This window comes from Callospermophilus lateralis, unplaced genomic scaffold (assembly GCF_048772815.1).
Source record: "Callospermophilus lateralis isolate mCalLat2 unplaced genomic scaffold, mCalLat2.hap1 Scaffold_139, whole genome shotgun sequence".
In the NCBI taxonomy this organism is placed as follows: Eukaryota; Metazoa; Chordata; class Mammalia; order Rodentia; family Sciuridae; genus Callospermophilus; species Callospermophilus lateralis.
Genome location: NW_027512543.1, coordinates 2033527 through 2177705, shown reverse-complemented (window position 1 = coordinate 2177705; position 144179 = coordinate 2033527). Strand labels below are relative to the sequence as shown.

Sequence of the window (144179 nt, the reverse complement as noted above, 5' to 3'; positions counted from 1 at the left end):
AGGTAAGCAGTTAATTGTATTCTATAATTTCATGTCACCATTCATTCATTTAAATATATATTTGTTAACACTATCATAAACAAGATATTGTTCTTAACCATAGAGAAAAAACATTTGAATAAGAATAGACTATTCCAAAAAAAAAGAAAAAGAATAGACTATTCAGTAAATCTAAAGGAATCAATTTCACTATAATGAAATAATACTGATGTAGCTTTGGGTATTTAGTAGCTATTCAACAAATTTCTTATGTTAAATAGTTCAGACCTAATGCTAAGAACCTTGTTATATCAGTTTTATTTTCCATGTTAATCTCTATTTTTATGTGGTGCTGAGGATTGAACCCGGGCCTCGTATGTGCTAAGCAAGCGCTCTACCACTGAGCCACAACCCCAGCCCAATCCAGGATGATTTTATATCAAGATCTTTTACTTAAGTATATCAGCAAAAAAAGAAAAAAAAAACCTGTTTTCTTTTACTCTAAATAATGTAACATCACAGATTCTGTGACTAGACATAGATATATCTTTCAGGGTCACCATTTAGCCTGTTATAGACCCATAAAGATAATTGTGGTTTACCTAGTTTATGTTACTTTTTTTTAAGGTGTGTTTGTTTATGTGGTTACTCCCCATGATCAGGGAGTACAAATCATATAGAGCTGCATCTTGAACTACAAAGTGCTTAAATTTGGTTGTGCAGCGTAAAGCTATGTGGTTCAGGAAGAATGACAATGAGCAAACAGATTAATGAGTGAAATAATAAAGATAGTGACAACTACTAAGATAAAGAGAATGGCCGAGAAAGCATCATGTGATTTTTAAGTCCTGTAGGGTGAGTTGAGGAGAGGATAGCACAGAGTGGGCAGGAGTGTTGCATCATGGCATGGCTTTTGTTTTGAATAAGCTTGAGAAACCTACAGCATAAATAAGAGGAAAATATAAATAAGCCATTGGAAAATCATGCCTATGGTTGAACAGAAGAACAATTTTTTAGATAAAAATTGGAGTACTGTTGGTTTGAGGATGTAGATAGCACTTAAGGCCAAAAGATGAAGGAATATGATCATGGATTGAAATTTCACTCCTTTCTATCACTCCTTTCCATCGTATGGATACATACCACATTTTGACCACTAACCAATGGTGAGGCATTTAGATTTTTAACAAGAAAGAATAATAAGATGGAAGTGTACATACTAGGGATTTGTGTGAGAAGATACATGAAACTCTCCCCTGATTGATACCGTTTTCTCAATGTGGTGTGATATTTTAAACTCAACAACTCAGAAGTAGCTTAGAGGGTATGGAAGGGATATTTGAAAAGAGGAAAGAAATAAAATAGTCATCTGGGAGAGCAGAAGCATACTAGGCAATTCAAATGCCCATTTGACATAAAATAAAAATGTATAGTTTCTTTAGCAATATCTGTATAGGAATGGAGAAAGAAGATATTTCTATTTAATTTGGAACCCAAATAGAATTTTCTAGACAAGTTTGAAAAGAGAAAGAAACAGAATGGAATAATATTGAGATAACTAAACTAGTTAGGGAGGAAAGTGAGAATAACATTCTAATGAACAATAGGTATGTGTTGAGGTCAAGTGAACTAGAGATCTCAGCAGGGTGGAGGAATTGGTTCAGTGACTGTATTAAAGCAGATAACATGGATAAATCAGAAGTGGTGATAAAGTCTAGAATGTAAACTATGTGAGAAAGGATTGGTTAAGAAAGAATGGAAGGAAAGGGTTGCAAAAACTGAGAATGCTGTTGGATTTTTAGCCATATGGATGTTGATATTAATGAGAATGGTAGCAGGAGTTGGGGGAAGTCCAAGAGCAGGTTCGTAATTAGGAGATGGTCAATGAGCAAAAGATGGTAGCAAAATAAGTAGTATAAGCTTCAAAGAAGCCAGTATCATAAGGAAATATTCTAGAACTGATAATTGGCAATAATATGAAGTTCTTCCACCTCTTTGAAAAGGTTGTAAGAGAAATGATGTGCCATGAATTAGTTAACACATAAAGATAAAAATTAACTCTTTTAAGAAATTAACTCTTTTAAGAAATATACTGTTTTAATGCCATATTTTTATTTTTATTTTTTAAAACAGACTTAAACAGGATTGGGTTTTAAGAAGAGATAGTATAGAAGAAATCACCAATTCTCTGCAAGCTATTCAAATGGTGATGGATACACTTGGCATTCCTTATCAGTAAATATAAACATTTTCAGTGTGTACAGTATAAAGAAATATTAAAGCTAATTATGAATATGTAAAGTGCTTTTTGCTTTCTATGTACAATTTCTAAAATCTGACTTTGTATTAAAAAAATATGTATATTACAAATAACTAAGCTGTTTATTAAATTCTTCATTGTTTTTTATTTAATATAGCTGTATGCATATAACAAATAAATATGTCATAAGATGATTATAATACTGTTACTCATGTCTATTAATGTGTTATATTAGTTTGAATGTAGTCATATTCCTAAAAGGAAAGGAATCAATTATTACTTGTTTTATTGATAAGCAAAAGCATTTTACTAAAACACATGTTGAAAGTCAAAGATTCTGTCTATTCACTTAGAAAATGAGAAGAGCATAAAATATTCCCACACATGTGTATGGATAATGTACTAATTTGTATCCTTCACTGGCTAAAGCATCCAGAGAGTTAAATGAGCTTCTCTAGGGAAATTATAAGAATATAACCAGTAAGTGTATATATACTAAAACCCCTTAACTTTGAACTGATTTTAATTTGTATTATAATTTATTGTGGGAAGAGAATAGTATTGCTTTAAAAGAAACTTGTTGTTCATTTACATACTACAAATTGGAAAGTTATTTAGTTTGAAAGTTACTTATTTTGTAAACTTTAGGCTATTGACATCTGTATCTATGTGGCTCCAGGGCCACAGAAGTCTGATAAGACCTCAAAGTTTTCCATGCATGGACACTATAAAAATGTTATCTGTTTGAAATAGTAAGTAAATCCTAACTAGCCTAAAATTGTCTGCCTATGTTATAGTTTGCATCTCAGGTGTCCACTTTCTGGATGCCATGAATGGAGCAGTGCTTCTCTACCACACCATTCTGCCATGATCTTTGCCCTCACCTTGGGCCCAGAGAAATGGAATTGACTATTTTTAGACTAAGACCTCTGAAACCATGAGAGCCAAATAAACCTTTCCTCTTCCAAGTTGTTCTTGTTGGATATTTTGGTCACAGTGATCCAAAGCTAACACAACTTATAATTTGGTTAAGATAGATCTAAACATATTGATGTGTTCAAAAGTATATTCAAATATAATGGAGATTTTTGTTTCCCACTCTTTATTTTTCCTCAATGAAGTGTCAGTACTAAGTGTTTTTCAAACCTTGTAATTTTTATTGACTTTCTCATTGTTTTGTTCTCCTTCATTCAACAGAGCTTTACTATAAATAATCTATTTACTTTGGTAAATTATATATACTTTTAGGATTTAATTGGCCAGCATATAAACGTTAATGGTGCTAATTTCTTATAAATATAACTATAACCAACTAGTAATTGCACAATAAATATTATGCATGCAAGAAAATGACTTCCTGATGTTTAAATAGTTTTTTTTCCTTGTTGAATATTACACAAAACCAAAAATCTTTTGAAGGACATTTAACAGTATTACTGAGCCAGGGAGCGGTAAGCGGTAAGTGGTAAGCAGTCCTACCAGGACTTCCCCTTTGCCCATTCCCAGGGAGAGGTGTTAGATTTAACAAGTAAGGAATTATAGAGCTGTTCCTGCACAACCCTGTTTTACTATGTGGGGTGAAGTTGCAGCCTACTCTGCAATTTCCTTTATGGTTTATACACTGTCAAATTTAATTATAAGGATATTGTGTCTTGTGCATTACACAGAAGTACAATTCCTATCTTAGAACAGCTAGATAGGGTGAGATTTTAAAAAAATAATTGTTGGTTTTATACTTTAGGTATTGTGAATTGAACTGCTATAAACATTGATGTGGCTATATCTCTGAATTATGCTGATTTTCAGTTCTTTGGGTATAAACGAAGGAGTGCAACAGCTGGGTCAAATGGTAGTTCCATTCCAAGTTTTCTGAGGAATCTCCACACTGCTTTCCAAAGTGGTTACACCAATTTTCAATCCCACCAGCAATGTATGAGTGTACCTTTTCCCCCACATCTTTAATAACACACTTATTATTGCTTTTATTCTTGATAATTGCCATTTGACTAGAATGAGATGAAATTTTAGAGTAGTTTTGATTTGCATTTCTCCAATTGCTAGAGATGCAATTGTTGATCGATTGTATTTCTTCTGTGAAGTGCCTGTTCTGTTCCTTTGCCCATTTGTTGATTGGGTTATTTGTTTCTTGAGTTCTTTATATATCAACAGATGAATGGATAAAGAAAATATGGTGTATATACACAATGGAACATTACTCAGCCTTAAAGAAGAAAGAAATTATGGCATTTTCAGGTAAATGGATGGAGCTGGAGAATATCATGCTAAGCGAAGTAAGCCAAACCCCAAAAAACAAAGGCTGAATGTTTTCTCTGATAAGTGGATACTGATCCATAATGTGGTGGGTGTGGTAGGGAAGAATGGAGTAACTTTGGCTTGGGCAGAAGGCAATGAGAGGAGGGGATAGAAAGGATAGTAGAATGAGTCAGACATTATTACCCTATGTCCATATATGATTATATAATCTGTATAATTACATCATATACAACCAAAAGAAAGGAGTTATATGCCATTTATGAATACTGTGTCAAAATGCATTCTACTGTCATGTGTAACTAATTAGAATAAATTAAAAATAAATTGTAAGGTGAAAAAATATAAAAAGCAGTGTAGTTGGGGCTGGTGTTGTAGCTCAATTGTAGAGCACTTGCCTAGCACATATGAATATGAGACACTGGATTCAATCCTCAGCACCACATAAAAATAAATAAAGTATACAATTTAATGTTTTAAAAGAAATACCCAATACTTAAAAAAAAAAGCAGTGTAGTTGCATCACTACCCTGTAATTGCGTTGCATTCCTCTTTTTCACTTACCAGTCCTACATGCCCTTCCAGTGGAGTCTCCTCATTCTATCTCATACTCAGGTGTGAATACTTCATTTAATTAACTTGGCCAGCTTCCCATTTTATCCATCTCTTTTATGTCCATTTCAGTTTTCGGTAAGACTCATTTAAATAATGCAATATGTTTTTTGCATATTTATTTACATCAACAGCATCCTGAAGAGCACTTTTGCTATGGTCATGCATAGTTTTAAACACTCGAAATGACTAGTGCTATTTCATTGTGGTTTTAATTTCCATTTCCCTAACAATAATGATATTGAGTATTTTGTGGGGGTTTTCATCATTGAAAAAATTGTTCTAAGTTGTGAGAGATCTTTAAATCTTTTTGAACACAAGTCCTTTATAGGATATGAGAAGTACAGAAGTTTTTAGTTTTTATGAAATCTAATTTGTCTTTTTTCATTTACTGATTATGCTTTCGGTGATATAAAATCTCTGCTTAACCCAAAGACATAAAGATTTTCTATTACATTTGTACTGTTTAGTTCATTGATCCATTTCAAGTTAATTCATTTAAAAAGACTATTCTTTCTCCATTGAAATGTATTTTTTTATGATCTGGCTTCTTTGGTTTGCAAAATGTTCTTTGGACCACATGGCTATTGTTCCACATACATATGAAAAAAAAATATCCTGCTGTTGTGTAGAGTGTTTGACAAACCCATTTCAGGCAAATTAGGTGATAGTGCTATTCAAGACTTCTGTCTACTTACTACCTGTCTTTTATTTTACCAGTTATTGATAGAGGGTTGTAGTAATTGCAGATTTGTCTATGTCCCCTTGAATCAAAAACCAATTAACTGAATGTATTTTGGAGCTCTCTTATTCTGTAATCTTCAAGGTTGTTATGTTGTCTTAATATGTCTACTAATCTAATTATGGAATGATCTAGTTTCTTAGTAACTTTTTTGTTGTAAAATTTTGCGTGATATTTATATAGCAACTCCAGTTCCTGCTCCCTTTTTCTCTCTGTCTCTGGCCACCACCACCCCATTCCTATGCTTAAAATGTTTTAATTGTGGTAAAACACATGTAACATTTTAACCATTTTTAAGTGTGTGCAGTTTATTGGTATGACATGCATTCACATTTTGGGTATTCTAATTCTGGTTTGCACAAGCATGTATATTAATTTCTGAGGGCTACTATTACAAATGATCACAAATTTATTGGCTTAAAACAGCAGAAACTTATTCTGTTTGGGAGATCATTGGTCTGAAATGAAGATGTTGGCAGGGCTGCAGCCCTCAGTATCCAGGAGTGACTGTCCCTTGCCTCTTCAAACTTTGTTGATTCCTGGTATATTTCTGGGCTTCTGGCTACATCACTACAGTTTCTGTCTATAGTCTATTGCTTCTTTCTCTTTTCTTTATTTAATCTCCTTCTGCCCTACTTTTCAAACATATGTCATTGAGTTTTGGGTACACAATGGTAATCCAAGGTATTTTCATCTCAAGATTCTCAACTTATATCTACAAAGACCCTTTCTCCAAATAAGATGACATTCAAAGGTTCTAGGATTTGAACATTGAAATTTCTTTTGGAGGTCCCCACCCAATCTACTATAATATAGTATACCCATCCACATTTTACTTTTAACCTATCTGTGTTTAAGAGGTGTCTTGCAGAAGATATATGATTTGGACTTTATTGTTTAATTTACTCTAACAATTGTCCATTTAATTGGGGAATTTAGACTTATTATAGTTATTATGATTATTAGTATGGATGGTTTAATTCTTCTCCCTGTTCTTTGTTTCCTATTTATCCCATCTGTTCCTTTTTTCTGTTTTTTTTTCCTCTTTTGGATTGATTGAATAGTTTTTGTGATCACAATTTATCTACTTTGTTGGCTATTATTATTTGTCATGTTATTCTGTTATTCTGTGGCTGCTTCAAGGTTTTTAGTAAACATCTTTAACTTAACACACTATCTCTAATAATATTATACAACTTTATATACATTATTAAAGATTTTCCAATTTAGGGCTGGGGCTATAGCTCAGTTGGTAGAGTGCTTGCCTTTCATGCACAAGGCCCTGGGTTCAATCCCCAGCACCACACACACACAAAGAAAGATTTTCCAATTTATTAAATTTATTCTTCCCCTGCCTTTGGATTGTTATCAATAGTTTACTTCTAGTGTATTAAATAAATTATCATTTCATCATTTTTACTTTAAATAATCATTAATTTTAAAGAGACTTAAATTTTAAAAATTTATTTGTTTATATAGGTGCTATATTTGTTAATCTTCAGTCAATTAGTTAGTTGCATATTTCTATCTGGTGTCATTTTCCTTCTGCCTAAAGGACATTCTTTCAACATGATTCATAATGTAAACCAACTGATCAGGAATTATTTCAAGTTATGCATGTCTAAAAGAACCTTTTCTTACTATTATTATTGTTATTATTTACTTTTTTGGCCTTCATTTTTGAAACATTTTAATTGATTATACAGTTATAGATTGGGAGTTTTTTTGTATTTTGTCTTGTTTTTATGAAACTTAGGATTTTATTTCTAAAACCACTTCTAATTTGTGTGTGTGTGTGTGTTTAAAGATCAAACTTTAGAATACTAAATTATCTCAGTAGTATGACTAAAATATACCTCAAGATTGCTACTATTTTAAAGTTTTATTTTTGAGATCAAGAGTTTTAAGTGTAAAACAAGTAGTGCTTTTCCAAACTCACAATCTGGATATTGAGATTATGAATTAGCTGAGCGACTCCAGTCTTTACTCCAGTATTACATTAATAATAAATAAGCAAACAAAACTAGTCAGAAAATTTTTGAAAAGATGACTTGAAGTGTGAAAACTAGATTCACATTATCTATCATAGTGAGAGTAGTGAAAATATGATACTAAAAAATCAAAAATAAATGATGAAATAGTTAGAAAAATCTAAAAATAGACCTAAAATATGTACATGAATTTAGTAAATTACCATGATGGAAATTCAGAACAGTGCAAAAACAGTGAATTATTTGATAAATAATTGGAATAAATTGGCAATTCTGATGGGGAAAAACAGTTACTTCTCTGATAACTATCCACAAAAGTTTTATGTTTAGTAGATTCTGCCTGGCCTCCCAGGCCTTCCTTGAAACATCAGTGGAAACCTCCATGATTCACTGAATCCATCATCGTGCATTCCTGCAGAAATAGCACCACTTGAATGCCATGGTCTACTGCCATCTTGACCAGTATCTGGGCCTCCTGGGACTACAGCTGCAGGAGTTCTGAGTGACTGGGCAGCTGAGCACAGTGAAACAACTGTGTGTGTAGGGTGCCCAGGAACTCTTCTCAAAAGAATTTTTCCTTTTACACACTTGAGCGTATGATGTAATATGATCTTGTCAATTCCTGCCATGCCTTCAAGTCATCAGGTCTTGTGCCAATACTTAGCATCTCTTTAGTAGCTGTAATATCTTTAATAAAACAACCACAACTTTCTTTTTTTATAATTTTTTTTTTAGTTGTAGATGGACACAACACCTTTATTTTATTTATTTATTTTTATATGGTTCTAAGTTACACCACTGTACTACAACTCCAGCCCACAACCACACTTTTCTTTCTTTCTTTTTTTGGAGGGGGTAGGTGGGTACAGGGGCTTAAACTTAGTGGCAGTCAACCAGTGATCCTCATCCTCAGCCCTTTTTTTGTATTTTGTTTAGAGACAGAAACTCACTGAGTTGCTTAGCACCTCGATTTTGCTGAGGCTAGCTTTGAATCCATCGTCCTGCCTCAGTCTCCCTAGCCACTGGGATTACAGGCATGTGCCACCATGCTCCTGACACAACCACATCTTTCTTGACCCCAGTTTTGAAAGCATTTTTCTGGCCAAATTGCAAATTTTTACAATGTTTTTGATCTAGTTTTGCTCTTAATTTTTAGAATAAACCTGGCTCAAAACTGCCAGAAATATCCATGCCATGGACTGAATGATCTCCTGCCTTGAAATTTCCTCCACCAGATTAATTGGTCTTTCACTTTTAAATTCAGCCTCACACAAAGTCTCAGGACATGAGTAAAATGTAGCCAAATTATTTCTCAGAATATAACACAAACATGCTGACCAATTTCCAATTGAGTCCCCATTCCCCTCTGAAACTTTACATGATAATTTTCCTTAATTCAGAACTGTTATTTATTAACATCTATATTTATACATATTTGGACAAATATATACTTGTGACTCTTCATGTATGCAGACATTCTCATTCACTCTCTAACACAAACCCTATTACAATAGGACTTTTAGTCCAAATGCTAAACTCATTCTTCTGCCTAAATGACACTGCAAACATACCTACTGTCCCTGTTTCACTGGATGTTGTCTTTTACACTGAAGTAACTGAGGTACAGGATCCTCTGCTTTGGGGTATTGATGTCTACAGTACTTCTGTGCAGAACCTAATTCAACACTATGTATCAAAATCACAGGCCCAATGCCCTTCTATGTTTCAGATCTTACCTAGTTATAAATTTTCATTTGTACACTTCACCTATACATTCTTACAAATACTCCAATTTCTCAAAACAAATTTTCACCCAACAGAATGACTCCTAACCAAAATCAACCATGATATTAACCCTAACCATACTCTGCTCCCTCAATCTAATTTCACATAAGAGCAGGATCCCTGGAGAAGATGTAGGCAGCTATGTAAAACCTGAGAAACATAATGTAATCTTGCATGGCAAATACCCTGGGATAAGCCTGAATAAGCCTCTCTCTTCTCAATGCAGGGAAGATGGACCCAATCAGGCCTGTGTGGATAGCTGATCCCGAGCTCCTATGATATGTATACATTTATAGCTTTTGAAAATGTCACAGGAAGATGGGGCAGCCTCCATCTCATGGGACCCTTGGAAACAACTATTAGGACAAAGTGGTTGCAAAGGAAATGACCTCATTCACTTCTCTGAAGAAAGTGACCTCACCTCACTTCCTTGGTGATGAAAATCTCTTAACTTGGGATTCAGGTAGTGGGGCACCCAGAGCCAGTCCCAGTCCAAGTGGGTTCACGTGATTGGAGGTACAAAGGTCAGAGTCATTCTTTCTTGGCACCTTGTGATGTGTGGATAGACAAATTCCAGGAAAGGTCTGAAGAGGGGCCTTTCCTGAGAAAGAAGTTACTGGCTCATCAGAAATGGCCAAGGAGACCAGAGCTGAGACAGGACAGGCCACTGCTGGGGAATATAGTTACAACCACCAGTCAGAGGATAGATGCAGGCCAACTCCAGAGGGGGTTTATGTGTCTTAGTGGACGTGTGTTTAAAATTGTGGTTTTGTCTCATGTTCTGAGAACATGGAGGAAAAAGGGTATCTTGGGTTTGAAATAGACTGTTTACTAGTGAGTCCTTTTGCTAATGGTGAGTGTTTCTATATCAATGGATCCCACTGGGTTTGTGGTTAAAGAGAGTAGAGAGAAGAATGCAGCAGTGAATGTGTCCTGTGTAGTGAAAAGCTTTCCAGCACTCCTCATGGCCAATTTATGAATAGACTGTTGCTTGCCTTGCAGATGGGCAACACCTACCATGTTTCTAAGTTCCTGTATTGTTCCTGAATGTTGGTCACTCTCTGAAGGGGCTTGGGGTTTTGCATCAAAGATGTTTACCACCTCCAAGCTCTGTGATGTGGCCATGGACTGCATTGCTGAAGTGAATCCAAGCATCTCAGAGAACTCAAAAAATAGTGGGACTGGTTAGGCTCTCTCTGGAGAATCTCTGCTTGGATAGATAGCAACCCAAGTAGCATGATCAGGAGCTGTCAGTGCCATAGTGTTCATCTTGTGGAAAAGTCTGTCCCCAGGCTTTTTTCTTACCTATGGTTCTGTTCCCCAGAATGTTAGGAAAGTCTTTGGTTTAGGCCACCCCCCTCTGTGAAACCTCAAGAAAACAGTTTCAAATGGAAATGAAGAGGCCTCATCTGTGGCTGTTAGGTAAAGGGCTTTGTAAAAGATGTGTTTGAAATAGCCTCTTGGCCCTGTTTGAGGTTGTGGATTAGATTCTCAGCTCTCCAGGAGATTAAACAAATATGCCATGTGTCCATCAAAAACTAAAAGGTTAAAAACAAGAGTAATTTTGGATGAAGTCTCTTGCCTTCCTCTGCTCAGGCTCCTGATCCCTACGAAGTCAGAACAGGGATCCTCTGGGTCAAATGAGTTGTTGCAAGCCCTCCAGTAACTAGCACACAGGTGGTTGGATTTTTTCATGAGTCCAGTACACATAAAGAATCTACCCCTGGCAGGCAGGAGGCCTCTAATTTGAGAAGCAGAGAAGTATTAACTATAGGCCCATTTTATCTATCCTGCTTCTCAGGAAGGGTTTCCAGGCCACCATCACTTTAGGCAAATGAGGGGCATGAGAGCTTACTTTGAATACCATCTTAGAGTGCTCCCCCTATGGAAAACCAGAGCCAGAATGTTATGATGAGTGTCTATATGGAAGAAGATGAGGGCCATGTGGAAGTTTTCTTTGGTTGGAATCATGGTCTTTTGTGTGGTGGTTGGAAAAGATGACTGGGTCTACTTTAGCTTGAACTCTAGTGTAATGCTCATTAGAGACTGAGTTCTGAAACTGTCCTCAGAGACTAGTGCCATGAATTGTGTTGGGATGTTGGGAGACCAAGCATGAGAGGAACCTTTGGAAACTGAGATCTAGGCCCGGGTGGCTTTGTCCACATTCCTGGGAATCTCAGGAAGGATTTCACATCATTTTCTTGTAAAAGCCTTTTCAGGTATAGTTGAGAGCAAAAACAAACATGAACCTCACAATTTAGACCCCAATGGACCGGGATTCCTGTGACCTTGGCCACTCTTTGGAAGCCTTGCCTGCGTGAGATCTCCAGAGCTTATATTAAAAGGACATTTCTCACCAATTTATGGCTTCTAAATGAATCAAAACCCACAGTGCCAACTTCTTTATTCTTGAAATATGGCTAGGCCAATACCATGAAATATTTGAGATTCCCATGATGAGAAATCACTGGAGAACCTAGAGATCTCCTGTTGCTCATCATGACTGAACCAGACAGTGCCTTTTTTGACTGACTGGGATTCATGACCATAGTGAACAGAGATGCCAATGAGTTGGAGCCCTCTGTGAACTGGGCCTGTAGCAGTGGAGTGCAGGTATGTGATCAAACATCTGTGGTGGGGCCCTGTGATTCTGTCACAGGCTTCCAAATGACATGTGATTGACATGGTGCAGCCATCAGACCCTAAAATTTAAAGGCATGTTATTGTGGGGAGAGGTTGTTGGGAGAGCTTTTGGGGTGATGCTCAGAATCAGGTTGCTATACTCAAGTGGGAAGTATATACGGGATAGCAGCCCAGTTGGTGTTTTCTTTTGCAGACCTTCACTCACCCCAAGTGACAGAACTCTCTCCAGCAGTGTATCCCAGTTGACCTTCTTGTATTTCATGGACAAACACCAATTTCCCAGGGAAGCTGCAAGAAATGCCATGAAAACTGGAGGATGACCCAATATCTTCACAATCCACACAGGGAGACATTCAGATCCGAGTCACCACAGTTTTCTACTAAGAAAGGAATCTTCTCTGCTGCCTCATGTTTGTATTGGAAATATGAAACTACGTCCTCCTGTTCACATAAATGCAGACCCAGCATGGATGGTTTCACTACAAAGGAAGCTAATGCTGCTGACACCAACCTATATTTCAAGAGCACAAAGCTCAGAGGCAGGTTTTCAAGAAGCCATTAGGCCAGCACAGCTCTATGTTTGTGGAATGTTGACCCTGTCCCCTACTTTTGGTATCTCTTCTGCCACCACCCAAGGTTGTGAGCTCCTGAGAATTTTCCATTCTAGATATATATTCACAAATTTCCTTCCACTTCTCCTATAATAGTATCTTATTTGGGATGATAGTAATGTCAAGGCATTGTTCTGGATGACAGTAGGAAGATTTTTATGTAGCATATGTTCCCATATATATTAGACTCATTTTCTTTTTTGTCATTTGAAATATTGAATCTCTGACATTAACCCATACCCTACTAGACTCTGACTACTTATCCTAACATGGATAAAAATCATTCTAAAAGAAGAGAAGTACAGGCAGTTCATAGGAGGCTTGGTGTATACTGGGAATTGCCTTTTGCTTATCAAGGTTACGTTTTATAAAACCCGCCATGTTTTCCTTGTAATACTTCTCTATGCATTTTCAAGGTTAACAAATGTGTAACTTCCTGACTCCTTGTCTCTATTGCCTGGGACATAATATATATTTTATATTCATATATATTGTCTTATCTGCTATCACAGGTACATTCTTGAGAGTACTCTGACTTTGGCATAAACAAATTCCGTGAAGAGATCACACCCCCAAACACTGAGGGAACTGAAAATTCAAACTACGGTGAGCTTCATGCTTCAACAAGATTATACATAAAACCATGTAGAACAAAATGAATATTTTTGGGATATGTGAATAATATATATCCCCTTATGAATTTCCAATGGAATATGTACTGCTACTATTTAATGTATTGAATATGTAATATATGTATTTTCCATGGTTTTGCAAACATGAAAAATATGTGTCATATATAAACTACCTTGATTCTTTCACGTTTATCTGTGTGGATTTATAATCAACTTTTAAGAAGATATTTCTCAGAAATATTTATTTTCCTGACATACATATTCTTTATGAATACTCAAAACTAACCTCAGTGAATATTTAGTGCTAACCCTACGATTTCTACAGTAACTAACCCAGTTTAATATCAATGCAAGTATATTCATATGGAACATGATGTGTATTTTCAAGTTAATTTTCATTCATGATTGTTATATTCCTATTTATTCAGTATATATACATCATACCATGTATGTTTTCATCCACAAATTCACAAATTTATATGCATATGACTCAGTTTCAATCACTTCCTGCATTAGAACACTTGTATTCCTCCATGTTTCTTTACTTGCTTTTTCATGAGAGTTCTTTTATAAAACATTACTTTTGATTTCCATTATCATGTTCGAAGGAAAACTCAAACATAATTTGTTATAAATAGTAACCCTAATATTACCACTAGATGTATAACTACTTGGATTGAATGTATCTATGTGAATACCAGATTCAATGTGTATATATTAAAATACCAATTCAATCCATTATTTAAAATAGTAATGTGTTACATTTTTTATTCACCATATGGTCTATTAAGGCATCATCTCTATATACACCTATTTTTATCCCTAGACACTAAATGATGGGGTTTTCAAACAAGCTCCCAGATAAGGTGAAAGAAATATGCATGCCACCTGCTCTATATATTCCTTTCATCACGTAATATTCTGGACACAAAATGCAAAACTTACACTTATCTTATGATTCTTCAAAAGCCTAATTTTAATGAGAGCATGGATTACTTAAATCATCCATGTCTACATTGCCTATTGTTTTCATATTTCAATCCTATTGGTGAGTATACATTTGTTTCTTCCTAAGGTAATGTATTCAACTGTCCCCCTGTTGAAAATATCCCTCATCTTATCAATCATTTTGTACTTTGCCTGACCTTCTAACTTTTATATTGATATCTATTTTCCCATGTTCCTTGTTGTGGCTGACACTTCATGTGTGCTGATATTCACATTGACACTCTAACAGAAATTCTGTCACAAAAGGCCTTTTGTATCAATCCTAAACTCACTCTTCTTCCTAAACCTACACTGCAATCTTACCTACTATCTCTATTTCACTGGAAGTTCTCTTTTATATTCAATAGACCAGGTAGAAGATCTTATGCCATTGTATATTGATTTATAGGATTCAACTGTGCAGAACCTATTTCAAAACTATGTATCCAAATCAAGGGCCCAATGCCCTTGTGTGCTTCATATCTTACCTAGTTTTCTGTTTTCACACTTAACATTTCACCTTACAATCTTGTAAATATCCCAGTTGCTCAATACCAGTATTCATCCAGCAGAATGACTCCTAACCCAAATCGATCATGATATGAACCTTAAGCATCCTCTGTTCCTTCAATCTATTTTCACATAACAGCAGGTCCAGAGTTGATGTTGCCATACAGGGATGTAGGGAATCCTACAGCTGCTCAGAACCACAAAGGTAGATGCAGAAATAATTCCTGGAGAAAATGTAGGCAGCTGGGTTGGACCTGTGAGATCTAAAGTCATCTTCCATGAAAAACAACCCTGTCAGGATGAAGGGATGTGGCTGAATCAGACTCTCTCTTCTCAATGCAAAGAAGAAGGACCCTCCCAGGCCTGTGTGGATAGCTGATCACGGGCTTCTATGATATGTACATGTTTATAATTTGTGAAAACGTCAAGATGGGTAAGCCTCCATCTCATGGAATACTTGGAAACAACTGTTAGGACAAAGTGGTTGCCAAGGAAGTGATCTCATTCACTTCCTTAAAGGCAGTGACCTCACTTCACATCCTTGGTGATGGAATTCTCTGAACTTGGGTTCCAGGTAGTGAGGCACCCAGTGACAGTCCCAGTCCCAATGGGCTCACTTGTTTGGATGTACCAAGGCCAGAGTCATTCTTTCGGGGCACCTAGTGATGTGTGGATAGCCAAATGCCAGGAAAAGTCTGAAGAGGGGCCTTTCCTGAGAAAGAAGTTACAGGCTCATTGCTGGCTCCTGACAACTACACACAGATGGCCAAGGAGACCAGAGCTGAGACAGGACAGGCCACTGCTGGGGAATATAGTTTCACCCACCAGTCAGAGGACACTGTGGATAGACAAAGACCAACTCCAGAGGGGGTTTGTGTGTCTTAGTGGATCTGTGTTTAAATTTGTGGTTTTGTCTCATGTTCTGATATCATGCAGGAAAAAGGCCTTCTTGGGTTTGAAATGGATTGTTTACTAGTGAGTCCTTTTGCTAATGGTGAGTGTTTCTATGTCAGTGGATCCCACTGGGTTTGTGGTTAAAGACAGTAGAGAGAAGAATGCAGCAGTGTATGTGTCCTGTCTAGTGGAAAGCTTTCTATCACTCCTCATGGACAATTTATGAATGGACCGCTGCTTGCTTTGCAGATGGGCAACACCTACCATGTTCCTAAGTTCCTGTATTCTTCCTGAATTTGGCCACTTTCTGAAGGGGCTCAGGGTTTTGTGTTAAAGATATGTACCACCTCCAAGCTCTGTGATATGGCCATGGAATGGATTGTTAAAGGGAATGCCAAGCATCTCAGAAAACTCAAAAATTAGTGCGACCAGTAAGGTTCTCTCTGGAGAATCCCTGCTAGCATAGATAGCAACCCAAGTAGCATAATCAGGAGCTGTCAGTGCCATAGTGTTCATCTTGTGGAAAAGTCTTTCCACAGGATTTTTTCTTATTGATGGTCTGTTCCCCTGAATGTCAGGAAGGTCTTTGCCTTAGGCCACCCCTTTTTGAAACCTCAAGAAAACAGTTTCAAATGGAAATGAAGAGGCCTCATCTGTGGCTTTTAGGTAAAGTGCTTTGTAAAAGATGTGTCTGAATTAGCCTCTTGGCCCTGGGTGAGGCTGTGGATTAGATTCTCAGCTCCCCAGGAAATTAAATAAAGATCCCATGTGTCCATCCAAAACTAAAAGCATAAAAAGAAGAGTAATTTTGGATGAAGTCTCTTGCCTTCCTCTGCTCAGGCTCCTGACCCTTATGAAGTAAGAATAGGGATCCTCTGTGTCAAATGAGTTGTTGCAAGCCCTGAAGTAACTAGCACACAGGTGATTGGATTTTTTCATGAGTCCAGTACACATAAAGAATATCCCCCTTGCAGGCAGTAGGCCTCTAATTTGAGAAGCAGAGAAGTATTATCTATAGGCCTATTTTATCTATCCTGTATCTCAGGAAGTGTGTGCAGGCCACCATGATTTAGGCAAATGAGGGGCATGAGAGCTTACTTTGGACACCATCTTAGAGTGCTCCCCCTATGGAAACCCACAGCCAGAATGTTATGATGAGTGTCTATATGGAAGAAGATGAGGGCCATGTGGGAGTGTTATTGTTGGAATAGTGGACTTTGTGTGGTTGTTGGAAATGATGAATGGGTCTACTTTCACTTGAACTCCAGTGTAATGCCCAGTGGAGACTGTGTTGTGGAACTGACCTCAGAGAACTATTGCCATGAATTGTGTTGGGATATTAGGGGGCCAGGCATGAGAGGAACCTTTGGAAACTGAGATCTAGGCCCGGGTGGCTTTGTCCACAGCCCTGGGAATCTCAGGCAGGATTTTATATCATTTTCTTGTAAAAGCCTTTTCAGGTATAGTTGAGAGCAAAAACAAACATGAAACTCACATTTTAGACCCCAATGGGCCTGGATTCCTGTGATATTTGGCAACTATTTGGAGGCCTTGCCTTCAAGAGATCTCCTGAGTTTATATTGAAAGGAGATTCCAAACTACTTAATGGCTCCTAATAGAATCAAAACCCACAGTGCCATCTTCTTCATTTTTGAAATATGGCTAGGCCAACACCATGAAATATTTGAGATTCCCATGACCAGAAATCACTGGAGAACCTAGAGATATCCTGTTCCTCATCATGACTGAAGCAGACAGATCCTTTTTTGACTGACTGGAGTTCATGACAATGGTGAAGAACAGAGATGCCAGTGATTTGGAGCCCTCTGGGAACTGGGCCTGTGGCAGTGGAGTGCACGTGTGTGTTCCAAAATCTTGTGGTTCAGCCATTTGCTTTTAAATGACAAGTGACTGACATGATGCAGGAAGCAGACCCTAAAACATAAAGGCATCTTGTTGCAGGAAGAGGTTTGGGGATGATGCTTAGAATCAGATTGCTACGCTCAAGTGGAAAGATATATGGGATAGCATCCCAGTTAGTGTTTTCTCTTGCAGACCCTGACTCATCCCACATGACAGAACTCCCCCATCACTGTGTCCCAGTTGACCTTCTTTTATTTTATCAAGGAAACAATAATTTCCCAGGGAATCTGCAAGAAACACCATGAAAACTGGGGGATGACCCAATGTCTTCAAAATCCACACAGGAAGACATTCATACCCCAGTTGCCACAGTTACTTACAAAAGGAGGATTCAGCCCTCCTGCCTCATGTTTGTATTGGAAAATATGAAACCATATCCTCCTGTTCACAAAGACATAGACCAAGCTTTGATGGTCTCACTAAAATTAAGCTAACGTTTCTGACACCAACCTATATTTCAAGTGCCCAAAGCTCAGAGGCAGGTTGTCAAGAAGTCATTAGGCCAGCACAGCTCCATGTTTGTGGACTGTTTAACATGTCCCCTATATTTGGGATTTCCTCTGCCACCCCCAAGGTTGTGAGCTCCTAAGAATTTTCCATTCCAGATATGTATTCACAGATTTTCTTCCTCTCCTCCTCTCATTGTTTCTTACTTGGGGTGATAGTCATGTCAAGGAATAATTCTGATTGAGAGCGGGAAGATTATTGTGTAGCACATGTTGGCATACTTTTTAGACTCATTTTCCATTTTTCTGTTTGAAATATTGAATCTCTGATACTAATCCATACCCTATTAGACTCTGACTACTTATCCTAAATTTGATAAAAATAATCCTAAAAGAATAGAAGTATCGGCAGTTCATTGGAGGCATGGTGTATATTTGGACTTGCCTTTTGCTTTGTCAAGGATATGTATTATAAAACCAGTCACATTTTCCTTGTAATACTTCTCAATGAATTTTCAATGTTAACAAATATGTAACTTCCTGACTGCCTGTCTCTGTCGCCTGGGTCACATTATATATTTTTATATACATATATAAAATCCTACTTGCTATCACAGGTACATTCTTGAGAATACTCTGACTTTGGCAAATAAAAATTCTGTGAAGAAATCACTCCCCCAAAACACTGATTGTACTGAAAATTCAAAATATGGTGAGCTTCATACTTCAACAAGTTTATATATAAAACCATGCATGTGTCTACTTTATCTTAAAATAGATTCTCAGATTCTTGCTCATGGCTTCCCCAGTAGTGCTGTGAATACGCTAAGAGACTGTGTTCTGGCATGATTGCTGACTTCCCTTTATATCTTGGATAATATTTTCTCAGCCATGGTTTTAACTATTCCTGAAGTCTTATGTGATATCCCAGCAGTGCAGTCCTCTAGGGTTCCTTTTGTGGCAGTATGGTTTGCTTGTGAAATGTGCCCAAAAGCTGGTGAGTGAGACCATGCAAGGCATAGAGGTGAAATAATTGGGTTATGAGAACTTAACCCAAACTGTGTATTTTTCCCTGATGGTGTTTAATGGGATGGTAACTGCAGGCAGGTAGAATAATGGCTTGAGGAGGTGGGTCAATGATGCATGTATTTGGGGTATGTATTTTTGATCTGGTGAGTGAGTCTCTCTCTCTCTTGTTTCTTGGGGCCATGTCCTGAACTGCCTTCCTCTACCACAGTCTCCTGCCGTGATATTCTTTCTCACTTGGGGCCCTGAGTAATGGAGCCAGCTGTCTATGGACTGCAATCTCACCATGAGCCCCCAAATAAACTCTTCTTTCTAAAATTGTTCTTGTTGGGTCTTTTGGTCACAGAAGTAACAAAGCTGAGTAAACCAAGGGGCCCCTGGATTCCTGGCATTCTTGGGGACAATAAGCAGCATACTCTTAGTAATCTCACTAACTTCTTTTGAGTTACTTTAAATACATTATTACATATGGCCCTTAGGATAAAAGAATTTTTAGGACTAAAACAAGTTATTAGAAGAAAAACAGATTTTTAAATCAACATTTCACTTTTTAAATCCTGAAATGAGAGAAGCGGGTTCAAATTCTTTCTGTGATAGTCTGTAGTGACTACCAATGGCTTCTATAAGAACTGCCTGATATTATTCCAATAAATAAGAAAATCATGGAATTTGACTTAACTCCATCTCAGAAGTGAGTCTTGTCCAGGGTGGCTGGAGCAGCAAGACCATGTCTCCCTGACTGAGCTAGGTCTGGATTTGAGGTATGAGCACAGGTCTTATGTTTGAGAGACCAAGCAGGAGACAATGTCAATTTACTGCTGCATCTTTGCTGACCTGATGGAAGGTAAGGAGGCCCTCACCCTACATGAACACTAGGAGACACCAATGGGAAATGTCCATTCCAAAACTCCCAACTACTTCAGGAAGAGCATGCACTGGAAGTCTTTGGGCATCTCACTCAGGGTTCCCACACATTCCATAGAAAGACATGACCTTTTAAAAATGCCTGCTTCCTGGAGAATGGAGGGCCAATGACCTTCATGTTCTCAGGTAGTGTGGCCACACCAAGCCTCTGGGGATCCCTTCCACCAGGTGGTCAATGCCTTCAGGAAATATTGATCATGCATATGAGACCATCAAAAGCAAAGACTTTTTAAAGTAAGCCAAGTTATAGGATTAGCTCTGTAACATTCTTGTAGTTAGCTGTCCAATGGTGCTCTCCATCTTCAAGATAAAAGCCACTTTCTGTCCTGTGACAGATGTTTTTCTCCTAACCTCAATCCAAGTCAGTTTTTCTTACCATTGTATTTGGATGCAGTTCTTCTGTGTAGTTAAGGTATGCATCATTCATTCAAAGCCTTGTAGTGTAGTTTTTGAATCTCTGACATCAACAGAGATATCTGAAGTCTTTTGGTCACAGAAGAAACAAAGATGAGTAAAACAAGTGGCCCCCAGACTTCTGTCATTCTTGGGGACAATGAGATAGAGAAAATTTAAAGTCTGAGGTCATTCTTGTTGCAAGGTTTAAAATTATATCTGTCATCTCAATTTGCTTAAAAGTATTTAAAGCTGGAAGTATTTGTAACAAAAACCTATGAAATTACTCTGAATTGAGGATTCAATAATTTGAAAGTATAGTTCTAATACTGAAACGTAGATAGTGCCACATAGTACATGGATTTTATGCAGTGAGAATATATTGTGCTTCGTGGAATTTTCCAAAGATAGAAATAACTACTGCTTATTTTTTGAAGAAAGGAAGGATTTTGAAAAGTTTATGCAATTACCAAACTAAGAAGTTCAATGCACACACTGGGTTATGCCCTCCTGTGCTACTGGGCTCTTAAAGAGGCACAGAATGATCCCAAGAAGTAAGAGGATGATGTGACAATTTCACAGAAGCCTACAACTTTCTGCCACTGCTGTCACCAAGGGGCCCAAATTTCCAACCCTAAGGCCAACTGGCTTACAGAGCCCAGCATGGGTCACATCTCAGTGTGTCATGGCTGCAATGCACTAGTTTGGATGGATCCCAAGCTTCCATGAGAGGAACTTCTAGAGGCCTCAAGGGCATCTGCATCATGGTCCTCCTTGATGACTGTCATTGGTTTGTGCTAAGCCAGCAGGACGTGAGCTTCAGTCAGAGACTTCAAGGGTCTCATACAGTTTCTTCTCTGCATTTTCTTTTTACCCACATTAGTATAAATGCTATTTGCAAAAATGAGACTGGAGGGTGTTCCCCCCAGGGCTGCAAACACCCCAGCTACAGCATGTTGTTTCCCAGTCCCATGAGAGAGCTGGAGGTCTCTGTGAAGGCTTTGGGCACTTCACTACTTCTGTGGTGGGGAGGGACACAGAGGGCAGCCCATGCCTATGAGCTGGGGAAAGACAGAGGACAGACCACCTGCCCACTGCACAGGAGTATCCCTCAGATGTGTCACAAGGGTATTTCTTTACTCTTCAACCCTGGTGACTCTGGATTCTCTGGTGCCATCCCCAAGGCCAGATACTCTTGCTCCTGTGGGTATTGAGGATGGAACCAAGAGCCTTGCACATACAAGGTGAGTACTCTACCACTGAACCACAACCCCAGCCCAATGTTTTGTTCTTTAATTGAAACTCACCCCTGTTATTTTTGTGAAACTGTGACAGTAATCTTCAGATAGAAAATTCTGGTTTTATTTTTGGAGCTTCTTATGCATATGCTATTTTTGTATAAATTAGTGTATACTTGCATTTGGAAACATGGTTAAATATGTTTTACCTCAGAATAAGGGTAAATAGAAAGATGGTATGATAATCTCCATATTAAGAAGGGAAAATGATTCATTCACCAATTGGATTTAAAACATTCTGGTGTATGACATGATTGATTGCATTTAAGAATAAATACAGCATTCCATTTAAAATAGAGATGATTATTCTTCAATAATAAAATAAAGGATTGTGTCCAACTACAACTAAAAGACAAATATTAAAAAAGAACAAAACATTGGAATATAAACTTGTTCTTGTTAGGGTCTGTAAACAAGTCAGGATGGTGCCTGGCATTTTGCAGAGGGAGTGGTTTGTGAAGTAACGCCAGTGAGCCATTAAGTATGGAGATTCCTTATTGGTTGACTGTTGTATCTAGATTATGTTAATTAAGATAAGCTGTGTGGAATATATATATATATATATATATATATATATATCCCTCCTGTCCTACAATAAACGGCTCTGCACTCCTGCTGTATCAATGTACACAAGTTGTTTGTCACCCCCGGTTATTTTGCTGCAGCCTGACTGTGCCATGTTTTTAAATTATTTTGCAAATCAGTCCAAGACATAATAAAAAAATTTAAGGATACACGTAGCCAGACATGGTGGTGCACACCTGTAACCCTAGAGTCTCTGGAGGCTGAGGCAGGAGGATCTTGAGTTCAAAGCCAGCCTCAGTAAATTAGTGAGGCCCTCAGCAACTTAATGAGACCCTATCCATAAATAAATATTTCAAAAAGTGCTGTGAATGTGGCTTAGTGTTCAAGTACCTTAGGTTCAGTTGCCTGGAGAGAGAGAGAGAGAGAGAGAGAGAGAGAGAGAGAGAGAGAGAGAGAGAAATGTAAAAGGGACATATAATAAAATATGTAAACTGCCTAGCACCAGATCCATTTGTGTCACAGACACTTGAATCTTCTGAATTAAATTCTAATTGTTGGGTTTGCTATAACTTGTTTTATTCCCCTATTTTAGCAACAGTACATTCAACTTTATCTAATAATTATAATATGTGTGTGGGTGTTTTTTGTTAAGTTATAAGCATCACTGAAGGCACTCAAAGCTTTTAAAATACAATGTAATTTGAATTTTTAAAGTAGCCTTATTGGAATATAACTTACATATCATAAAATTCACCTGGTATAAAAATTCAATGTAAAGTGTAAAATTCAATATTTTTGGTAAGTTTTCAGAGTTGTGCAAATAATACCATACTAGTTTTAGAAAATTTCCACATTTCCCCAAAGATTTTCCAAATCCATGTACTCTCAGTTTCCATACTGCAGATTTTATAATGTATTAAGTTTTGCTTTTTATTCAAGAATGTTAGGTGTGAGGTGGAGAAGAGATGTAAGGGATCTAAGCACAGAGGCTAGAATCTCTCTCTTTCATTTCCTCCCTACTTTTATGTATCAAGTTTATATTTATTTAACACTCAGTTTGTACCATATTTCCAACTGTCCTCTGCCAGTTCAATGTCACTCATGAAAAGGGCTGTCATCTATAGTGTGCTAATGGAGTTAAGTAGTTTAGTGGTTAAAACACCTAAGATTTATTTTAGTCTATAGGACACATTTCTGAAATGTTTTTATGTATAATTTAAAATTTAAACACATGGAAGAGAAAAACATTTAACAAACACAAGTAATATCACCTTATTTTACATGGTGCCCAACTAATTAATAAGTACTTTGGTGTCCTTGATTTAATTAATTTACTATTTTTTTATGTCTACCTTACAAGAAGAAATTTTAGACAAAGCAATAGTTTGTTAACAGCAAAACTAGGATTCAAAACTAAGTATATAAAGTCACATATGGGAGAATACTGATAACTAACAGTGAAGGTAGTGAAGGTATAGGTTGTAGAGATAGAGAACAGAGACAAATACACAGGTGCACAGAGATTCCATATGATCACAGAGATCACATGCTAGAATCATATAAAGAAGCTTCCAGTTCTTCCTCACACTCAGGAATAACTTCTCAGCTCTTTGGTATCCTAACATATTTCCCTGAAGGATATTTGATATATATTGTCTTAAGTTTGCTCAACTATAGGCATAATGGTATCATCCTTGAAAATAGTCTTGCAACTGAAGCATGGAGGCTCATAGAGATATTTAACTGGGTCTAATTGTGATAGTAAATATGATAGTATATGTGACTCCATTTTGTTTTGTGACTCCATTCTGTAAAACAAACATTCCAAGTACATGAGTAATGACTGGGGCAAGATGTTCTTTTCCTTTTGCTACAGAAACATTTAAGAACATGGACCTAATGGGGTATTGTTTCTGTAACTAGGGTAATGGGGCCCTGTTTCTGTAACTGGGGTGATTGGGTTAACTGTGATTGGTTAGGCTTCCCTCTACCTGACTGCATTCTCCCACTCTGTAACCTGGCTTGCTTGCATTGACTAGACCCCCATATGTCTCTTTTGCAGTTTTCAGGCTTATAAGGAGTGCCCTTGCAATTGTTCAGAACTGATCAGTAGAACATCTTTATGTTCTGGTCAGTCACCACCGGTGTGCTTCAATAAAGGTTTGATTCAATTATATGTGAGTGGTCTAGAAGTCAGTTTATGAAACCCGGGACAAAGCTTTAACCATAACACTGGCATGTATAAGAAACTTAGTAACTTATGCCTTGTGGGGGTATCAGGCAGAAAGCAGCTGTTTACTTGAACAAACAGGTATGGTCACTCTACCTCAGCACATAAACTCAAAATGGAGAAGCTCACAGCAAACTACTGCTTTGCAGAATGGAGTAAGAAAGGTTTAGGCACAGACTGAGACATGTGTTCTATACACCATGGAGTAATTAGGGCAGGCACGGACTGACAGCTGCTGTTCTACACTCCATGGAGTAACTCAGAGCAGTCACAGCATGAGAACTACTGTTGTGTACACCATGGAGTCACTCAGGGTAGGCACAGCCTAAGAACTGCTGTTGTGTGCACGATAGAGTCACTCAGGGCAGGTGCAGCCTGAGGACTACTGTTCTACACACCATGGAGTCATGAGAAAAGGCACAGCCTGAGAACTACTTTTTTACACATCATGGAGTCACTCAGTGCAGGCACAGCCTGAGAACTAATATTTTGTACACCATGGAGTCACCCAGGGCATGCACAGCCTGAGAACTGCTGTTGTGTACAGCATGGAGGCACCCAGGGCAGGTACAGCCTGAGCACTGCTTTTCTACACACTATGGAGTCACTAGGGCAGGCACAGTCTGAAAATTAATAATTGATTATTACCCAAATTAAGAAGTGAATTACAACTCTGAATAGGGAACACTTGGAATTTAGTCTTTGAGTGACTCCTTTAAGCACATGTTGGTGGCCCTAATGGGGAGAATCACAGCCTCTGGAACAGGAGTCCACTATATTTTTCCTTTGCTAGCAAAGCAAAAACTTATTTTTCCTTTTTTTCAAAACCATGTTCTCATCATTGGATTGGAATCAGGGATCAGGACTGCGCTTTCAATAATAAAATGCCACTAGGCAACTGAACTCCAAAAAGGGGGGATATGGCTGTTTATTTTCAGAAGTATCTTTGCTTTGTTAGTATAAAAAAGGATATTTTAACCTTATCACTAAAAGCTACCCCACTGAATTAATGTTTTAATGCACTTTACTACCTAAGAATATACCTACTCTAGTTCTTCCTTGGAAACTACATCAAGTGCCTGAACTAGAAAGAAAGTTCCCTTTAATTCTGGTGAAGTGCTCAGATATGCCCAAGAAATTATTGCTACATTAATATATATATATAGTTGTAGATAATTTTATTTTATTTATTTTTTCTATGTGATGCTGAGGATCAAACCCAGTGCCTTAAAATCAATGTTTTCCAATGCATATATTTGTTTTACTACTCATTTGGGTGTGAACAATCTATTAATCATACATAATTTTTGAGAAACCTATAGGATCACTTAATAAAAACCCAAACAAACTCATTATGCAATACTAAACCTAACATTACCACCAGAATTGGAGCTATTTCCAATCCATGCCTGTATATTAATATGAGATTACATGTACACTTAAAACATAATTCATTTTTTTTAAATTTGTAAGAAATATATTATGTATAAGTCCTGAGTTATATTCATGAATCAACTGGAAAAAAATTAGTAAACATATATATTTCCCTATCAAAACACCATAGTTATCAAAGTTTTTAAGAGGTGTAGTGAAAAAAAATGCATGTTATCTGATATTCATATTCATTTCATAACAGTAATGTGACTGACAGATAATTCAATATGAATCCTCAACTTATGTTAATACCAAAATTGAATTTGTAGGACATTTCAGTATACCTATGAACTCCTATGTGTTTCTTGAGTAAAACATTGAATATTCAATGCCAATTGTGACTGTAGATTTTGTGTCTTCTTCATCTTCTATATTCTGCCATTCTCCATTTAAAAATACTAATAATCATATAACATATGAGATACATTTCTATATCTCAGAACTTATATATTTTTATCAAATTTCATACATATTTTCCAATGTACCTGCTTATGGATTCTCATGGGGGCTGACATTATCATTCACTACATCACTCAAAACCTACTGTGAATGATAATTCATTATTAAGCCTAAACTCTTTGTTCTCCCCAATAAACCTACATACTGTGCACATTTAAGTGGATGTTGACTAAGACATTACATTATTAATGGTACACTTACTGTGTCATCATTTATTGACTTATAGGATACATCATTGCATCGCAGAATTATATATATATATATATATATATATATATATATATATATATATATATATATATATATATATACATACATACACACACACTCTCACACACACATACTATGTATCCAAATTCCCCACCTAATGTCCTTCTGTGATTCAGATCATACATGATGTTATGTTTTGGTCTAATTTTTTCACTGATACATTCTTATGTATATTCATGTTTCCCAATACTGATATTTTTCCTCTAGAACGACTCCTCACCCAACTCAAAATTTCATGTTAACTCTAAGTTTATTCTATTAACTCAATTGAATTTCACAGTATATATAGAGTTGATGTTGCACGATCTCTTGGCAAAACCCAAACAACCTTATTGTACAATACTAAACCTAATATTACCTCAAGACTTAGAGCTATTTTGAACCCATGTCTCTACATGAATATCAGATTCCATGTGTATTTAAAACATAACTTAAATTTTCCTGTTTAAATTTGCATGAAATATATTATGTATTCGTCCTGGGATACATTCAGAAAATCCTTACAATATGTCCCCATTGAGTCATGTGCTAGTACCAATTTTCAGCAGCTAGCAAGAGCCAACCTTTAACTTTTCATGAGTTTTACAAATCAGTGTTAAAATATAGTCATTGGGCTGGGGATGTGACTCAAGCATTAGCCCGCTCTCCCGGCATGCATGCGGCTGGGTTCGATCCTCAGCACCACATACAAACAAAGATGTTGTGTCCACCGGAGAATAAAATAAATAAATAAATATTAAAAGAATGCACTGCCTGATACCCTTCATCTTTAAAAAAAATAAAAATAAAAAAATAGAATATAGTTATTATTTGAAATTAAATTATGACTCCAACATTTGTGGCTGATGAGCAAGCACGTTTGGCACAGTGTTTGCTGCAAGCTGACCTACCTCTGGAGCACAGGCTTGGACTTATCTGGCTTGGGATCGGATGTCCTGACTTGGTGCTTCTGAATGCCCTGGAAACCCAGTGCCCAGACCTTCCCGCAGGGTTTTGAGGACTCAGCCCCACCCCCACCAGCGCATCTCCCACCTAACTGCAGGGCAGCATCTTTACAGCTGCATCATGCTGCGGTCCCACACTGGAGTCCTGAATACCAGCAGCCACCCTACTTTCCACCGCCCTAGCAGCAGTTGGCTTACACTCAGTCCGTGGATCCCTACTCACATTTGAGTAAAGCCTATGCTGCAGCCATTAGCCGCCTGCACCAGCCTGTGGCCACCAACAGTCAGCAATGATCCTGGCCTGGCCGCCAGAGTCAGGAGGGGGCCGCCCTGCCTTTACAACTAGGGCGCCTGGCCGGCCTGCTTCCTCAACTCTCTGGGATAGAGGAAGTGCTGTGGGCGTCCTCGGGGATGCCTACAGCTGCTCAGATCTGCTGATGCCCCACATGCACACCCTGAATGCTACAGGCCTGGCAAAGAACCTGAGGCTCCACAACATGGTTCACCAGATAGAAGAGGTGAAGAATGTCAACCCAAACCTGCCTGGGCATGATCAGACGGCAATCTGCAAAGGTCCCATTTTCCATGGCTTAAAACCCCCTGAGTCTCCCCTGTCAGAAGGAGCTGGTGATAGCCCTGATGAATCCTATGAAGTCTTCTGCTCGGTTCTGGGAAGATTGTCTCTCTTCAGCTCCACATCCAAATGTAAGTGACTGTGGCTGAAGTGCAGAGGTGATTGTCATTTTCTGAATGCTTAAAGGCCTCTCTGCTGGGAGGTGTTTTCAAAAAACAAAGCCCAAAACTGGCTGATAGTTGTGGGAAAAGTTGGACAAGACTGGCCTGAAACTTCCAGCTGGGAGACAGAAAGCTGCTCTTGTGATCCTCCTGACATTCTTGGTGGAAGGAAAAGCTGTTCACTTGGCTTGGGTCTTTGCATAGGGCTGTGAAGTGGAGTTTTCTAGTAAGCCAGTGGCCTAATATTTAACCAGGCCTTACCTAGGAGAGTAAACCAAGATGGCAACAAGAAAGAATAACACTGTGGGAGGCTCAGCAAGTTTGTAAAGAATTCAAGGACCTTCTCAATCAAGACCAAACACACAATGGCAACAAAAGGCACTCCCTGGTCTTAGAAACCTACAAACAGAACTGCTTGTCTTATTTTAGCCTGATTACCCACGGGTTTGGCAGCCATGTCATCTGTACTCCTGTGTCTGGGGTGCAGAACTACATCAAAGAAGCCCTGATTCTCATAGACAAATCCTATATTAACCCCAGAGACCAGAGTCCAGCAGATTCTAATAAGCCTCTGGAGAAAATTGAGAAGCAGAGGGAGTAAAACGGAGGTGAGCACAGGGCCAGAGGGGAAAGGACAGAGGAATCCATCTCCACTGGGACAGACTGGAGGCACCCTTGCTGGGGGAGGAGATTCCAACCCCTCTTATCCAACTATCCAAAGTCCTCTGTCACTTGAGGCATGCAGGATCTTGACCTGCCCTCTGGGATCCCTGTGGATTCTCTAGCACTGCAGTGTCTGTCCTTGAACACATTATCCCAAGGTGACAAGTATTGGTTTTTGTTTTGTTTTTAATTGTTCAGCCTTTATTTTTTGGAACCCCATCCCTCCTTTCTCTGAAAGTGGTGCTACAGAGTTTTAGAACCTTCTCATAAGTTCCCCAGGGCTGACAAGAAATCATACGCCTAGCTGTTGAAAGTTTAGATTAATGATATTCAGATTATCTACCTACCTCGGTGATGGTGCACTCCAGGAGGAGGCAAAGGTACCATGTGCTCTGCTGCCAGTGAGCAGGTGCTACATTGGGGCAAACCCGGTGCACAGAGGGGCCTTCTTGTTGTAGGAAACTTGTAGGAACAATTTCTACTGACATTTCATTTTTATTTTGTCTGTTTTTTTTTTAACTTTGAAAGTTAACTCTTTAAATGGGTGACTCTTTGGAGTGACACATTCCTGTAAGGAACTGAAAGTTTTATTTGCATATTTATTTCAGATCTTGATTTTTCAAGTAAACTTGAAATGGGTGAGAACTAAGCATTTGCTGCTGCCTGTCACCCCTCAAACCCCTGTGGAGGCTCTGTATTTTGAGAAACAGTGTGTTGAGTGTACAGACTTATTTATGCATAGTTTAATGGCATCTGTAAATACTGGTGAACTACTTACAAGTTTTTGAGAAATAGGATTCGATTTTAATATTAACTTTTAATTAATAAAAGTTAATATTATTATTTTAATGGTGGTGGGGTAATTTATAACATGTCTTTAAATTTTATTAATCTGTACACAGGGTATGAAGAAGCAAGAGAATACACAGTTTTGTTCTTGGTTTAGAAGATTCTGTTTAATCAGGGATCTCTGTTCAGAAAGCAATAACTTCATATCTCGTTCTTGTGAGGCTCATTCACTGTAAGGTGAATGTGTGTTATACTTGATATGGATAAAATGGAGGTTTAGAATTGAACTCCCTGCATGTAAATATTCCTCAAAGCAAAGTGTGCATATGATACCTGTATAATAAAAGTATTCTTGATAGAATCTGTGCAAAAATAAAAAAAGTAAAATTAAATTATGTAAATGTGAAACTAATCAAATCATATTAAAAATACAGGTAATCAATTATCAAAACTCACCACTTTTGCTTTTTTATGGTGTCTTGCTATGCTCCCTGCACTTCAGGCTGTTTATGTGTCTTCTGTGTGTGTGGGATAGAAGTGTTCCATGGTGTGTGATTGTGTGCCTTCCAGTCACATCACACTGACTTGGCCATGATGGGAATAGTTATAATAAAATAATTACAAAGACTGGAAACTAGGGCTTTTATTTTCCTTATTAGTCTATTGTCAGGCAAAGACTAATAGGCTTATGACCAAGATGGTTCAAATTCTAACCTCTTAACTAAATAAGAAATGAGAGAAGGAAGGAAGAGGAGAAAGGAGAGCTTCTACCAGTGTGCTAACCTTCATATGTTGGTTTTCTCTGCAGACATCTATGATGCTCTGCTGGCCTCTGCCTTGCCTTGGGTGTCCTTCAGCAGCTCTTCAGAGATGTCCAGTAGCCATGGCCTTGGCTTTGCAAGTCTAAATCAGCAAATGGTGAGTCAGCTGTTGTCTCTGCTCCTTCCTCAGAGAGAGCTTACATCTTTATTTCTGTTCCTATAGCTCAAAAATTAATTATTTGAGTTTTAATGAAATTGAAGAAATTGGAAATTTCATGTTTTTATTTATTTTAAATTTATTTTTATTTTATTTGAATAAATTTCTTCCTTATTGGTTGCTAGTAAATACTCATAAAGTAAATTTAGTCAGAATGGAATTATTGGAGCTATTCATTATTTCCAGTTCTACCAAATCTTTTTAGTTTGAGAATAGACTATGAAAAGGTTACTATTCCAGTGAGCTGATCATGAAAAACTAAAATATATAAATAAGTAAAAGAGCAAATGTCAGAGCCAATGGGATTAGTCAGCAGGCCACCACACAGTATCTCTGTGATGAAAAGAGTCCATGGCTGCCTGATGGGCAATGAGCACCATCCTGGGACATCATATGAGAGGAAGCCAGGGGAAGGTTGTTCTGATAGTAGGGATTTCCTTCCCAGGTAGTATGAAGGAAGCTGTGAACTTGCTTTTTGGAGATGTATCATTCCATCTTAGGACTCCAGTATCATTGAGTAAATTACTTTTTTCTGTTGCACAAATAGTAGTTCAGAGGATTAAATAAGTTAATACAATTAAAGATAAATCTTTCTACAAAATTCTAAAGAGGTAGACTGATTTTTCTGTGAAAGGTGAGTTAATTCATTCAGGAAGTACAACTTAATATAAGCTCTACCCCTTCTAAGTACATCATTGTAAGTATTGGTGATGTAGCCTGGAGTTGAGTATTTTCTCCCTTTATGTAATATTCCAAAGATCTGGGTGAAAGTACAGCCTTGAGTTTCTTTATCCCTTTAAAATCAAGCATGATGCTTATTTATCAGATACATTGATAGGAAACAGTCTATACAAGAGGAAAACCCAGAACGTGATATTTAAATATAAAATATCTAAATTGTCCATGATTGTCCTCTCTCATTTTTTAAATGTGCAGGAGCATTCTGTGGCCTGAGAGTTAGACTTCAAATCTCATTCAATATATTGTAAAATATACTGTCATTGAAACCAGAGTTCATCTATTATTTACATTATCAAATTAACATTTTTTGGTCTGGTGATTAATCCAATACCATATTAACACCTAAATTTTTCAGTGGTTGCAAAGATTATAATAACTAAATAAACACTCAATTTTTTATTTTGTTTTTAAAAATTTTTAAAATTATTTTTTAAATAATGATAGCAGAAAACATTACAATTTTTATTGCACATATACAGCACAATTTTTCATCTCAAGTTGTATATAAAATATGTTCACCCTAATTTGTGTCTTCATACATGTACTTTGGATAATGATTTCCATCACATTCCACCATCCTTGATAACCTCCTGCCTCTTCCCTTCTCCTCCTACCCCACTGTCCTATCTAGAGTTCATCTATTCCTCCCATGCTCCCCCTCCCTACCCAACTATGAATCAGCCTCCTTATATTAGAGAAAATATTTGGCATTTGTTTGGGGGGATTAGCTAACTTCACTTAGCATTATGTTCTCCAATACCATCCATTCACCTGCAAATGCTATGATTTTATTCTCTTATTGCTGAGTAATATTCCATTGTGTATATATGCCACATTTTTTGTCCATTCATTTACTGAAGGGTCAATTCAATTATTTTAAAAAAGCCCAATGGTCTTGCATGTTGTGTTTCTGATCTGCAGAGACAAAAACCTGTTATGATTCAGGTTTCCCTGCAGTAGGTACTTTGGAGGTCATAAACATATAGACGAAAAAGTCTTCTAGTTTCAAATCTACTTATTTCCATTACTAATAATTCTAAAAAGTTAACATCTCAGAATATGATAAGTAGTCATTACAAAATGGTAGTACTAAATTCACCATGTATATTTAGATTACTTTCACTGCATATTTAAGTTAATTTTTCCTAAGAGAGTAGCATTCAGCTGATTAGGTTTAGTGTTTATAGTTGCAACTCTAATTGCATGTAATGTGTGTTTCAATGAATATTCCTTGATATTGCTACCAAACTTCATGCTCATTCCTGAAGTGTGATTTACAAAGCTTAATGTATCAATACTTCTTCTGAAAGATTATTTATGTGTTTTCTGTTTTATGTGTATGATTTTTCTTTTATACTAATGCGTTTTATTTATTTCTGTATTTGTGTTGTTTTCTATTGATTTTTGAAAAGTAATAAAGTATTTTTTAGGAACACTTTTAGAACAAATAAAGGAAAGGGGTCTTATGAACTGTACTGGGAAGGCTGAGTATCAATGTCTGGGCAGGTTCAGGTGTTTACAGGGACCAAAGACAGAGAGGAAGTTCCCAAGGGGCTGAGCATCAAAGCAAGTGATCTTGTGGCCATATTTGAGTCAGTGATTTTTTTGAGTTTCTTACTGGAAGAGAAAAAGTATTGTAGCGATAGTAATGGATTTGTATTATCATTCACCATAGAATCAAATGTTCTTAAAGTTCATTTTTTTTTATTTATACATGACAGTAGAATATATTTTAACATATAAAAGCAGAGTACAATTTCCCATTCTTTTGGTTGTACATGATGTGGAATTACATTGGTCGTGTATTCATCTTTGAACATAGGAAAGTGATGTCAGATTCATTCTAGAATCTTCCCTATTCCCATTCCCCCTCCCTTCCCTTCATTCCCCTTTATCTAATCCAAAGTACTTCTATTCTCCCCCTACCCTAATGTGAGTTAGCATCCACATGTCAGAGAGAACATTTGCCCTTTTTTTTTTTTTTTTTTTGCGGGGAGGACTGGCTTATTTCACTTAGCATGATAGTCTCTAGTTTCATCCATATATTGGCTAATGCCATAATTTCATTTCTCTTTATGGCTTAGTAATATTCCATTGTGTATATATAATACATTTTAAGAGTTTATTTTTAAAAGCTCTGCTTGTGGTGATTCTTCTGGAATTCCCATTTAAAGCCTGAGGGTAGGTTCCAGGTATACATTTAATAGAGTGGCCCTGACATGATATGCCTTACATTTTTATTTCAAGAAACATAAACTGTTTAAAAGTTAACATCTCACAATGCCTCCCCTAAAGTTTTTTAAATTGATAGATTTTTAAAATACCTTCATTTTGTTTATTTATATTTATGTGGTGCTGAGGACTGAACACAGTGCCTCACACAGGTGAGGCAAGCACTCTACCACTGAGCCACAACCCCAGCCCCAAAATTGATAGATTTTAAGAAGTACAACTTATTCCCAATTAAGAAAATTCATGACATGAGATACAGGTAAAATTCCTTTATTTTAAGAGACACTTTTTATTGTTGTTTACTTTCAGGACAACTTTAACTGTAATTAAATATCCGTTCAATTTTAATGCCTTGAACATGACTATCTTTTTGCACCAAAATATTTTCCTCTTTAATTAGGGGTTATAAGTTTACTTATTTGGATTCCCCATTAAAGAAGTACTCTCAATTATAGCTTTTGACCAGAAATGCATATCTAAGGCATTGTTACTGAGATGTATTTGGACTGACATGGTCCAACAAGAATCATATTCTTGCAATTTTTTAAATTATCTATTATTTTTTATTAGTTGCTCATGACAATGCAATGATCTTGACATATCATACATTTTAATCAAATGGGGTATAATTTCTCATTTTTTCCAAGTGTACAGGTTGCAGAATCACATGAGTTATACGGCCAGGTATATACATACAGCAACACTAGTGACTATTTTATTCTTCTGCCTTTCCTATCCCCCCTTCCCTTCCTCTCTCCTTTCATCACCACTCTCTACACAATCAAATGTGATACATTTCTCTTCCCCCCTCACATCATCATACATGTATTTTGTATAATGATGAGGGTCTTCTTCCACCTTTCGTGCAATTGATACAGGTGAAATTTCTAATAAAATTGGATTTGACTGTTTATTTTGTTGCTATCAAAATTAAATTTGTATTTTCTAAAATTAAGAGTTAGTATGTTTCACATAAAAACAGATTGCTGAATATGCGTTCTAAATAAAAAACATGCTATAATATTAATTTTCACTTTTTCTTTTCAAAATCGTTCTTAAGAAACTTTTTACTCCACATTTATCCAGTTAAATGTTAAAAAGTAAAAAATAAAAAAAAACAACACAAAAAACTATCTCTATATAAACTTTCACTCCACATTTTGCTTGTTCATGGACTCTAGGGACCATTGATAAAGCTGACTTATAGCATTCAGATGCTGGTGCCTTCCAGCCTCATTGGCACCTTCTCATTCTGTCAGTCATGGGGGCTGTAGGTGCAGACCTAGATATCAGAGCCATGATCTTGGCAGAGGTGGTTGAAATTGACTAGAAAATCATACCAGTGTTTTTTTTTTTCTTTTCTAATTCCCCAAGTGCTTGCATAAATGCTCTTTTCCAGGAAAGGACTGCTTTGTTCATAACTCAGATGCTGAAATTGTGAGCTCTAAAGCTGAAAGTGGCCACGTGCATTTGTGATCCCATTGGAGACAGTGGAAATTGTAAACTTCTTTGATTGCAACTGAATCAAAAGTGGCATTGAGAATGCAGTATCAATTTTTGTTTTTGCAAAACAAAAGTAGATAGAGACATATGGAACTGATTTGTTTGTTCCTCTTTTCCTTGTAATTCTCACCCTTACCCATGCCATTGAATATGTGTCCACAGAACATGGACTGCACTCATCTGCCTTCATTTCCCTTTATCTAATCCAAAGTACTTCTATTCTCCCCTTACCCCATTGTGAGTTAGCATAAGCTAATCTGTGTTATGCATTCTGTAGAAACTGTACTTTGAATTTTGTATTTTAACATTTTTACCTCATATGTTTGTGGATCCAGGAAAATATTTGCCTAATACTTCCAATACTAGTCATTGCCAAGCATTTTATAAACTCTTGTTAACACTAAGATACTTATTTCTCACTTCCATACAGTTAGTAGTATATACATTTATGTTATGGGCATCAGGAAGATAAATAAGAAAATAAAAATGATTAGATAAGGGAAAATATTTAAATTTGTCCGTAAGATACTAAATAGCTTTTTACAACATGAATATTTACAATTTCAATTCTGAAATTTCCCAAATAGTGTATGATATAAAATTTATTGGCTTTTAATTCAAGAAATGTTTTCTAAAAACTTAAAAGAGTAAATGATAATTTAAAATATCTGAAAGTATGTCAATCTCTGATACAAATCAGAATATTACTAAATATTCAATGTGAATCTTACCCTCATATTTTTTCCATAGAACCTAGGTTTGTTTTCTGTTTTATTATGTTTTGTTTTTTTTTATTTTCATCATTATGCACAGGCAGATGCCTAATGGAATTGGCCTATGTTCCATCAAGTAGGTCAATTCAAATCTCAGCAAAGGGACTTGCAAACTAGATTTCTATAAGATGAATGAAATACAGGGATGATTTTGCCTTTGCACATCAGATATTTAATTCTATTTACTTTTTTAAAAATTTTAGACCTATGAGGGCAAAGAAATTTTTTATTTTTAAGCTAACATGTTTTGTCCTGAGATAAAAAGGGTTTTTGTTTGTTTGTTTGTTTTTAACCCTGCAAGATGCACTATGGGTATGAAGTGCTGTGGACAGGCCAAAGGTAAAAATGTGTGTTTTCAATATGTTGATGTGCTAGCACAGAGCCCTTTCTTGGCAGTTACATAGCTTTATTTAGTCAGCTTTTACAAACTTCAAAATGGTAGCATGGGGAAGCACCTTGAACCAACAAGGTTTGTACAGAATCTTCCCTGGAGTAATTATATGGAAGGTAAACATTCATCTGCTCTTGTTCTTTTCTGCTCCTCCTCTAGTTTAAGAGCCTCCATATTCTCCATAGAGCTTAAGTTACCAGATGAGATAAACAGAATAAACCGGCCAGGTTTGTGTAGTCAGCAGCCTTCGGAGAGGCAGTGTTAGGTGTGACTTTGTCTTCAACTATGTCAAATTATAGAAGTACCCTCAGAATCTGGACTCTGCTGGACTCAGTTGCCTGTTTTGGATGGTTGAACACTTTCCAGGAATGCTTTGATTTATTAGTGCTGTTCCTTCCTTGCAAAATGGTATTTGGATGCATAGGACAGTCTCCTGCTTTTGTGGAACTGTATGATAGGAGGAGACATCATGGTATACATCAACTCCTCATGCTGGTCCTTGGCTCTTGCTTGTGCTGAGGAAGTTTGCCTGGCCTTAACCCTGAAGACTAATTAATTACATCTTCTCCTGAAGCCTGTGGTGGACTTTCTAAGTGTTCCCAGGGAGCAGTCATCATCCTGTGCTGAATGTGTCCCATGTCATTTGGCTTTTTGCTGATGGTGTGGCCTCCCTGAAGTCTGTGAGTTTCATTTATGGCCTGAGGAGAAAGTCAGGGCCTGGATTATGTTTACTTTGCCACTGTCATGTTGACCTTCTGTTTAGATTCTGTTAGACTCAGCTTACTTCTTTGCCTCCTTTTGATGACCTTTTGATGGAAATTCTGAGTCACTCTGAGCCAGTGGAAAAAAGTACTGATTAGTTTGTCCTGGCAGTTTAGGCTCAGAACTGACCTATCAGCTCAGCTGCAACAACTAGTCACTTTGTCCAGTGAAACCACAGAGTGCATGGAAAATGAAAGCTTTACATGACCAGGGAGTGTAAAACCAGGAACTGCAGACTGTCTCTGACTTGGCATGGTCCAACATGTGATTTTTTAGCTTTACTATGGTGTGATAGTGATTTGCATTCTGTAGAAACTGTACTTTGAATTTTATATTTTAACATTTCTTGGGCCACATGATCTTATATTAAGTTTGAACAACCTGTCCTCTATAGCATATTGTGGTATTTGATAGGTTAGGTGTACTTAATGCATTTTTCCATTTATAATGTTTTTAGATGATGAGTTCACCACTTTGCAATGCCATGTTAAGTGAAGGAATATTAGTATTTGGAAAAGGGTGGTAATGGCTGATGACCACTTTGCCCCTACAAGATCATATCCCTAAATTCCATAGGGAAACAAAGCAAAAGCAAAAGCCTCCCTGTAAGCTTCTCATATTTCTCTGACTTTTATGATCTTCTCGGCCTTTGTTACTGAGCAAGGAGTGTGGATTACTTTCAGACCATGTGTTAGGCATTTCTTTCTCCTGAGCAGCCCAAAGTCATCACATCCTACTTTCCTCTTTTCTGAATTGTTTATACTCTCCCTGGATTATCTGGGACTTAATATACAATGATCCCTGGCAAACAGCAATAATTAAAGGTGAGGAATGACAATTAGAGCAGCTTATTTCAAAATTATTTCTGTGTATATGATCTGTATGATTAGTATATCATGGTGACCACAATTTTTCCTTGAAAGTTTTCCAATCATCTTAGAGTAAGTAGTACCTAAGGCTCACTTGGTACCTTCCCAAATGTTGCTGGGAGGCCTTCTTGGGACCAACCACATTCTAACCTAGTTGGGTAGCAAATTCTATTTCTTTTCTTTTTCAAAATAACTATTTTTATTTTTTTTAGCTTCTTATATTATTCCTGATACACTGCAGTACATTAAGAATATTAGTGTGTGCTCTCTTTATAACCAAGGTGTCTTTGTTTACTTAACCTGTTTATGAATGAAATGCTTGTCCCTTTGGAGGTGTATTTTGCCCATGGCAAACAACTGCTTTGCCTCTTCTGGGGAATGAGAGATTCCCCTTTTCCCCATTCAGGGATCCTGGTAAAAGGCCTACCAACAAGGAGGGCCTTCATTCCTGGCCAAAGGCTGAGGTTGAATTAGTGACCTTTCATGAGGCAATTTGGATCACTACAGTGCATGAATCCTTTTTAAATCAAAGCACATGGGATTCCTAAATAGCAGGTCTAATTTGTAGCATAGCAATTGCTCCAGACTAATGGAATGTCTCATTTTGCTGAAAGTTAGTGGAGACCTTCCTCAGTAGGGGTTGACTATATTATTGTTTCTGGGACTCCCTCATCTCTCTTCCCCATAATCATTGGAGTTTGACTCCTATGATGTTGCTCCATGGAAATAAGGTCAAATATCACACTACGGGGACACATGCCCCCTCTTGGAATGTTCTTTATCAGTGGAATTCACCATTTGTGAAACTTGGACTTCCTCTATTTTGCATGTGTATTAGAGCAATATATATCCTATGACAGGGAATCTACTTGTGCCTCTTCTCTCCCAAGACCCTCACAGCACATTTACAAATTGCAGTTAATTAACCTATCATAGTATCCTTAAAGAAAATGTTTTTTCCATCAATGGGATTTCTTTCCCAGAATCATTTGGCAGACCATACCAATAAATAGAGCATTTAGTTCTCATGAAATTATTTCTGAGGGCCTCACCCTTGAATTTCCTGCCATGGATATATACTACATTTAATTTTTGATAAAAAATAGTGACTAACTAACTTCATTAGAAAAAGTAACAGAGAGCTTTCAGCATTTGGGGTATCTGGCCTTTTGCTTTGCTGGGCAGACTACTAATTGTTATAAGGACAACAAAGGGACATGCTACTGTTCTGATCTCCTGTTTGGCAATATGAAGTCTTATGTATTGAGGTAACTCAGAGGACCTCTGGAAGATGCACACAGATGCTTTCATTAACCCTGATCAGATCTCTGAATAACACCTCACAAATGTGAGGATTTTACATGATAAAATCAGCTTGGTGGCATAACTTATTCATGCATAAATTACATACTGTATATATTCAGATTGTCTATAGGCTTTCTAAGCAATTCTAACTTTATATTTAATGTGAAAAGTTACCAGAACTGTTTTAGAATTTGTCAGTAAAGAACTTCCAACAACTAAGACCTGAAAGCAACAGATCAAAACAGATCTTCAAAATGTCATGGTGCCTCTCTGGCCTCTTTCCTTTCAACTTGTCCAGGAGACTGTGCACATGAAAAAACAGAGTAACATACAATAGTGGTAATTTTTTTTTTTTATGTAGGAAGAGCTACATAAGTGCGTATCAAATGCCAAAAGGCACTGGAAGCTGTCGCTGGGGATTGTACCCACAAAACTTCAGGAAGCTAGTGGTGACCTCTCAAGCTGAGTTCCCAAACCAGCCTCCTTTGCCCACCATACAGCATGCCAGTCAGTGAAATGAGTTTTGTAAAGGAGCAAGAGTTTATCCACAAGGTAGCCAAACATGAAGATGGGAAGCCTAAGTCTCATATTGACCTCCTGAGAACAGGGTTTGAGGACATTTATGGGATATGGAAACAGGGTATTTAAGGCATGGGCATGATTGGAGGTGAGGTAATCAGTGGTTTTTATAGGTGTAATTAACATTCATGGCTCTTCCTGGGTTGTGTGTTCAGAAAATGTCAGCATTAGCATGATATGAGGGTGGAGCTTTGGCCTTTTAACATCAATAGGACACCCATTACATACCTGAACAGGCCCATGGAAAGAGTCCTTTATAAAAAAAACAAACAAAAAACAAAACAAAATAAAAAACAGCCTTCTCATGCCTGAAAAGAAACCTAGGTAACTATTATCATTATAAAGCCTGTGCCAGGGGTTACTGGCTACAGCAAGGCTAGTAGGAGACTAATATTATTTTGCTAAACTGAGTGACCTTCAGAGTTAGTGATTTTTAAAGGAAATGAAAAGAAGTAACTAAGCAAGGAGAATAGGGTCTCAGAGTCAGAGAAGTACAAAGGCTTGATTAGTTTAAGTGAGAGTAGGCTAGCTGTGTTTGCTATAGGCAAGTAATTGTCAAATTTAGGGTTCTTTCTTCCCTTGAAGACTTGGGAGAAAAATTCTTCTGATGATTAAGTTCTTGAGAATGAAGTGAGTGGGGAATAGGAGGTTGACCTTGATGGAGGCTTTGTGCTTCAGAAGACACATATTTACCATTGTAGGTCGTTCTTTTACTACATGCCCAAGGGATGATTGTGGCCCATCTAGTAAGGGTTGGATTTTAAATATACTTTAATTGCCTCAGTATTACTGACATTTAATGAACATCTCAGTTTGACCAATATAAACATATTTTCAATTTATTTTTGAGTTGCTTATTTGCACAGCCACTATAGAGTATGTATGCATTTCATTAGAAACTGTTTTACCATTAGGTTTCTGAGTGTGATTTTTTTTTAATTATGTATGCACTTTTTGGGAAATTGCACACCAGCTCAGGCTTCTGAAAAATTTCAATAAGCATGGGGAAAGGAGTCAGAGCATACCTCGATGGCTCTAGAGATAAGACTGCATTTTCTTCACCCTGGTAGCTAGAAAGCTTGCATATAGATAACTGGAATTGTTCACTGAGGAATCAAAGCTAAAGTAAATACTTTTGTAAATTCCAGGGTTATGTTCAAAATCTCAGGTGTAAATCCCAGAGATCTCTGAGAGAGTGAGCAAGTAGCATGCATCCAGCTGCCTGCATCTTCATGTGAATACTGCTTATTCTCTGCCCTCCAACTCACACTGATTATCTAGAAACACAAAAGAGACACCTGTGAATTCAGATGCAGTTAAGTGAGGAAAGAAACAGAGCTGGTTCCTATGCCATTAGAAAAAATGTTAACAGTGATTTGGGGGATAACTTACCTTGGCTACAGTTCCAATTTAGCATTTATTTGAGTGACATTGGGATGCCCTGAAGTTGGGCAAATCTTTTAATTTATCTGTGCTCTCATGCTTGTTAGTGCTTGCTTTGCAGGCACAAGGCCCTGGATTCAATCCCAGTACCACACACACACACACACACACACACACACAAATGAGAAAGCATTCACTTATTTTCACCTTTTATCTCTGAGTATTTTTTTTTCTCTTGAAAAAGCTGACACTCCAACAGTCTTTAGGGCAGTGTATTCACAGGGGCCACCACAGCATTGATCAGTGTAATCATCTTTGGCCCGAATAATGAAGGCAGGGCAAGTCCTGAGCTTTTCACATGATTGTTGCTAGTTTAGTTTTCTTCATCATCTCATCTTCTTCTGCAAATTATTCAGTATTTTTTAGTTACCTCCTGAGGAACCTGTAGTAAAGCTGGCAATGACTGATGACTAAGTCATGGAATTGCTGCAAATTGCAGCACTTGGTGTGACCTCTTGTTGTAATTGCCATGAGGGCAGCAATATCTGGTGCAGGCAGCCTGACTTTCTTTCATCAAGTGGTTGTACCTGGAGGGGAATTATTAGGCACTTCACACATCTTCTTATTGTATCTTCACACAATCCTAAAATAAACTTATCCTAATTTCTTATAGGGGGGAACAATATTTCTGTGGAAGATGGCTTCCCAGACTTTTGAAGCTTGCTCTGTGCATTTGGGGCCCTGTGGACATGTTTTTATTTCTATAAATAGATTTTTGTTGTTGATGCTTTTGTTTTGTTTATTCTTCCAAGCTTTCTTTGAAGAGACTGAAGATGGTGAAGAGGAGGCAAGAGACAAGTAGCTAATGCTGTGGGCAGTGGGAGAGCTGTGGTGACAGAAATAGGTAGTTAACAAAATTTAAAAAAAAGTTGTGTTAATAAGATGTTCATTTCCTCTTACCCATGAAGAAATGCAAGATACAACAGTGTGCTACACAAAACATTTTCCATAACCCTTGCATAGAACAGTATTTTCCCAAAGGTACCATAGTAAAAACTGCTTTCATTTTAAATTTGTGCATCTTGTTTGAAATTTCAGATTAAAATGTAAGTAGCATATGAGATCGATGATATCACAGCATAGCAAGAGCATAAAACTAAAGAAAGAGAATTATGAAAAGAACAAAAGAAATTAACATAGCTGAATGCCTGGGGGATGCCAGAACCCATGCTCTGTGCTTTTTGCACATTTATTCACCAAATCCTCACATGGGCCCTGCTATGTAAGAATAAAGAAATTGTGTGAAAGATGACTCCAGTTGTACAGTGTAACACAGATCATTATGAAGTCACAGGCCATCAGCTGCAGGATCCACACAAAAACTGCCTTGTCAGAGCCAGCATGGGGGATTCAGGTCAGAAATGAAATTGTGACTGTGAAGTTAAGATGATTCAGCACGGGTATCCTCTTCCTCATTGCACACAGGAAGCAGTTTCTCTCAATGTAGGCAGGGGCATAAAATGACTAAACCCTTTCAGGGATGTTTCTATGAAATTAAGTCAGTGTCTAAAAGCAATTACTGTATTTCAGTTCTCCAAGAAATGACAATGCAAAAGGATTGTTTTTTGCAGGGCTATGGGCCTGTACAGGGCCTTGTGCATGCTAGGCAAGTACTGTACCACTGAGCTCTACTTCCAGCCCAGGATCAGTGCTTTAAGTTCCCTAAAGATACCATCTACACCACATGACACACCCACTGTTTTGAAATTAATCACAAGGAGATACTCACAGAGGTGAACAGATGGTGTGTGCAAACTACTTATTTACTCATTCTTTGTTTAAAATATTTTTTAGTTGTTGATAGACCTTTAATTTATTTATTTGTATGTGGTGCTCAGGATTGAACCCACATGCTAGGCAAGTGCTCTGTCATTGAGCCACAACCGCAGCCCCCCACCCCATTGCCTCATTTTTTACAATCATCATTCAGCTCATGTAAATAGATGAGCACATGACACATCACTACATCTTCGTTTTATGGAATACTGGAATATACAGGCCTTTTCTGTTAAAAGAATGAAGTAAATATACTTATTGATAAACAAGCTTTAAGAAACTTTTGGTAAAGCACAGAAAAACAATGTACTACTATTGGGAGCTGCCACATAGGAAATGAGCACCCCTTAGCCTTGAGTGATGAGAATGTGGAGATGTGGCAAGCCAGCCATAGGCTGTGTGTATGTGAACTATGGACATCGAACACAAAAAGTGGACTGAACTGTTGTTGTCCCTCTGTTCTTTGTTCTTTTCACTTGCTCTGCCATAATCCCCACACTCATAAGATGGGTGTGGCCTCCCTAGATGTGAGTCAACATGCTGACAGCAGAAATCATGAGGCTAGATTCAACCCCCTGAACCCTGACCCTTTGCTTTATTTGAATGTCTTCTCTCCAATAAAAGGGTTCATCTCTCTCTCTCTCTCTCTCTCTCTCTCTCTCTCTCTCTCTCTCTCTTTCTCTTTTTCTCTCTCTCTCCCTCTCTCTCTCTCATTCTCTCTCTCTAATTTCATGGACCCCTAAGGTCAGAGAAACCATCACAGGATCCAAATAAAAAGGTATTTGTCTATCTCTGTGTGGTTATTTCATGCAACCCAGTTCACCTGGAGTGACCTTGAGTGTTTAGTTGTGAGATACATCATACTACATTGTGCAATGATTTGAAATTCTTGGGATTAACATATATACTTTTGTGCACATAAATGTATGGAGTATTTCTGGAAAAATATTTAAGAAATTATTAATGGAATTTTTTTTTCTGGATATAGAAGTAGAGGTAAAGGACATGAAATTATTTCCAGTTTTAAATAACATGCATGCATTGCTATTCAATTAAATACTAGGATTTGAAATGAACAGAGAAAAAAAAATACGTTAGAGAATTTTAAAAAATTATGGCATTCAATTTTCTATTTTAACCTTTTTTAAAGTATGTAGTTCAGTTGTGTTAAAAATGCTTACATTGTTAGGCTACAGAACTCTGGAACTTTTTTATCTTGCAAAACTAAAATTCTGTACCACTGAATAAAAATTCCATCCCTTTGTCTTTTGGAAGCAAACTTTCTTCTTTGTTTTTATGATTTTGAATATTTTAAATACTTTATACCAAGTGAAATTATACAGTGTATATCCTCTTATTAGAGACTTATTTTGCTTAGCATATTGTCTTTAAGGTTTTTCCATGTTACGGCATGTGATTAGTTTTCCATTTTTTTTATAAAGCTGCCTGTATTCTACTATATGTACATTCCACATTTTCTTTATCCATTAATGTGTTCATAAATATTTTGGTTGTTTCTACTTCTTGGCTACTGCAAATAATGCTTTGGTGAATATAGGTATACAAATATTTCTTTGATATCTGACTTTCAATGTTTTTGGGATATATACTCAGAAGTAGGATTGCTGGGTTAGAATGTAGTTCTTTATTAAATTTTTTTGGAGAAACTTTCATGTTTTCCATAGTGGCTGCATTATTTTGCTTTTTTATCAACCACACATATGGATTGTAATTTATGTGCACTCTTCCCCTAAAATTGTTTTAATTCATTTCCTTTACCCATTGAAATATAGTAAGTAGTTCTTTCTTATCCATGTTTCTCTTTCTGTGTCTTGTTACTATGGTCAACCATTTCTTAAAAACACTAACATTTGTTTTTATTCTTTGAAGAGAGAGATACCACAATCACATACATAACATTTATTATATATTTATAATTGTTCTATTTTATTATTAGTTGTTGATAATTTCTTACTGTTTCTAATTTATAAATTTAACTTTATCACAATTGTGTATGTATAGGCAAAATCTATATTATTGGGCATCCTCTGGGGTGTCCAAACTTGGCTCACTTTGGGATGAGGGGACAATTGTACCCTTAAGATGTGTAGGGAGAAGAAGTCTTCCATGGACCCTGATTTCTTGTTGCATTTTCTTGTTGGATTTCCCAGAAACACAAGGCTCTGACTGCAGCTTATCCAGGCAAGGTGTATTTGAAACAATAATCCTGAGAAGTGAGGTGCTGTTGCCCCTCAGATGAAAGTCAGGCCTTCTGCTGCTGTCCTTCCTGTGATTCAGGATTCCTCTGCTGTGGAGCACCTTGCTGTGTGCATCAGCACACATGCTGCACTCTGGGTCATTACGTAGGGAGTCCCAGGGAACCCACATGATCTTCACTGAGCCTACTCTCCTCTGTTGTGGGATGTTTTCTAAAATCCTGCCACTGTCTAGAGAGTTTCCTGGATTGGCAGAACTACAGCTTCCTGCCTAAGCTTTCCTTTATGCATCAAAAGCACTTTCAGTTGTTTTCTTTTCTCTGGGTCTTCCACGTTGATCTCTTCCTTCAAATTACACCTTTTGCGTAATTTCTGTCACATATAGCATGTATATGATAATGGCTAGAAGACATTATTTCTACACTTTTTGCAAAATTTAATGAATTAAAATTAATTTGATACATTTAAAAAACTCATTGATTTTATAAATTATTGGTTAAGTGATGATTTAGTCTTGAGTTTCCTTCTAAATCATTTATCTATGCAGTGAATATATTCCTAATACAAGCTCTTTGACAAAAAATAAAAATAAATACCACTGCATTTAAAAATAAATGTTTTTGTTATAGTACCAGGGATTGAACTCAGGGGCACTCTACCACTGTGTCACATCTCAGCACTATTTTGTATTTTATTTTGAGACAGTGTCTTTCAGAGTTGCTTAGCACCTCCCTTTTGCTGAGGCTGGCTTTGAATTTGCAATCCTACTGCCTCAGCCTCCTAATCTGCTAGAATTAAAGGTGTGTGCCACTGTGCCCAGCTACCTTTTTAAAAATTAAATTCATACATTATCATTATAAATAATATTGGGGTTCATTTTGACATAATTATACAAGCATGAGTATAATTTGCTCCAATTCAAGCCCCAGTACTCCTTCTTTTTTTCTTCTCTTCGCTCCCATTTCTTTTTTTCTACTGGTTTTCTTCTACTTATTTATCATTTTGTTAAAAATAGTCTTAACAGATATAAATAAAATATATTTCTACTTGAAAGAAAAAATAACAAGTCCTCTAGAGATGTATCTAGCTATTAAGTCTGATATGGTGTCTTTATAAATACCGACAAGGACAGCTCCAGGACAGCAGCATGCAGCTCACCTTCTGTTCATATCATAAGTACCCTCTTCTCCCTGATTTATGATTGGCAAGAATTCCTTTCATTTTTTTTCTTAAGAAAGAATACAGGTCTTCCCTCGCTAAGAACTGAGGGAGAGCACAGTTTTAAAAAAAAATATTAAAAAATCAGGGCACATTTCTAAAACTAAGCTGCAAGCAAAGAAGAAGGGAAGACAGAAGAAATGCCAGAACTTGTCCTCAAAATATGTCTGCAACACACTGAGCAATGCTCAAAATAAATCACATTTTCTGTGCATCAGGCAAATGAAAGTTTTTTGGGTTTGAGCACTTGTCTTCTATTTTATATTTGTTTGTTCTTTTTGGAAGTTTGAATTTTAAAAATTCTATACAATTCTGTATTGTAAAAAAGTTTTAGAGCTATCAAAAAGATTCTAAGACATGAATACAGGGACTGGGGTTATGGCTCAGCAGTAGTGTGTTCACCTAGCACAAGTGAGGTGTTGGGTTTGATCTTCAGCACCATATAAAAATAAACAAAAATAAAGGTATTGCGTACAACTAAAAAACAAATATTTTATAAAAAGAAGTGAATACAAAATTTCTGTGGTAATATTTTTTTTAATCTGTACATCCCTAAGTAATGAACGAAAGAGTTAATTAGCTCTATCTTCTTGAAGTAAATCAATAAGTGTTTACAATCAATTAGCTTTCAGCAATATCCAGACTTTATTGATACACCTGCCTGTCAGTCAGAGCAATCAATCTTAAAACTGAAAAGAAAGAGTTTTGTCTCAGTTTCCTAGGGGTCCTGTACCAAAGTACCAGAAACTGGGTGGTGTGAAATGACAAAAATTTATTCTCTCATAGTTCTTGAGGTTAGATGTCCAAAGAAAATGTGCAGGAAGGGATGTGTTCCTCTGAAGGTTCTAGGGAAATATCTGTTCTTAGTTTCTGATACTGTCAGCAATTATTGGTGTTCCTTGGTTTGCAGATGCATCACTCCAATCTGTTATCATGTGGCATTCTATTTCTGTTACATCATTGTTTTAGTCAATGGTGCTTCACTGTGACCAAACAACCTTACAAAAACAACTTAAAAAAGGAACAGTTCATTTTGGCTCATGGATTTAAAAGCTCAGTTCATGGTCAGATAACTCCATAGCTCTGGATCTGAGGTGAGTTGAACAATATGGTACAAAGATGTGGCAGAGGAAGTCAACTCAGGACACAGAAATAAGGAAGAAGGGGGAGAGGTCTAGTCACCAGGGGAAAAATATGAACTCCAAAGGCACATCCTCCAGTGACCTACTTCTTCCAGCCACATCTTGCTGTGCCTAGAGTTATCACTCAGTAAATCCATACCAATGGATTAAACCACTGATTAAGATAAAACTCTCACAATCTAATAATTTTATGTCTCAATATTCTTGTATTGTCTCACAAATGAGGTTTTGACTTCATGTCTAAAACATAACATTCAGCCCAAACCCCTAAAAGCTCATGTCTATTTCACAGTGCAAAATAGACTTAAGTCTATTTTAAAGAGACCCATAGTCTTAACAGTTTTAGCATTATCCAAAAGTCTAAGTCCAAACCCTCATCTGAGATTCAAAGCAAAGTCGTAAAAGTTTTTTTTCCCTGTAAGTCACATATAACCTATATAGAGTAAATATTTTATTTTATTTCCATAAGAGAGAAATAGGGACATAGATAGAAGGGATAGAACCAAACAAGTTCTGAAGCTCCATGTCCAATATCTGGAACACATGGCACCATAATTTTTTTTTTCCCAAAGGGCTTGTATAACTTCACATCTGGACTTGCTGCTTGTAGCCCACATGGCCTTCCTCTTTGCTTTTTTTCTGATCTGTTTCTACAGTTTTCCTCAGCAGATGATCCATGTTACTAACACCCTTGAGGATCTCCAGTGCAGCTTTGGTTTCCTTCTCAAATATTCCTGTATCATGTCTCAGGGCTAGCCAACTAACTTTGCTGGTCTCCCAGATCTTTCTTAGAAATCCCAGTGGAAGCCTTCATGACCCTAACTTTATCATCCTATATTCCTTCATTAAAAAAGCACCAAATGCTTGAAGCCAAGGTCTGCCATCATCTTGAGCAGTACACAAACCTCTTACACTATTGGCTACAGCAGCCTCTGAGTGCCTGGGCAATTGAGCATAATGAAACAACTTCTTAGACACCCCCCACCCTGTGCAAGAAGAATCCCCCCATGGCTTCTTGTCAATGAAATTTTTTTGTTTTACATCCTTGAATCTGAAATGGGTATGCTCTTTCCAATTTCCAGGATGCCCTCAGTCAATCTTCCTGTTTTCTGTATGCCAATTACTTAGCATCTCTTTAGTGACTATAAACTCTAACAATCACAACTACCTTAGTCCCAGTTTTATTCACACCTTTCTGGCCAAAGTCCAAGATTTTCAAATCTGTGTGCTTTGCTTTATGTTTCTGATTATCATGATAAATTGGCTAAAATCCACCAGCAATATCCATGCCACCACCTGAATGCTGTACTTCCTTGAGATTTCCACCACCAAATTAATTTAATCACATTTAAGTTAAGTGTCACAGAAAGTCTCAAGGCATGGGCAAAATATAGCCAAGTTATTTGCCAAACTATAACACTAATGGCCCCTAGTAAAATTTCCAATAAAATCCTCCTCTACTGAAACTTCATGAGCCCAGTCTTTATTTTTCACAGTTCTATCAGCATTCTGGTGTTTTAAACTCCCAGGAGAATCACAAATTAAATTCTGTTTACAGTATTCTAAAGCTTTTCCAGCTTATGTCTCTAAACTTTTCAAAATACTTCCCCAGAAAACCAGCTTTGTAAACCACAGGTTCACAGCAATGCCCCACTCTCATTACTGATTTCTCTTTTAGTCAGCTTTGTTTCACTGTGATCAAAAGATCTGACAAGAACTACTTAAAGTAGGAAAAGCTAATTTTGACTCATGGATTCAGAGATTCAGTACATCATTGGACAACTCGATAGCTCTGGGCAACAGTGAGTTCTTGCTCTCATGAGATTGGATTAGTCAAAGGTGAGGAAGAGGTGAGGCCAGAGATGAGGCAGAACATTATGGTGGACAGGCATGGGAGAGGAAAGCAACTCATATCATGACAACCAGAAAATGGAGGGATACAGGGGGTTGGTATTTCTGATTTTTTCCCAAGGGACAAAATATAAATCCCAAAGGTACACCCCCAGTGTTTCCTTCAGTCACGTACTACCTGTCTACATTTACCATCTAGTTAACTCCTATCAGTGGATTAATTCACTGATTGAGATAAGACTTTCATAATCTAATTGTTTCCCCTCTGAACTTTCTTTATTGTCTCACACATGAGCTTTTCGGGGACACCCCATACCTAAACCATAAGAATTCTTTTCTATTTTTGTTTTTCCTCTTCTTATAAGTGCATTGGTTATACTGTATTAGAGCTCCCCCCAGTCACCTCACCTTGATTATATCTGCAAAGACAATTTTTTTTTTCAAATAAAGTGACATTTAAAGATTCCTGGAGTTGCTAAGGTTTGAAAATATTTTGTCCTAACCAAAACTCTTGTTGAGACTTGATCCTCAGTGTGGTGGCTTAAGGCCTAAAAAGTGATTAAATCATTAGGAGTAATTGATGCTTGTCTTGCAATAGTGAGTTCTTGCTCTCATGAGATTGTATTAGTCAGTGAGAGAGGGTTTATTCTAAACCAAGTGTTTTGCCTCTTTGCATGTACCCACTCATCACTCTCCCAAGTAATGCCATCCTGCATGTTGTAATGTAGCATAACTTTATTTTGTACTTTCTAACCTTCAGAATTATGAGTCAAAATGAATATCTTTTCTCTATGAATTATGTGGTCTTTGACTTCTGTCATAGCAATAAAAAGAATAGATTAAGGCAAATTCTTAACAACATGACAACACTTCAACATGATAGTGGTCACTGTAATGGTTAATTTTATGTGTTAAGTTGACTAGGATAAGGAATGCCCAGATAGTTGTCAAAATATTATTTAAGTATATCTTGGAGGTTGTTTTTGAAAGAGATTAGCACTTGAATTGGTAGACTGAATAAAGAGGATTGCCCTCAACCTCATCCAATCCATTTAGGTCCTGATCAGAATAAAAAGTTGTAGGAACAGCAAGTTTCCTTCCTGTTTGAGCTGACATATTGGTATCCTCCTGCCCTTTGACATTGAGGCTGGTTCTGAGGCCTTTCAGACTCAGATTGGACTTAAACCTTTGGCTTCTTGCTTCTTAGACCTTCAGGCTTAGATCTTGCACACAGCAGACTGTGAGACTTCTTGGCTTTCATAATGTTGTATGCCATTTACTAGAATAAACCGCCATATATCTTCATCTGTTTTATCTGTTTTATGTATCTGTCATCTGTCTGAATTTCCTGTTGATTCTTTCTCTGATTAGTCTTGGAAAATATAGCCAGGAAAGACAAAGGTGGCATAAGTGATAGTTTTCTAAGAGAAGAGGTATTTTCTCATTTTGTTTGATTTGTTTTTTAGAAGGGACGAAGAACTAAGATCTGAGGTTTAATAAGAAAGTTATTACAAAATGCTTTTGGACTCTTCATCAAACAGAATATGTGTGCATGAAAGAACAGCAACTCTGAGGGCTATGTGGCATTAGATCCAGAAAGAAAGCCCAAGTTTGAGTCAAGATGAAGAACAGTGGCATATAATATTCTGTGTATAAGGCTTTGTTTTAATCATTTCAATAGTGCCCAAGCATGAGGACAGTGGCCAGAGGTGTCCCGGGGCATTGCTCGTGTGAGGATGCTGAGTTATGTCATTTTTCTGGGCTCCTGTTCATAGATGCCTGTCACCTTTGTTCAAGTTTTCACATAGAAGCAAAGATCCAAAACTGTGCAGTGCCTATATGGTTTCTGTCTTCCTAGCAAGGGTGAGACAGAGAACAGGCATGGTTTCCTAAGTTCAAAAGACAGCATTGAGGAAACATTCAGTGTTGGGAAAAATGCTTTCTTTGTGATTGATGCAGGCAAAGAATCAACAAGGCAAAGGGAGAAAGGATGAATTGAGGATACAGGTGAGAAATTGGAGGGGTATGACCCACCTTCAGAAGAGGAGGGAGTCCACCTGATTTCTGCAGCCTTATTTCACTTGGCCTCCTAGCTGGAGGTCAAAGAATATGCCCACACTGATTCTTATCTATTTATAATTCATTATATAATTCTCAAATGCCTTTTTAAATTTATGTTCTCATGTAAGGTTAATTTGCAGTTGAGCTTGCTTCGTTTTTGCTTTCTGCTTTGTTTTCTTTCTCCTGATTTTAGCTTTATTATTCCAAGTTATTTTTTTATTCAGGTACCATTTTACTGATTAACACCATTTTATTCTGCATGCCAGAGGTTGATTTTGTAGTCTTCATATCTATTTCATCTATTTGGCAGCCCCATTTTGTTGCCAAGGGATCCAGTCTAAAGGTCATTCACCTGGGAAACTCTGCTCTCAGTGTTCTATTAACTGGATGATTTCAGTTGTAGGTGCTTTCCATCAAAACCAACTGACTGTAGTTAGTTGGTGTAACATCCAAATCATAGGTTAGGAGACTGTAGATCCTTACTTTTCCTCTCAGTGGAATCCTGGGTGTGAAGATTTCTGGGTTTTGTTTGTTTGTTTTGTTTTTTGGTACCAGGGTAATTTCACCACTGCGTTACATCCTTATCCTTGTTTATATTTTATTTTGAGACAGGGCCTCAATAGGTTACTGAGGCTAGCTTTGAACTTGTGAACCTCCTGCCTTAGCCTCCTGAACCACTGGGATTTCAGGGGTGTGCCACTGTACCCAGTGATTTCTGTCTTTTATTATTCACTAGTTTAAGATGGAAATATTTTAGTAATGGCAATATGTAGATGAAATAGTGGGACTCTTACTGTGTGAAATTTTGATAGGTAGAGAAAATCTTGTTTACATCGCCTTGTGGGTAAGTAGGATGAATACCTTTGTTCCACCACTGGGTGGCTTCATATGAAGTGTAATGGCAAGTGTCTCGATGGCCTGCAAATGGGGATGAGGACAGATGGCAGAGGCCCAGAGTGCACAAGAAGTCTCTACTTGTGTGAACAGTTGGATGGGGTCCCATCACCACAGGAAGTTTATATGCCAGAAGCTCTAAACTTCTTTCCGTATCACTAATCACTGTGGGCTTTACTGGCAATCTTCACATTAATGAAGATGTTCCTTTATTTGTTTACTTTTTTATGGTGGTCAAATACACATAATTGACCATTTAAAATCAATTTTCAGTGAATAGTTCATTGGCATTAAATACATTCTCCTTACTGTTTCATCATCATCATTATCTATCTTCAGAATTATTTGTTTTCCCAAAGGGAAAATGCATAGCCATTCAATACTGACCTTTCTTTTCTGAGCTCCTGTGAGTCCCATCATTTTTTCTGTCTCTATGAATTTGGCTACTCTTGATACCGCATAAAAGTAGAATCATATGGTATATGTCATATCATGATTGGCTTATTTCACTCAGCATAATATCTCTCATGTTAGAGAGAGAGAGAGGGAAAATATATATTTATCTATTCACTTTATTTTAATTAATTTTTTCAGCTCTTGGTTTAATTTGTTCTTTGTCCAGGCACTTTTGGTATAAAATTTTGGCATGATATCTTTTTATTTTCATCAATCTCATTATATTTCTTTTGCAATTTCTTCCTTGGCTCATTGGTAATTTATTTCAAGGTATGTTGTTTTATTTCCACATATTTGTACATTTTCCAGTTTTCTATCAATCACTACTTTGTTTTTTTCCATTGTGATAAAAAGATACTTTGTATGATACAGATACTTTGAATTTTACAAAATTCATTAATTATTCTCTTATGATTTATGGTGTTGGAAAATGCTGCATGTGCATTTGAGAAAAATGTATATGCTTATTTTTAGGCCGAGTGTTTTCTATATCTTGTTAGGTCTAATTGGTTAATGATATTGGCTAAGTTCTTTTAATTCATTTTGATCTTATTCTATTCTGTCCAGTATTGAAACTGTGCTACTGAAGTCTCTGACCATTCTTTTGGGTATATCTAATTTATGTTCAATTTTTGTTCGTTTCATATTTTCATTTTATGTTCAGTGTCAATGATTTCTATTTAATTGAAGGGATTTAATGTTGCTACATATATTTTTATTATGATTTTTACATCATTTTGGTCAATAGATCATGTTACTATGTTATTTGCCTCTTGAAACAATTTTTGGCATCCTCTGTTTTTGATTGCTGTTACTAATAACCATGCCTGACTCTCCTCCAAATTTCATAAACTATCTTGTATACTTGAGTCTTAAGTGAGTTCCTTGTAGGGCATTTAGATCAATCCTGTTTTTTTATTTAAACCATTACAATAACGTGTACCTTTGGATTGGATAACTGAACCCTATTTTATTTAAAGTAGTGACTTCTACTGATGGCCTTACAATTGTGTGTGAGGATACCGGGGATTGAACTCATGGACACTCAACCATTGAGGCACATCCTGAGTCCTGTTTTATATTTTATTTAGAGATGGGGTCTCATTGAATTGCTTAGTGCCTCAGTTGCCATTTGGTAATTTGTTTTCTCTCTTTTACATTTGTTTTGTTCAGTGGCTTTCTTTGAGTTTCTGTTGTTCAGAGTTTTTTAGACACTTCTATTTTTCCTTAGTGTAATTTCTGTAATTTTTTTGTAATTATTATAGATTTCACGTGTAACATCCAAAAGGTAAAACAATCAACTTTAAATTGATACCAGCTTAATATCATCACATACAAAAATCTTTAGTACTGCTTCCTTCATTTTTATTATTGGTGTTACAAATTACATCTTTATGTATTTTTTTTACCCATCAACATATATTTATAACTATTTTATGGCTTTGGCTTTCAAATATTATAGGGAAATGAATTTTAGCTATAACTAAAATTTCAGTAATTACTGGTCTTAAATTTATCCATGTCCAATTTATCTACAGCTCAAGTGTGCCAGAGTAGTAAGGTGGGTTACAGACAGACCAAAGAAAGTGACTGAGTACAGTTTGGAAGACATGTGGTTCACTGGAGAAAGCTTGTGAGAGATTAGTGACTGCTGTAAGAATAGTTCAGTGCTGACAGGCTGACAGCAATTCTGCCCCTCACAGTACTTTGCTAGCTAATAGCTCTTTTCTCTCAGTGTTTTGTTCACTGGTGGCTGGCTGGACAAGTGATATCTATCTTTTCCACAAAGTTCTCTGATCCATGTCTGTCCCCACTCAGAGAAGGGTTTTTATTTCCTATTTTTTTGATATGTTAGGCTGCAGAAGCAGTGAGGTCATCAGCATTAGCAGGCTTAGCCTGAATAGATCCTGAGGAGCAACTCTCCTGATGTATATGCAAGAAAGTAGCTTTCTACACATAGAACTTTTGTTCTTCAGTTTCCAGTGTGCAAAAAAGAATGCCAGTGTCCTTTGAGACAGTATGCATCCAGACTTTCCAGTTTAGTCTTAATTTCATTATTCCCTTAACTTGCTGAGGTATTTTGGGAACAGAGAGGGGACATTCAGGGACATAATGTATCATTGAACTTCTTTGCTCTAGGGACAATGCACCACATACTTACATTTACTGGAGAACTTGATACTCTGATATGGCTTTGAGTTACTTGTTAGTATTCTTTTATTTCAACTTGAAGAACTCTGTTTAGCATTTTTTTGTAGGGCAGGTATAATGAAAATGGACTCTTTCAGCCACTGTTTATGTGAGAGAATGATTCAGAAGAATTGCAAGTTCAAGTCTATCCTGGTAAACTTAGTGATGACATGTGACTCAAAATAAATTCCAAAAGGACTGGGCATGTTAGAATACTTTGTTAGATAACTGGCCTAGCATGAATGACGACCTGTGCCCCATCCTCAGCACAGCAAAAAAGGAAGTAAAAACAACTTTTTCTAGTAAGTCCAAAACCTATGATTTCAGGAGATTTATTTTGTTCTTTTGAGTAGACCAAGTTTTATTGTTTCTTTGCTTGTTGAAAATTGAGCATTAAAGAAAACAGCCACCACACTAGTTCTGTTCATGAGTAGACCTCACTAGCCAGCCTCCTTGAAGGCTTGTGCCTTCTGAGAATTCTTATGCAATATCTTCCCTACCTGTTTCTCTCTCTTGCCTCCTTTGCATGCCTGTTTGTGCTTCCACCCTGTTTGAATTTCCCTGGGAGTCTACCCCATCTTTTTTATAGGGACTTTGAGCTGCCCTATCATATTCCTCAGTCAGTGGTCTCCTGCTTTAGGCATCTGTAGTTTCTATAAGAATGTTTTCCATGAATTCTACATATTACTTTCAATGGTTTCTCTTATTCTGAGCCACTTCTGGCTCTTTGAGCAATTAAGTTTTGTTCTTCAGGAACCAATTGCTCAGGCAGAGTTACAAATCATTCTCTGCTGTCTCTGGGTTGTGTAAGTAACTGAGTATCCAGCTGCTGAACCCCCTAAACTGCAAAGTAGGGCAGGGGCAAGTAAGAATGAAAAAAAATTCTTACCATTTTAAATTCAGCTTCTTTTAAAATTTCTATTATTCTCCTATAAAGTTCTTTTAGTGTTTCTAGTTGTTCAATGTTTCTGTTAGAGATAAGGGCCTGGAGTTTACTTGTCCACTGTCTCATTGCCATTATTTTTCTTTATTTTTAAAATCATAGTTTTAGTAGCAAATCTGTTGTAAAAAGTGCACTGTATATATTTTAGTAATCTATATTTTTTATTTGCCTTTTTTCATGGTTTTAAACTAGAAACAAAAATATAGATTCCAGTCAGTAATGAATGAAGAGCATTTTTGTTTTGCCCAACTATCATGTACAAAGAAGGCTTTTGGGGCTGCATGTGGTTAATATCACTTTTACAGAGAATTAGTAGGCTGTCCTTAACTGAACATGCTTCCTCCAGACAGCTCTGCTCACCAATGAGAGACAGCTCAATTCCTCCAGATTCTGCTAGAGACAGAACATGTTACCATTGAGAATTCAAGGGCACTGAAGATGCTCAGTTACCCAACCCTGAAACCCTTCTCTTCCCCATCTGTGCTCATTTTCTTGTCTTTCACTTACATTTTTTGTCCAACTTTCCCTGAAGGGTTTATGGTTGTGAATTTCACTCAGGGCTAAGTGAGGCCACTTCATGAACTCACTGAATAAACTGTATCTTTTTCTAAAATTTTCATTTTATTATTTATTTATTTTTAAACTTCAGTATTGAGAGTGGAAGTAACTGAGGGTCCAGCTCCAGTGCTAGGACTCTAGTGCTTCACCACTGCTACATCCCAGCCCTTTTCATTTTAAGAAAGTCATGCTAAATTGCCCAGACTGATTGTAAACTTGTAATCCTTCTGCCACAGCTACATGATCACTTTTGCCGGGCAATGTTGTCAAACCCCAGTGCCACTAACAAGCCTCAGGTCGAGGCTTCTGGCAACTGTAGTTAAGATTGAGGGGCCCTGTTTGGGGTGGCTTCTCAGGTCTTGGTCCACATCTCTTCCCAGCAGATACCTGGAGTGGGAAAGGCATGCTCTCCTGAGCAGAAGAGCCTGACTTACCCCTCTGACAGGTTGTTGAAGGACAAGGGGCTCAGGGACCTGGACAGGCTTTGCAGGGCCCAGGTGATGAATCCAGTTGACACATGAGGCAGAAAGAAGGCTGGCCTGCATCCTGCCCCAGGAGGAAGAGTGGTAAACACCATTTTGATATAATTTTTAGGAAAGAAGATAACACAAAAACACAAAATGCACTTGTGCTCCAGGAACTCAACTTGGAACTGAAGAAGCTTCACAGAATTGTATTCCAAATAAAAGGGTCTCTGTTGCCACCCATTCTTGATTGTTCATTATCTCATCTTCTGATACTATAATCAAAAGCAGTGTCCTATTCTCTTTTTATAAAACACCCCCTCACTCTGCCTTGCTCCCTGCAAGCCCTTCCTTCAGTTCCCACCTCTGCAGGACCCCTTCATGAGTACCAATTCTACCTTTGTCCATAAAGCCTGAAAGACTCCCATAGCTCTGCATTGCTGTGGGATATGGACTATCATTCTTATTTTGGTATTAAAGAGTTGCCATAGTGTGGCCCTAATTCACCTCCTGGACTCAACTTTCTCTTCTCTCACTTTCCTAAATAACAGTGAAAATCCATATTTAATTCACAAAAGACTGAAAAGTGGTGACTAGATAAGCATATGATTAATTTTGTAGCTCCTAAGAGCATATGGATCACTTATATCTATTTTAAGCAGGTTTGCATTTAAGCTGCACACATACTGTCTACATAGTGGGACAATCATGCCCCGAAAAAGATGTTTCTGGCAGCGATGGACCATGTATACTATCATGGTTCCATAAAATTATAAGGAATCTGAAAAATTCCTACTCACCTAACAATGTGGTAGCTGGAGTACTGCAATGCATTACTTACATGTCAGTGGTGTTGCTGTTGTAAACAAAGCTACTGCTCTGACAGTCTATAAAAATGTGGCATATACAAGTATACAGAAAGCATAATGCTTAAGAATGATAATCACTGTGTTACTGGATTATGGAATTACTATACTGTACTTTTATTATTATTTTAATGTGTGCACCTTTTGCTTGTATTTTAAAAAGTTTACTGTATGACCTGTTAGGTCGGCAGCAGCCTCATACAGCTCCTGCTTACCATTTTTCTTGATTGCATCAAGTGGTCACATCAAAGACTTTTTCTATATCATCCATTTGTGTAAATGCACTCTGTGATGTTGGAACAATGATGGAATACTCTGTGACACATTTCTCAGAACATGTCCCCATCATGTACTGACACAGGTCTGTGTTATGATATACCATAGTATTGTAGTTAATCGAATTTAGTAAATTGAGACTTAAAAATATTATACAAGTATGTGTTGAGCAAAGGTAAACATAAATCTCTTCATAGTAATAGAAAAGTGATGATAGAAAGTCTGATTGTCTTTTTAATAAAATATACCAAAATTATATAAATGAAATTACATTCACTTGAAGAAAAAATGTCTTTTAGTAAATTGTAAACACCAAAAGACATAAGGGAGGCATGTGCACAGTTTTAGTTTTATATTCACTTATGTATGAGTGAATATCTTCAACACATCTTTTATAAAATTATTTTGTGTTTTAAAAGAATGTAGCAAAAAGATTCCTTCTGCTTAAATTACTTGATGTGTCAATTCCTCATTTAGTGCTTTTTTTTTCTTTACACAGTAGGATTTTAGTAGCCATAAACTGTAGCTGATGATCATGAGCACCAAGGCAAATGTGGGATTGTAAGTAAAGGTGGCAGAGAGAACCTGAGTTATGGGGAGCCAATGCCCAGGAGACTGCTTCCTGATTGATACCTTACTCGATATCTGAGAATCAGAATAATCTTCTAGAAAGACTATCTAAGAAAACAGCTAGCCTTCCCAAACTGCATTTATTTGGAATTAAAAAACTCATTTCCTGTCAATATCAGTTTTTTTTCTTTCTTTGTTTTTAGTCTCCACCTTATTTTTCTTGCACAGACCAAGAGGTATTAAACCTTACTCCCTTATTACTCAGCACAGTTCCAAAACATACCCACCTTAGTTTCTGTAAATTAGGGAGGCAAACTGTTTTCTGTTAGCTGATGGTGAACCCAGAACTCTACTGAGGTCCCTAGGTGTCCACCACAAGCATGTGGAAATTCAGGCCTTGGAGTACCCAGCTTGTGGTGCTTTAAAAACTCATGTGTATTTATTACTGTTACAGAAGATGACACTTCTCTTTCTGCTGTTGTTTCTTCTTTCACAATGTTCCTCCTTTGCCTTATTACATGAGTCCTAGACAATGGTAGTCATGTGTAAAACACTATCTCATCTTCCCTGGTGGTGGGGAAAGGAGATGGGTGTCAAGGAAATTATGGTCATATCTATTTCACCCAGGAAAGAGATTAAGAGATTAATACAAAGTTAGAGTTACAACAGGTCAGAAACACTTAGATCTTCTGGCTTAAAATATAAAACATATATGTGTATATAATATATAAATTGTGTATATAAAACATATATGTGTATATTATATAACTATATAACTATATAACTATATATAAAACTTGACTACTTATGAATTTGCATGAAATAAGCTGACATAAATAGAAACAACTTATAATGTAAACATTTTTTGCTCCAGGAACCATTTGTCAATATATGAAAGTAATATAAAATAATATATATCAAAACTATTATAGGAATGCTATATTCACATCCATTTTAAGTGATTTTTTCATAAATCTTGTACCAATCATGGCTTTTACATCGATGACATTTAGTCTCTGGGACTCTCTTACTTACCTATCCTCTCAGTCTTAGTGTCCCCATTCCAAGAAAGAAATGATTACTTTTTTCTCTTTATTTTCTCTTTCATCATGATGAAAATGGTTGAATAATTCAGACACAATATATTATTATTGTTGTTGTCATTATATCTCTAATTAACAAACCAAAGTATGATTTCTTTTATTCTCTCCCCACTAACCCCTTCAAACTTCATTCACTTTCATCCACATTCCAAAATATTTCATCTTTGTTTTGAAATCCATTTGTTAACTTAATTAGGTTGGAGAATGATGTGTTAAAATCAGCCATATATAGGTTAAAATCCATGGAATATGAATTATGTGTTCCACAAATGATATTTATTATTATATAATTTATTAATTGGTGAGTCATATATGAAATAATTACCTAGTAGATTATACCATACTGTGGTAGGATTGTAGAAAGAAATATGACAAGTCCTTGCTTCAGTAGTCTTTCTACCTAGTGGACACAACAGGGATGTGAGCAGGATATTGCCATATAATCCATGTTATATAAGAGGATGGTTCAGGAACACAACATGTTTGTTGAGGTTTTATCCAAATCGTTCTCCTTTGTAGGAATGGACAATGTGAAACTAAACTCATGGCTGTCAGATATGTTGAGCAATTTATAGATAATACTGACCACAGGTCACATCTGGTTTCTTTCCCTTGGCTTTCTTAACAGCTTAATCTCACTGAAGAATAATTGTGCACATAAGTTTAGTTTCACTATTACTTTGATCCCTGGATTACAACCTCAAGTTAGAGTTCTTTGAGGTAAACATCAATTTTGTTGGTGCTCTAAGGGAGTCATGGTTGGGTTTTGGTGGTGCTCAAGGAGAAAGGCAGAGTTGTTAATCACCCTAGGGAGTAAAAATCTGCTGCTATAATAGAGCTTTTATATGTTTAGTACCTTGTTAACATATTGGCAATATGGAAGAACAGGCTTGCTCCTGAGAGCAGTAGACCACTAATTTTTCCAATTACTTCACAGATGACTTAAGCCATAAATTAAAACCCTTGGGTGAGGCAGAAAGAGAGTTTATTTTGAATTTGAAAAAAAAAACAGAATGTAAAGAAAGATGTTTTGAATATGATGGAAAAAATCAATGCCTGGGTTTTACACTACTATATGACTCAGACAGAAGAACTCAAATACTCCAGAGACCAAGCGTCTCTCAAAAAGTACTTCCCCATATAGGTGGTTAATGAAGCCTTGCTGAACATCTACCAGGAATTGTGGTCACCTTCCTTTGAGCAAGTGACAAATGTTCATGTTTGGAATAAAATTGTTACACTTTACACTGTGAAGGGTAAAGCTAATGGAGAAGTGTTCTGACAGTTCTGCTTGTACCGCTATCCAAGTTTCTGAGGATCATATTGCTGGAAAGGACTTAAGGGATTAGATTCAGCTACTACACAGTTAAGACTTCTCCCTTCCACATTTCCCATGAGTGATTCTTAGTGGAGGTGTTAAAAATGCAGGCTCTGAAGCCAGAATGTCCTGGTTTCATCATTTCTGGGCAAGTAGCTTAATTTTTCTGTGCTTCAGTTTTCTTAACTATATTATAGATCTGATAAAATGGAAATTCTTGTCGCATATTCTTTGCAGGGTTATTGCAAAAATCAAGTTGACCAGTTACCTCCAAAGCATTTAGAAGACTTCCCAGCATATAACAAGAGGTTTTACATATATTGGGGACTGCCATCATCTATTGTGTGATCCACATTTGTTGAATTTAAAATTAACCCCAGAGATGTTTATTATTTGGATAATTTGTTTGCCAGTGCTCTTAAATCTATGACCAATCCCTTCAGTATAGCTAGGAGGTGGCACAAAAATAGTAGTAACAGCAAAATATTTGTAGTCAATTAAACTTGAGTTTGAATGCTTGAATGACATAAACTTATTGACACTACTTGCTTCTAGTAGAGAACTGATAATCCCTTTACAGAGTTGATTGTCATTAAAGACAACAAATCCAAATTACGCAGCCCAGCTGTCAATCACTGATTAGAATTTCTGTAACATGTGGCAAATGGACTCCATCATTTTTCATCTAAAACACAAAGGTTTTTTATCTCTTTCTCCCTAGCTGAATTTATAAAACAAAGCCAAAATGTCACAATTACTAATTCACTTTACTAAATAGACCAAAGGAAATTGTAGCATCACTTTTATTCACTAACATGTAACTTTGTAATCCACTGACTGGAAGGGGCTGGGTACATGAGCCATCCAGTTGACAAGCACCCTTTTGTGTCCAGATTATCCCACAGCTTTATGAATTAGGACTGAATAAAAAAGGCAGGAAGTGAAGTGCAGTTGAACTTAAAAGCTCCATTATGCTGCTACTTAGAACAATAAAGTGTCTGACAAAATAGCCACAATCACACTTAAGATTCTAGACTGCTGTTTAAATAGTAAATACTGATGCAGAGCTTAAGAAAGGCACATCATTTTTGTTTTTGTTTTCCCAAAGCAAACTAAATCTAGCTCCAGATCCTCATCCCTAGACTTTTCAGTAAGTGCCATATCACTGTTTACAAATCCACTTTTTTAAATAAAATCTATACAAAGCTTGTTATTGAGGCAATAATTTTGCCATGTGCCTTTTTGTAGTCTGTATTGGAACATTTACAAGATCTCCTGAAAATCTTTGTGCTCCAGGACCTAGATGTCTCCAGTATGGTAGCCACATGTGGGTGTTGAGCCCTCAATATGAGGCTGGAACAGCTGAAGAACTGAATTGAAACATATATATTTGAATTATACTAATAAATTATATATTATATATAATTGAAATATACATATATATATATATATATATATTATATAACTGAATTATACTAATATATATATATACATATATATAATTGAATTATACTAATATATTAGAATAATTCAGTTTTCAGGACCACATATTAAAAACATAAATAAAATAAAAAGGCTCATCTACAATTATAAAAAAGATTCTTAAAAAACTGACTTCACTTATTTTTTTGAAGTTTTAAAAATGTAGTTAGCAGAAAATTAAAGTTATATACATTTATCTCATATTTCTATTTGACAGTACTATTCTAGAGTTTATGAGATGAAAACTTTATCTAACTTATTTCTTTCTGACTTAGGTCCAGGCTGATGTTAGATGATAGCCTGTGTACAACTAATAAGTTGCAAGTAATTTCTATGCATAACTAAAATGCAAACCAAAAAGTTTCAATTGTCTGGTTCTGTAGGGTATTATATAGTTTTGCAGCTAAATTTGTAGATATTATTCATGTTTTAATTTCCTAACAATTTAACTAAATTATCTGATGGTTGTACTAAGCAGAATTTTGTTATAAGTCAAAATTTTGATTATTTATTCTCTTCCAGTTTTCTAGCTTATACTGGAAAGAATAATTAGTCCTACCCCAAGCCTGGTGGCTCACACCTGTAATCCCAGTAATTTGGAAGACTGAGACAGGAGAATCACAAATTTGAGGCCATTCTCAGCAATTTAGTGAGGCTGTATCTCAAAACAAAATATAAAATGTGCTGGGGATGTGGCTCAGTACAAAAAAAAAAATTAGTCCTACTGATCAAATTATACAATTGATGTAAACTGAAGTGTTACTCTGTGAAATATTTATGTGTGTATCTGGAAATAAGTTTCATTGAATTGTCTTGCCTTGCTTCCCTAAAATCACAGTTTCAGGAACTGAAAGTACTGATGATGAGTAAAAACTGTTTTCTTTTTACATTATCTGCTCATGTGTTTATGTCAATAAAGGCAAAAAACTGTAATATTTTTTTAAAATTCCATCCCTAAAGAAAACTTTGCAAAGGTCCTCATACCAGTACTGACCCCAGAATTGCCTTACTGTGGTCAATGTGATATATTGTTCTCTCTACTACATTGTCTAAGGAAGAGTCTTGCATGTTTTATTTGTGATATTTTATGAGCTAAAAAAAAAAACCTGAAGCCATTTCATAGATGTGTTACTTTTTCCAGGTATGCAGAACTCCATATTGGTAGCCTTGTGGAACACTTGCTTTGCTAACTTTCCCTCCCTTTTTTGTACAATACTGGGGGATTGAAACTAGGGACCCTCAATAACTAAGTTGTATCCCCAGTTCTTTTAATTTTTACTGTGAAACAAGGTCTTGCCAAGTTGCTGAGGCTGGCCTGGCACTTGCAATTCTCCTGCCTCAGCCTCCTGATTTTATATCTTGTATTAAAATCTAAATTTCATTTCATCACACAACAATTTTGGCATAGTTGACAAATGGAACATAAAGTAAGTTCAGGCTGTGTGTGTGTGTGTGTGTGTGTGTGCGCGCGCGTGCATGTGCACGCACGCAAGTGCACATGTATGCAGACTGGGATTAAACCCAGGGGAACTCTACAACTTAACAAACCTTTTATTTTATAATGTGAGACAGGGACTTCTTAAGTCACAAAGGCTGAACTCAAACATGTAGTCCTCCTGCCTCAGTCTCCTGAGTAACTGAATTTAATGCCATGTGCTTCCTGACCAGCTAGGCATCTTTTGTAGGGGTGGGTACTGTTCTTTTCATTTTTGTATTCACTTGTCTAGAGAAATATTTAAGTGAATATTTACTTCATGATACATTTCCAATTATTCCAGTAATTATCTAAAGCATGGACTAGGCTCAATAGCAAATACTCTCATTTATTTAGAGGAAATGCATAATTACAAAAATATTTTGGAGATATATTTAACAACAAACATATGTCCTCAAAAGGGACTTGCATACATTAAGCTGCTTCCTTGGGCTCAGCTGGCACCCCATGTCCCCATGGTAGCATCTCACACTCGCCTACTAGCACTCGCTTGGGGCTGGTATAGGCCTCCTGGGCATGCATAAGCATGGTCCATGGCTGTTACTCTATTTTGGGCCATTGAAGAAGGCAACACATTGTGGCTTCTTAAATTTCAACACATTTGACATTGATAAATACAAACACTATGAAATAGCAAAAAATTGAGATTTAAAATGGAAAATATCAGACCACTTTCTGCAGAATTTATGCAAGATACACAACATTCTCCTCATAGTAAGACTCAAATGTTACTATAGGTATTTTCTGAGTAAAAGGATATATGTTGCTAAACTCTTTGATCACCATGGTTTTTTCCTTGTGGATGATAGGGCCCCAATGGATGCCATTGTAAAATAACTTCTGGGTATGTATGAAAATGTGGAAGGTGCCATTTCCATCAACTGTAAAGTCTGCCTTGATCTAATGTCCACTCAAATAGGCCACATCATAAAGCATTATGGGAGGAGAGCAGCTGAGACTATTTCCTGGGTCCAAATCTGTAGACCCAGCTCAGAGATCAGGCCTCAGCAGAAGGATTTGGTCATGAAACAAACCAGTGTCTGGCTGGATAGGGACCATATTCAGCAAAAGATAGGGAGGCAGAAGAATGGAGCACACTAAGTAGCATCAATCTTCACCAGACTTCTCTTACGTGGTATTTCAACAAGCAGTGTGAAAAATCAAGACAATCAGAAACCTGAACAAGGTAGTTATGGTGACATAATAAATGGAGTTCCACAAGGTGATAGAATTGGGGCCTTGAAAAGCTGAATACCATCAAAATCTAACATTATATCACCCATAGTAATTCTTCATTACACACTTCACAGTTTTAAACATTTGAATGTAACTTTATTAAAACAACCAAGTAATCTGCTTTGAGGAAAAGCAGTTTTAGCCGTCCCTCTTTAACAAGGACTAATATTTTTGCATGAAATAAAAAGTTGTGATCAGAACTGAAGAAAGTATCTGGGAATAGAAAACTCTGAAAAGATTTAGAAAAATTTCTTTCAGAACTGCCACAGTCTGGCTGGACAAGAATAACTGAGCCGCCACAAAGCCTTGTAGGTTCAAACAGCAACTACTTTATTTCAACTCTCACTGGCACTGCACTCATATTTTTCTGCCAACGCCACCCACGCAGCCCTTCCAGAAACCCCCCACACCAGAAATCCTGCCTCCGGCACTTCCCCAACCAATGGGAACTCTCCTGGAATCCCCACAAGAACTCCAAAGTAGCCGGTGCCCCGAGGCATCAAGAGCCGCCCCATTGCCTGATGGTAAAGGTCAAATATACAATACAATCAAGCCAGCATCACAGCAATTATATATAGCTTAACTCAAATCATCATCTAAATTGTTCACTGGCTTCACCTTTCAAACATTCCCTCAGGCAAATTCTAGGCATCATTATGACTGACCTGTCTCTCAACACAGAACAAAACAAAATTTCAGATGCTTTAGTTGCTTTTCCCCTTAGAATTTTATCGGAACAAGAAAAGATCCACTAGAGTTTCAGTAACTCAGAGTCTGAGGTTTGAGCAGTGACATGAAGGGCCTGATTCACTTTTGTCTGAATTAAACCACAAAAACACTGTTATCAACTTACTTTCAGGTGAAAGTAGCACACATTTCACCATCCGGAGTGTTGCCCAGTCTGTGTGGTGCATTTTGTCCTTCTGCTGATAATTATATTCACTCATGGCCCTCAGAAGTGTATCTAATGAGAGATTTTGATGTTCTTATTTTTTATTTACACTGTAATCCCAGCAGATGCTCCTGCCATGGATCTTTCCAAATGGGATACTATTCATTTTAACCATTCTGCCTTTTCTCTTTGAAATATTGTTGTGAATTTCACTATATGAAGTACTCAACTGATTTCCTTTCAAAAAAGCATGATTTACAAGAGAGAACCTTTGAAAATGACATTTAAACACTGTTTCATATTGTAACACCAAGTAGTACATTGCCAGGGAACTTTTATGGATACTTTAGAAAACTTAGGAGGCAGAACTGTTTTCTAAGTTGGAAGATGATTGCTACTGCTTACTCAGGGTTGTTGTCCACTTAGTTTTTGTGCATACTAGTCTCAGTGGCATTCCCAGTGTTCTCATGTAGCCCTATTGTCTGCTTTGGGGGCTTGATGCAGACATGCAGGCCACACAGACTGTAAATTTTCTGGAAGCCTTGTGCCAAGGAACTTCCTTTTTGATATTACTTAGGGACCAAAGTATCGGAAGGCGATGCATTACTGGGTATCCCAGTCAGTAAAATTAAAATTTTGTTTTCTTCCATGTATGAACAAACACACACACACACACACACACACACACACACACACACACACACTCACACATACATACTCACACATACACACTCACTGTTGGGCTTTGCCTCTGCAAAGAGCAATCCCACATTATGGTGGCTTTAAAAAAATAATATCAATAGTTTTCATGGTCTCCCAGTACCAATTAAGATTATTATTTCTGTGTAATCACACTGAAGACATTCCAGTGAAAGTCATTAATTTTGAGCTACAGTTGTTGGCAGTGACAGCACTTAATTGTTGAGTGCCTTCTTCCTTAACCTTCCTGGAATACAGCCAGGTGTGTGATGCACAATTTTCAGAGAAATTATTCATATGCTGCTAAAAAAACTGGTTTTTGTAATTAAAGAATATTTTGCAAACACATTGGAAAAAAACCTGGAAACTAGATCAAGGAAAGCAGTGGATTCTTGTCCCTGAGGCAAAAAGGCTAAGAGCTGGGTGGAAGGAGGACCATTCCATGTGCTGTTTCATGCTGATAAAATGCTTGAGCTGTGCCCAGGACTTAACTGCTGTGACTCAGGGTGAAATTTGTAAAGGTCAAGTCCTCCATAACTAATCTCAGTGCATGCCAATCCATATGCCCATCTGCACCAGATGGTTATGTCCTGCAGCAGAATGAGTAGATGTCCTTTACACCTTGGCTTATGCCATATTCTGGCCCCTCGTAGTGCACAGCCATCTGGGGACTTGGTCAAAACTTTTGGTAACCACAGTGCTTTTCTATAAGTTGCTTTTTTTGGGTGGCTTCTCAACTTTCCAGCTAAAATCACTGTCATAATCACTGTATGTATGTAGTTCACTAAATTAGTCAGAGGACACTTTGGATTTGTTGAAGGCACATTCCTTCAGATTCCCAGATGACTAGTGCTATTACATCAAAAGAATTTTATAGCAACAAGATTAAGCTTACTGGGGACATGTTTATGAACCAGAAAATTTCTGGGTCTGACACATGGAAAGTTCCTTCTGCAACAAATAAGTGCAAACTCCATCCAACAGGAAACCACAAAATACACAAATCTTCAAGGATTGTAACTTGGAGTCCAGTTAGAGACCTTCCTTTTATAGAAAATGAAGGAGGGCGGGGCTGGGGATGTGGCTCAAGTGGTAGCGCGCTCATGCGTGCGGCCTGGGTTCGATCCTTAGCACCACATGCAAACAAAGATGTTGTGCCCGCCGATAACTAAAAAATAAATATTGAAATTCTCTCTGTCTCTACCTCTCTCTACCTCTCTCTCTTTAAAAAAAAAAAAAGAAAATGAAGGAGTACATTTCAGGTAGAGTGATTCTGCTAACTTATGGGCCTGAAATACCTTAAAATATACACCAAAAGCACTTCCACTAGGATTAAAATTAGAAATAAATATTCATAGGTGCACTTCACTCAAATCATCAACCATCAGGAAGAGTCCCAGAGCTGAGTGTCTAAAAAGTATGCTCCTCTAGCATAGAGAAAATCATGGTGTATAAAAGACACTAGAACACTGTTCTCAACAACAGAGAGGGTTGATGGTAAGCCATGCTTCATTCACAGGCACCCTTGCCTGTGCTGAGTGGTGGCTTTAATTTTCTGTAGAATTTTCCAGTTATAAGCTTAAGCCTTTCAACTCCCCCATTTGCCCCAAACTCACCTTGCTACTGCTTACTAAGGGTTGTTTTCCACTTAGCTTTTGTGCAGACTAGTCTCAGAAGCATTCCCAGTGTTCCCATGAAGTCCTATTGTCTACTTTGGGGGCTTGAAGCAGACATGCAGGCAACACAGACTGTAAATTTTCTGGAAGCCTTGTGCCAAGAGTACCTTGAGTCTTTGCTTTTATTGAATTGCCATCCATGACAGATGAGCAGTGCACTCTTTTGGTGTTTTCTAGAAGGAACCACCTGCTTCTTTTCTTTTTCTTATTTTTATAGCATTTAAAAACTAATGATTACCAAACTTCCCCCACCCCCCAAAAAAAAATTAATGAATAGTTCTTGTCAACTAAAATGTTCTAGTGAAGCTCACTGCTGCTCTTCCATTTCTTCTTAATTTGAATGAACAATATCTCTACGTGCAATTACTATGGGGTGTGTTTAAAACATAGGACAATTTGCCCATACTCTGAAGGAAGTTACCTCCTTATCACATGGAAGAACTGTCATAGAAGAGTAATGCAGTATTATATTAATAATTTGCAGACTAATTATCTGCAATCATGAACAGATTATTAGTTTTAAAAAATAAATGGTTAATCAGTCTTTGATCATTGTTTTGATTTTTTTTGTTGCTGTTGTTTAAATGTTTCTTATCATACTTTTAAAGCTGACAGAACTGATTAAATGTTGATTATCTTGAAAGTATTTTGAAGATAGCTTTACAATGGCCTGTAAATTGTGCATATATATGTAGATTGATACATATTCTTGATTTGAAAATATGGTATATTATTACTGGTTTTATACAAAATACTGAATAGTAAAATTGTATAATTACATAATTAAAAGTATTATGCCCCAAAATGGGAGTGGCATAAGTTGAGGAGTCTTCTGAAATGTTATTCAAAAACATAACCTGATTTTATTTTAAATAATAATCATTTATTTGTTATAATCATTAAGAAAATTTTTTTACCTTTTCTCTCTCCAAAAAATTTCCATTCCTTCTTAAAAAGTAAATTTTCATTTTTATAGTTTTTATACCTTCCTTATTATTGGGTAGTGATAAATAATTTATTCCCTGATCCACTGAATATTCTAGGGTTTGATGAGAATACATTCTTGAAAGAAATGAAAATATCAAGTTATTCCACTTACTACACTGTGATGAATATGCTCCACAAATATATGAAATTTTACCAAGCTGGGGAAAATAGCCATAAGCAGTATGAAACAATTTCTGATAAATTAGAAAAGTGAGGAGAAAAACATATCAAATGTTAGAACATTAATTAAAATAGTCAAGATAAACATTTATATTCAAAATTTTAAAATTCCTCAAGAAAAAAAATTGGATAGGACCAAGAAAAATAAATGAGTCATTTGTATAGATACTTCTATTTGGTTAAAAGTTAAATTCTTATCAGATGTTTTCCAGAAAGGAATTGGAGGCAAATACACATTATATCACCAAGACCCTGAAACTTGGCTCATCACCTATCAGCAAAATTCATTGTAGTCTAACATTTTTGGAATAGTTAAAGAAATTTGCCTACAGTGAAAAAATTGCTAAAATGTAAAATTTGTTTAATGCAACTACAGACTTGTTATTCCCATGTCACTAGTGTTCTCTTTGATTCACGTGCTTACATTAACAAGAAAAAATGAAGTTTTAAAACAGTATATTCTGTCTGGGTATGGTGGTGCATACCTGTAATCCCAACAGCTTGGGAGGCTGAGACAGGAGGATCACAAATTCAAAGCCAGCCTCAGCAAAAGCAAGGTGCTAAGAAACTCAGTGAGACCCTCTCTCTAAAAAAAATACAAAACCAATATATTCCATCTTACTCCATTTTTTCTAATTATTGAGAAAGTGGATATAGCATTTTAATATAACTCTGGATCTTTATGAAAATTACTAGATATTTTACTTGTGTTGTTTCACCCAGTACATTTGTGAAAACTGCAATTTAAGAATAAACATTGAGGGCTGGAGATGTGGCTCAAGCGGTAGCGCACTTAAGCGTGCAGCCGTGGTTCTATCCTTAGCACCACATACAAATAAAGATGTCATGTCCGCTGAAAAATAAAAAAATAAATATTAGAAAATTCTCTTTCTCTCTCTCTCTCTCTCTCTCTCTCTCTCTCTCTATATATATATATATATATATATATCTGTCTCTCTCTCTCTTTAAAAAAAAGAATAAACATTGATGTTCAATTTTCTAAAGCTATCTTAAAACAAAGAGTATTGTGCCGATAGAAGTATGAGAATTTTCTCAGGGTTCATGGAGAGACTTACTAGGCAAGATATATTAGCTTTCTGATATCCAAAAGACCCCAGGATTCATCAAAATTAATTTCAGTCAGCCACACTGGTTCATGTCTGAAATTGCAATAACTCTGGGGTGAGGCATGACTATTGCAAGTTCAAAGCAATGTTCAGCAACTTATTGAGGCTCTGAGCAACTTAGAAAGACCGTGTATCCAAATAAAAAGTAAAAAATGGGCTGAATATGTGGTTCAGTGCCTAAGTGCCCCTGGGTTCAATGCCTGTTACCAAAAAAAAAAAATCAGTTTAAAACAACACTTAAGACACAACTATCTTCATCATTTCATCATAATTAGTTTCTTAACAAATAAACCTAACAAGTGATAACTATTTTTATTGTCTCACAGGAAATACTTGGCAGGAATTCTTCAGGAAAGAAAGGTCCTTATAAATGTTGCAAAAAATCCTTTGATACAACATAGTTCCCCTCATAGAAGACAGGTAGAATTGTTTTACGTATGACCAGAAAGTAATTGTTGAAGTGTCCCTTCCCACGATATACATTATAGAAAGAAAAAACTTTAAATGGTTAAAAACACCCTTTTGAAACTTTCTTTCTGTTATACAGCGCACTTAATGTTTTTCAAGCTTTAAATGTGAATAGGAGAAATCTTTTTTTTGTGTGTGTCCTGCATTTTATAAGAAATTCTTTTAACACGATAATGATCTTACTTTATGGAAGGTAAAAATGTAATCAAAGACATCAAACATATCTCTATTTCCTTCACTGAAGTGTATAAACAAAAAAAAAATAGGGGGTGACAGATTCAATCTGATGTAAGGCATAGTTCACTATGCCTTGCATCTGGCACTTGTAAGTGTTTCTGTTTTACTATTATTGTAATTGTCTCTGGATATCTTTTTTATTGCCACCAAAATAAAACAAATAAATAAAAACAAAACCCCATAATACACTCCCACATACAAACACAAAGACCAAAAAAAATTACCAAAAATTCTAATAAATTCAGGAAATAAGTTGGATAAGAATTAACCAAAAGGTGAATGAAAGGAGAAAACCATAAAATAAGCAGAAGACTGGGGGTAGGACGTGACAGGGTAAGATTGGGAAAGGGACATAAATGTGCACTTAAGACACCTAAATGTCAATACCTGCTAAAACTGGGGATCCAAATATGGGCTCTCTGTGCTTCTGAAACAACCATGTATTGCTACTTGGTGAAGGAGCAGAGCCTAAAGTTCTCTGTAGAAACTACTCAGTCCTGATTGAGTGGTACAACAGCAGGCAGAAACAATACATGAAATAAGGGGCAGGACTTGTTCCAGAAGAAGTTCATTTCCAAACAGAGGCTTTATTTCCACACTGGCTGGACCTGCAAGCAGCAGCATGGCAACCCAATCCACATTTTTAGTAGTTCTATAATTGTTCACTCTAGAACTCCCTCAGCTTCTCTGTAAATTTTAACATTTACATGGTAAAAGTTGGAAAAATATGTCTTTGAATTATCCAACAATTTTAACTATTATGCAAAGTTTAAATACTAAAAGGTCATACATTGTAAAAGAAATTCATATTCTTGAATATGGTGAAGACAGATACCTACAGAGAATAGAAACCACCAAGCACTGGCCCATGGCTTCCCAAGTTTCTGAACTCTCTCATTTTCTGTACTCACTTGCCTGGGGATCAACAGTTCAACAGAGTGAGGGCAGTCCACGGACAGTGCTTTAAGCTGTGTTTATACTGTTTTCTTTCCTAATGTCTGTGATATTATGAGATTAATATTTTTAAGAGGATAAAATTATATTTATAGTGTATGTTATATGTGTATGTCCAAGGCCCTGTGTTAAATCTCTGTCATCAAAAATGTAAAATAAAAACAGAAGAGAGATGGGCATGGTGGCACACACCTGTCATACCAGCTTCTAAGAGGCTGAGGCAGGAGGATCATGAGTTCAAGGCCAACCTCAGGAACTTATAGAGGCCCTAACCAATTCAGTGAGACCCTGTCCTGAATAAAATATTAAAAATGGCTGTGGATGAATCCTGAAACCTAGAAGTCACAAAGTTAATCTGCAGAAATGCTAAACCCAGGGGCTAAATGTTTGTAGACTATGTAACTCAGGAGGTGCCTGAGGACCCAAGGTAGATCTGATAGGGATCCATGCCAGGGCTCAGGACAGGGAGTAGGACACTGTGCTGCTTCCAAGGAGCTTTCAGTTAGTGCAGAGTGCTTCAGCCCTGGCACTATTGATATTCTGGGCTGTCCCAGCTGTAAGGCATGGCGTGTGCATTGCAGGAGGTTTAGCAGTGTCCCTGTTATCTACTTACTTGATGGTAGTAGCACCTTTGCATAATTGTGACAAGCAAAACATTGCCATGTGTCTCCCCACAGACAAATCAACTCTATCATGAATGACTGGCATAAGACAAAATATTGATAATCACTATTAACAAGAACTATAATATGCCAAGTAGTGAGGAACTTTAAAATTCTCATGGAAAGATAACATCCATGGAAATTTCTATATCCTGACAGGCACAGTGGTTTACACCTGTATTCCCAGCAGTTTGGGAGTCTGAGGGAGGAGGATTGAAAGTTTGAAGCCAGCTTCATCAACTTAGTGAGACCCTAAGAAATTTAGCAATACCCTGTCTCTAAATAAAATATATAAAAGGACTGGAGATGTGGATCAGTGGATAAAATGCGCCCTGGGTTCATTTCCTGGTACAAAAAAATAACTTGTGTTTCTTGCTGGTCACAGTGGCACATACCTATAATCTTAGCATCTTGAGAGGCAAAGGCAATAGGGTGACACATTTCAGGCCAGCCTCAACAACTTGGGAAGACCCTGTCTCAAAATAATAATAATAAGAAGAAGAAGGAGAATCAGAATAGGCTGGGGATGCATCTCAGTGGTAGAGCACTTGCCTAGCATATGCAAGGCCCTGGGTTCCACCCTCAATACTGAAAAAAAAAATTACATATCCTAGGTGATACTTATAATCAGAAGGAAAATGATAAGCGATATCTATACTGTTCCATGACTGTGAAACTGCTCCCAATTGTATTGGGATTCAAAGATGACCAAAATCTATCCAGCAGGATATTTTATTGAGCTCACAATAGTCTTCCAAATATTTATTATAGTATGTACTGAGTGGAAAATAAACCAGAATACCCAGAAACATTATTCCTTTCAATATTAAGATGCTGAGGTTGATGCTTAATGTCTCCAAGGCTCACGTCACCATCACCACCACCCACATCCACCAAAATAATACTATCTATGCAGGGGACACACATATGTATCAACTACCTACTGTTCTAAGGTCATCAAATTATTTAATGCTCATAAATCCCTATGGTATCATTCCATTTTACAGAAGGATAAGAGAAATTGGAGATTTAGCCAAAGCTAAAGTGTTATAAATAGGGAGGTGAGGGATTCTTAACTGCATCACAAGAGTGGTTCCTCTTTCCAGCTGCACACACAGGGAGAGAGACATTCAAACCTCATTATTAATAGTTTCTATCTGTGCAAATTTTCCTACCCACCAGATTTAATTTGTAACCTCAAAAATCAATGCTCTTGACACTTTCATGGTCCTTTATGAATACACACAGAACCATGAAAACTTTTAGCCACCAAGTGTGCATGTACCCACCTAGATCATGCCCCACCTTCTTATTATTTCATGGTCACTATCAACATCAAGCAGCATTGATGGTGCAGGACTGAGTAATGCAAAACACATAAGACAGGCTACAATTGGGGGCATGCAAGATGACCATCAATAGATAAAGCTGCCTGGGCATCACTGATGTGAGGCTAAAATACTGACATGACAGTCATGTCGTTACCCAGACTGAGAAAGATGTCAAACCCTTTCCAGCAGCTCTTTTTTTTTTGTTTTGTTTTTTTTTTTTGGAGGGACCAGGGTAACCCGGGATTGAACTCAGGGGCACTTGACCACTGAGCCACATCCTCAGCACTATTTTGTATTTTTTTAGAGACAGGGTCTCACTGGGATGCTTGGCACCTCACTAAGTTTCTGAGGTTGGCTTTGAACTTGTGATCCTCCTGCTTCAGCCTCCTGAGATGCTGGGATGACAGGCATGCACCACTGTGCCTGGTCTACCCTGTACACTTCAGGGTAAGAAACTATCAGAGGTGAATCTGTAGGCAGCTATGCACACTTCAGAGGTGCAATAGCTCTACCCTTTGCTTCAGGCCACTATAACGGTCCACCATTAGGTAGAGATAAGCCCTGGACACCACTGCCCTTTTCTTCCTGACCATGTCCATCCTCCATAGTGTATGCCAGATGGATAACACAACCCAGATTGATGTGGCAGAAATATCTACAATGATCCCACTGAGAGAACAAAATATCAACAAAGAATGTGTCCTACATTGCAGCGTCCTGATGGTTCACAGTGAGAAGAAATGCCATTTCTTTGCCTAGAATGACCAAAGGGAAAAATAATCTTCAAATTAAGACATTTTCATTTTAAAGGCACTGATCTACATTATTTGGTGACAAAAGGATCACTCCTATGAAGAAGACGGCCCTAGGGGGTAGCTTGAAAAATAACTCAAAAGTGTACAGTTGGGGTGGAGTATGAGTGTCTGAGTGATGGAGGGGGCTGGGAATGTGCTAGGGGTGGTGGTGCATACCTGTAATTCCAGCAGCTCAGGGGGCTGAGGGAGGAAGATGTCAACTTTAAGGCTAGTATCAGCAATATAGTGAAGCTTTAGGCAACACAGTGAGTCCCTATCTCAAAATAAAATACAAGAAAAAGGCTGGGGATGTGGCTCAGTTGTTAAATACCATTGGGTTCAATCCCTGGTACAAGAATAAAATAAAATAAAATGGCTTGTATAGTGTAAACAATGTGATAAAGGCAAGTGTTTGGTTCCTCAGAATTCCACAGTGGTTGATTCCAGGGAGAAAACTAGCCATAAGGTAACACTTAAATATGCTTTTGGAGGCCCTTGTAGACTCCTGTATGAAGAGAGTGATGTATGCTTGGCACAGTATGGGGAAAGAGGGATGCCTGTGGGAGAGAAGACACAGCCAGGAGGAGTGTGTGGCTTTCAAGGGGTAATTCTGGACACTCAAAGGGAGTAAAGAACCTATTTCCCCGACCTACAGCTGCACCTGCTTGCAAATGGGACAGAGCAAGAGGATTTAGTCAAGTTTAGCTCTGATTTAGACTGTGCTCTTGTGTGACTTTTTCTAACTTAAGGAAACTTCAGATTAGCAATGTTGAAATTTTGCTGAGAGGTGACAGTATAGTTTTGAGTCCACAGCATGAACCCTGAAGCCAGGCTGTGTGGGTCCCCATGGAAATTCTGTCACTAACAACTCATGTAACCTGGGGCTAGCTTCTTGAACTCTATGAACTTCAGTTTTCCCCTTTCAAAAGAGGTTCTATGCCAGGCATGGTGACACACCAGTAATCCCAGCAACTCTGGAGGCTTAGGCAGGAAGACTGCAAGTTCAAACCAGCTCAGCAACTTAGCAAGGCCCTAAGCAACTTACTTATCAAGACCCTGTCTTTAAATAAAATATAAAAAAGAGCTGGGGATGTGGCTCTGGTTATAAAAAAAAGAGCTGGGGATGTGGCTCTGTAGTTAAGTTCCCCAGGGTTCAATCCCTGGTACCAAAAAAAAAAAGTTACAGTGATGTTTAAATGAACAAATATACCTAAACCACTTAGCACAGTACCCATCACACAAGGGTTATTAATTAGTTGTGTGAGTTTATAAGTTTGTACTGGCTGCAAAGAGTCGTATGCTAACATGTCTACCCAATTCCAAACTGAGTGTTATCAGCCATTACAGCAATAATTTGTTATACATTTATCAGCATATGGCACATCAAGAATTTTAATATGTAACTAACACAGACTAGTTTATGTCAATTCTTTGCTTTTCTATAGATGACATAAACATTTAGAGGTTGTCCCCTAATTCTCAACCCACTAACCAATACTCGTGCTCTTCAATCTAAAATAAAAGGATGCCCACAGGAAGTTTAAAACATTGTATTAAAATGCATTCAATACACTTAACCCACCAAATATCAAATCTCAGCCTAGCTTGCCTTAAACAAACTCCAGTGGTGTGAGTCTGCTGCAGAGCAAAATCACTGATGCCATACCTCTTTTTGTTGCGAGGGGGTACTGGAGATTGAACTCAGGGGCGCTCAACCACTGAGGAACATCTCATCCCTATTTTGTATTTTATTTAGAGACAGAGTTGCGCTGAGTTGCTTAGAGCCTCGCCATATTGCTAAAGCTGAACTCGAACTTGTGATATTCCTGCTTCAGCCTCCCAAACTGCTGGGATTACAGGTGCAGGCCTGCACCCCTGTGCCCAGCACAGAGCTCAATTTATAACACAGTGTTGTAAGGCTCATGGAATTCACTGAATATTGAACTCAAAGTGAAAAAAAAAACAGAGTGGTTGCCAAGATCTGCTCTCACATCATTGTAAAGTTGAAATATTTTAAGTCAACCCATCATAAAGTGGGGGCCATCTCTATTTATGGAGTGCTATCAATCTGTCTAGCACAGACTCACTCATTATGGGGTACAGAAATATCCTGAAGGTCCAAATAACAATCTCCCTAACCTGTTTCACAAAGATAAAGCCATGAGGAAGAATCAAACTCACACCCACTCCCTTCCCATCAACCTCTGCTCATCTCTTAGCTTAAAGGAAGAGCAAGCAGGAATCTGTCACCAGCTAGCTGGGAAGCATTGCTTTCTCTGGAATCATGCTTAGTACCACCAAACTTTATAAGCTACAGTTTGTTTCCTCCCCCAGGAACCTCAGGTCTTTTCCCAGATAATGTGGATAAATACAGCCTGGCCCTGAGGCTGTATCATCTGCTGCTCTACCTGTACTCCTACTATATACAAACCTAGCAAAACCATCATGGACCATAGGAGGGGCACACAGAACCCCATTCATGATCTGAGTAAGAATGTATCAGGACTCCAGAGTAAAAATGTATCAGGACTCCAGAATGTGTCAAATTGCTTTTTCTACCATTTTCTACACTAGGGGATATTCATTTCACCCTTTTTAGCTGTGTCTTATGATGTAAGCTACTTGAAATTGTGCATGATACATTAATCACAATATCTAAGGATTATAGAGAATATATTCTTCTAAGCACTTTTTCTAACTCCTCTTTGCAACCCTGTGAAGTATGTTGGTAATACTCCACTTGACAGGAGGAAAATCTGAGCTTTAATACATTAATTTGTGGGCTGGCATTGTGGCTCAGTGGTAGAGTGCTTGCCTAGCACAAGTGAGGCATTGGGTTCAATCCTCAGCACCACATAATAATACATAAACCAGATAATGATATTGAGTTCATCTATAACTTAAAAACTATTTTAAAAAATGTCTCTAGTAAGACTCTAACTCACACAAATATGCACATCAAATGTCTCTGTGACTTAAAACTGCTTCCTAGCTGGGCATGCCTGTAATCCCAGCAGCTCAGGAGGCTGAGGCAGGAAGTTGGCAAGTTCAAAGCCAGCCTCAATAACTTAGCAAGGCCCTAAGCAAGTCAGGGAAAACCTGTCTCTAAATAAAATAAAAAAGGGACGGGGCTGGGATGTGGCTCAGTAGTTGAGTGCCACTGAGTTCAATCCCAGGTACAAAAAAAAAAAAAAAGAAAGAAAGAAAGAAAGAAAAAGGAAAAAAAAGAAAAAAGCTGTTTTCCAACTCCCTTTCTCTTAGGTAGTGAAAAATTTCACATGTATTAGAGATAATTTTTTTTCCCACTTGAAAAGTGGCTGCAGCATCCTTCAGAGCAAAAGTACTTCACCTCCCCAAAAATGTGCAGGCATAAACTAGATTCATTAGGAATCTGTGCCTCAATGAAACCTGAGGGGGAATGTGATCATACTTTCCAATTAACAAAATGTTTTTATGTCATCTGCAGAGTCAAATGCAAAGAAAAAAACTGAGGGTTATCCACACAACAGACTTTAGTGTGAAAATCCCAGCTCCTATCCCTGCCCCCCCCAATAAAAATTTATGGCAAGAACTTACATCAGAAACTGCAAGATTCTTGCTGAAACTGTATATGCTAACCATGGACAAAGTGTGAAAAGTGATGACATGTCTAACCATTTGCTTGAAAAGTCACCAATCTTGTTTGTGTTTACCAGTGGCTAATCTGCAGGTTACATCAGTTGAGGTCACATTGACTTTATACACCCATGTGTAGAAGTGGAATTAAAAAGTTACATTTAGCTGGGTGCAGTGGTGCACCCCTGTAATCTCAGCAGCTCTGAAGGCTGAGGTAAGTGGATTGCAAGTTCAAAGCCAGCCTCAGGAACTTATTGAGATCCTGTCTCTAAATAAAATAGAAAAGGGGATGGGGATATATCTCAGTGGTTAACTGCCCTTGGGTTCAATTTCAGGTATAAAACAAAACAGAAAAAAACTTGTTTAAATATGTGGATTGATAAAATGAAAACAACAATCATTCTTCATCTTTGAAGAGGGGAGAATCCTTGTAAAAATGCTAAGCAGAGTGTTTGTGATGGGTGAATAAGAGGGGATTTTCTGGCTTATCAGACCACAGTACAATTCTGCTCAGAAATTCATTTTACCAATTAATTTAGAGATGCTCAGATATTGTGAAAACAATTTCCTAGAAATGGATATCAGAGAAAACAGGTTTGTAGCTGTAACTCCATTCCACTTCTTTGAGGCACAAACTTCTGGTACATTTTCTCCAGGACAAGCACTACCTAGCATTCCAGCTTTTAACAACATGATTCCAATTCTCTTTATGACTATGGAATTATAGAAGAAGGGAATCAATAAATCTTAAGTAATATGCCAACAGGTCATGATCAAGTATAATAAGTTCCTGTCTTCTATTTCAGTCTCAATTTATGTTAGGTTCTTAAAAAGTGTTTACAAATATTTGTTTCCAAGCCAAAGGGACATGACATAAGCCCCCCCACCCCCAGCTCCATCTGTTGGTGGTAGACAGAGTCTTAGTTCTGTGGCAGGCTTGAAAGTTTCTTTCTTTATAGGATTCATGATATTCTGATTGATATATTTCATTCAGGGTACCCTCCCCTTGCATCCCTTCAACTCTGCCTCTGACCCCTTTGTCTATACTACAGTTATGGTATATGCAGTTTCAAATATACCACAACAAAACCCACTCTTCTATATAATTAGCATACACAAAAAATCCCCCCTTTAGAGGGGATTGAACCCAGGGACACTTAACCACTGACCCACATCCCCAGCCCTTTTCATATTTTATTTAGCAACAGTATCTCACTGAGTTGCTTAGGGCCTTGCTTTTGCTGAGGCTGGCTTTGAACTTGCAATCCTCCTGCCTCAGCCTTTAGAGCCACTAGGATTACAGGTATGCACAACCACGCCTGACTCGGAACTATAGTTTTTAGGAGAGGGGTCAAGGTACTAGAGTGCATGTTATAAGAGCAGCCCCTTGTTCTTCTTTTGATGACATACTTCAGTGTGCTCTCATTTCTAGCAGCCCTTACTTGCAAGGCTTTATGGAATCAGCCAGGTTTTGACGAAGCCGTTACCTAAAGTCACCACCAAAAGGGAAAGGAAAAAAAATTCCAGTGTGCTCTTTGCATTCCCAGGATTATCCCTTGCTCTGTTCCACGTGTTCTCTGGCTGAAAGGCTGCCCACAGAGCAACCTGCTTTATAATTCAGAGACTGGGGAGGCTTCAAGTTGCAAGTCACATATTAACAAAGAGGATTTATCTCATCACTGAAGCCCAACAGATGCACACAAACTTCATACATACGGCAGATGCTATAAGTGTGCTCCCAATTTGCTTTTTTGCTATTGGTGCATAATGGAGAGTAGAAATAATGCCACCAATATTCTAGGGTCACACTACCTAAGGATTCAAGCAGGCTGCTGGGCTCCATCTCCAATGATAAAAGGATGGGAAATAAGGAGGAGAGAAACATTCTGAGCCTGTGCTGTCTGATCTCTGCCACAAAACTTCAACCCTGCCATCAGCTGCAAACACGTATGGGCACTGGAGATCCAGTGAGATACTGTGATATTCATTTACTTGTGTGTGGGAAGGGTGGATGAAAAGCTACACATATTTAGAGTTTCAACAATAATTTAAAAAGTGGCATGACATCCTTGGAAAAAGAACTCCTTGCCTCTAAACTTAAAAGACATGGGAAGACAATTGCTTAGAATAAATCAATTTGGATGGGTATAGCCACTCTGGAAAGCAATATGGAGATTCCTCAGAAAGCTTGGAATCCAGCCTCAGGAACTTATTGAGATCCTGTTGGAATGCAACCACCATTTGACCCAATTAAACCACATGGTATCTCATCAAATAGTGTGCCCCCAGGCCTTCCCAACCCCCATCAGGATCAGCAAGCTCTCTCTTCCCTTCTATGGCACTTACTGGATTATGCCATGATGAAGTACTATGGGACTCCCCCCAAACATACCCATGTACTTGAGCTTAAACACAGGGACACTCTATGAGCTGCATTCCCAGTCCCTTTTCAAACTTTATTTACATACAAGTTCTTACTACGTTGCAAGGGCTGGCCTTCAATTTGTAATACTTCTGCCTCAGCCTCCTGAGTGACTTGGAAGACAAGTGTCAGGGCTCCTTGCTGGTGGCTAGGGGCTTCTGTCCTCTACTGAAAGAAGCTTCCGGAGGATGAGGATCAAGATTTCCCACAGGGAATCATCCTTCTCTGCATCTACTTATGACATTACCATATTTTTTGTCCACTAGATCTTCTGGGAGGCACCAGCTGAGAAGAAGATCGAGTGTTCTGAGAAAGGGAAGAGCAACCATGTGGATGCTCAGGCACTGCTGGCCTCCTGAGCCTCACAGGGCACTCTTCCCTGGAGTACTGTCATAGGAGGGCAGACCTCTCTTTAGCCTCGGCACTAGTGGCCCTCACCTAGGGGTCTCACTGACTGATCCCTTTATCCCCAAGATGGAGTGTTTCAACTGCATCTGCTTCCTGCAGCCTTACAACACATCCCATCTGTATGTCTGTGGTACCTACGCCTTTTAGCCCAAGTGCACCTACATTGTGATTGCTGCCCCACCCTGGCTGCCTGCCACCCTGGCCTCCACTATGGGGTCCTGCCCTCATGCTCATCCTCCTGACTGGCTCCCTCTGCCTCTAGAACATGCTCACCTTCACTTTGGAGCATGAAGATTTTGATGATGGGAAGGGGAATTGTCCCTATGACCCAGCTAAGGGCCACACTGGCCTTCTTGTAGGTGAGTGGATGTGCCTGTTTTGGGTGAGTCCCTTGGAACTTGACACACTCTGGAGTGTCTACACATTGTTTATGGCCTGACTATCCTTCCATTTCTCACAGATGGTGAGTTGTACTCAGCCACCCTCAATAACTTCCTGGGCACCCAGCCTGTCATCCTCCAGAACATGGGGCCCTATCACCCCATGAAGGCAGAGTATGAGGCCTTATGGCTCAACAGTGAGCAGGGAGAAGGACTGGGGAAGCCCAGGGTGGGAAACCTGTGAGGTCCTTGTCACCTTATGACTGAACCTCCTTGCCTTGCTGCAGGGCCCCACTTCAATGCCTCTGCCTATGTCCCTGAGAGTGTGGGGAGCATCACAGGGGATGACGACAAGGTGTACTTCTTCAGTGAGAGGGTGGTGGAATACGACTGCTGTACCAAGCAGCTGCAGGCCCAAAGTTGCCAGTGTCTGCAAGGTATTGAGCCCCCAGCATGAGCCCTGGGAACCCTGTGGGCTGGGCATCGGTTGACCCACTGCATCCCCTTGATATCTGCCAGAGTGACATAGCCGGTGCACACACACTGCAGAAGAAGTGGACCAAATTCCTGAAGTCACAGCTGGGGTGCTCAGTGCCCAACCAGCAGCTCTATTTCAACCAGCTGCAGGCTGTGCACACCCTGCAGGGTGCCTCCTGGCACAAGACCACCTTCTTTGGTGTATTTCATATGTGATGGTGAGTTGGCCAGGAATGCTGGGGTGGGGATGAGCAGGTGTTGACGTCAAGGGCAGTATGTGGGTGGGAGGGCCTGAACCATGCTGTCCTATAGGGACATCCAAGTGGTCAGTTTCTGGAACACTGAGTACTTGCCCCTTTTAAAGGCCCCTGGGGAAAGAAGGCAAGGCCCTCCCTGGTGGCACCTTAGATCTGCCTGCTGGTATATTCTTCTTCCCATGAGCATTTTCTGCTGATCCCTACATTCCTGCAATCTCTGGAGCTGGGGTGAGATGTTAAGGTGGGCATCAGACCTGACCCTTGAGATCCCTCTCTCATTGCAACAGGGGTGATGTGGACCTTTCCTCAGTCTGTGAGTACCAGTTGGAAGAGATCCAGTGGGTGTTCCAAGGTCCCTACAAGGAGGGGGACATGGTGGGGAATCAGCAGGTCAGGCCAAGAGCACCACTTGGGACTAGGCAGAAACCAACCCTGGGTTGTTTGAGGAAGTGCAGAAGTGGGGTCAATACACTGACCCAGTACCCAGCCCCCATCCTGGTTCAGTGAGTCCTTTGGGCAGGAAGTGTTCCCTGTCAGTTCCAGTGGCCTCCCACCAGCTGATAGCTCCCCTGTCCATACCCCTACCCCCACAAGTGCATCAACAAATGGCACCATCACCATGGTCACTCCAGTTCTCTGGAGCTGGCTGACAGAACCCTCATCTTCATCAAGAAGCACCCACTGATGGACGAGCAGGTAGAGCCTTCATGGGGTCAGCCCCTGCTCATGAAAACACCAACTTCACCCACCTGGTGGCTGACCAATTTACAGGATTTGACAAAGCCACCTATACACTGCTGTTCATTGGCACAGGTAGGTAAGCTCTTGGGTGTGTCTGGGGCTGGGAGACACCCAAGAGCCTCATTCCCTGTCATTGACACTCCCTTCTCCAGACTTTTCCAGGAGATGGCTGGCTGCTCAAGGCTGTGATCCTGAGGCCTGGGGTCCACCTGATTGAGGAACTGCAAGTGTTTGATAAGGAAACTGTGGAAAGCCTTGTGCTGTCACCAAGCAAGGTAGCTAATTAGACTCCATGCACTGCCATTGCATCCACTCCACCATCCCCATATCAGGTTGGCATGGTTGGCCAGTTCAGCCCACCTGAGTCAGCTCAGGGCAAGCCTGGGAAGTCAGGGTGTGTGCTGACAGGATTGGCACTCCACAGGAGCATTATGTATTCCCTGGTCCCTGCAGGGCTGCATTCCCAGAATTAGTCCTGGAGAAAACTCATGTTTTTTTTAGACACCTCTATGTGGGTCCAGGACTCTGCTTACAGCCTCCTCTCTGATCCTCTCCATACTCGCCAGACTTCCCCAGCTTTGACATGTTTATGGTGCCCTCCCAGCTTTGGTTTCTGCCTAGTCCCCAGTGGTGCTCTGGGCCTGACCTGCTGATTCCCCACCATGTCCCCTGAAGTGTTGTCTTTTTCCTTAACCCTCATACACATTTGCAGCATCCTCTGGATGATGATTTGTTTGCCTTTTGCAGCTATTATCACTTAAAATTGTTTCCCAGCACATGGAGTAATAGCAGAAAGAATATGGGGTTTTGTAAACACTCAGATTGGCAGTTACCATTCAAACAGAGAACACCTTATGCTGTGCTGGTGCTATTGTGAGAGCCAAGGGCACTGGAGGAAAATGTTTCATGCCTTCTGTGTGTATAGCCTCCCTGTTTTCTTGAGACTTGCACCTTCCTTTGCAGTGCTGTCTTCTGCCTCTTCTTCATGTGGGCACCTCTCCTGTTTGTGCTCCTTGGGGTCTGAGCAGCCCTGGGATGCATGTGGCCCTACCAACCCTCTCACTCCTCTTCTCCCACAGAAGCTGCTCTTTGCCGGCCCCTGCTCTCAGCTAGTCCAGCTGCCCCTGGCAGACTCTGTGAAATACCACATCTGTACAGACTGTGTCCTTGTGCGGGACTCCTACTCTGACTGGAGCATCAACACTAGTCACTGTTTGTCTGTGGCCAGCTACTCTGGGTGAGCTGGGTTCTGCAAGGGCTGGGACCAGGAAGGTGTGTGGATACGGTGGTTGGAAGCATGCTTCTGATACCCCTTTCCTCTGCCAGATCTCTACTTGTTCAGAACATGGGAATCTCAGATACCATAGGCTTTTGTGACCTTCATGGCACTAAGAAAGGTGAGCTTTTTTGTGTTCCCCTCCACTCCAGATGGGCTGTGGTCCTTAGGTGGATTTTCCACATCACACCTCCCTGGCCCTTGGTCTCTTGCACTGACTCTGCTACCTTCTCTCTCTGTTGCTACAGTCAGTTGAATGCTGAAAAACATCACAATGGTAGTGGGCACAGACTTGGTACTTCCCTGTCCTCTCCTTCAAGATGGCCTATGCCCGCTGGATCTTTGAGGGCCAGGACCTACCTGCAGACGAGCCAGGCTCCATCTACTATGATGCCCATCTCCAAGCCCTGGTGGTGATGACTGCCCAATATCACCATGCTGGGGCCTACAACTGCTTTTCATAGGAGTAGGGGACATGGCTGGCTGTTGAGGGGTATCTTGTGGCTGTGATAGTGGGCCCCTCAGTGACCTGGAGGTTCAGGCCCCCATGAAATACCTATGGCTTTTGTGGCTGGCTGTGGTTGCCCTGGGGGCTCTGTGCCTGGTGTTACTGGTTCTTCTGGTTTGGTCGCTTTGCCAGCGGCTTCAGGAAAATCTGGAAAATGATATCAAGGCAGCAGAGAGGACCCTGTTGTACCCGCTGGAGTTGCTCAAAGAATACATCAGTCCCCTTTCCAGCTCAGAAACAGAAGAGTAATTTTGAGATCCTGTTGGATACTAGTAATTGGATGGTCCCCTCTAGATTGTGCCTGGACACGCTGGGGCCAGCTTGGAGTTGGGTCCCTATCTGCACCTCCTGGCATCCCAGGCCAGCCCCTGCCTTCTTGAACACCTCTTTCTAGGGCCCTCAGGAGCGGGCCTAAGGGCCTGTGATTTCGTTTAGAGACACTTTTGGTTGTTAAAATGACAGGTGTTGTCTACATCCTTTCATGCCCAGGTCAGCTCCCACCCTAAGGACTGTTCTGGCTCAGAAGTTCAGTTGTGCTGATGTTGAGAAAGAAAACTTGCCCTGTCCAAAGCAGGGCCCTTCCCCTCCAGGTTGCTCTGACACACCTCTCATCTTGCTCTCCTCAGAACAGTGTTGTCACCTGACTCCATTTTGTTTCTTTGTTTATGTATTTTCTAATTCCACAATGATAAAGATCTTTTTCAATTGTATTGTGTGAATTATTCCTCCTTCAAATGATACCTTTTCTCTGGGGTCATTTTGCTTTATTCAGATGTATTATTTTTTGTACTGGGGACTGAATCCAGGGTTGCCACATCCCAAGCCCTTTTTTTATATTTTACTTGCAGACAGCATCTCCCTTAATTCCTTAAAGCCTCACTAAGTTGCTGATATTGTCCTTGAACTTGCGATCCTCTGCTATCAGCCTCCAGAGCTGCTTGGATTACTGGTGTGCACCAAAATATGTAGTTTAATTGTTTAATAACAGCTTAATAGTTTTTTTTTCAGGGAGAAAGCTGTCCTTTCCTGCCCCTACTCTAGTTATAGTTTCACTAGTCATAAATCTCTAGAATGACAGGTTGTTGTTGTTGTTGTTGTTGTTCAGCCCTTTGGAAATCTCTTTAATCTGCTTGTGTCTGCAGCAGTTGTTAAATCTTCTGTTAAGCTGATTATTGATCTTTGATGCATAATGTTCTTTTGGGTTTCTTTTAGATGTTCTCTTTTTTATATATATTTTAATTATTGTTATTTTATTTTTGGTTTTTGGTACTGGGGATTGAACCCAGGGACACTCTAACCCTGAGCTACATTTCCAGAATTTTTATTTTTTATATGGAGTCAGGTTCTCACTAGGTTGGTTAGGGCCTTACTAAGCTGCTGAAGCAGGCTTTGATTTCCAGATCTTCTTGCCTCACTCTGAGTCATTGGGATTACAGGCATTCACCACCACACTCAACTTAGATTATAACTTTTAAAAATTGGTATATTGTAAATATACATAATCATAGGATTCATTATGCCACATCTGTAAATGTCCATAATTTGGTCAATCTTGTATATAATATTCTTAACTTGGGATTTTTTCTCCCTGGGTTTAATGTAGATTTCAGTCCTATAACTCCAAGTTGATAAGTCAGTGTGTCTGATTTTGTGAGGGAGTTTCTGCTGCTTTTATTGTCTTTGTACATCTATTCAAATGGTCCCTTTTCTCACTTTTATGTTTTGTTCATTTGTTACCTTATCAGGGAGGCCATCCCTGCCCACTGCATTATAGCCCTTCACTGACTTCAGAGCACTTAGCACCACCATAATATATACATACACACACACAGTTTATGCGCACAGATATATTTCAGACTAAGCATATATTTATGTATAAGATACACACATATGCATTATTCTTACCTTTCCATAAGCTCCATGTAAGATCCATATAGTATCATGCTGGCCTGTAATCTCAGTGACTCCAGAGTCTCAGGTAGGAAGATTGCATGCTCCAGGCCAACTTGGACAACTTAGTGAGGCCCTGTCTCACAAAACAAAAAGGGCTGAGGAGTAGTTCAGTAGAAGCACACCCCTGAGTTTATTACATTAAACAAGTTTCTTTAATTTTTCAAATTATTATTTGCCCAAATCTACGAGTTGGAGGTAAATATTGATATTTAGTATTTTATACTCATTTGGGAAGATAATTCTTGACTCTTATTTTATAAGTCAGAAGAAAGAAACCAAGCTTAGCTTTTCAAAAATGGGTTACCCTGACAAAAATGAAATTCTAAACTTGCACTTGCTTCCATTCCCCGAATAATATAAAAGAATTGATTTTACAAGAACTACAAGAATCCTGAAATTCCTTGAAGCACCAGTTTAACAAATTGATCCCCACAATAATTCTGAAAATATTAATTTAATTAAGGCAAATAATTGTGTCTTGTCAAATGGGAATATTGGACCTCTGTTTATTGTTTTATATTCCAAGGGGCTTCCCAGAAATGTACCAATTTAAAATCTTGTTAATTAGCCATTATTTAATGAGATTAACTATCATTATTTTGGAATACTAAGTATAGTGAAAATAATAGCTGAAGAATATAACTATGCTAAGCAATCAATAACTTGGTTTATTTATCCTAACAACAATGCAAATTTTATAAAGAAAGACAAGAATTTAAAAAAAAAAATGTTTGTCTGTTTGTTTTCCACAGATACATCACCATGTATCTGTGAAACACAATGCTGGTTAGTGTTCAAAACATTTATTGAATGATTGATTGATGGATATAAAACCAATCTAATCATATGGAGGACCTATTTTCTCAACATTATTGTTAATTTCCTCCAGGTTCCATTGGGAACATAGATGCTGCTCATTATTCCTAAAGAAATTGAGAATGAGAACTGGTTAGAAGAGGATATTCATATCTTCTGAATTTACTGCAAAATAGTTTCACTGATTTACAATAGCTATATAGTGGATGAATAAAGGTATGGAAAGAAATCTTCCTTGCTGAGAATGAATAACTCAAGGTGCCTTTCTTTGTTTGGGGCCAAGCTCCAGATAAGACATTTACTTTCCTCAACTAAAAGTACCATGATTTTTTTTCCAAAAATATAATTTATGAAGTGAATAACTTCAAATTTATCAGAGTTTATATTTATCTCAAATATATATATACAATAAGGAGTTTGGTCAAGGTCAATTTGGACAACCAAGGAAAGAAGTACCACCATTGACAGATGTGAACATACACTTTTATCCAAACCCATTAGAGTTGCCAGCAACACTGTACTTTTTTATCACTTTTGATATGTTTCTTCCACTGTATGCCCCAAATATGGCTTTACTTATATATAAGGAAAAAGCTATGTCTTTGGATGCTATCTGGGTTAGTGAAAGTTGAATCTTCCCTCTGATAAAATGACTTAAGCCTGAACATTGGTTGATTCACATTAAGCTATAACCATGGGCCAATAACATCAAGAGAGTCTCCCTATCACATGTTTCTATGCTTTTGGTTACTCATCAGCATCTAATAGGATATCATTACAGGGAGAGAAGTCCTGTTAGTTTGAACATATTTTGATCACTATACCTGAAAAAAACATATGATCACTTGTTTCTTCTACATCACAGGACATGATTTTTCTTCCAAGCTACCTAAACATGTCCACATTTGCTTATGGTTTCCTTGTTCCTGAAATGTGTGATTCTAGAATTTAGCTGTGCCTACTAATGGGACACAATACCAATGGAAAGAAAACATAGCAAGGCCCACTCAGTGAAATAAATCAAGGTGCCTTTCTTTGTTTGGGGCCAAGCTCCAGATAAGACATTTACTTTCCTCAACTAAAAGTACCATGAGGTTTTTTCCAAAAATATAATTTATGAAGTGAATAACTTAAAATTTATCAGAGTTCATATTTATCTTAAATATATATTCAAATTTACTTCAGTCCAATCAGTATGAAACAACTAAAACTTCCACTAATTATGTGCAGATAAAATAGCCAACTAGTTGATATTTTTAATCAATAAACTCCTTGGGGATAGTTACCTATTCTTTGTAAATTTTTATTTCCATGAAAAAATTATTATTTCAAATAATAATTTCAATAAAATAATTTACCAAAAAAAGTACATACTGATCCGAAATCACTTATACTAAATAAACATTGGAAACAAGATATACTCCATAACTTTGTGTCAAAACACAAATGATACCAAATTGACCTGAAGCAATTTACAGTTTATAACTCATTTTCAACCCCCAGCCCTATGTTGCAGCTCTGCCTACAGGAGTGTGTCTTCCCCACCACACTGGGCAGGAGCTAGTGCTGACAGTTAGGGCACCATCATATTTGCAGAATGCTTTATACCTGATCTGCCTCCACTCATGTGTTTCATGCCTTTTCCCTGTCCCCACAGAAACTGCAGGTCAAGGAAGAGTATAGAGCCACCTTTAGTGAGATCAGTAAATCAGGGTACTGGCTGCTGTCAGAGATGGAACTGCAGGTGTTACTCATCATTATCAAGTGCTTTGAGGACATGAAGGTGGCTGCTTAAGCTGTGGATGCCAAGAATGTGGGTGCCTGAGTAGGCCAATGTGTGGGCACTGTGGGAATCTCCCAAACTAGGTAGGGCCTTGCCCCTGACTGCCCACCCACTGTTCCTTCCCCGAGGACACCCAGATTCTCATAGAGGTGCACAAGTCAGGTTATGCCCGCCCTGGTGATGTAGAATTTGAGAACTTCAGCCAGCCTGTGATCTGTGCACACTCAGAAAATGGCCTGGACACCTGCTCAGATGGAGAGCCTAAGTTCCAGGGCCCTGGCCATAGTTGTGCCAAGCACTGGCCTTTTGGCAAGAAGAGCAAGGTGGGGGCCCAGAATGTTGTGTGAGAAGACAGTGAGTGGGGCCAGCTGAGGCCCTAATGAGTTGAGCCCAGCCACAGGAAAACTGAGTCCTGGACCATACATTTCCTCTTTGCTACGTTCCTGGGCTGGAGGGAAGGAAGGCAAGTCAGTAGCACATTGGCCTGGGAGCCCCCTGAGACTGAGGAGGGCAGGATGTTGTCCTGTGGCATCTGTCTGCTGATGCTCAGGATTCTGGGAGAAGATCTGCTGGTGGAATTCGTGCTGGACTGACAGTTTGTGTTCCTGTCTTTTAGGAGTGCCCCTACCCCCAGATCTCTATCCATCTGATGGATCCTTATGCTCTATAGTTTTGGTATTTTTTGTTTGTGTGTGTGTTTTCAGCATCAGACGTAAACCCTAACACCACTGGTTTATATCTTGGACAGCTCCTGACTCCCTAGTATGCCTTAGACACCTCCCACTGGCACCAGCCATTCTGGTCTTCAGTCCTCTCCTCCTAAGCTGTAACCCCTGACCTTTCCTGCCTTCCACAGCCCTCTATGGGTGGCATGCCACTTTGGCCTGTGTCTGAATACTTTCTTCATGCAAATGCCTCCTGTACCTCCTTCTAAACTGAGTCCAGAAATCCCAGTGGACTATAGCATCCCTGTTCCAGCCCCTAGACCTAATAGTCAAGGGATGTAGGAGATGGGGTAGAGAGAGGTGTGACCTCTTTCTCTGAGTCTAATGTCCTCCTTGTTACCTATCAGATTTTGTGTTGCCCTTACATGTATTTTCTGTGTGATTATGCATCTTGATTTGGGATATTATTACTATTTTTTATTTCTTTTTTGCTTTTGCTTCTCTGCATTCATACTTATGTTCATCCTTCTGTCCATCTTCATTTTCTGCCCTTGCCTCCTCCTTGCCTGTCCCCTCCTGGACCCAGCTGGTAGTCACGCCCCCACCAACCCTCTTCCCCCTAGAGGGTGTCATGTCCTTGGCCTTTCCTAATGGGTTCCCTTACCAGCTATGTCTATGATCCCTTGGTCTTATGGAGTGAGATCAGTAAGTCAGTCAATCTGTGGCTATCATCCTTCCAGATCCTTCCAGGAGGCCATGGTGGTAAGTGAGGACTGTGGGAGGAGGGATGGCACTGCCCCTCCCATCAGCAAGGTGGTGGACCGTAGGCTTGCTTTCTGCAGCCAGCTGGGTCCCACTCCTTCTTCACTCTGTCTATGACCATGCTCCCAAGATATTTGGAAGGGGAGGAAGGTGGACTTGAATCTTCAGCAGTGTGCAGCGCCTGGAAGCTTCAGCTTCAAAATTCCAGACTCAACCCTCTCTTTCCTTTGCAGACTGTGGCTTCAGAGGATTTTAGCCACTTGCCCCTGAAGCAGCAGAGAAAGCGGCTCCAGTATCAGTTAGAAGAACACAATCAGGAGCTGCAGAAGAGGTGAATCAGAGGCAGGGCCTGGCAGAGGGGCCAGGCAGGGGACTGAAGAGTGCCATTGGATTATATTTAAAAGAATGGTGTGCTCAGCAGTAGAGTGCTTGCCTAGCACAGACAAAAAGTAACCATAAAATATTTACACTCAAATGCACCCAAAAATGTCACAGAGACACCAGCAGGGGGTTTTATAGGTGATTCTTCATGCGCCTGGAGGAAACTGTTGCTTTCGCTCCCATGCAAGGATTTCTAGCAAACAGAGTGAAAGCTGGCAGCTTATTTAGAAGGCTGGGAAACCTGGGTTCCCAAATCAGTGAGCAAGAATTCAATGAAATTATGGTCTCATTTTTCCTCACTTCTGCTTTTAGAATCAAAATCCTGACAAGAAAATTTAATGATGTACTATAAAACAATACATGGCATGGTGGTGTTAGTTGGGTGCCACAGAACTATATGCTTCATAGTAATCACAAGAGGAAATTTTGTGTTATGTCTCCTTCACCAGAATAGGAAAAGGTTATTTTTTAAAGAAAAAAATACATAATCAATTGGGCATTATCCCAACAATGCAAACATGGTTCAATATCAAGAAGCCTTACAGTCTAATCCATCACATTAGAGAGCTAAAAGGAAATAAAAGCACATGGCTAACTATTTAATAATTCAAACATTTAAATATTAAAAATAAAAATCTGCCAGTTTAAAAAGAAAATCTATCTATTTTGGATATTGAAAAACTATCTATTTAGATAGAAAAACTATCTATTTTGGATATTGATTATATCAGTATAATTTCAAGGAGTATAACACACACACACACACTCATAACAAATACTAATATATTATTAGTGGCACAGAATGTTAACTTGAGGCAGCTCTGCTTATGTGGGGCAAGGAGTATATAAAAAGTCTCTGTAACTTCCCTCAATTTTTCTATGAATCTAATTTTTTCTTTTAAAATTAAAAAAGAGAGATCCATATATCTCAAGACATAAAATAAATAGTATCTACATCTTGCTCAGAAAATCTTTAAATATATGAATACTTTAAATTTATGTATACAAAATTAATACTTAAATAAAAATGTAGATCATTGAATTATTCTGACTATAAATGAAGTTAAATGTAATATATCCTTTGTTCCAGTTATTTTACTCATAGATTTAAGTTTAGAGCAATTCTTGAAAAAGTTTGGAAAAAAACATAGACATGATTGCTTTATTTTGGCATTGTTCACAGAAATGCCAGAATTAGAGATAATCAGGAGAAGTTGGAGACAATGTTAAGATAATTATACTGGATTTGTACAATTTCAAATGTATAAAATAGAATTATAGCTATAGGAATTAAGCACAGAAGACTTATTTAGTGAGACATATTTATATTTATCCATGTACATCCATAAAACTCATTAGAAATCTGCATAAACAGAGAAGTGGGCATTAGGGATGAAGGATAAGAAAAAGGTGAGTTAGGAGAATAGCATGAGACAAAATGCAGAAAATCATGAGATGACCCCTGTGCACCTGAGATGAACACAAAAGAGAAACAACTACAAATTTATTTACCTAAATAAAAATCATTTCACCATTTATTAATCATTTTTTCCTATTAGGAAAATAAAGTATATACATTTATTTGTTTATTATTATTGTTGTACTTAAGATGGAGAAAGAAAAGAATGAAAAGACTCTTTCTCAAGGCAACTCAGAGAGTGGAAAAGCATAAATAAAGCAATGATCATGGATGACTTCTTGAGTAATGGTTCATCACCATTTTCTCTCATTAGAGTAAATAAAGAGGAAAAATGTTAGGAAATTAATAAAACTATAAAATCACCCCAGAGGAATAATACGCAGTGAAAATAATTCTTCTATTTATCTCTAGTGGCAAATGTCAAGGAATTATTTTACAAAGAAGCAAAAAGGAGGAGAAATATCTGAATTTTCTTTGACGGATTTATTTTTCTATTTTAACTTGATTATGCAGCAGAAATGGATTTCTCATTTTGAAACCAACAAAGGGTGGCATTTTGGCCTTCTCACTCTGACCTTGTGTGGATTTTCTATTTGCATATTTCATCTCAACTGCAGAATTTTTCAGTATCAAGGACTAGATACACAGCAGAGCTGTGCTGCTTAATGTATCATCTGTTCACAATGGTTTTGCATAATGGCTCTATGTTGCTTGGAGATGTGCACTTAATTGCAGCAATCCATACAATACTCTGTAATGCTCCACACCTTAATTAGCATATTAAGGGGATGCAAGGAGAGGGAAAATTCATCTAGATGTTAAAGGAGAATTCACATAGTTTTTCCTCAACTGATATGTCATAAAATATTAAATGACATTTCCTTTACTCTTAAGAACTTTTTGAAGAGTAAAGTATGAATAAATTCTACACATCTTTTGCCACAGTGGGAGGGGAATAGTTTATTTAAAATAAGGGCAAACTGAGGAAAAATTATCCTATCCTTATGTCAAATTTAATGCATGTGCTCTTTACCTTGGCTTTCAAAATCAAAAATTAGCATAGATATCTGGACATACTATCTTAATAAGAACATCATTAATTATAATATTCTTTAAAGATCACTGTAGAGCCACAGTTGGTATTAATTTCATATTTAGAAATATCAATTTTAGCTGTTTAATTTGATAAGGTAAAACATATAGAGAAAAAAACTATGATGATAACACAGAAATTTTTATTAAAAATTTCAAATTTATTAAAATTTGTTTATGCTCAATCTTTGTCAGTGCTATATTTTTTTCTATTTTATAAAAATAAATTTTAAAACATATTTCTGATAGGATTTAAAATGCAAACAAGTAATATTAAAGATACACCAAGATATTATTGACATATAGTGTTAGCATCTCTTTGAGGCACTATATATTCTAAATAATTTTTTTATTTTATCTAAGTCTCAAAACTACTTTATGATGTAAATATTTTTAAGCAAAATTCATAGAAGGAATCTACGGCCTCAAAAAGGTTAAGAAACTTGATAGGGCATAAATACTAAATGGCACAAATACTAAATCTGGCACTGACAAAGACTGAGCAGAGATATTTAGTTTGATTCTGAGTACTGAAAGGAGAATAGCAATAAGGATGGTCAGAATCGAGAAGGACATGGATAAGGTTATATAACTTCCTGTTTTACACTAAAGTGCATACTTCAAGTGAACTTCTCAAGTACATTTAGTTTGAAATATATGTTAGAACTTCATACATGTCCATTGATAAATGAAATTGATAACTGAATTAAAACAGAATGAAAGGTTCAGAAAAAAGGGAAAAAATAGCAGAAAAAAAGTATTCAGACCATTCTTTTAGTTATTTTCCTGACATCAAATTTCTTTGTATATCATGAAGTTATGATATGATTATGATAAAATTATGATATGATTCAATCTGTTATACTAACCAAGATATAATTGCATGGATTTTATGACCTATATAAAAAAGAATTAAACTTTAATCATTTATTTCATCATGACAACAATCTTTATTATAACTTATAAAAATAGAATAAATATACTTTTGGTTCATAAGTGCAATGATTATTGGGTGTTCATGTGGCTGGTGTGGGAGATGTGCCTTGCTCTACATCTTGTCACTACATCTGCACATTACTTATCTGTTGTCAAAAAAGGCTAAGGGAGGTATTTTATTAGGTAAATTTAAACTCCTTCCTTCTCTCTTGAGTTCTTATTTCTTTTTAATAAGTGATATAATTCCACCTTACTCTGATCTCTCCTCCTGGGGCCCATGAGCCACCCTAGAAATTGTCTAAAAAGAACAAAAAGAATTATCTTTCTTATTACCTTCAAATACATATCACATACAGTCCTGTTCAATTTTCAATTTAACATACTGTCTTGTTCAATTTTCAATTTTTTTTATTTTTTATTTTTTTTACAATTCTATACCAACTAAAGGATGAAGTCTAACTCTAAATAATGACAGATCTGAACTTTCTTGATCTCTTTACCCTCTTCACATAATTCCAGTATATTATATTTTCACTTCCCTGAACACAGTTGCTTCAAAATATGTTCAGGCCTCATCTCCTGGATGAAAATTTACAGAATAGCCCTGAAAAACTACCCTAAATTGTTTAATAATTGTATTTTGCACATAAAAGTGAACACAAATTTTTCATTATGTGGATTCACCATTTTCAGAATGTTAATAGTATTTGTATGAAAGTCAATGTTATTTTTTTCTTACAAGCATAAATACCAAAAGAAATTGATAAAAAATTCTTTAAAATTATTAAGGTACCAACTAATTATAACAAAATTAATGTTTCATTTACACTATTTTTATTAAACAGATGGAAGTCTGATGGCTTTGACAAATAGATAACATAGAAATCAAGATTCAGTGAGGGAAGGAGAGAAAGAGAGAAGCACACAGGCAACTTCACATAAAAAGTAGCTTTGAGGGCTGGGATTTGCTCGCCTAGTATGGGTGGGACGTGGGTTGATCCTCAGCACCACATAAAAATAAAGGCATTGTGTTCTGTCAATGTACACCTAAAAAGTATATATTAAAAAAGGAGTAGTTTTGAGTACTAAAAAGTTAATTTTTAACCAATAAATCTCTAAGACAACATGGATCTGAAAGTTTTTATAATTCTTACACTTTTTTTAAAAATTCTAAGTCAAGAACTTTCACACACACAAAAATAATTCTGAGCTAGAACAACAACAACAACAACAAAAAAAACTTTAAAAAAATGTTTAGGAAAACTGAGAGCTACCAAAGGTTTATATTGCACCAGAGCCAGTAAAAATGTGTTTAGGACAGCAAATATTTTAGTATATGAGAAGATAAATCTATACACAACATACAGAATGAACTTCAGTTTCACATAATTCACATTGTTATTGTTTGTTGTGAAGCTTTTAAGAAATACAAATATCTTAAAAGAAACAACTGAACCTTGCCAATATAGTAAGAATTCTTGCCAAAAATGAATGTATGTAGTTCTAACTCTTTAAGTATATTCTTTGCCAAAAAGAAAAGTTGTATACTAAATAAGATTTATTTAAGATTTCTAAAGTTAAATAGCAAAAATGCAATTGAATAGGTGATATTCTAAAATTGTTGGATCTTGAAATATGCATCTTTTTTAACAAATTGAATTAGGAATAATGAGATTTTAGAAAAATCTTATCAATTTTAAGGAAGCTTGCTACTTTAACTTAAGTACCTTTTAACTCAAAAACTTGGCAACTCAGAGATGTCACATGACTCAATTATATGCATGTTTAAAAACTGTATCAATTCAACACACACTCATTCAAATGCACATTTTACTGAGCACTATACCAATATCAATGGAGGTCATAAAAGCATTAAAATACTGTTGCTATCATGGAGGATTTTATAGTCTAGTTGGAAATTCAAGACCCTAGAAATAACAGCAAACAAAAGGAAGTGCATAAAATTGTAGCTTAAAAGAGAGTCACAATATTGGTGGGTGCTTAAACAACATTTTTGGCTATGAATTAGCTTGAGTATGGCTTCATTATTGCATTAGCATTCTTCAAATATAATACCATGCATAAAAAGCGCATAATTTCATTTGGAAAAACAACAACAATAATAAAATAATGGAAAATAATTTTATTCCCAGAGAGTGTTATTAAGGTCAAAACACTGAATAAATGAATCTATACAAAGTATTCTTTCATGTAAATGCTAAAATTAATTAAAACAAAATAGTCATGTTTAGTAAGGGGAAAGACACCAATAAGTTGTAAAAACATTAAAAACTAACATGAATAGAGAAAATCATCAAAGAGCAGCATTTGTTTTCATAAAAAAAAACAGTTTCTCCAATTAATAATTATTTTGAGTTTTGGTGAGTGGGGAAAAGTTCCAAATATCAGAGCTAAGGAGGAACTTTTTGAAAGCATCATCATTAGAGAGAAATGAGGAAATCACAATATGCGACTCTTTCATTAGAAAGGCCTGGGGACTCATCCAACCTGAAGGCAATGGAGGAGCCGCTGCCCTGCTAAATGAAACTCTCACAGCATTCAGATTTCACAGATCTTCTCTTTTCATTTTCATCCATTTTGCATCTTCTTTTTCTTTCTAATCTCATTTCTACTAGAATTTTAGCTTTTCCAATTAATTGTCTTACTCTTTCCATCTTACATATATGGTTTGGTTTCTTCACTGGAATTTTGGTTTTGCTTTTATTCTAAGATGCATTTCACTCAAATTTATTTCTTAGCTCTAAATACTACTCTCAGATTTTAAGCCCAGTTGAGCTAATTTTCTTTTTCTTTTTTCTCTTTTGATTTCTATATCTCCTATCAATATATTTCTTCTGAATTTAAGGTCAGAAAAGTTAGGGGGTAGCCTCCATTCTGCTTAGTCTGAAATATTGACATTTCCTCTTGCAAGCTTGTGTTTTGCTAGTGATCAATACAAAAGAGAAAAAACAGCAGAAATAATAAATTCATAACTCATTGCTATAAAATTTAAGTTCAGTCTTAAAACCAGTTCCAAAATAAAAATATAGTGACATAAATATGTACAAAAGATTTGATTTTATTAACATATTTTAACTGACTCATGTTTTCATCTAAAATATTTTGAGAGGTCTCCAAAAAAATCAATCAAAGTATACATTTATATTAACATCAGAAAACTCTTTCTCTCTATTTAAAAAGATGTCATCCACTCAAACTCATTTCTACCTCTAGTGTGGTGCCTTAAGGCCATCATATTTGATAGTCCTAAGAATAAATTTGGAATGCTTTCTTGGGAACTTTTAAATACTAGAACTTTTAAATACTAGCTTATTTTTTATTTTACTCTTTAGAGAGTACAATTAGTCTACATTGCTTTTCCCCTAGGATAATATAATTTTGGCAACTCTTCCATTCATTGTTCTTACCCAAGGTACACGTGGGCCACAGACTTTGAAACAGAAACACATGCTCCATTTGAAGGACAAAGGTTTGTTCTAGTCTAGCCTCAGTGAAACTTACAAATGTGGGGGCTGCATCAAGAAAATTGGGCAAAAAACTTGAAAGAAATAAAAACCATTCTCAGCTCACTAATGGAATGAAGAAATATATTTTTGTGTTTTATTATTAAAATGGGGACTATCTCATAATCTCTGAAAACCAGCACAATGTCAGAAAAAATTTATTGCTTAATAAAACCACAGCAACAATCACAGCTTACCAAGAATAACTCTGAGGTTTATTTTTGCCCTTCTCTAATCCAAAGAGTCTCTCTTATTTTTGAAGCATAGTGCTGTCTCTGGCTAATACAAGTTTCCCTAGCCAGTGTCTCTCACAGGCAGGTAATCTAAGAATGGCAGAAGGCATTAAGACTGTCATTGTAGGTTCTTTGCATGGCTTCCCATTATACAGGAAAGTACCTCTTAACTTCTCTGGGACTCATTTTTTTCTCCTCTTAATTTACAATAATAATTAAACTTACTTTTTAGGGTTTCGTGCGAAATTAAAATAACTAATAGAAAGAGTGATCCATGCACTTGTTAAATTAGTTTTCTTACTTCCCTTTATTCTCTCTGTATTAGTCAAGGTTCATTAGAAAAACAGATTCAATAGATTGTTTGCATGTGTGTGTGTGTGTGTGTGTGTGTGTGTGTGTGTGAGAGAGAGAGAGAGAGAGAGAGAGAGAGAGAGAGAGAGAAGAAGAAGAAGAAGGAGGAGGAGGAGGAGGAGGAGGAGGAGGAGGAGGAGGAGAGGAGGGGTAGCGGGAGAAGAGAGGATACAGCTTTAGTTTTAGGCATTTGCTGAGATTGATCATTCTAAAATCTGCAGAGCACTCCTGTGGCCTAGAAAAGAGATGATGATGTAGTTTCAGTCTAAAGGAAGTCTGGCAGCAGAATCATGCTTCTTTAGAAGAACTCAGTCTTTTCTCATAAAGCCTTCAGATGATTGGATCAGATTATGATAGGTATTTTGTCTTACTGAAAATCGATTTAAATATCAGCCACATCTAAAGAAATCTTCATAGCAACCTCTGTAAAGGAATTTCATCAAAATTTTGAGACTTATTCAAGCCAAGTTGACACATAATGTTAAGCATCACACTTCAATGTAGCAAGCAGTAACCACATTTCATGGCAAATGCAATCCATATATTCTATACTCTTGTATAGCAGAAAGTCTATTCCATTTTCTCAAAAGTAGGTGAGAAAATTCAAATCATAGAATAATGAAGCCACCTTATCTTAATGTAACTAAATTTGATTAAATATTTTTATTGATCATTTTGGTAGATATTCCTCTCCTAAAATTAATTGGTGCATCCTTTATTACCAGAAAATAGGAGGAAGTATGTGTTACAATAGTTTTCCTTATTTCTGTAATAAGCTTTCTTTATCTTAACAGAACCAGATAAAGTTTGGGAAGTCAGGAAATGTCTCACCAGAAGATCCTATTTAAGATTGGGAATCACATAGGGCTATATGTTCATTACACTTTGGAGGTGGGTTGACAGAAACTAATATCCTAGTAAAGGAAAAGCTTATACATAGAATCTGAGGCAATTGTGAGCCAGCAGGAGATGGGGATAAAGAGAAAAAAAAAAAGAGCCTTTCCACCACTCCAATATTAAGAAAAGGAGTCAGAGCAGTGGGAGGTGCTCTGGGAAAAGCTATGAAAACCTGGATTTTCATGAGGTTTCCTTCTTTGAGGAACCAAATGTCTTTTAGGACCTGTCTGCTTTGAGCACCACTTCAGTGACTTCAGATCATTACCCCTGCCCCAGGGTTTACAATTGTTACCTGCAGATAATATCATTACTATAATTACAATGTACAACATTCCTTTTATGAGAGAGAGAGAGAGAGAGAGAGAGAGAGAGAGAGAATTGAGAGAATTTTTAATATTTATTTTGAGATTTTGGTGGACATAACATCTTTATTTTATTTTTATGTGGTGCTGAGGATCAAACCCAGTACCCTGTGCATGCCAGGGGAGTGCTCTACCACTTGAGCCACATCCCCAGCCCACCAATATTCTTTTTTTACCTTTTTTAATATAAAATGTTTAAATAATTGGAAAAGTAGGAATAATATGACTACAAATACCTGTGTTCCTGCTTCTTGGCACTTAGGATCTTAAAATCTAGGACAACATTGCTTCTAAGCCCTTTTATTAGGCAGAACAAGGAAATATATTTAAAAAGTCATGAATTCTTAGAATGTCAATTCAAATTTATTTTTTTATATTTTTATTTTGTCTCTAACAATGAAATCTGGGTTTCTAATAACAATAACATGTAATGTGATATATTCCAACAGGTTTGACTTTGATTCTGTTTCTTTAAATTTATTCTCTGTTCCATTATAGGTAATAGTTTATATTTATTTTGTTTTTTTATCATTACTTCTTTTTTAATATGAGTATAATATACATGTATTCCTACTTACTTTTCCTTTTTTAAAAAAATGTTAAAATATAGCTGTGACCCCTGCTTGTAAATATAATTATGGATATTTTCAAAATATGGAGATAAAAGGTATCCCTGCACATCATTGAAAATGACTTCCTTATTGCTGCTTATACAATTTAGTATTTACCTTTGGTCTAACAATTTAAGACAAAATTACTTGTTAAGAATTTGTTTGCTCACTTATATTAAAAGTAGTTATCATGATTGTAAGGTTTATAATTTTATGGTTCTACTTTTAAATTATGCATTGTTTATCTTTCTTTTAAAATTTTTACAGATTGTAAATCCAGGTTGCTTCTGGATTATTATTAAATGAAGTGAATTGGATTATCCATAATGAAATACTGCAGTGAAAGACTTTTATAACAGCATGTGTCTAGATACAGAAAAAAAGCCATGCATACTGGAAGAGGGGCAGTTACATTTTATATGTGCTTTATTCACTGTGTCTTGGAACACTACTCACAATGTAGAATACTTTGTCACCTAAGGTGTTAGGATTTTCAGCACAAGGTAGAAGATAGCCATACAAAGACTGGTTGTGTAAGATCAATGTTGGGAAATTGGAAATGGCAAAACATCCAAATCCAGGCATTAGAGTCATAGTCTAGGGTATTGGAATGAGAAAATTATTTTAAATCCTCAGCCGGTGTAGACACTTCAGCAGAGGGCTTGGAGTTCTCAGTCTAGTGCTGACACCTCCCTTTTGGTTGCTTTAGACTTAGGCCCAATGCATGCTTCTGTATTTTGCTTACACCATGTTATGGCCTGCCTCTTTTTGACTTCTTGCAATATCAGTGCCCATTGTCCACTGTGTGATGCCAAAACCAGCATAGCCAAACTAGTAGGTTCCAGTGAGGGACAAAGAGGGATGAGAAAAATAAACATACACACACACACACACACACACACACACACATGATTTTTAGGCTTTGGATTATCTGTTGAGTATGATGATCCTGTGTTTCAGTCAGGATGTTGAGGAATGTCACTTAAGTGGAAGTGGTTCCCCTTAAGAGAAGCTGCAAGTATTTATTCATTCAGCCCCTCAATAAGTAGTTTTTGAAGACTTACTATGTGCCAGACACTGTGGTGGGTCCTGGAAATATGGCAGGAAGCAAAACAAATAAAAATAAACATCTTCATAGAGCCAAAATCCATTTGTGACAGGATGTAAAAAAACTTAGAGGGTGGAAAAAGCCGTGCAAGTGAATGGAGAGGATAACCGTGTGGTTTCAGTTTTATATTAGTCTCACACATGACATGATTGACAATCATTTGTAAGCTTTCTGATTTCAGAAGTAAAAGCAATGCATTTTTAAATTTTTACTTTCTAAAAATTTTCCTTAGTTAAGGAGTCACAATGATTTTATAGTACTCCCCCTAACCTGTGGGTGATATGTTCTAAAACCCCAAGTGAAAACCTCTGAATATAGGTTGGGTTTTTCCATGTACATTAATATTTATGATACTTTATAGATTAGTCACAGTAAAAGATTAATAATAATATGTAAAATAATAATAATAACAATACACTTTAATAGTTTGCACTTTGGGGCCATTAATGGTTACTTGAACATAAGCACCTGCAATACCAATTCTGTAATGGATATGGTTACTGAGTGACTAATGGGTAGGTGGCACATGCAGCATGGGTATACTATACAAAGGAATACTTCATGTTCTGGTCTTGATGGAATGAGATGGAAGGAGATGGTGAGATTTCATCAAAATACTCAGAATGGAGCATAACGTAAAACTTGTGAATTGTTTATTTCTGGAATTTCCTATTAATATGTTCAAGTTTTATTTAACCAGTGAGCACTGAAACTGTGGATGAGGGGACTACTGTAGTAAGAAAAACAGTGGAACAGAATCTGGGAGACCTGTATTCCTCCTGAAATTCTTTAACTTGGAGACTGTGTTTAGCTTAGCAGGTCCAGAGGGTGACATCTCTCCTCTTCTGTAAGGTAAAATGTAGGCTGAGATGGTTTCCAGAGGGAACTTTTGGTCCAATTATGTGACTAGAGATTCTTGACATCAAACATAAAAACCAAATCTTTCTTTTCTTTTGTAGGTTTGTGTGGTATATTCCCAGGAGCCAAAGTGGTGGTGCAGGGCAGCCTCTCTCTTCTCCACCTTCCTTCCTGGAAAGGGCATATGGGTTTGGGCACTTTGCTTTGCATCTCCTGGAGCCTTCACCAGCTGTTCTCTGTTGCATTCCCTCAGTTTGCTCCTGTGATGGAGCAAGTCCATTTGGGAAGGGTGGCTGCAAGAAAGACAGTAACAAGAGTAGAGAGGAACACTTATCTTCCCAGAAGGGTAGGTTGCTGGTCCGGCCTCAGGTTGCAGAGATCAGATTGTGTGCTCAAGTGTGTGTTCCTTATTCTCCTGCTTATCAAAGTGGCTTCAGGTGGAGAGAGAGATCGTAATGAGCTGGTGACTGGGTGGTGACTGGGCAGTCTTCACTGACTCTGGGGCCACATGTCACATTTACTAGAAAACATGAGCAACAAGTCAGTCTCAGCATTTTGTGATAATGTTTCTAGTTTCCTTCTCAGAGTAAGAGATTGTGAGTTTAATAAATAACTATGAGTACTCTTCTATTGAAGGAGGAGCAATACCAAGTAACCTTCAGTTGCAATAGGAGGGTTCTCCTGAATAGATAGAACAATGTGACAGCAGGAATTTCCAGATATTGGGGATTTATAGGTACTTAAGAAAAAAGTAGATCCTTCTCCAGCTTGCAATTTTGCATGTTTATAACCACAATTGTTATTAAAATAACTTGTTTTGAGCTCTTGGGGACTTTCTTTTTGTATTTGGTATTTTGATCTAGGTGTATTGAGACAGGAGAATAAGATGATGAAATTAGGCAATCACCTTTTCCTAAACTTTATGAGACAAAAGATGATGTACATATAGGCATGATGAGGATACAGGGAAGAGACTAGTTCACATTGAAATAATCTGGTAAAGTGGGCTGTTATTTGCCTTAATCTGAAGAAAAAACATTGTACTTTTTTGGTACTGGTTTTGTTTTGTAGTATTGAACCCATACATGCTATCCTCACCCATGCATGCACTCTATCACTGAGCTGCATACCAACCCCCAGCCTGATATTGAACTTATTATCCAATCTCAGTATTTTATTTCTTCGTGCAAAATTGGCAAATACTAATTATTGCAAAATCCATCTATTTACAGAAACTTTCATGTAATTCTGGTCTTATACCAATGTTGATATTTAAAGATCATAAATAGAATTTTTTCACAGATTTGTTCATTATGTCTCAACCACCAAATCCTCATTGAAACACTTTTTTAAAAAAAATTTTTGGGCTTCTTTGCTGAAATTTTTATACCAACATATGCTCACCATCAATTTATGTACTATATGTATATTTATATTTGTGCTTTTTACATAAAAATAAAGATTTTTTTGTCATTCTTCAAGCATAATAATTATATAGGTATGTTTTAAATGAGTATATTATTCAAAATTTTTGTTTGTAATGGAACTATCTCTGTTTCACTTTTAAGAATCCAGGTTGATGTAGAATATTTTATGCAGCTTCCCTATAGAGCAAAATAATTCAGACAGTATTGCACAAAACTATTCTGTGAAGACAATGCTGAAATTGTGTAAGTACAGCTTCTTCAATAGTTTGAATCATTAAAAAGTCTTAAATTAAGTGTTTATTTGAAATCTATTTCTTGTCGGGAATGCTAAGAAATTCAGAGGTCTCTGTTCTGCAAAAAGTGGCTTCTGAGTCACTGCCAAATCTGGCTGTGCAGCGGAGTCCCCTGGGCAGCCCCATCTCCAGAGGCTTAAGTTGGGGTCAGGGAATGAAGAGAGGGCCTATGCTGCTTGCCCTTTCTAGTATTTTTTAACTTATAAAAAGTAAGAAGTTACCTATGAAGAAAATATACAACACAATCATGGCCATGAAAGGTTTATTAACCAGGCATGGTGCTGCATGCCTGTTGTTCCAGCTGCTTGGGAGGCTGAGGTAAAAGGATCAGTTGAGCCCATGAGTTCAAGGCCAGCCTGGGCAACATAAATCTTGTCTCAACTAAGCAAAAACCAAATATTTATGGTATTCCTCTCCAGACCTGTGTCCTTCCTCCTATGAGGACTTGTGGTCTATTAAGCATCTCAGTAAAAAGATTTATAATTTTCTTCTAGATCAATAAAAATTTTTAATGTATTATAAATTTGCTGTAGCTATTATGAAGGCAATGTTTTTACCTATATGTTTTTTCCTAACTGGTTATGATTAATACATACATAAAAACATTTATTTCTCTATGTTTATTTCTTATTCAGCTACTTATTAGTGCTTCTGTTTATCACTTGCTTGCTGACTGGAAATTTCTAGTCCTGCCTAAAGCCCACAGGTCCCACATGTTAATGTTTTAATTTCTCTAATTGTCTAGCTTACATGATTATCAGCAAGTCACTAAGTTGTAGGTTTTATGCTTATATTCTTCTTGGATGGACCAGGAAGCTGCTGTCGTCCTACAGAGGTTGAGTCTCTATGGTGGGTGACAGTCCCTGGCAAGGTAAATAAAACTCTCTTTTGATTTCAAATTCAAACTTACAGTGTTTCCTGGAGTGCCTCTCCATAACACTTCCATTCCAACAAATGCCATAATTTCATTCTTCTTTATGGCTGAGTATTAAGGAATATATATTTTTGTTACAATGTATTTTTACACATTAGTTTATACAGCTTCATACATGTTCTTTTAAAATACCAACATGATTTGTTTAAAAATTGAGCACTTTGTGTAAAAATTATAAAGTTTTTAGATTAATAAAATTGTAAAAATATATAAGAAGTAAGAATAACAGAAGTTCAGAGTAGACTAGAAGTTACCAAAAGCTGCAGAAAGAAGGGGGGAGAGATGGGAAAGGTTGGCAAAAAATAAAATAATAAATATCCCCAAGTCATTTTTAAATGAAGAAACTTCACCAAGTGAAGCAAAGCAATTTATTGAATAACTTTTTTTTTTTTAAAAAAGAACAATTCACAATCCAACAGCACAAAAGTAGAAGAATAGGGCCACAGGATCAGGAGGCATTTACAAACAGAAAAGAGATGTGAGGTACAAAAACAACTCAACTGGTTACAAAGTCAGCTTTTCAGGTTGCAAATGGTGTTTGTCTCATTTGGTCACTTCAGACCTCCCTACTATGGTTGACTGGGACTCTCTGTTAAAAAACAATACTCTTAGTTTCATTTCAATCCTCTAAATACTAAAATAGATTGCAAATGAAGGTTCATTTCACAGTAGCTTTGGGGGTAGGAGAGCAAGAGAAGGATGATGTGTACACAGAAGACATGGAGCCACACTATCCCTCCAAGACTCTCTGTTTCCACATGGAATTGTAACCAACAGATGCATATATGGCTGGTTCTTGTTGTGGTTCCCTGCTTAGATTTTGGGGAATCTCCAAACTGTTTTCCAGAGTTATTGTACTAGTATGTAGTCCCACCAGCAGTGTTACAAGTGTGCACTTCCCCAACATTCTTACCAGTATGTATCACTGTTTGTATTCTTGATTATTACCATTATGCTTGAGTAAGATAAAGTCTTAGTGTAGTTATTATTGTTATTAACATAATGGCTAGAGATGTAGAAGAGTTTTTCATACATATTTTGGATATTTGTATTTCTTTCAAGAAATTTCTGTTTAGTTCTTTTGCCCAGTTATTGACTTGGTGTTTTTTGTTTGTTTTTGTTTGTTTTGTTTTGTTGTTGTTTCTTTGTTTTTTTTAATATTTATATTTTAGTTGTAGCTGGACATGATAACTTTATTTTATTTATGTTATGTGGTTCTATGGATCAACCCCAGGGCCTCACATGTGCTAGGTGAATGCTCTACTGTTGAGCTACAACCCCAGCTTGGTGTTGATTTTTTTGAGTTGGTTATTTCTGTTTGTTAACCCCTATCAGTGAATTAGCTGTCATTTTTTTCTCCAATTGTGTAAGAATAATATATTTTTGTATTGAGATTTCTGACATGTAAGATAAATATCTTTCATTTTATAATAAGAGAAGACACAGGGACCGATTATATATATATATATATATATATATATATATATATATATATATATATATATATATATATATATTACTCTGAGTCTCTCAGTTTTAAGCAGGAATGCCTGACATTGATATCTGGGATTCTGATTCCATAAATAGAAAAGAATCAAGACAACTTGTATAACATGGAGGAAACTTTCATGTCATTGGAAAGCTCTCGAACAGAACTCTATTCCTTCTACTTGAATTCTTCACATGTGAATATCTACTGTGAGAAATCAATGTAAAATAGGTGTTAAGCAATGGTAAAGCTATTTCTGTAATACTGGACATACAATGCACAATTCTGTACATTTTATCTGAGTAAAACAAGAAATCTTTCTGATGAGGGCTGGTATTTCTGGAAAAGTAGACATTTTTTTTTAAAAAAATGATTGATTTGCCCTACTAGTGAGTTGAAAATTTAGCTTGTTAATTAAATATAATACTTACATCCTTTACTAATATGTGTTAGGTAATGGGGCTAATGAGATAGAAGGTATAGTTCATGGCCTCTAGACACTCTTGGTGGAGGTAGGTGCAGATTACTTAATTCCAAGATGCCATGATGAATGCTGTGTCAGAGGCAAAGATCTGTGGAAACAGTAAATGTTTGAAGCAGTTTTAGAAATGATTGGAGTTCATGTGTCCAGTCTAGAAGCATTTCAGAGTGAAAGAGCAGCACATATGGAAGCAGAATGGAAAGAGAAGGGAGTGGCTACTCTTAATTTGCATTAATATTATATGCTTTCATTCATACAGTATTTTGTAAGGTTAAGTTCAGTTGGGAAGTAGTAATTTTGTGAATAAACTATTTTTGTTGTTTTTCAGAGTGGCCAAAAACCACTTTTACTCTCCATAAAGAAAAACAGACACATAATGGTAGAATTTTTAATTAAGAATAAAGCAAACATGCAGTTGATGATAAGGGAAGGTATAGTACAATATTTTTTAAAAAGAAAATATTAATAATGTAGTAAAAATTACTCAATTTAAAAATAGTAAATGAGAATGATATAATCATTGGAATAGAGTGAAATATATGAACATGAACTACAATTAGGGAGAAAAAAAGCTATTCATACTGAGCAAAAAAATGAGGGTGTGCAGTATAATTCACATGCCCTTACAATTATTGGCTGATGTTTATTAATTATTATATAATTTTGTCTAGCCCAGAAGTAGTGATGAAAATTTGATTTGGCAAAGAGGAGGGAAGGGAGAGCAGAGAGCATGGTGTCAGGAAACATGGTGAAATGAGATAGACATTATTACCTTGGTACATGTATGACTGCACATATGGTGCAATGGTACATCATGTACAATCAGAAATGAAAAGTTGTGCTGCAATTTTGTGCCAGGCATCAAAATGCATTCTGAGGTCATACATACACAATTAAAATAAATTTGATGGATCATATGATCTTGTGTTAGCTAGAGTTTTCATATTAGTTTTGCAAAATTTGCACTTTTAGTATTCTTTTTTATTCAGTTCACTTTAAAAGTTCACTTTTAAACTTTCTGTTATATTTTATCTTCCCCTGGTGTAGTTTTCTTTTAGAAATATTGTATGGAGCATAAATAGACATTGAAAATAATTTTGTTCTTTGGATGACTGTTTTCTTTAAATTACTTTCTTTGTAGAATGTTTATTTTAGATTTTTCGTATGTTACGGTTAATTGCTATTGACAGTTTTTATCCATTTCTAATGAAAAAGAGAATAACATATTATTAAAGGCTGTTGGCAAGATAATACACATGGAATTGATTTTAATGCCTGGCAAAAGCTTCTCAGAGTGAATTACTGAAGCAACAATGAATATTATTATCACCAGTTATTATGTTATGGCTGCAAATAGCTATTTTAATTCTTGACCTTTGGGTGACTGTGAGTTACAATATATTACATTGCCCTAGGAAGAAAATGGAATTTTATTCATTGAAATCTTTGCAATCTCCAGATGAATGACCTCATTGTAGTTACTGTTCATTGAAGGATTTTAATTTGGTAACTCTCCCCTTTTGGGACAAGACATTTCTTTTTTTTTCCTTTTAGACTTAAAATGATTTACAAAGATGAAGATTTGATCTTCTAAAATGTTTATGTCTGTTAATGTATGTAAAGCTAGATATCAAATTGGTAAAATGTAATAAATTGGCTGTTTAAATAAATTTATTAAAATACCTAAGTTTGAAGTTATCTCTTTTGTTTTAGAACAGCCCTCATGTTTGCTGTGGAACATAAATCAACACAAATAGTATAGCTGCTTCTTCAATGTGGTTTTAATGTGTCTGCTTCAGATAAGTGTGGACAGATTCCTCATGCCACTGCTAGTGGTAATACTGCATGAGTATTTACATTACAGTACTAATCAACATTAGATTTAGAGCCACAATAGATATACATGTTGCATTTTAAAAATGATGTAAGATTTTATATTACAAATATATATATATATATATATATATATATATATAGAACAGTAGTGAGTTAGGAAAGTTCATAAGTCAGAAACCCTTAAAAGTCTAGCCCAGAAGTAGAGATGAAAGTTTGATTGGGTAAAGAGGAGGGAAGGGAGGGCAGGGGACATGGTGTCAGGAAACATAGTAAAATGAGATAGACATTATTACCTTGGAACATGTATGAATGCATATATGGTGCAATGCTACATTGTGTACAATCAGAAATGAAAAGTTGTGCTGCAATTTTGTACAAGGAATCAAAATTCATTCTGATGTCATAATACACAATTAAAATAAATTAATTTTAAAAGTAGTGATGTGTGCATGAGTCACCTCCAAGATTTGTTCTCTCTTCTCTTCTCCCCTCTCCTTTCCTTTTCTTCTCAAGCATGCTAGGAGATTTTTCTACCACTGAGATATATCACTAAGCAATATCTTAGAACTTTGTAAACTTTATCCTTAGGGTTTTTAGCATTATCCATTTTATTTCTAGCATAACCCCTACTCGCAGGTATAAATAATGTCACACCTATGATTTTTTTAATTTGCTATTTGAATGTTAAAATTCCCAGTTTAGCAGAATTTAGCTATTTTACCATTTTCTTTTAATTTATCAAGACCTAATGATATCCTTGAAGCCCCAGGAAGATAATTCTAGTGAGATGGAGGGGGATAAATAGATTTTAAATTGTTCCTTTTTCTCTTGTCTGTTCTGTTCATGTTTTTTTTTCTGCCAGAACTGGCCTAGAAGTCTGGTAGTGAAAAGCTTTTATTACAACATGTCCTGACTAATCCCAATCCCTGAGTCTTCATGTACCATGATGATTCAATATTTACAACACTCTTTTTAGTTCTAATGCACTCATGCTTGTTTATTCACCAGTTGTTCCCAAGAAGCAGCACTCTGCTTTGACAGCTTGGCCTCTAGCTTTGGTCAACAAATATGAAGCATTCTGACCCTGTCCCCTTTTAGGAACCTTATGTGAAATTCCCATATTAGCCTCACCCTTTATGGTGCATTATCCTTTGAGGATTTTGTCTTTTCTGCCATAAAATTAAAATCAGTCAAAGCTATTAGAGAGCTTCAAGTAAAGTCACTGGAAGATATCAAAGTTTTCTGTCATCGTGACTAACAGATCTGTGCCCTGAATCTTTCCATCCCTTGAAATAGGTTTCCTTTGACTGCAGGAGGCCCCCTGTTGTCCAGGGTGGGTGCCAACTTTTGATTGGCACTTCTAGTGCATTTTCTGAGTAATAAAAAAATTGCAAGCTGTTGGAATCATTGCCTACAGTTTTCAGCATTTATCATTTCTACCTCAAAAGGAAGAGATTAAGCAGATTTATTGAATCTAAGAGAGCTAAGCCCCCTCATGACTCCTCAGTATTCATTGTGTTAAAGAGGATTTTGAGTTCCATGTCAGTTGGAGATCAACATGGAAATGTTGCTACTCTTACAAAGGTCTGCTGATTCTGTTCAACTAGGTAGAGAAGAAATAGTAGTAGTCCAAACCAGTTTGGGGCATTTGTTAATTTCTTGCTTTGTTTTTATTGTCTCACAGAAGGGATGATTATATTCTCTAATTTAAGGAGATATTTATAAAATAGAAGTTATAAATTAATTGCTGATTTGCTCTGAGTTATAAAGCACAAGAAGAGCCCAAATTATAATAGGACTTGATCATTTTTAAAATAATTTTAACATTTGAATAATAGAACCTGTGAAAATTACACATTAGTTCTAGTTGAGATTATAAGTAACTTGGGATCATGAGACAGGACAATTGCTTGAATTCAGGAATTTAAGATCAGCCTGGCCATTATCATGAAATGCCATCTCAAAAACAGAACAGAACAAACATTGTTCAAATAATTTTCAAGTTAATAAAATGTTTATTGGGCATACAAATTTGGAGAGTATATGAAGAAGTTCTGATACAAGATCTAAAACATTATTAAGTATGGAATTATATTTTATCAGTGTTTTTATATGAGTATGAAAATACCAATTTCATTACTTTTTTTTTCAAACATAGCAACAGAAATCTAATTCTTCGATAAATGAAAGCACAATCTAGAACATCAGTAAATTTCAGTCCAGGTAATACTTACAAAAATGAGTTACTCTTGGTGTTCATGCCCTGTGTAAATAAGAGTAAGAAGGTTTAATCACAAAAGAACAGTGGAAAAAAATAAATGTTCAAATTCCATTCATATTTTTCTTAATGTCTTTCTTGATCATATAGAATACAAGCTAACTTAGTAATTAATTACAGGAAATTTATCATCTAAATTATATTGTTTGAAGAAATTTTTTATTAATTTTGAACCTGAAATTTTATGTCTTTGCAGAAGTAAGAATAATATTTTTAAATTAGTACATTGTGTTTCGTATATGGTCACATGATAGCAAATTGGACTTGTTATAAAAACAGGTGTTCTTGTCAACTATTAATATCAACTCCTATTGTGTGCCCAAATTAGTGAATTTCACAGTGTTATTTCTATGCACTCATAAAATACTTGAATCCTGACCACTCTGCTTACTTTCATTTCTCTCCTCCTCTCTCTTTTTCATCCCCAGTTACCTTCCCCCTTCTTTAATATTCCCTCCATCATTTTGTAGTCATTCTTATTTTCTTCCCAGATTCCACATATTAGGGAAGGAATGTGATAAATTTATTTTTGTTTCTGATTTTTTCATGTTAACATAATGACCACCCTTTCCATTCATTTCACAGATTTTTGTCTTTGCTTTTTTTTTAACCTTTTTATTTGGGGTTTTAAATATACCATTTCCTACTATATTGGGCCTTAAAATTTCTACTCAAAATCTAATATTTTTCTGATGTGTTTATGATTGCTTAGGCCTTTATTATGGATTTCAGTTTGCCTTTGGTAATTTAATATACTATGATTTGGGACAGGTTCTTTTCTGGCCATGTCCACTTGGTATTCTAAAATCTTATACCTGGATGCCCATAACTTTCACAAGACATAAGAAATTGTTTCTTTTATTCACTGAGAAAGCTTGCATTGCCTGTAGCCTGTACCTCTTCTCCACTGTGTGTACCAGTGATTCATATAAGATGAATTGTGTCTAGTGGGTTTGGAAGTTGTTTACAATCATTTTAATTTTTGTTGATAGTGTCTAAATGTGATATTTCATCATCAACTTAAAGCTCTGATATTTTTTCTTTCACTTGATCTAGTCTATCGGTCTGACTTCAACTGGATATTTTTATTTGAGGAATTGGGTTCTTTATTTTCAAGATTTCTAATTGATTCTTTTCCAGAATACGTACTGAATTGTTCTTTCATGCCCTGCTTCATTTTTCTTAATTTACTCAGTTTTTCTTTGCTTTATCTTTGAATTAATTCACTATTTTAATAATTTTTTAAAATTTTTTTCTGGCATTTTTGTCTATTGCATTATCTTTGCAAACAGTTTCTAGAGTTATAAACTATGAAACAGTCGTGCTACATTGCTTTTTATATTTCTTATATTTCTATATTGAAATTTGTACATCTTCTGGGATATATATCTTTTCCACATTTATGTGAGTGACTGCTTAGGAAATAGGTTTCCCTGGATGTTGTGTCCTATGCTATTGGCTAAATGTATAATGTTGAATTCTTTTCCAAATGGTTTCTGAATTGTAGTTTCCTATTTCTTATCTGTGATTCATGAGTTGTGATAGTTTGCACTGTGAAGTACCAACTTTCTGTGTCAGTGTTGTGAGAGTAAAGTCATGTTGGTAGAATAATAAATAGGGATATAGGCAGAATAGTATTTGAAATGCATTTCCTGTGGTGGTTCCTCCAAACTTGTCCATAATGTGCTGTCTGTAAATATGTCTCTAAAAATAAAGGCTTTTTATCTCTGTTCTTATTTTTAATTTTTTTCAGCACCAGGTTTTCTTTTTTCTTTTTTAATTTGTTTTAATTAGTTACACATGATAGTACAATGATCTTGACATATTATACATTTGAATCAGATGGGACATAATTTCTCAATGTAATGGCAGAATTACATTGGTTGTGCAGTCATGTATGTACCCCCGGCAATATTATTGTCTATTTTATTCTGCTGTCCTTCATTGCCCCTTCCCCTCCCATTTCCTTTCATCACTTCTCTCTCCCCAAACTAATGTGACCCACTTCGTCTTCTTTTTTCCCCCTCACATCGTCATACTTGTATTCTGTATAACAAAGGGGGTGTCCTTCCCTCTTCTATGCAATTCCCATTTTTCCTCCTTTTCCCTCCCATCTCTCTTTCCTATCTAGTGGTAATTTTCTTTTCATACTCTTCCTCCCTACCCCATTTTGAATCACCTCCCTTTATCAGAGAATGGAATTTGTTTATTGGGAATTGGCTAACTTCACTTAGCATAAATTGCTCTAATGCCATCCATTTCCCTGCAAATGCCATGATCTTGTTATTTTTTAGTGCCGAGTAATATTACACTGTGTATAAATGCCACTTTTTTTTTACTTATTCTTTTTTTATTATTATTAGTTGTTCAAAACATTACAAAGCTCTTGACATATCATATTTCATACATTTGATTCAAGCAGATTATGAACTCCCATTTTTACCCTTTTTACATATTGCAGATTCACATTGGTTACACATTCACTTCTTTACATACTGCCATACTAGTGTTTGTTGTATTCTGCTCCCCTTCATATCCTCTACTACCCCCACTCCCCTTTTCTCCCCTCCCCTCCCATCTTCTATCTCTACCCCATCTACTGTAATTCATTTAGCTCTCTTGTTTTTTTTCCCTTTTCCCCTCACTTCCTCTTATGTGTAGTTTTGTATAACAATGAGGGTCTCCTTTCTTTACCATGCAATTTCCCTTCTCTCTCTCTTTCCCTCCCACCTTCTGGACCCTGTTTAAAGGATTATAGTGTACTATGATACTGTGCAGTCTCCCAGGCATCAAGACTATGAAGAGTTAACTTTTTCTTATCATTAGGGTTACATTTACTAAATTACTTTTCCTCAGGAGATGGAACCTTCTCAGAATGAAAATGTTAATGCTCTCTCTTCCCTCCAAAATGAGTCATTTGCTCTTCTTGCCTATTGGTAGGATTAGGTACATTATAGAATTCAGAAAATTTTAAACATCTGTTATGAATTTAAACTGGCTTAATAATATAAGGGAATGTTTTGAATGACTTTGTATGTCATTTATGCTGGCATTTATTTATAATTAGTCCCACAATTTTTCTGAATAATTAAAAAGTAATTTTGTTGGATCTTCCTTTTTATTTCATTAAATATATGTAAAGATCAAGCAATATAAGAAAAGAAATCTCCATATTGCAAGCCATGGACTCCATAAGACCTGTAAATCTTTCATTAAATGTTCTGTATAGATTGATTGTCACCGAATTTAAAAGTTATCTTTTGAGTAATTGAAAGCAGAACAGGATTCACAATGGTGCTTGCTGATTTTTGAATCCATTAATCTCTTGAGTGACATTTACATATATCCAGGAATTATATTAACTACTTCATCTACATTTGAATACAGGATTACTTGAATTGGTGATAGAAAGCATGTTTTAGTAGGTAAGAGTGAGGTGATTATTCCTTTTACAGTTTAGTCTAATTGAGTTTAATGTTACACTTTTGTTTAATTCTTTTATTTATAGCTATGTTTCCTAGGGGCCAAATCTAAGAAGTTACTGCCCCATGGCTAGCTAATCATATATTATGGGATTTTTTAAAATCTGTGCACATTGGTGTAACCAATTTAAAATAATCACAGTGACAAAGAAAATTGGGCATTTCTGAATTATTTGAGTGAACTTCTTACCCTCTTTGAAACACTTTTATAATGCATTCAATATATAAGTTCTGAGTACTTCTCATTAAAAATCCAACCAGTAAAAACTATACAATAAAACTCAGATGTTTTAAAATAGTATTTGAAATCATAGTTGTATGTGTATATAATATAAAATATTGGTAACAATAGCTAAATCTTTTAATATTTTTTTAAAAATAGACCATATGTTTAATTTTAAAATGAATCACTTTTATGATTTATTTTTTTTACAGAGAAGTCATTTTTTAAGCTTTAACTATCCAACTATTTACATTTTTATTTTAAGAGAAAAGGGTCAAATATGTTTACAAGGCATCAATATCTGCTCCGTTAAAACATAATTTAGGTACTCTGGCCTTCAGATGATACAGGGTTCAAGGTGAAGCAGCAGACTGTGGCTTGCTTCTCTAAAGATTCAGATCTCAAGAGATTTTAACAGTTGTCAGTTATATCAAGCTCACCTCTACCTCAAAGTGTTGTTAAGACGTCCTAAGACGCACGTGTTGATGAATAATAGTCCTACCCAGACTGATCAAATGATAGAACAGATATTTCTCCAGAACAGGGGAAAAATAAGTGTTGGTTGTAAAGTCCTCAGTAATTCTCTCTGTGCTTCAGCTATTTCCAGAACACATTTTAAAGCCTGTTGTTGTTTGGAAGCATAATAATGAGTAGCTTTCTTGAACCTGAGAAAGGGCTTCAACAATGAGGTTCAGAGCTCTAGAAATAGTTTCAAGTTAAGCTGCTCAGTAGTAAATCTTATTGTTCTCTTGCTATGTGAAGGTGAATCACATAACATTCAGAGCCTTAGTGTCATCATCTAGAATACGGAGGTGTAGGAACTTCTTTCTTAGGCACTTGGTTCAGGTGAGATTCAAATGACATTTCTAAAATACTGTAGAATGTGATTAGGATTGTGCATACATAAAGTTGAAAGGGAGTGATCAGGAAGAACAAATAGCTCAAGCATTCTTCTCTCAATCATTGAAATATAGTTCTGATACTGTAAAAAGGAAATAGACCTTAGTCATTGGTGGGTTAAGACAATGAGGAAATGAGGTTCATTTACCTTAAAGACAAAAGTTACATACTTATAACCGAGCAAGCTTATTATTATTTTTATTCTGAATATGAGGCCTTTTCTGACAAGTAAGACTTCAGAAAACAAGTGAAACTGGTTTTGCTATGAGGAAGAGAAGACAGAAGAAAGCAATTATGATTGGCATTTATTGAGTTTTTCTGTGCATCTGAGCACTTCATATACAGTATCTCTTATAATCCTCATGACAACTCAAGGAAGTAGTAACTTTTGCATGCCTATAATCCCAACAACTCAGGAGGATCACAAATTTGAGGCCAGCCTCAGCAACTTACCAAGGCCTTACACAACTTATCAAGATCTTGTCACGAAAAAAAAAAAAAAAAACTAAAAGGGCTGGGGATGTGGCTCAATGGTAAAGCATTCCTGGGTCCAATCCCAAGTACCAAAGGAAAAAAAATGAAATAAATTCATATTTCTTTTACATGTATATAAGTTAAGGCAATACCTTTTGAGTGAGGAGTTAAATTTCAAACTCAGAAACCAAACTCTTACTCACTAAACAGAGGACACTTTCTTACCCTCCTCTTAATATCTTTTGTCCTGTCAAAGAATAGAAGTGAGAGGAAAGCTGAAAGCACTTTGTTTGTAGGGATCTTCTTTTAAATATTTATGTATCCTATGTGGAAAATGTACACAACTCAATAATTGGCTGTAGTGTCTAGTTTAAGAGTTTTATCACTTTCTGGCACTCAAATACATTATTACCAAATTGCATAATCTGACTCAGCAGTTGTAGAAGAAAGAGGATGGATTGACATCTTAGTGAGATCTAAATGGCTAGATAGCCCTGCTACAAATATCCTATGCTTAAAATTTAGCTATAAGTTGAGGTGGGATTATTGGAAGTTACTGAGTCACCCCTGAAAGGTCATTTTCATTTTGCTCAAGAAGTATTCATTCTGCATCCAACTGAGGTCCATTTTTTATGAAAAAGCTTTATTTACTTGATTTTAAAAAGTACAGCACTATGCAGATGATGAATTTTATTTTTATACTTCATTAAGCATCATGTAATCTCAGATATGGCTCATACACCCTTCATTTATGTTCTTCTAATATTTGTGCATGAATTCATTCATGTAACAAATAGTACTGAAACTGATTACTATATTATCATTAATTTTCCCTCCTTTTTGGAATTTACAAAATGTGATAGTTAAAATATCTGGGAAATATTCTCACTATATGCAAAAGTAATTGTGCCATTTATTAGTCAAAAAGTCTATGAAATGTATCATTGTGAGAGGTTTACAGGTATTCTCCAGATTGTACTTGATTGATTTTTATCAGTGACTTTTGAGAGAAAAATGTTACTCTCCAGGATTAATTAAATTAAACAAATTCTAATGGAAAAGTTAAGCCTGTATCCTTAGACACTGTATTTTCCACTGAGAGAGATTATGCAAAAGAGCATTTTAAATGCACTAAAATCTGACATTTAAAAGAATTTGTTATGGACCATTATTTCCTCTAACAATGAAAACGTGGAGGCAGCAGACATGAATAAATCAATAAATGTTCTTTTGATACAGCAGCCATGTTTTTGGTTTATTCAGCTCTGCAGTTAATGCAATGAGAAAGAAACAATATCATTTTGAGTGATTTATAAAAATGTGTTTCTGATTGTATCATTTCATTGTTTATAGCTTTTACCGTCTCTAACATAGTGATTCTGGTATTTTGAAAACAAATACATCTTTCCACTTGATATTGCCTGTTTGTTCTGATATTCACCATCTCTGAATAAATGCATTATTATTTCCAGGTGGGAAAGGTGGAAAAAAGAAGAAAAATAAAAACTCCTCTAAACCACAGAAAAACAATGGATCGACCTGGGCCAATGTCCCTCTACCTCCTCCCCCAGTTCAGCCCCTTCCTGGCACAGAGCTGGAACACTATGCAGTGTAACAGCAAGGGAATGGGTAAATGTTATTTTATATACCAACAAAATGGCCCAGGCTGCATTCCACTCTCTATTGTTCTCTTTTGCCCTGAGTTCTTGTTCTTTCTTAGCTCCCCTCCCACCCTGTTCATTACATTTTCCCTCTTTCCTGTTTGCACTGTCCGTGTATTTTTAGCTGATAAACACAAAAACAGCACATATTGAGGACTGTGAATCCTTGGGCTTCAAGTGCCTCAGATTGTCTGCAATCATGATAATGCAGCCTACATTTATAATATTGCTTGTTAGTTTGAAAGCAAGTGTCCACAGCTCTGCGAACTAAAGAGCCACTCCTGAGAAGGGCTGAAAAGGGAATTAAAATAATCTTCTTCATCATCCCTTGCAGTTCTCTAATGACTTGATGTCTGGCCATAGCAGGGTGCCACGGTAGAGCGCCATCACAATGGGATAATTGTAGGGACCTGGGCAGTGGGTAGAACTTCAATCATCAGCTCTGATGGGAATTTAGGGGCAGGGACAATAAAAGAGGTTCAAGCCAATGCACACTCTGTAACAAAACCTTTTTAAGTTAGAAAATTTCCTTTGAGGACCTTTAAATGTGATCAGTTTTCTGATTCTTTCTTTTGAAACATCTAACAAGAGTTAGTGTCCTCTGTAAGTTTAAGTGTTAGTTGATTTTGAACACAGACACAGATAATTTTTATTTGAAAGAAAAAAAAAACAGGTCAAAAGAATATATTCTCTTTTTCTGTATGAATAAATCCTATGTCTTCCTTATAATTCCTAGGTCACTGTTTATTTTGACTAGACCTTTATGTAACCTAAAATAGAGAATACAGACAGTTTTTCTTTGCATAAATTTTCTTTACTTAGCCTGTGTGAGGCCCTGGGTTCAATCCCCAGCACTGCAAAAGAAAAGGAAAAGCAAAGATACATATTCCATAAGAAAAGATTATCACACAGAATTTTACAGTCTGCATTTTTAACAGAATCATCACAAAATGAGGGAATGAAATTTAAAAGATGAATATGAAGAGAAAGCAGTGCTATTAAAACTTTATAAGCATAAAATTGCAAACACAGATCACACAAAAATTATGGGTAATTTGGAATTCTTTCTATTTTCTTTTTTTGTTGAGTCTACTTTGAAATATATATACAATATAATAAGGCCAGTTACTCATTAAAATAAAACTAATTCCATCAAAGTGAGTACTAAACTTATCACTTGATTTTGTTTTATCTAGCAATAGAATTGGAAATACTAATTTGATAATGAAATAACACATGCTATTGCAGACTGTTATCTTTTGACGAAATCATTTTCAGAATATCAAGATATAAAGCAAAAACTTATTTCTTAAGGGGATTTTAATTTGTTTAAATATTCATCCAAAATGCATGATATTAAAAAATCCCTTTTTAAAGATTTCTATAATATCAACTTGATTTTTTAAATAGGTAAATTATATTTGTTGACCATATACATGCATATGTATATATCTACGTGCATGTGTATATGTATTCATATGTATATTTGAAGTCTATTTAGGATGTATTTTAGTCCTTATTTACCTTTGAATTTTTATCAATTTACCTAGTATTTGCTGAAAAAAAAGTCATTCTTGCTCAAAGTAATGGTTAGGTCTTAAACAGTTAATAATACTAACCGCAGAATTAGATTTACTTCTATTTTAGGTTTGTTTTTTTTTTTTTCAAAGAATATTGTAAGTTTTATTTCAATTGTTTGTGATGAAAACATATTTAAAGTCAATGCAAAAAAAACAAATTAAGCTTACTAAGCTGAGGCTGATATTGTTCCTTTGCATATAATCTTTACATTTTGGTGTTTTCTAATATGCAAACCTCACACTACCAAAAAGGAAATATTATTAGACTCAGGTTGTAGTCTGCTATTCATGAAATTAACATTGACTATTTCACAGATGAGAACTTCTATAGAATCTTTTTATATTTTAGTGTGAAAACTTCATAATTTAGGCTTGAGGTTTTCTTCATATTCAAAGTACAGAAACTTTAGAATTAATTTTTTGCTTTCGATAATTTTTACTTCTATCCATCAAGGATTCTGCAGTTATACTACTTACAGAGATATACAGATTATGACACTTTTATTTCTAACAACATAATAGATAATTTAATCCACAAATATTTCTATCAAGTATAATAAGTGCTAAGCATTGTACTTGGAAGAGACATAGGAGACACAAGATAAATGTACAATTACTAGGGAAAACTGACCTGTGACCCAGAGGGGAAGATAGAAAGCACATTCTAGATAGTAACCCCCTTCACAACACTTATCCATCTCCATCTGTCTGTCTCTCTGTCTCTGTCTTTTTCTCTCTGACATGCACGATTTTGTACAGTGAGCTCTTAGGGAATGTTTTATACAAAAAATAATTTGTCTACCCCAAGGAATAATCATAGATGCCAGGTAAGCAGCTAAGTCTTCAAAAAGCTGATAGCTGGAGAACATTGCCGTGAATCTTGAATCATTTCTTCAAAAAGAACATTGCCAAGTTGGGTGGTTGTTAGATTCCAGATATAGAGCAAAAAGTAAGGACAAAGGAGAACAAGAAATAAGTCTCTGATCTAATGGATCTTATGTACTAGAAATAGGTCATTAATCAATAGCTGCATTGAAACAATACTAAGGTCACTATTTGAACAAATGGAAAGAAATTTCTGTGGGGGAAGACAAAATTAAAATTAATACTATGTGTGATGAGAAAATGAGAGTAGAAATAGCTCCATTGGTCTTCCTTTGGAAAAACTGCCTTATTCTAGCTAGAGGTATCTGCTTTTCTCTTAGTTGCCCCTATTCAGTACCACCCGCTTCCATGCCCTACCCTCAGCACTTTATTTTAATTACTTGTCTGCATCCTTCAGCAATTGGTGGCTTCTGTATGTGGTTTTATGAACTTTAACCTACATTTTGTATGACAACATCTGACATGGAGTCTTAGTTTTCATCTTGAATCCTTAATGCCATAGGAAATTTCTGATTTTTGAATACAGATGATGGATTGGAGAACATGATGCTGAAGGACATGAGACTGCAGGTGGATCACATACAAGATATCATAGCATATGATCTAGAAATCATATGATATAAAAATGCTAAGGCAGTAAAATAAGACAATGAAAGTGGGTAGGTGAGAAAGGAGTAGATTTAGGCACAATTCCTAGCTGACAAAAACTGTGATCTGGAAAATATAGTCTCTAGTTTTGTTACAATTTTTAGTATAATTTCTAAGTGTTTAGAAATCAGCAATTTTCTTTCTAAGCATTTCTTGGACCAGTCTTTCCTTACAATACTAAATACCAAAAGTTATCAAAGCATTGTCCAAATAACAAAATATTTAATTGTTAATTCAATAATATGGTAACAATGCTAAATGTTCTCTTTCATCAATATCAATATGCATCTTTAGTTAGACAAAATAGTGTTAAAATGTATTAGTTCTTCACTATAATTATATACATTTTATTATAGTCATGATGCTAGGAAGCATTGAATAGTAATTAAGTATAAAACTGGTGCTTTGCTTTGTTATTGCAATTAGAGATTGGCAAGGTTTTGCTAGTGTTGAACTTCATTGTATTTTTTATTAGTAATTTGATATTTGTATTTGGCCTTTAACAAGTTAGTTCACATGCAACATTGATTTGCCGTCATCTTTATCATTATTCATTAGGCAAGACATTACATGATGCCTCATATTTCACTGACAGAATGTCAAAAGAACAAGCACTTCCCTAGGAAAGGTTGGCCAGAAGAACTATGGTTTGGCATTAGGAGAATTTTCATTCATTTTAATGTTACACAAGAAAAAGATGAAATTCTATCTCTCAAATAAGATGTGTATTATAAAATGTGAAGAAAACTATCAAAACAGATGTACATTTTTATAAACTTCATAGGCACATCTGTAGTCTTTTCATCCTTCCTTAGTAGCTGCATGAACTAAGCCTAAAATATATGTTCCTCTGGAATGGATCACGACTTGACTATTTCAGAGATGATGAACAATTCTTCGCCATTTTGATTTGCACTATATCCCAGCTTCCTTTCCTCTATTCTTTCATATTTTTCTTCTTTGGATATTCTTTCCTTCTTTGTTTATTTATCTAATGTTGGTACAAATCACTTTGAATCCATGGACTTTCCCAGCTTTGCTTATATACTGCATGTAGACTTATATACAGAGTTGGTATATTAAAGTTCTAGAGTAACTTTGAAAAAGGACGTAGAAGAATTGGTGATAAAATGTATAGTATGTTAATGAGATAGGTGATGAAATATGTTTTAGTCATTTAATACACAATACAATGCATTTACATAGTATTAAAAATAATGTTTTAATGTCTAGACACTTCTTTGCCTGATATTATTTGAATAATAAAAATGAATCTAATACAACTTACTACCATGTTTTTTTCTGTTACCTTAACACATGTGATGCATATACCACACACTTTTCCTTTCTCTTATGTTCATTTTGTGTTTTCATTCCATAGGTATATCTCTAGTAGATTATTGAAAATAAGAACAGTTTACTATTTATGGACTACACAAATTTTAGGAGATAACTGGCTAATTTCATTTGAAAAATTAAATATATAGTTTTCTATTTAAAAGTATAATATATCTGGGAATAAACCAATGTAAGTAAAGAAAGTGCAATTATGACTTTCTGACACAAAAATAAATGTGCTCTTTTCTACTGAATTTTACAAAGTAAATGTAAATTTAATTGATGAAGTACAATGGTAAACACATTCTATACTGAAAAAGGACAATTATTTTATGATTAGCTTTCTAGTATATTTTTTTTGTTTGAGTTAATAATATGACATTTAAAGTTAAGTAAGAAAATAAACCTAAGCATTTTTATTAATTAATCAATTTGTGTGTTTTCATTTCAAATCAGTAAATATGCTTATAACCTACTATTTTTAAGGTATACTGTTAGGGGCAACAGAACAAGAACAGTTCCGTGTTATAACTCTAAGGTAGCTTAAATCCACTTGAGAAAAAGATACCATAAACATGTGAAAAGTAAATACAAAAATAATTTAAAGTGTTAAAGAGTCCAACATTGGAAAGAACATTAGACGGTTCATAATCAATTTTCAAATAAATGTAGAAAAATATTGTCAGCACCAGTTAAGAAGAGTAGTTTAGCAATGCTAGTTGGCCTCATCAAGGAAATCTTTATAAAGATATGAGATTTCACCTATAGCTTGAGGATTTATGAGATTAAGATAGGTAAATTTGGAGGCATCCAGTTTATTTGAATAACTTGGATTCTATAAACAAACCTACCAGAAAAGTACGTAGACAAGAGGAGACAAACCAATTTAGTTTGAGCAGAAGATTCATGTTGAGAAACTATAAAACCTATCCTAAAGGTAGACTAAAGATTAAATATATTTAATAAACAGAATAGATAAGAGAAATAAAATTGGTAGACCATTCTCATATTTTCATAGAAAAAAAAATGTAAGTGGTGCTCTGCTTCACCTGTGCCCATTTTTTTTCTTTCTTTGGAAGATATTGCCATGTAAGGAACTATCTGAATTGTTCCAATACCATTTTCCTTCCACATATGTCACTTAAAATTTTCTCTTTTCAGTGATCACTGTAGCCTTGACCAACCCCAAAACAATATTAGGCCTTCAAAATCAATTCTATAGTACCCTGTATTTTTAATAATTTACTTAATATCAATCTACTGAATTGTATGCTATATGAAATAAAGTCAGGACCCTAACACATAACTGTTGGGAAAAAAGGATGATAAATTTGGGGTTACTTTAAAAAGAGATTTTAGTTTTATAGACCAGTTTTTGGTTCACAAGAAAATGAAGAAAAGCATAGTGATTTATCCCAACTTTCACATATGCATAATCTCCTATCATCTCTCACCAAGCTGGTGCACTTATTCTAGTTGATGAACTTGCATTGGCACATCATTATCTCCCAGAATGCATCATTTTCCACAGGGTTTACTTATCATGTGGTACATTCTGTGGTTTGGACAGATTCAGGTTTACATGTATCTACCATTATTGTATCATACAAAATATCTTCATTGTTCCAAAATCCACTTTGCTTTTTGCCCATCTCTCACTCCCCAGAGTCTGGCACTACTGATGTTTTTACTCTTTTTATGGTTTTGCCATTTCTAGAATGTTCTGGAATTGGAAATATACTATATCCCTTGCTTGCCCACAAATTCATTTCTATAAATGTCCTCTTATATAAATATATCATATCACAGATTCCTTTACATTTTTGTCAACCCATCTGCTTCCAAAATTGTTAAAAAGTAAGGAGAATTTGGTTAAGATAAACATCATTAAAGTGATAAAATATTCAGTGTGTGGAAAATGGAAAAGGATCTCCATTGTTTTTAGAAACAATTTAGAAAAGTACCTATTCTAAATATCAGTAAATATTTTATTTTGTCCCTGATTCCTTAACCATGATAGATTAGAACAAGATAATGTTGCTAATTTATAAATTAGGATTGAAATATGTCATACTGGATGAGAACATGTTTCATCTTCTCAGCATTATACCTCTGGATATTTAGATTTGTTTTATGGAAAGTCATCCTCTATGTTAATTAGAAATATTTAATTCTCATCTCTTTCTTTAAGCATTTCCATGGATTTAAATATAAAATGATCTTCATACTTTTGTAGTTTACCACTTACAGGATTTACTGTTATATGGAGAAATGCTTTTCATTGTTAAAATGAAGTCCAGGGCTCTAGGGTACAAGGAATGCCCTGTAACTAATAACCCTGGATCACCAGGCAACAAGAACTGAAGTGACTTGAAGGAATGTCAGAGGCTGATAAGCTGGGGAGTTTGGGCAGTTGTCAGTCAGCGATCAGATAAGCAAAAGCCATCAAGAGAACATCCATACCACTGAGCAGAAAAATAGAGTGCCCAAGTCCAGCTAAATTATCTGACATTACTGGCAGGCAGGAAAAGGTAATTGTTGAGAACCATATAGAAAGGATAAGGAAGAAGGGTGTTTGACAATGGGGAGGAAATTGAAGGAGGACTTGACACAGAGCCAGCTTCCTGTCTTGGCCTCCACTGCCTTCATATTACTCTCACTTGGTTGAGATTCAGTCCTAACTGAACCTAGCGTGCAGGTAAGCCCTTGATAACTACAAACAGGTGGTTTTCTGTCTGAGTAGCAGACATTTAATCTACATGTGTTGGCAAGGAGGCTGGACATATTTCTCCAGCATAGGCTGTTCCCTGACAGTGATACTGGTGACCATGCTCTCTGCTTTCATGGTTTTATAAGCTTTGATCACAGCTGCTTCATCTTTCATATAGCCTATTTGCAGGCGGGGTGATCCCTTAACCTTTCCACATGTGGAAGCCCTTCTTTCCCCTCCAAAAGTTAACTTTATTATTCTCCAGACCAGCTTCAACCCCTCTTCCTTGAGATAAATCAAGAACATCTGATTTTTAGATATAGATTCTCAACAATTCAACCAATAAAACAGGGATTATGAATATAGTGATTCTTCGGATGTAACGTCTATGAGAACTACTGGGGTCCTTGTTAAAGTTTAATTGCCAATTCAGTAGATCAGGGGTGTGACCCCAAACTTGAATTACTAGGAATTTCCTAGATGCTGCTGCTGGTGTGTAAACTAAACTCTCAGTAGTGATGGATTAGCATGCAATAGTTAGATGCTTTCTGTGTGTCAGAAAAAAAGTTCTGAGTAAAGTGTGGAAATTTTCAACCATTCTACAATCCCCCCTGCCAACACACACACTTTCTATTTTTCCAACCAACAAACACACTTTCTGTTTTTCCAAATTGGTTTACAATTATTGATTTTCATATGCAAATAAACACATAGGAATCTCACGGAGATTTATTTACATAAATCTAAAATTAATAAAAATTAAGTTCATTATTTTAAATTAGTTATATATTCTTTAATTTAATCTTAAAACTTTTCATCAAGGCATGTGTGTGTGTTTAGTTGTGTTATCTGTCTTTGCTGTTACTGTGGGTGTCAGCAGAGTGATATTTATATATATATATATATATATAATAAAATTGGCAAAGAAGAATCGGAATGATGCCTAATAGGAAATATACTAAAGACAAGGCTATTTGATGCAATAGTTCAATCTAAATGATAGAGACCAAAAAAATTTAACTATATTTAGTCATAGCTCTATCGAAAGATAGAAACAGGGCTTAAAACTTCTGTGATATTCTCATTTATGAATAAATGAATAGGAATTTTGTTTATACTTGAAAACCCAATTCTGTAAGATGACTAAGATATAAGAGTCATTATTGCATTAAAAACTCAAAACTAGAGACTTAAGAGAAAACAAATTCGTTATAAAGTCTCCTCTTGGGATGAAAGAACAGGGAGAAAATGTACAACTCACTCAAAGATAGACCTAATTGGGAGAAAAAAAATAAATCTTTGTCTAAGTTATTTTAGTAAACTGCACACTTACTTTCCTAGATCAGTTTAAGAGATTATAACAAAAATCAGGTATGCCTGCCTGTATAGATTTTTCCAAAAAATCACTTGTGGGGACTTGGGTCCAGTACACACAGGGGATGCCAAAGATTATCCAGATGTTAGGATATTTATATTCCTTTATTGAATTTTTTTGTTACATCCTCTTGTGCCTTTTAAAAAAATCTGAACTGCATTCATGCATATTTTTTGTGCATGGGATTAGTGAATACTCACTCTGGACAGAAGAACATTTATTTGATTTTCCTCAAAGTTTCTTGCACACTGTGGGGGGAGCTCGACTAGTTAACAATGCTACCCTCCCCACTTCCTCATCACTATAAATATTGCAAAAAACTGGGTGTGGGAAACCTGCCCCTTTATCCTTTATTGAACCTTCTTGTTTTTGGAAGTCAGATGCTCTTGGTCATGTGATCAACTTGGAAGCTAAGGTTTTGTCTGTGCGGAGGCTCCTGGTGGTCCAGGGACTCTCTGATAACTGAGATTAGTGAAGTGTAACATCAGCATGTGGGTGCAACCTATATAGATACTCCCACAATGGGAGTGGAAGCCCATCTTAGGTGGTGTGGTTTTCCATAAGCACTGTTGATTTTGACTCTTGAAAAAGATTCTGATACTGGCTATTCCAAATGTAGTGAAGGACTCTGTTCAGACACTGATGAAGTTCCTGGTGTTTCATGTGGATAGGTGAGAGCTGGGATAAGAGCTTGCTGTGTTTGGCACTCACAACACTCTAGTGTTGTCAGTAGGGTGTGATCTGACTGTGTGTGTGAGAGCAGCTGATTCTGAGGAACCTCATTGGTTCAGGATTCACATAGTTATGTTATCTGTCTTTGCTGTTACTGTGGGTGTGACTATCGAGGAGAAGGACATCAGACCCCATATGCTGTGCTGACTTGGGGAGATGTCAGTCATTGGCCGGGGGCTTTTGTCTCTCTTATTCTCTAAATTGAAGTATCCATCAAGGTTCAAGAAGTCCTGAGTCATGGCTGCAACTACTTGCAATTAGTCTTCTCTGTGCTGGGAGCAGAGTTCAGTGGCAGAGCACGTGCCTGCTGTGCATGAATGGGCTTGATCTACAGACCAGCAAGAAAACAGCAAAACCACAGTTGCAACCACAACAGAAAAGAAAGGGCAAAAGAATAGAAAAAGACAATAAAGGAAGGAAGACAAAAGTGAAAATTAATAAGAGGAAAAGAAGGAGAAAAATTAAAAGTGGCAAAATAAAAAAAGAGAAAAGAAAAAAGAAGGAAATAATAACAGCATAAAAAAAAAAGAGTGGATGCTGAGGATTGTTCGTGTACCCAATTCTTTCCGAATGGTGCTCACCAGGTGACAAGTGGGAGTTATTTGATGCTGTAGTTAGTTAGGGTTCCTTTCTGCTGCTTTTCCCATTAGAATAGGCTAGTGTGGAGTTGGAACTTACGAGGTAATAACTCTCTTCATAGTTTCTTGGGTTGTATACTTCAAGGGCATGACCAGTGCTGGTGCCGCTGCATGTTAATGAGCCAGTTGCAGAATGTGGATCTCACTAGGCTAAGACTCTCTACGGGGCTATGTACTCTGAGGGTTGGGACAAGCTGCCTCTGTGACCTGTTTACTATCAAATATTGAATGCATATCTTATTTATTTTATTTTATTTTTTTAGTTGTAGTTGAACACAATACCTTTATTTTATTTATCTTTTTGTGGTGCTGAGGATCGAACCCAGGGTCTTGCCATGCTAGGCAAGTGTTCTATTGCTGAGCCACATCCCCAGCCCCTGGAATGCATAACTAATTAAGCCAAGATTCTCTCTGGAGCTCCCTGGGCTACACTCAGAATGGGGCAAGTGCTGATGCATATTCCAGTTGCTTCTGTAGGTGGAGGGAGGCCACAAAGTTGCAAAGATTTGTGCTGAGACAGGGATGGCAGTTTCCATGACACTCACAGTCCCAAATCTCAAAGCCCACAAATTTGGATCCTATATTAAATGAAAATTCACTGTTCACACGGCTGTATAAAAATAGCAGATTTCCCAAATTGCCAATTTTAGAGGGAAGTCCTTTTCCATCTCACCACACCACAGTGTATGTTTCCCACCATGTAGAATTCTCAATGGATTTGTGTCAGAGTCACTGTCTTGAGACCAAACCATGGCACAAGGTGGCCACTTCCTTGATCAGTATAGAGGAGAGGTCATTGAGTCCTGGAGATAGAAAATGCAGGGACTTCTGATCCTCAGAGCAGGGTCCTTCTCAAATGGCTCCTGCTTTAGCACCATGTGAACATATTGGGTAATGCAGAAAACTTCTTCCTCAACACTTCCTTGCTGTATAGATAACAGAACTCTTATTTCCCGAGACTACATGTTTGCAAAATGCTATATTCTATACTTGTGGAGTATGCTGTGACTCTGTCTCCTTCACCTACATCCAACCAAGGGGCACTTTCTTGCTGAGGGTCAAATGCTTGATGCTGGGGCACTCTTTTTCTCTGAACTATTCTAATATCCAAAATCTCTAGGCTTCACCTGGCCACTGACTCTTCTCTTGAACTGCCTCACTCTCCTATAACCACTTACCTCAACATGCAGCTATACAACTGATGTTTGGTTGTATTTTGTAGAGATGCACCAAGTGATGGGTGCCTCCCATCTGCCATACTTCTCATGAACATTGCTCTTAGTTGTATTTAAATTGCTGCTCTTGATAGAAAGCTGAAGTTAAAACAATTTCTGCTTTCTAGAAAGAGTATTACGCTTTATTTATTGGGTCAGATTTTTATTCGTACTGCAACACACCTTTTGTTCTAAGGTAATGTTTTGCTATATACATTAATAATGGATTATTTTTATATGAAATTCTGAAAGTATTTTCTTGTTATATAAAGCTATTTAACAGTGAATTATGTTTATGTAACTCAGGTAGTCTTTTTTTTAACAATGTAAATATCACTTAGTATTATTGTTATACATCTTGATATTTATTAATTTTAGTTATATGCAGTTTCAAGTAACATTTGTCAGCCTATTTCAGTGTAAGCACCTTTAAAATATCAACCAAACAGATGTTCTACTATAAACATAAATAAAAATGATTTCATAGTAAGACTAAATATAGAAAATTTTATTATGGGAATATCACCTAAGATTCAGTAGTGATTAAATTGTATATGAATAATGATGATGATAAAAAGAACTTCCAAGTTTATAGGATTCAAAAAGTTTTAATGCTTTCACCTTTTCAAATCAAAAAGGAGATTTACTGATTTTCTAAGTAATAAGATTATAAGTCTAAAGTTAGGCAGATATGTCTTATAGCATTATTCTGAGGATTTCTGTTTCTGCTTCTAGTGTTCTGATAATGACAAATTTCAGTACCAATTCTAATTTCATATTCAAGTGGATATCATATTTTGATAATATATATGAATATATATGTATATGTGAAATAAATATATAAATATATTCAAGAAAGATGCATTCCAAGAGAGAACCAGTGGATGCCTGGAACTGCAGATAGTACTGAATCCTACAATATATTAAGAGGTTTTTTTTTTCCCCCCACAGGTGCATATGAATGATAAATTTTAATTTATAAATTTGGCATGGTAAGAAACTGGCAACAATCACAAATGGTAGAATCAAACAGTTATATGCATACAAATATACTGAAATAAAATTTATGTGTGTGGAGAATCAGATGTGACTGTGTTACTATTACTGTCCTTGATGGAGTCTGCCTGCAAACGGGATATTCAGTCAGGGTATAGATAGGTAACAGCGGACATGCCTACTCGCAAACGAGAGGCTCCTTCAAGGTTTAGATAAGGTAACAGTGGACATGCTTGAATAACGAGGTGTTTGCTGTCCTTGGGAGGACTTGCCTGCAAACGGGATGTTCTGCCAAGTGGGGTAGGAGGGCGCTGAGAAAAATTTTATTATCTGTTCTTAACAAAGAGCAGAGCTCAACATACTCCGGGCTGAAAGTAGATTAGCCATGAGAAGCGGGTCACTTCTGATTAGAAAGTAAAACTTCTGTATGCTATGTTTAATTAGCTGAAAGACCTGATTTATTGACGTTGGAAGGCTGCCTTCTTTGTTCACAATACTATACAAAGATTGCTTGTACACAATAAAGAACTTTTTTTTTCTGCTGCTGCTTTGCTTGCTATGCTTCTTCTTCTTCTCTCTTTTCCCATGCTGACCTGCAAGTGAATTACTGTTACAATGTGAATGTTATCTCTGTTTATTTTTGTGATTTTATTCATTTAATGTTTTGAACTGTAGTTGACTATGGGTAATTGAAACATGGAAAGTGTGTGTGTGTGTGTGTACAAAACAACTCATAATAAAAGATTATATATGTGTGTGTATATCTTGTTTAACATATTTATTTTTAATTGGAACAAAATTGTTAGCAATAAAATTAATTTAAAACACATTTTCTCTAATCCAAGGTAGGAAATACATAACAGTGCTCATCTAGAAATATATCTCTTGTAATGCTAGATGTAAGGGAAATTCAGAAGTGTAAAGCAAACAACTCTGAGATTATTAATAACATACAGTCTCCTGAATATTCATTATGAGCTAAACATAGCCTTTGTATACATGATGGGAATTTCTTTAAGTTAAAGAAAATGTACATACATGGAAAGAAAACAAATTGATTCCAGAGAATACCTCATCACACAAACCTAGCTATTTAAAATATTGTATCATAGACACTTAATATTTAAATGTAAATTTCTTTCTTCCAATGGCTATTGAAAGGAGCTCATGGGTGATTATTTAAAAATAAATAATAATTCGTTGATCTGTTCTGTAGGGATGGGATATCATAAAACTAATGTCCTTAAAATAAGGTCTGCCTGAAATTCTATCATTAATTGTTAACAATTCACGTATAAAAATAAAGATGCTGAGGAATATTTGGGCCTAATTTTTCTTCTATTTGGTGTAGGTACCTGTTCTAGTGCCTAAGTCTTTGATCCACTTTGAGTTGATTTTTGTGAAGGGTTTAATTTAATAGAGGCTTAATTTTATTTTATTTGACATGGATTTCCAATTTTCCCAGCACCATTTGTTGAATAAGTTATATTTTCTCCAATGTATGATTTTGGTGCCCTTATCTACTATGAGATAACCCTATCTATGTAAGTTTGTCTCTGTCTTCTATTCTGTACCATTTGTCTACATGTCTATTTTGGAGCCAATACCATGCTATTTTTAGAACCAATAAATGGGATAGATTTAAACTAAAAATCTTTTCAGCAAAGGAAACAGTCAATAACCCGAAGAGAGAACCTATTGAATGAGAGATAATCTTTACCTAACACAGAGCACTAATCTCCAGGATATATAAAGAACTCAAAAAACTTAACAGCAAAAAAAAACCCAATCAATAAATGACTTAAGGAACTGAACAGATGCTTCTCAGAAGAAGAAATACAGTGGATCAACAAATATATGAAAAAATGGTCATCATTTCCAGCAATTAGAGAAATGCAAATTAAAATTACACTAAGATTTCTCACTCCAGTCAGAATAGCAATAATCAAGAAATACAGGCAACAATAAATGTTGGCAAGGACGTGCAGAATAAGGTCCACTCATACATTGCTGGTGGGATTGCAAATTGGTACAACCACTGTGGAAAGCGGAATGGAGATTATTCAGAAAACTTGTAATGGAACCACAATTTGACCCATCTATCCCACTTCTCAGTTTATACCCAAAGGACTTTAAATCAGCATACTACAATGATGCAGCCATATCAATATTTATAGCAGCTCAATTCACAATATGGAACTATGGAACCCACCCAAGTGTCCTTCAATAGATGAATGGATAAGGAAAATGTGGTGTGTGTGTGTGTGTGTGTGTCCAATGGAATATTACTCAGCTTTAAAGAAGAATTAAATTATGGTATTTGCCAGTAAATGAATGGAGTTGATGAATATCATGCTAAGCAAAATAAGCCAATCCCAAAAAAAGAAAGGCCAAATATTTTCTCTAGTATGTGGATGCTAATTCACAATAAGGCGGGACACTAGAGAAGAATAGAGTTACTTTAGATTAGATAAAGGGATGTGAATGAGGAGGGGAGGGGAGGGGATAGGATAGGATGTGGGGATAGGAAAGATAGTAGAATAAAATAGTTATTATTAACTTATGTATATATATGACTGCATGACCAAAATGATTCTACAAAACATACACTCAGAACAATGAGAAATTATATCCCATCTTTGTATGATATATCAAAGTGCATAAATGCATTCTACTGTCATGTATAATTAAAACAAATATTAAAAATTATTTAAGATATTTTTTAAAAGTTATAAAAAAGAATACAAGCAATAATAAGTGTTGGCAAAGATGTGGGGAAAATGTACACTCATACATTGCAGATGGCACTGCAAATTGGTACATCCACTATGTAAAACAGTATGAAGATTCCTCTGAAAACTTGGAATGGAACCACCATTTGACCCAGCTATGCCACTCCTTGGTTAATACCCAAAGGACTTAAAATCAACCTACTATAGTGACATAGCCACATCATGTTTATAGCACCTCAATTCACAATAGCTAAACTATGGCATCAACCTGGATGCCCTTCAACAGATGAATAGATAAAGACAATGTGATATATACATATAAACACACACAATGGAATATTACTCAGTCTTAAATAAAATTATGGTATTTGCAGGTAAATGAGTGGAGCTGGAGAATATCATGTGAAGTGATATAAGCCAAATCCTAACAACCAAAGGCTGAATGTTTTCTCTGATACAGGGATGTTGATCCATAATAGGGAGAGGGGTAGGGCATAATGAAGGAATTTTGGATTCTGCAGAGAGGAGTGAGGGGAGGGGAAGAAGTGTGGGGATGGGAAGGGCTGTGAAATTAGATGGATGTTATTATCCGGCATACATGTATGTTTACACTAACTGTGTGACTCTGTACCAAGTACAGACAGAGGAATGAGAAATTGTGTTCCATTTGTGTAGAATTCATCAGAATGCATTCTGTTGTCACAATAACTAATTAAAATGAATTAAAAAATAAAGAGTCTGAGTTTTTAAAATTTTTATTTATTATAATGATAATAATCATGGGTGTTTACCTAATCTCCAAAAATAAATTTTCATGTAATATAAACTTTCTTTTCTCCTCTCTTGTCAAAAAATGATTTATATAAATACATACATATATGTGCAAAAATATATAAAAGAAATAGTGAAGAAAGATGAAAGTAATAAATGATTAACATTGCTATCATTTTAAAATGATGTAATATGATCTCCACTGATAACTCGTAAATTAGATATTGTTATTGTGCTTCTTTTATACATTAGCAATCTGAACTCAGAAAAGTTAAGTAGCATGTCAAAGATTTCTGACCTAAATTAATATAATGACATTAGATTTAAAAGAATATCTTAGTTTTTATTCAAAGATGAAAATATATTATGTGAGACAGACTCTCTTCACTCAGTCCCTACTAACCTGCAATTTTTTTTCCATTTTGTTGGCTTAAAAAAATTTTAACTAAATTTTTAGCATTTGTGGGTTAAATCTCCATTTAAAATAAGACCTTTTAAAAAAAAAATTCGGAAGGCTCACAAAATATTAGCATTAAAATTTTAAACTTGTAAATTTTCCTTTATAGTTTCTAATTGCTGCTTTAAAAAGTTACTAGAGGATTAGTGGTTCAACACAAACAAACAAAAATTTGAAGAAGTACAAAATGGTCTCTAAAATTCAGGATTTATGCTGTAAGCTGGGTTAGAGCTAGAGTCTCAGCCACCCCTAATTGAGACAATTGAAACCATGAGATTTGAGAATTTTGATTTGATGAGATTTATGAGATTTTTAGATTTAAATTGATCGTTTAATGAGTTTAAAATGTTCAAGACCTTGCAATGGGGTGAAAATATTGCATGTGAGAAGAATGTTTTTATGGTTTGGATGTGGTGTCCCCCAAAATCTCACATGTGAGACAATGAAAAAAGACTCAGGGGAAAAAATGATTGCATTGTAAGAATCAACCCAATCAGTGATTTAATCCTCTGATAGGGATTAACTGAGTGGTAACTGAAGTGGTAGGCTGGAGGTAGTAGAAATTAGGGTATGTCTTTGGTGTCTATATTTGTATCTAGAAAGTGGAGTCTTTCTCTTTGCTTCTTGATCACCATGATATGAGCTGCTTCACCCTGATACCTTCTCCTGCCATGATGTCCTGCCTCACCTTGAGCTCTGAGGAATACAGTCACCTCTCCATATACCTTGTCCTCTGAAACTGTGAGCCCAAAATATATCTTTCCTCCTCTATAATTTTTGTGCTGGCCATGTCCTTTCATCACAGCAGTGAAAAAGCTGACTAAAACAGATGTCAAGTTTTAGGAGACAGAGGGTCTCTTCTCCTGAGATGGATCAGGGATTTGAGGAAATTCATATCAAGAATCTTCAAAAGTCTCTGTATCTCAGCGTTTTGACTTTCTCTTTATATTACTAGAGGTTAAAGTCAGAGGTGCTTTACCACTGAGCTACAACCTCAGTCCTTTTTATTTTTCACTTTGAGTCAGGGTCTTGCTCATTTGCTGAAGGTCTTGCTAAATTACTGAGGCTATCCTTCAACTTGCCATCCTCCTACTTCAGCTTTCTAAATTGCTGAGTTTACAGGCACACACCACATCCCAGCTACAATTTGAACTTTGTACATTGTTCAGAGATACTAGCAAAATGTTATACAACCACACCTTTCAGTTTATACAAAGCCAAGCCACTTTCTGACAATGAATCTCTAATTTAGCATCTCTGATATACCTAGATAGGCTGACAACACTCCCTGTCATCTAGTCCTAGTTCCCTTTTGATTAACAGATATTATTAATTCCATTTTTTGTCTTGTCACATTTTACTAAAGTAGTAAGAATAAACCAGGCTGCACCTCCAGTACTTTTAGTAGAAATATTTTCAGTTAAATATCCACATTTAGATAGCTGAGACTCTATATGGTGCTGGGCTTTTCTTTGTTGGGAGTTTTTTTATTACTGTTTTTCTCTCATTAAAGTTATTAGTCTCTTTAGGTTTTCTATGTCCTCTTGATTCAGTCTTGGCAGATTGCATTTGTTTAGAAATGTAGACATTTCTTCTGGGTTTTACAATTTAGTGGACTATAGGGTTTCAAAATAGTCCTTAAGGATTTGCTGGATTTTTGAGATGTCTGTGGTGATTTCCTTTTTCATCTCTAATTTTGATAATTTGTGGTTTTTTTTTCTCTTTTTTTCTTTTGGTTATTTCCTCCAGGGGTTTATCAATCTTGGTTATCTTTTCAAAGAACCAAATCTTTATTTCATTGATCCTTTGGATTATTTTTTATTTTAAAGTTTGTTAATTTTAGCTCTGATTTTATTTCCTTTCTTTTACTGGTTTTTGGAAATGGTTTCTTATGCTGACCTATGATAGACTATTCATCTTCCTACTGAACTTGCTATTGTTCAGCACACACCAATAAAACTAATAATCTCTAAGAAACAATGGGGCTTAAAAAGCTGCTGAAAGTATCCTGCATTTGTCCTTGATATTACTATCAGGCAAGTGTTGAACAACCTGAAAAAGACAAATGGCTATCAAAGGCTGCCAAACAATGATTAGATGTGTTTATTATACATTGGAACAAATGCACATGCTGTAGCTCCCTATCCTTTGACTTTTATCTCCCATCTAATAGGACATATGTAAAAAAGAGAGGAGGTCAGGAAACTTAATGACAATTGGTTCTTTCCTAAAATCCCAAACATTCTGACCAAGCCACTTCCCAATGCATTGTTTGTTAATCTCAACAAGTTTCTGGAAGTTATCATCATATTTCATGGAATTATTTAAGACACATTCTGCTCTTGGCAGTAGTCCAAGTATACTCTAAAAATTTATCTCCAGCCTTTGCATATTCTTACTCTTTGGTTATTGTCTGTCTGTTTGGTGGACTAACTGAAACTATCAGACCAGATATGCTGATTCTAAAATAGTGGTGAAAAAAATAAAAACTGATGTTTTCCCTTATTTTGGCATTCTTTTATAGATCAAATCAGATCAAGCCACGTTAGTGTAGAAATAATTTTGATGAAAAATACTAGGGTAGTCATTGAAATTTAATATCTCCTATCATTCTCAAACCTCAGAAGCAGAGAAGCATTACCTCTCTCCTCTTTCTCCTTTTATAAAAATCCAGTCCAACACTGGGTGTGGTGGCACATCCCAGCAGCTCTTGAAGGTGAGGCAGGAAGAACCCAAGTTCAAAGTCAGCCTCAGCAACTTAGTGAGGCTGAAAAAACTTAGCCAGATCTTGTCTCAAAATAAAGAAAGAACTAGTGCCGCAGCCCGGCTGGCTGGGCAAAATAACCGGGGGGTGACGAATGACTTGTGTACGTTGATGCAGCAGGAATGGAAGCCCTTTATTGTAGGATAACAGAGGTATTTATACATTTTGCACAGCTTATCTTAATTAGCATAAACTAGATACAGCAGTCAACCAATCAGGAATCTTCACACTTAATGGCTCGCTTTTGTTACTTTACAAACTATTCCCTCTGGCATTTTGCCAGGTGCCATCCAGACTTGTTTACAGACTCTAACAAACTAGGAATGTGGTTCAGTGGTTAAGTGCATGCCCCTGGGTTCAATCCCTGGTACATTCACACACATGCAAATCTAGACTACCCAAATAGGAGACATGGATTCACCCTGTTTGAATTAGCTTTTGGTTGTCCTATAGCCAGGCATCTCTAAGCCTCTCATTCCAGGATTAAGCAAGCATTATTGGATTCTCAATGAAGAGTTGTTATGATGTCTATTTATATACTATATATATATATATATATATATATATATATATATATATATATATATATACTTGGAATGTATCATCAACAGGTATAAAAAGTGTGGCTTCTACCCACTGACAAATCCTGCCATCTTTTTCAATGAGGAGATAGAGTACATATCAAAGTTTCTATTTATTTATTTTAAATAAATGTTATAGTGTATATTTAAGTTATACAACAGAGGGCTATGGGACACATAGAAATGCTACAATAATTACTATAGTGAAGCAAATTACTGTGTTCATCATCTCATAGTTACCTTTGTGTGTGTGTGTGTGTGTGTGTGTGTGTGTGTGTGTGTATGTGTGTGTGTGTGTGTGTGTGTATGGCAAACTCTACTCATTTAGCAGAAATCCCTAATGCAATTCAATTTTTCCAACTATGGTTTCTCATGTCGTACACTAGTCTCTAGACTCGTGCATCCTAAATCTTTGTAATTTCTATCCCTTGACCTATATCCATTTTTCCATTTCCTCTGAATCCTAACCCAGGTAACTGTTCTCTAAACTCTGTATGTTTGACTTCTATTTTGGATCCCACAATCAGAGAGATTATGAAATATTTTCCTTTTTTGTCTGGCTTATTTCATTTAGCATAATGTTTTCTAGGTCCATTCATGTTGTGACAAATAACAGAGTCTCCTTTTTAAGGCTCAATAATATTCCATATTAAACATACACACACCACAGTTTCTGTATCATTTGTCTACCGATAAACACTTAGATTGTGTGCATATCTTGGATATTGTGAATAACGCTGAAATGAACATGGGAGTACAGATATCGCATCAAGGTGCTAAATACATTTCCTGTGGGTGTATACCTAAAAGGACAATTGCTGATGCACATGATAGTTCAATTTTTAATTTCTTTAGGAATCTCCTACTTTTTTTCCACAATAGCTGCATTAATCTACATTATCACCCACAGTGCGAAAGGGTTTTTTTTTTCTCCACATAGCTAATACTTGTTCTTTCCTGATATTTTGGTACTAGCTATCCTACTGGCTGTGAGGTTATATCTGACAGTACTTTTGATTTGCATTTTTTTCATGAGTAATGTTAAGCACCTTTTCATTAACATCTGACTATGTTAGTGTCATTTTAGATAAATGTGTATATTAAAATCCTTTCCCATAAGTTTTTTTTCTGTTATTGAATTGTATGATTTCCTTCTAAAATTTAGACATTAGCCCCTTTTTAGATATATGGTTGTAACGAAATTTTTCCCAAATGGTAGATTACTATTTTATTTTATTGACCCTTTCCTTTGCTTTGCAGAAGCATTTTAGCAGTACTGAGTATTGAATGCAGGGGTGCTCTCCCACTGAGCTGTATCTCCAGTACTTTAAAAAAAATTTTTAGATCTAGGTACTAAGAGTTGAACCCAGGAGCACTTTTTCCAGTCCTTTATTTTTTATTTTGGGGCATTGACCCACCAAATTTCCTAGGCTGGGCTTGAATTTGTGATCCTGCTACTTTGGCCTCCCAAGTCATGGAGATTACAGATGTGTTCCACCATCTCAGCATGGTCTACATTTCATTGAGGTAAAATTACTGGAAGGAAATTTCTTCCTTTGAATTGAAAACATAAATGGCATTGAACTGTTCTTAAGTAAAAAATATCAAATAAATACTATAATCATTCTCTATAATTTGACTGCAAAGTAGGTTTCTTTCAGTTCTCTAATAATATCACAGGGAAAGAGAATGACATTTAGATGGATATTTACTCAATCACAGGAAAATATTCCTGGGCTTAAGGCTCTACCAAGGGAACATGGAATAGAGCTTACCTATTCTTATCTTTCCTGGTGACCAGAAATATAGATGAGTACATTTAAGATCTGGAGTATCCTGATTGGGTAATATTTCCTCTGTGGAGGCTAAGCTGAAGGTTTCCTCTACCTTCTATTTCTCAATTTGATTTTGCTATTGTAGCCTGATGGAGGTGCAGGGAATATGGAAATATATAGATGTTAATACAGCTGATGATAAATGTCATAAGTCACCAGACCTCATCCTTGTGGGTCACAGATTCTAGCCTGACCTTGGTCATGTTCAACCTTGATCTCTTTATTTGTTATGACAATCAAGTATATAAAAGGTTATTACTCAAGTGGTCAGGGCAATGTAGACTCAGATACCTGGTGCCACTTTCTTCACCAGATATCCTGCCTTAAATGCCAAAGTGTGAGGTCCTTTGTACACAAACATCACAGTATAGATGTACCAGGTAAGTCATCCTAGAAAACTCACTTTTGAACTGAAACATCAAGTTTCATTCAATAATGTGGATAGTTTTTCCAAATTGAGGACTTATGATTTAGAAAGAACAATTATAAGAATTTACAAAGCAATTATATAGATATTTAATGTCTCTATGTGGTTCTTGGAAGCTTCCAGTTGTACTCTGAAATCATCCCATCTCAGATACACTGACTACCCAACAAGGAGAAGGTTGTGCAGTCTGCAGTGAACACTTCTGATTGTTTTTAAATCAGAATGGACAAGTAGCATCTGATTTACACCATTTCAAAGATGGTAATATTCTATATCACATTAAGGAGACATAGCCATTTAATTGCATTGACCCATTCCCAGAACTAGAAGACTGCTTCAATGGGGGTGGGGAAATGTGTTTAGATTTGTTCCTTCTTGCTTATTCATTCTTTTAATCTATATTATTATTTTTCTTTTCAGATATCATACAATATAAATATGAACTTGACTTTTCTTTCCATAGCAATTGGTTCAGCTCTTTGTGAAACTTCTTGTGAAGTTTCAAGTAGGGGAAATGAAGTAACCACCAACTCACCAGAATGGCATAAAAATGACTTTAAGTTGAAAACATATGAACAAACAACAATCATTGAAAGAAACCTTTCCAAGCTTATCTTCATGGAGTTAACCAGAGCCTTCTGAATGCACAGCTGCCAAAAATCTCCCTCTTTGACTCTTAGTACTGGAAGGTGAGAGTTCACTTGCCATAAATCCTTCCCTGGTGAGCTCCCAGCCAGGAAGGAGACAGCCCATCAGCGTCTGGGTGAAAAATGGAAGGCTCCCAATGGAACCTGCCATATGTTACCACTGAATCCCCAAACTCATTGTCTTTAGTTAAGTTTGTATATAAACATTTACCCTGGCTGCCCTTGGAGCCACTTTTTATAGAGTGTTCTCATATGCTCTAAACTTTTCTGTTAATCTGTCTGTTTGGGACTGTGATCTAACTTTAATTGTAGGTAATTTTTCTGATTTTGCCACTTCCTCATGCATTAGATATTGATTTATAAAAATTAGAAAATATGAGAATATGCATACTGTCTAATTTTGTTCTCATATTTAAGATTCTTGCAGCATAGTAGAATGGATTCAGGCTTACTTAAAAGTGAACAGATTTTGAGAGTGAGAGATTAAAAATTGGAAAATAAAATCCCCAAAGTTAAATAATTTTAATAATTCTTAACTCAAATATACAGCATTGGGGAAAACTGATAACTCAAAATTTTATAGGATGGTGACAGATATTTCCAGGCATATTTTATATTTTTTATATATGTATTTTTTTTAGTTGTTTAGATCTTTTATTTTATTTATTTATGTGCAGTGCTGAGGTGCGAACCCAGGGCCTCACACATGCCAGGGAAGTGCTCTACTGCTGAGCCACAACTCCAGCCCCTATTTTATATTTTTTAATAATGAAATACACCATGTAAAGGTGACTTTTCTAGTCTTCCATGTGTTTCAAGTTGGTTGACTTGTTCAAGTTAATACAGCTTTTCATTGCTGTGAAGAAAAGGTGCCTGACATGAATAACTTAGAGGAAGAAAGATTCATTTTGACTTATAGTTTCAGAGATTTCAGTCCATGGTCAGCTGGCTCCATTGCTCTGGGCCTGAGATGAGGCAGATCATCATGAGAAAGGTGATGGTGGAGGACAGCTGGTCAACTCATGGCAGCAGAAGGAGGGGGAAGAGAGAAAAAGAGAGGAAAGAGAGAAAGGGAAAGAGATAGGGAGAGGGGCAGAGAGAGACAGATAAATAGGTAGATAGAGACAGATAAAGGGTAGGATGGGGAGGGAGACAGAGAGAGAGAAAGAGAGAAACAGGGACAAGATAAAGTCCCCAAGAGTAAATCCCCAAGGATGCACTCATTTTTACTAGGTCCCACTTCCTACACTGTCCACTACCTCCCAATAGTCCATTCAAATCGTTAGTCTCTCACTTAACCCACAGATGACGGCAGAGACCTCATGATATATTCACATCCCAAGGATTCCCACTTTGGATACTGCTGCATTTGGGACCACATCTTCAAACACATGAGTCTTTGTGGACCCAACATATCTAAATCACAACGTGCACTTATCTGTCTGTGATGGAAGAATTTAACAAAAATATCTTGCAGTTCTAACATTTTAATTAAAGTAATAGTATTTCAAGATATATTTCTTACACAAAGCTATTCTGAATTGCTAAGAAACATTTTTTATATACTTCCAATAATACCAATCACAACAAAATAATTTAGGTTTAAGGTAAGTTACAGAATTAAAGAAAAGATTGAGGTGAAGGTGAAGCTAAGCTTTTTAAAGATATGCTATTTCCTAATTATGCAGAAGCCATTTTTCCCTTTGGCTTGATTCTAAATTGAAAAAAAAAATGTGAATGTAAAACGAGAAGAGTATGTGTTTCAAAAGCCAAGAAAACATAGTTAAAACTACATAAAGCACAGGTCAGGTTTTCATATTGATCAGATTAAAGAAGATTAATGTTTGTTCTAAATTCTACTATACTTAGTTAAATTCAGTTACTCCTTTTGTTAAAAACAGATCTTTATTCTTTTAAACAGTAAGTATCTATAAAGTGCTATTCAACATGCAAAAGAAACATCTAAGCATGGCCCTTCCTACTAAATTTGGTGCTCTACTCACAAAGGAGTTGCATGATTCTTTCAATTAGCTTTAATAAATATAATTCTTATCACTCTAATTTATGGTGGGCTATAAAATTAACAAAAATGTTTTTAAAAATCCCAATTTGTTTAATGTGTATTCTATCTTCTAAAATAAATGAACCCAAAATAGAAACATTTTTTGGACAATTAAGTATTAGATATCAAACATTAATGAAATATCATTCTATTTACTTATTAATTATCAAGATTTAAATACATTAAACATATTCTCTCAAACCTGGCTGGCAAAAGAGGTAGATAATGTAATACTTACATAGCCAACTTAATGTTCATTATAAACAAGTAAGAAGTAAAGAGGCAGGAATCCCCATTGAACTCATATAACAAGTTAATGACTCAAAAGCCAATCCCATGATAATAATCTTTCCTTTGGTATCACTGTCATATGTCTTCATTTGATAAAATAAACCTGAAGTACATTAAGGCACAGAAAAAACTTGAGTGAATGTAAAAAATAAAATGTTATTAACAAAGGAAACAAAGTCTATTTATAACATATTCACTAGGAACTACATGCAACTCTTAAATATTTGCATTACTTTCTTTTGGCAAATCTAATGTTCCTAATTACAGCCTAATTGTACTGGAATATTATATTAACAATATAGAGAAATCACAGTACCTTATCCACAAGTGTTCAGTAGCTGACTTTTAGTTAATAGTTTAATGAAATTTCATCATCAGTACTAAAATAAAATGATACAAAGTATATTTTTTATTGGCAATGGGTCAAATATATTATGACATACAAAAGTAGTACATTATATTATTTTTAAAAGCTTTTATCATTTGAGGCAAAAATTGAATAGCAAAT

General features: G+C 36.5%; 2 pseudogenes; both read left to right on the top strand.

The window, feature by feature from the left end:
* The first annotated feature begins 28079 nt into the window (after positions 1–28079).
* LOC143640238 (semaphorin-4C-like) lies at positions 28080–86138 on the top strand (annotated as a pseudogene).
* A 9471-nt stretch (positions 86139–95609) lies between these two features.
* LOC143388978 (small nucleolar RNA U13) lies at positions 95610–95718 on the top strand (annotated as a pseudogene).
* The last annotated feature ends 48461 nt before the right edge of the window (positions 95719–144179 follow it).